Below are 144,179 nucleotides of genomic sequence, written 5' to 3' on the forward strand. Positions count from 1 at the left end.
AAATCTAAAGTTTGACTGTCTGGAGATGGACAATTAAGGAATCCAATTATTTCATCCTACCTAGACTGTCACCTCATCCAATTACTAAGGCCACTCAATCTTACCACTGCCCCCTTGTATTGTCCTTGTAGTAGAAATGTGCTGCTAAATGTATCTTGTGGACTTTATATGTGTAGCAAATGACTAATAAAGTTTTTTCTAAAGGATTGATCCAAAGACCACTAAAGTCTATTGATCTGTCATAGTTCTAGAAACTCTCATAGTGTGACATGGTGGAATAGAAGAATATTTTGTTAATCCATCTGGAGTGATTGATCAGCCTGGTATTCTGAAATGTGATTACTTGGGAATACTGGTAGACCTTGCTATTTTATGTAGCAAATAATGTTGATATTTTTAACCATTTTATTTAGCAACATTTAATGTTGAAGTAGTAGTAGATCATTGGAATAAGAAATAGAATTTATAATCTCCTAGTTGTTTGTTTTAATCTTTACATAATTCTAGGGCAGGGGTAGGCAACCTATGGCATGGGTGCCGAAGGCAGCATGTGAGCTGATTTTCAGTGGCACTCACATTGCCCAGGTCCTGGCCACCGGCTCGGGGGGCTCTGCATTTTAATTTAATTTTAAATGAAGCTTCTTAAACATTTTAAAAGCCATATGTACTTTACATACAACAATAGTTTAGTTATATATTATAGACATAGAAAGAGACCTTCTAAAAATGTTAAAATGTATTACTGGCACGCGAAACCTTAAATTAGAGTGACTAAATGAAGACTCGGCACACCACTTTTGAAAGGTTGCTGATCCCTGTTCTAGGGTAAAGAGTTAAGAATGTGTTGGGGGTGTAAATTGGAAGGGTTGATACTTAGTGAGAATGAGTATATGTCAGGAGGAATGGGCTGGAGCTCTTTACTGTCCATTTTTATGTGTTAAATACATAGCCCAATTTTTTTAAAGGTGTAGTTAGACTTTTGTAAAAGTGTATTGTTGTTCTGAATGCTAATTGGACTCCAGTAAAACACAGTTTCACCTCCAATTTCTAGTCACATCATCACGTGTATAAGTTAGCATAATTTTAAGCAAAAACTGCTCCTAGAGGTGTTTGAATCCATACATATAATTAAAGTCAAGGTAACTGCATTCCAAAAACATCTAATATATCAGGCAAGAGCACAATAACTTAGTGTGATGCAAATTTGCCTACTAAAAATAGTCTTAATGCTTCCAAACTGCTGCCATCTGGACTTTGTTCATTTATCAGTATCAAAGAGCAATCGTGCTAATTAAAGGCTCCATTCTAATTCCACTGAAGTCAATAGTGAAAACTCCTTTTCATTTCAGTGAGGCAGGAGTAGGGTCTAATTATTGTAGTTTTTTAAGTAGGAAGTAAATTTGGATTTTTGTGTGTGTGTAAATATACAGTTACAAATATTACTCAGCTTAAAACTGATTACTGAGAGGAATATACTTTTCTTCCCCTCTGTTTAATAAATTACTGATAATAGCAGGGAATTTTCCCCCCCATAGATGCTCTTGTCCTTTGAAAGTTGTATAGCTGCCAAAAATCTTGTAGCAGGGTGAAAACTGGTGTATCTCACTGTTTCTAAAACTAAAGAATTATTTCCCTCCTTTGGCAGTAGTTCAGCTTCTACTCATATTACAATTTAATGCCTGTTTCTTCAACTATTACAATGAGTAACATTTACTCAAGTGAGTTGGCCCATTGGTTTCCACAGTACTAAAGTGATTAAGTGCTCCTGAGTTTCTCATGCCTAGAAATGATTGAGATATAAAAAGTTTATGGGAATCTATGAATTATATCAGCTTGCAAAGTTCATAATGGAATGTGTCACTACTTGCATAAAGTTTGCTTCTATTTAATTGAAACATAAATTTGATATCACAGCGTAGTTCCAAAGTATGTTTGGAAACACTGTAGTTTGTATGTGGATCTAATTTACCTCGATTTCAGTAACGCATTTGATACAGTTCCACATGGGGAATTATTAGTTAAATTGGAAAAGATGGGGATCACTATGAAAATTGAAAGGTGGATAAGAAACAGGTTAAAGGGGAGACTACAACGGGTCATACTGAAAGGTGAACTGTCAGGCTGGATGGAGGTTACTAGTGGAGTTCCTCAGAGATTGGTTTTTGGAACAACTTTATTTAATCTTTTTATTACTGACCTTGGCACAAAAAGTGGGAATGTGCTAATAAAATTTGCAGATGACACAAAGCTGAGAGGTATTGCTAACACAGAGAAGGACCGGGATATCATACAGGAAAATCTGGATGACCTTGTAAACTGGAATAATAGTAATAGGATGAAATTTAATAATGAAAAGTGCAAGGTCATGCATTTAGGGATCAATAACAAGAATTTTAGTTATAAATTGGGGACGCATCAGTTGGAAGTAACAGAGGAGGAGAAGGACCTTGGAGTATTGGTTGATCACAGGATGACTATGAGTCACCAATGTGATATGTCCGTTAAAAAAGCCTATGTGGTTTTAGGATGCATTAGATGAGGTATTTCCAGTAAAGATAAGGAGGTGTTAGTATCGTTATATAAGGCACTGGTGAGACCTCATCTGGAATCCTGTGTGCAGTTCTAGTCTCCCATTTTTAAGAAGAATGAATTCAAACTGGAACAGGCTCAGAGACGGGCTACTAGGATGATCCGAGGAATGGAAAACCTGTCTTATGAAAGGAGAATCAAAGAGCTTGGCTTGTTTAGCCTAACCAAAAGAAGGCTGAGAGGAGATATGATTGCTCTTTATAAATATATCAGAAGGATAAATATCAGGGAGGGAGAGGAATTATTTAAGCTTAGTATCAATGTGGACACAAGAACGAATGGATATAAACCGAACACTAGGAAGTTTAGACTTGAAATTAGACAAAGTTTTCTAATCATTAGAGGAGTAAAGTTCTGGAACAGCCTTCCAAGGGGAGTAGTGGGGGCAAAAGACATATCTGTCTTCAATACTAAACTTGATAAGTTTATGGAGGGGATGGTATGATGGGACAGTCTAATTTTGGCAATTAATTAATCTTTGATTATTAGCAGGTAAATATGCCCAGTGGTCTGTGATGAGATGTTAGATGGAGTGGGATCTGTATTATGACAGAAAATTCTTTCCTGAGTTCTGGCTGGTGAGTCTTGCCGACATGCTCAGTGTTTAACTGATCACCATATTTGGGGTCAGGAAGGAATTTTCCTCCAGAGAAGATTGGCAGAGGCCCTGGAGGTTTTTTGGTTTCCTCTGCAGCATGGGGCACAGGTCACTTGCTGGAGGATTCTCTGCACCTTGAAGTCTTTAAACCATGCTTTGAGGACTTCAATAATTCAGACATAGGTTAGGGGTTTGTTCCAGGAGTGGGTAGGTGAGATTCTGTGGCCTGCATTGTGCAGGAGGTCAGACTAGATGACCATAATGGTCCCTTCTGACCTTAAGTCTATGAATCTAGGTATGTAGTCCAGTGAGTATCTGGATTAAAAAATCCTTAGCTTCTTTTTATTGTTCTGCTAAATTAAAATACAGCTCATGTAGACAAAGCAACAGAAAACAAAGGTAAACACAAAGAAGAAAATAAACAAAAAGGGCTCTGTTCATTCCTGCTATCATGCTACTGCCTTGAAATGCATAAATCCACAATTTCACCCACAATCTATATGTTTACTGTAACTATATTGATATCTACCTCAGATATTTCTGGACATAAATGACCAAATGTAGTGCTAGCTTAAATGGAAGATGCGCCACTGAATTAAATGAAACTGTATCAATTTACACCAATAGAAAATTTGGTCCCAAATGCTAAGCAAGAAAAGATGGTCTTTTCAAAAGCTTTTAGCATTGACCTAACTCTGTTCCCGCTGAAGTCAATGGTAAGATTCCTGTCGACTTCAGCACATGCAGAATTAGACTAACAATGAGCCCTTTTCAAAAATCCCTCCTTAAGAACACAATTATGATTTTTTTATTAAGCATGATCTAATTATCAATATCATGAAGATAGATCAAATATCTCTGACCACTCCTCACTACACTGATATTTTATTGTTTTTGTGTAGTCAGGCAAAGCAGGCAGTGGAACCTGGGTTTCCCATATTCCAGGTGAGCGCCTGTACCACTGGACAATATCATGTTGCTGCTCAACTCTACCAGATAGACTGCCAATGATTAACTGGCTTTGCTCATGGGATTTGTCAGCTGCTTGTCTATAGTAGCATGTATATTCTACCATATAAACTATTTAAAAACATGTGGCTATATTTCAGGGAAAAACAGACTCTGCTGGGCTAGATTTTGTTAACTTTACTCACCTGTTCAGCACTTACCCATCTAATTCCTATGGCTTCAGTGGTATTACTTGTTGAAGTGCTACACTGGGGATTAGGTTGGGTTAATTATAGCATTCAGAGGTGTGGATTCTTCACATTCCTGAATGATGTTGCTAGGTCGATCTAAATGTTAAGTATAGACCAGGGTTAAGATTGGTGACAATCTGTGGGTGCATTTTTGACAGATAGAAATTATGCCTGCACAAGAACCCGTTGAACTCCTTAAGTATTTTACTGGCAAGCACTTTTTCTAGCCCTCAAATTATTTTTGTGGCCGTTCTGTGCATCATTTCCAATTTTTCAATATCCTTTATAGTAATATGTGGTCACCAGACTTGATCACAGAATTCCACTATTGACCTCACCAATGCTCTACACAGAGGGAAAGTCACCTCCAATGATATTAGCAGGATAAGACGTATTTATATATTACATAAAAGTATTTGATAGAGTTCTATTAACAAGTGCAAGGTTTTCTTTATATAAAAATCATACAAATGCTTTATGTAGATTTCACATTTTATAATACTATAGAAGTTTAATGATGTAATGCACCAAAAGTAAAGTTTAGGCCTACTAAAATTTTAATAATGTATTTTCTACTTATTAAAGAAATATGACTTTTATACTTTATTTAAAAGTGTGCTCTGAGAGGTCAATGATAAAAGCATAAACTAGCCTCTGATTTCCTTATTTCAACCAAAATTAGGTCCTCGTGCTTTGAAAAATAATTCCCTTCTAAGGAAATATTATTTGCTGACTTCTTCTCATTATTTAAGATATAGAATCAAGTGAAAACTTTGCAAAGTCATGTCTAAATTATCTGACCCTTGAACGTAAGAGAGGGTTTTGAATAATTTCTGAAGGAAGTAAAATGAACATGTTTCTTTCACATGAAGAGGATGTGGTATCTGCTTTACATGTGGTCCAAATAATAAAATGCAGCTGATGTTAAATGAATGTGCTAATGGAATATAAGCAACTGCATTGTGGGGAGATTTGAAGGAAGAGAGAGAAGTTAATGACATTAAATACTTTTTGTCAATTCTTTTCTTGTTTTAGGCTAGGGGAAAAGAACCATAGAAAAGAGATAAAGTCCCTTGCACAGGAGGTTCCTACTCCAGAGGTAAAGCTAGGTCCACAATGGCTCAGAAAGTGCCCTTTCTATCCATTCTGGAGTGGGTTTGAGATAGAATCATAGATTATTAGGGTTGGAAGGGACCTCAGGAGATCATCTAGTCCAACCCCCTGCTCAAAGCAGGACCAATCCCCAAATGGGCCCCTCAAGGATTGAACTCACAACCCTGGGTTTAGCAGGCCAATGCTCAAACCAGAGGGTCATACCATGGCCAGGAGTGGGAATAGCCAAAACAGAACTGTTCCCCGTCAGTTATGTGCCTGTAGAGTGGCTCATAGGGGCCATTGCACCAGGTACACAAGTTAGAACATCCCTAAGGGGTTCCCTAGCCTGTACTAGAGGACAAATCTGCCCCTGGCAGCCAATGAATAGGGGAGATACTAGCTGCATCTTTTCTGGGTCTAAACCAGTCTCTGCTTTTTGCATGGGGGGAATCTTTCTCAGTCACTTATGGCAGGTTTTACAAAACTTTATTGGTAAATGACTGGTCCATAATAAGAACTTTATAAAGTGCCCTTTCTACCCATTAATAATGTTAGCTAATGGAAATAGTCCTGTACCATAACAGGAAAATGTTGATGACATTGGCGAGATATTTATGAATAAATCCAGTGCATGAAGTACTCTTAACAGTTACAGTGGCCTTTAAAGTAAAGTGTTATCCCTCAGACACAGCTGCACTCTGTTTGCTATTAAATCAGAAGGGAAAGTAGTGCAGGATTTTGCTCATTAACTTGTTCCACTGAAAATCTATTTATGCTCATGCTTTATCTTCCCAGAACTGAGAGCAAGTCTGAAGCGCGTGGCAGAATTTTCATTTCTGTAACTGAATGCATGCGCTGCAGTGTTTTCCTCTTGAGCATGCACAGCACACATTTGCTTGATGAATAGTGCTGTTGGCTGATTATAGTGTTCCTGCTGCCTCTCTCTGATTGCTTTTTATAAACTACATAGATGAATACTTGAAAACATGGGAGGACTACTCTTTTGCTTCCCTCTGTGTGTGTACGTACAGTTTAACAAATAAACATGTCAGTGGATTGAATCAGATCAGATGGATCAGAATTATTAGGTTTTATAAGAAACTAGTGAGACAAAAAGCCAGAATGAAATGAATACATCTCTGAGATACGTTTTAATTGCTTGTGCTAATTCATCCTACAATAATTAGAATAAGAAACTAAGCAGAACTATTAGTCATATCCTGCTCTGAAAGCTCCCATCAGGGGTGCTGGAAAAATTTTTATAGTGGGGGGTGCTGCAAGTCAAAACCATGTATTTGGTTGTTACTACTTCAAGCCACGGGTTTCTGCTGCACCCCCAGCTCCCCTAGTTCCAGCACCCCTGATTCCCATCGATATTACTGGGGTTTCCTTAGGCACAATCTTATCGCTAAGTAATTTGACTTTTATAGTTACCTTTCTAAAGAAAAACATAGAGCCAAGTATCTCTATAGGTGGTGTGATTAATAAATTTAATAATCTTGGACGTTATGATCATAGTTAGAATGTTGCCCTTTCCCCCCGGAGGCAACTACAATTGCTTCCAGCAACTTTAGTCACTCTGAACTTTAATAAAGCAACCACAATCTCAGAAAGAAACAATGGATAAATTTCAAGGAGGAAAAGAGTATGATCTTAGGGTCAGAGTGCCCACTTTCACTTTTAAGCCCCTGCCTCTTTACATCTGGGAAACTCTTAGTCTGAGCTTTTCCTTGGAATACATGGTCTGGAAAAGCGGAGCCCATTACCCCTCCTTTTGTGCAACTGCTCTGCAATAGTAAAGAAACTTAGAGAGATCTAAAGTCCCTGGAGAAAGGAGAGTGCTTTAACCCACACACTGCTCTTCGTGACTTTCTGGCCTGGAAACCTGCAAGTCCCTATTTGTTGAATTAGAGACTGGACTGGAGAGATCACCCCAGGCATCTCTCAACTGGACTGCCCCAGGGGCCCAGAATAAGAATGGTTATTGCTTACCTTGAACTGTCGTGGTTTAAGCCTCTGTACCTAGGGTATTTGCAACCTTTTCTCTTCTGCGAGCCCTAGTGAAATACCCTTTCTCTTAGTCACATGTCTGAGTCATTTTTGGATCCCACCAGGGCTAAAACCTACCAGATCTAACTGCTGAAGCATCTATAGTGCTTGCCTGCAGGTTGTGGTACCCCTGGCATTCTACTGGCACCATAGTTATTTGGTGTACTACATATGATGGAGTGTACCAGGCCCATTGAGGCTCCCTGCTGGAGACCTCATGGTCTTACCACACACTTCCCCAGGAAAGAAGCCATAAAGGTGGGTCCTCCAGGACTTCCTAGAAAAGCTGCAGGGAAGCAGCCAATCAGAGTGCAGCAGGCTCAATTAAAAGGAGCTGCAGGGGTTGAACTACTCAGTTCTTGGTTGGGACCATAAGAGTAAGGAAGGGTACTTCTTGCTCGAGCTCAAGGGAGAACCAGAGGATGGGTTCTGGTGGCATTGGCATTCAGTGAGGAAGAGGAGGAGTTGAGAAATTCAGTTCTGAGGTAAGGGTGAAGAGGAAGAGGCTATGTGAGAAGCATCCCAGGGAAGGCAGCAGCAGCAACTACAGCAGCATGTGGAACCCGAAATAGTGGGCAGGCCTGGGTTCCTCCCCACCCCCACTAGATGCTGGGGAAGTGGCCTAAGCCCCAAGAAGAGGATAAGACTCTATACCAAAAACCCGAGAAAGGTGATAGAATTTGAACATGACACAAGACAACCGCTGAGGACAAAGTCTCCAGGGAGCAAGCTGGGGGGTGAGTGGGGAGGGCACAACTTAATACTGGGGCAGGCACCGACTTAAAACTAGCCTAAAAGGGGCTGAGGAGTGAGCCCAGAGACAGGGCTAAAGATATTAAGAAGGGCACAGGGACAAGCCCTGTTGGGCCTTTTACCCTGAAAGTGGTTCATCCATCTTTTCACCTGAGTGACTTGGTTGGAGGGCGGAGCCCCTGAAGACCCACCTGCTGAGGGCAACAGGGGACACTTCAAGCAGAAAGAGCAAATGCAGGTTTGCATCCTGGAGGCATTCATGAGAGGTGAGTGCACCCTGTCACACTCCATTCCTGTGCATCCCCAATATTTACAATGTCATCAGGCTATTTGCTGCTCTTTGGACTGTGTATAGTCTTTCCTGTCGGGATATACCTATGCAGCCTGCAGCAGTGAGCCTCGGAGCCTGGGTTGACAGACTTGGGCTCACAGGGCTTGTGCTACTGCATTAAAAATAGCTGTGTAGACATTGCAACTTAGGCTCTAAAGTCTTGGAAGGGGATGGGCTTCTGAGCCCAAGGTCCAGCCTGAGCTGCAAAATCTACACATTTCATTTTAGCCCAGTAACATGAACCTGAGTCTTTTGACCCGGGATGGGAGAGTCACGGTCCTGGGCTCCTGCTTGCTGTGTAGCTGCATCCTGTGTGAATTGGTTGTTTGCTCTTATCACCCCTTATCCCCTTTCCCTGGACATCCTTCCACTTACTTCCTTCCTCTCTCTGCCCTCCATGCTCCACCTGTTCCTCTCACTATCTCTCCTTTCCTTTCCTTTCCTTCCTGATATCCAGACTAGTTGCTGCAATGAATCTTAACTTTATGGATGAGCTTAATCTTGAGAATATTTACATTGTCCATGCAGATAATAAGGGATGTGGAGGCTTAGAGCAGATGCTAAGAGGCATGCACACTGAGATCAGCCCGAATATACTTGTGCTCAAGATTATTTCAAGGTGTGTTCCCTGAGCTGTCTTCAGATAAGGGGGAAACAATTGTATCTCCTTCTGCAGCTGTGAAAGATACACCTATTTCTAATGATGGAAGCACCAATGAGGATAATGCTATATAAAGGCTGTTCACTCAAATATTTATGCCAGAGCTATTAGGAAATGCAATAGAAGACCTTGTACATACCAGAGTGAAGACTACTCCCTGAGGGCTTGACAGACTCCTCCAGCACAAGCCTGCAGTGAAGGTGCTGCAGAGCTGCACTGCATCTGCAAAGCACAATGCTTCCCCAGGCCCTCCAAGGAAGTAAGTAGTAACCACTCTTTAGGAGGCTATAGTACTGTCTTCCACCTAATCAGCACTGTTGGCTGGCACTAAAGGGTAGCAGGGCAATGGTCTCATCCTCTCCACTGGGTGGCTAGTACTCCCAGGGACACTAACAGGGTGAAGTCCCTACACTCGACTCTTTATCACTAATAAATTAGAAAGAGAGGGGAAGGATAGCTCAGTGGTTTGAGCATTGGCCTGTTAAACCCAGGGCTGTGAGTTCAATCCTTGAGGGGGCCATCTAGGGATCTGGGGCAAAAATCTACCTGGGGATTGGCCCTGCTTTGAGCAGGGGGTTGGACTAGATGAGGTCCTGAGGTCCCTTCCAACCCTGATATTCTATCCTGTATCTAGGAGACATATTCATTCCAGATAGCTAATAAAACATGAAATGCTTCAGGAAAATAGTGCAGATGACTAGTACCACATACTGGTGATTCTTAGATGGTAGGACCCAAAAGGACCCCTGTGAACATCTAGTCTGACTTGCTGCTTAACACAAACTGTAGAATTTCACCCAGTTAGTCCTGCACTGACTACAATAAATTGTAGCTGAGCTCCAGTGTACTCTTTAGAAAGACATCATCAAGTCCTTCATTTAAAGACCAAATGATGGAAAATTTAAGTAGGATCAGGATTGTTCTCATGCAGGAGCAGTGTATACTAAACTCTGCAAGAAATGCATTCTTTGTGCAAAAGACTTGACCTCAGATCAGAGCTGTAAATGTATGTGCTTCATGGAGTTTACCCAGAGGTACATCCCACAATGAAAGTTCCCAAAGATGTTGTGCCTGATACAAGTACATGCACGGTGCTTAAAGGACTGCTACACTTTTGAAAGTGCACAGCCCCCATACTGTGCTTGGCCAGCTCAACTGGCTGGTGCAGAGGAAGGAGGAGAAGCATGGCCATATGTTTATACCATTTTTTATATATATATATATATATATATATATATATATATATATATATAAATTAAATGCAATTTAATTGCATTTAATTTATATTACATTTAATTTAATTTCCTGGTTTAAAGTAAAAAAATATGTAGAAATATTGATAGGAAAATGCTCACTGCACAGGAGTAATAACCACATGAGATTAAAGGTAGAGAAGAATCAGGTTCTTCACAACAAGGCAGAAACTAATTGCTTGATTTTGATCTCACTTGCTCAGGTGCAAACCAGAAAGAACTGAAGAGAAGTCTGCGAAGTTACCTGGGTATAAGTGATTCCAGACCCAAAAGAGAACTGGTTATGGTAAAGCTTTGAGTGGAAAATGATAGTTATAACTGAAACTGGCAAGCTTAACTCTAGTTCTTATTAATAAGAAAACACTATAATACAGCTCCCTCGTGTGCTTTTAAGCATTCCAGAACCTATGTCAATCTGACTCAGACTTCCAATCTGTTTGATGTGAAATCATACCCCTGCTACTGAGTCATTCTACTATAAGCTGAATTTGAGTTAAAATTGTTATGGGAAAAGCCTGGAACTGCTATTTTAAAATGTGTTTCATTGCCATTCTAACAAAATATTACCAAACAGTCTCCCATACTTCCCTTCCCTACACCTGTCATCATGCCAAGTGTCTGTTGCCTTGATGGACGATGTTCCATTTTCTATTCTACTGTCTGTGACTCAGTTGTTCAGTTTTCCAATGTAAACTAATGATCAACCAATTCAATTCTCTAGAATGGGGACAATTTCCCCCCATCACTCCCTTATTCGCAATCAACACTTCTAAATCCCTAATTCCTCCCACTCCATAGTGCTATCGCAAACATTACCATATATTTGCACACTGTAGGGAACTTTGAACTGGAAGGACAGTCTTTGTTTTGTAAAAAGTGACAGTCCTGTGGCACCTTATAGACTAACAGAAATATTAGAGCATAAGCTTTCGTGCGTGAATACCCACTTCGTCTGAAGTGGGTATTCACGCACGAAAGCTTATCTCCAATATTTCTGTTAGTCTATAACAGAGGTTCTCAAACTGGGGGTTGGGACCCCTCAGGGGGTCATGAGCTTATTACATGGGGCGGTCGTGAGCTGTCAGCCAGCCCAAGCCCCGCTGTGCCTCCAGCATTTATAATGGTGTTAAATATATAAGTGTTTTTAATGTATAAGAGGGGGTCACACTCGGAGACTTGCTGTGTGAAAGGGGTCACCAGTACAAAAGTCTGAGAACACCTGGTCTGTAAGGTGCCACAGGACTCTGTCGGTTTTTAAAGATCCAGACTAACACGGCTACCCCTCTAATAGTCTTCATTTTGAATCTTGTACCACAGTGAGCACATTGCTGGTATCTATCAAATTAAAAACTTGTGAATTTTCTAGTAATGGCTGTAAATCTAACTTTCTGTTTTTTCTTACTATAGTAGATAATAACAAATCCACTATAGGATCATGCTCCACACTTCCTTTACCCTTTTATTTACTGTATTCTGGTAGTGTCTAGGAGCTCAGTCATGGACCATAACTTCATTGTGCTAGGTGCTGTACAAGACAGAACAGAAACACAGTCCCTACCCAAAAAGAGCTTACAATCTAAATATTAGGCCAGAGACAAGTAGTGGATATAGGTGGCTGAGGAAATAAAATTCCCCTTCATCATCCTGCCCTATTGCAGAAGGGCATTCAGGCTCTAGTTTCTAAAGTCTCCAAGCCTCAGATGAAACAGAACACTTAGCAAACCACTGTTAAGGAGCCAGAGCTATTTGTTGCTGCTGTTAATTCTCTTTACTCCAACAGAGAAGAGAAAATGGAACTGTCACTTAGAAGTAAATAAAGCAGCTAAATGTTTGTGTTTTTTTTCTAACAGAAATATAGCATATATTTAAAAAATGATTTTAACCAGCAGGAATCTTAACACAATAATTCATCATAATGGATGTAGGGCATGCTGGTTGTTTGCTGACACTTTCAACAAGTGTCAGGTTATTAGAATGGAATATTACCCCTTCTTTCCACGCTGAGTTATTAACTCAGCTAGCAATGGCTAGGAGCAATACTGTATACATTCAATCTTTACTTATTCCCATCTGAATTCATGTGGCTGGTCATTATTTAGCACACTGTGAACCTTCAACATAAAAATTAAAAGCATGTTCCTGAAGTGGCATCAGAATAAAACTGCAGAACAAACATGGACCCTTCTCTGTCCTTGGATTTATAAATTTAGACTTCTTTTCTTGGAGATGACTAGCACCCTTCCCTTCTCTAGCAGCCTCTTCTTCAGTGACCTTAATTATCTTCATTCTGTAACTATCTTTTCCGTCCTTAGACTATAGGATTTCAGTCTCTTCACTGGGACTTCCTGGACCACCACTAGTGGCACAATAGCCACAACCAAAGGAGAGCAATGAAGCCAATAGCCAGTACTGCCATTGACCGTATAGACCAAATTAATATCTGACTTTATCTGTATCCCTTAGCGCCCTAAGATGAAATAGGAGTTAAAGCTACATTATTTGTATGGTGAAAGGTACAAATGGCTCACACAAGTAGGATTCATGGATGTTGAAGCACTCAGGATGAAGCTCCTCATATTAAAGATGCCATGCAGTAATTGCATCCAGAAAGTCATGAAGAGCAGTGTGTGGGTTAAAGCACTCTCCTTTCACCAGGGACTTTAGACCTAAGTTTCTTACTATTGCAGAGCAGTTGCACAAAAGGAGAGGTAATGGGCACTGCTTTTCCGGGCCATGTATTCCAAGGAAAAGCTCAAACTAAGAGTTTCCCAGATGTAAAGAGGCAGGGGCTTAAAAGTGAAAATGGGTACTCTGACCCTAAGAATTCCTCAATGCCAACTGGCAAAGCGTTTGTTGTTCTGTAACAGCACTTCCTGACAGGTCTGACATACTCACTACACCTAACACACTGCTTTCATAGTCATCTTTGTCCACCTTGTCCTCATCTGGCTCTCCACAAACACAAGTCGACACCACACCATTCCTTTTTTTTGCGTACACATTCTTTCCGTATCTTGCCAAAGAGTTTTGTCATGGGATCAGCCCAGCATGCTTTTGTCTTCCCAGTGGTCACTTGTGGTCACTGGGGATCCAGTCACTGATGCGGGTTATCCACCTATTGTCTTGCCTGCAGACTACATGACCCGCCCATCTCCGCTTTGCGTCATACATTGTCTGCACTACATCGGTCACCTCTGTACGCCCTCTGATCTCATTCAGTATGTGATCACAGAGCAATATCTTACACATTCACATTGTCTAGGTGACAATGAATTGTTCTTCCTCCACTTTCATTGTTGACCAGTTTTCCACTCCGTATATCATTGCTGGCAGAATGGTGGAGTTAAACAGTTCTTTCCTTTTCCTCATGGGCAGTTCATCATCCTTTAGAGATGTCTTTATTTTGTTGAAACTTGCCCACCCCACCTTTCTCCTCCTACATCATTTCCCTTCGAATGAGTTGTCTCTGCTCAGCTGCTGACATAGGTAAATATTTGTCGACCTCCTCAACCTCCTTTCATAGTATTTATTCAAAAAGTGTCCTGTAAGGTATCAAATGAAAGCTAGTGATACGTTAGCCATTAATGTCATTGTGAAATGTATGTATTCACACTTTCTGAGAAATTATGTATACTGCTGATATTGTACTTTAAAGTCTGTAACCAAACAAAGTGAGAAACAGGTATCTGCAAGTCCGGAAGGAAGATAGTTATCTTTCTGTCCTACTTAAATTAATCATTGTGAGCCAAAACCAAGGGGAGTTACGTTTGCATGGCATGTAATCTGGAAAAGCAAGTTAACATGGGGAGGAGAAGGCAACTTAGGAGAAGTAGAGTAGAGAATATACAACACCCTGCATTTCAAAGGTCTTCTGGATTATAACAGGCTGTTCAAGGACAACTTCTCATTATCCATTTCACTGAGGAACAACCTTGGTGGAGGCAGGTGATCTGTGATCATTTGGATCCTGACAGAAAACCAGCAAGCTCTGCAGAAAGGCTTGCAGGATGAGAAGCTGCTGTAGAGAAGGACTGTAATCTGTTAAATTTAAGTTTTCAATCCCTAAAATGGCAATGGGACCTTATGAGATTTCTACAAAACCACCTCTATGCAGTTTGTTCCCTGTGTTCTCCAAGGAAACAGGACATGTGTACACCTTGTATATAAACTACCCTAAGAAAATACTGGACTCCACATCCCAAATGGGAAACTAATTCACCAAGCCCCAAAATATGATTTTTGCTCAATACAGGGCACTATTATTTATTTGCTTTAAAGTGCTTTTCCTTAGCTTCCCAGGCTTTTCAGCAAGTGTGAAAAATTGGGATGAGGGTGGGAGGTAATAGGAGCCTATATAAGAAAAAGACCCCAAAATTGTGACTGTTCCTATAAAATTGGGACATCTGGTCACCCTAGTGACCGAGCCAGAGCTCCTGAGACTCATGCACCCAATGCCTAAGCCACTGAACCGAGCTGCCTTGCAGTGTGCCCAGGAAATCACCATATTTCTGGATTGGGCAGGATGTTGAGCAGGTGGCAGGGGGGAAGGTTTAAGTTATGGACCTATGTGGAAGATGCTCTGCCACCATCATTCTTTTAAACCTGCTGTTAGCTCAGGAGCCTCTGATTACAACAATGAAGATATTACACAGGAAGAGTTATAGTCTGTCATGTAACCAGGTTCCTTGTATGTATTGTTTAACATAGTTGAAGCTTGCAACTATGTTATTTAATATTGAGGGTGAATTTGTTTTTTGTTTCCACATTGCATGTTACAGGAAATGTTTGGTATCCCTATTCGGTGAGCATAAGTCAGAGGTTGGTGTGCATGGGTTAGGTCAGGAAATGCTGTAATGATACAACGTGACAACAAAGGTCCATTTGGTAATACTTGTAAATAGAAATGGATCCTGGAGAATTCCCCCATGGTCAAGGAACCTCTTTGCTGGTGGAAGCAGATAATCCACCTCCTCATAAACTGCCCTCCCCCTATCACTGATCTATATGGCAGGAGAGCTGGGGTTGAAAAAATGACTCATTTACACACAGCTGAGGCTGGCATTCAGCTTCCTTGAAAACTTGGCCCCAAAATAATAAACCCATTAAAAGAAAATAATTGAAAATCACCTCTGACTTTCAGTAATTTCCCTAGAGACTGCCAGGTTTCCCATGCAACTGTTCTCTGTGCTGATTAAGCTGTTAGTAATGCCATCAACCCTTGAAGAGGAACACAAAACCCTGAACTTTGTTTTTTGTACTTCAGGATAAAATGTGGAACAAAAACTCCCCTTACCGCCTTACTTTTCAAGAAAGAGTTGGTATCATAACTCCCGGTGCAACACACGTAAAATTTTACAGCCAAGAGTGAAATCAATGTGTCAGCCAAAGGCCTATAAAATATAAACCATGTGCTGCTAAGATCATTCATGAAACTGCTTTAGAACATCCTTACATTGGTGAGATAGAAAGCCAGTTATGATTTTTTTTAAAGAATCCTTGTTTTCTGGCAAATAATAATAAATATCCAATATGAGCCACAAGACAAAATAAATGGATAAAGCTGATTTCAGACCTCAAATCAGACAGCGTCTAAGATTAGTAAGTGCAACAGTGCCCTCTACATCTCATCAATTCAAGCACATCTAACAATGTATTTCTAAAACTCTGATGAACTTGGAATAAAATTTTTTTTACAGAGTGACAAAGTTTTTGGTGCATTATCTACGCAAAAAGAAATTTGGTTTATAAAAATAGTTGTCCACTTCAATTACTGTATCTTATATCATCTGAATCTTCATATTTAAATCAACCGTCACATTTAGAATGAGTTATTGGAGAGTCACATCCTTAAATCTATTTTTTTTTAATTAAGGCAACTCTCTTTTGATCTCAGTGGGAGATTGCTTGCATAAAGAGTGAGTAAAAAGAGTGTGGGACTCTGGATTTGACCCTATTATTTATGTGAGTAAACTGATAACACCATCAATCTCAGATCATAAGATTTATATTTCTTACTCATTTTGGTACAATAGTCCAATACTTTTTGTATATGTAGATTGGAGTACAGAACAGACTGCCACACCCAGGAGCCAAGCACCAGCGAGAGCAGGAAAATCATGGAACTTTCAATCTGCATCTCTGTCTTCATCAGAACTGAAACTAAACCAGTACGGTACGGTGTACCGGTAAGATCCAGTTCACAGCTGACCGTACCAGTGGCAGCTGGAAGTCCCAGGGCTCTGGCAGCAATTTAAAGGGCCCGGGGCTCTTGGCCACCACTACCATTATGGCACCAGTAGCTGGAGCCCCGGCCCTTTAAATTGCTGCCGGAGCCTCTGGGTAGTGCTAGAGGTCGCGGGGTGCCCTGGGCAAGGCCGATGCTTCCAATTAGGCAACCTAGGCGGTCGCCTAGGGCACCAGGATTTGGGGGGGTGGCATTTTGCTGCCCTTGGCGGCAATTCGGCGGCGGGGGGGTCCTTCCGCACTCTGGGTCGTCATCGGCAATTCTGCAGCGGGTCCTTCACTCACTCCGGGACCCGCCGCCGAAGTGCCCTGAAGACCAGGAGCATGGAAGGACACCCCACCGCCGCAGAATTGCCGCTAACGACCGGGAGCGCGGAAGGACCGCCGCCTAGAGTGCCAAAAACCCTGGCGCCACTCCTGGCCCTGGGCCCTTTAAATTGTGACAGGCTGTGCTGAAGGGCTGGCTGGGGGAGTCTGGCCCCAGCCCCATCCCTTCTGGTTGCTCAGGACCCCGCTCGCTTTGTGTGCTGGTAAGTCCCTTAAGTTACTTTCACCCCGGTCCTCATCATCAGGTAACAGAAGGAACCTTCGAGCAGAACAGCTGCACCGGTAACTGACATTCCTCAGGATATAATCCGGACTGTTTGAACAGCTGCGTCCTCTTTAATTCTCCAGCCTTTTACACCACTTTGCTGTGGGAGCAACCAGCTCACACACAGTCTCCAACATGTAAATCACTCCCAGCTACATGGTAAGAGTGCTATGACCAATCACTCTTGAATTACACTGCACATCAACACCAGCAAATTCCCAGTCCCAGAAATGTACCTCTTCTACTGCCCAGCTCTCTCCTGGACAACACAAGCTCATTTAAATCTGTCATTTTATTAATAGAAAATGATAAGTACAAATCCTTTTCTCTCAAATGGAGTTTCTCAAACACTTCAAATCAGGCACACTGGTTTAGATAAAACAAGTTTAACAACTACAGAAAGATGTGATCACTTACAATCTCAGTAAAAAGGCATAAAAATCAGAATTGGTTACAAAGAAATAAATGGTAAAAAGCAGCTAACACCTAACATAACAAGCTAAATAAATTCAAAGCAAAAGTGTCTCTCACTACTTGCTTCAGCAGTTTTACTAGCTGAATTCCTTTCAGACAGGATCCCTCTCTCAGTCCAAAGCTATTTTTTTGTTCCTCGGTGTAACGTGCTTGGATGCTCTGCAAGAATGAGGCCCACACACACTGTGAGTTATTTGGCTTTAATGAAGGTAAAGTGACACATTTGCAATGGGGACCCCAAGCGTTGCTGTTACTTTGGTGGGGAACCCAGCACCGAAGCTCAGCTCGGCCTGGGTTGGAGTCCAAAGGCGGGACCGGGAGCATACAGCTATATAGACACAATACAAAAGCAACTTATACATATGCAAAAAGGGACTTTCCACAGGCTACGTCCGCCCCTTGGCCAAAAGCCAGGGACTGTCTATGGGTGGTGTACGCCCTTTGGCCTAAGGCCATACAAGCTAGTTTCAACCAGTTAAAAGCAAGTTATAACTGGCATGCCGTGTCCTACAACGACCGGCCACTTAGCAAGCAGGGGCTTTCCACAAGGCCACTGGGAAAGCGGAAGTACCCTAGCTAGGCCGTGACATGATCTTCCGCAGTCCCCTACACTCAGGTACTGCCGTGGGTAGAGAGAAAAGGAGGAGTATCTTGGTGAGTCTGTTTCCCATTCTTATGCCTTTTCCTCTTCTTTGAGGATCATCTCCTGCTGGGGTTCAGAAGACAGAAAGCCTGTAGGGACAGGAACCTCCAGCTATTTCTTTGCCAAAATATAAATTTCTCGCTCATACTCTTTTTCCTGACAAAGAATGGCCACTTAATGAAGGGATGGTCCATTTCATTTCATTGATACCTGGCTGAGGTGCCAATTTGTCTTTTGTCTCCGAGGAACTAGTTTGTAGCGGCTTCTCCAGATTCAGAATTTTCTTAGGAACAGCATACAGTAGAATTTTGTAACTTTACATACAATGTTGCCACATGTATTTTACCAGGGCAATAATGATCAGCAAATCATGAGTTTTCAGACAATACCTTACAAGGTATAGTTTGTACAACATTTATCACAGTCTTGAAAAAGGAGTGGACATAGAGATATGGATAATCACAGTAACCACTCCCCAACTCCTTTTTCTTCCTTTAGCAAACATACTAATATAATTGTTCCTTGTTTTGTGATGCAATACATTCCACTCCTGTTTAGCCAAATGACGTGGGGACATGTGAACATTTTGGATAACTTAGTATTTGGATAACTGGAAGTGCTATTAACTAACGTAGGGCTACATTGTGGGGACACTGGATTTAGATAATTAGGATGTTCAGAAAAGGGAATTTGGATAACTGGAATTACATTGTATTCCGATATTAAAATGGATAATAAAGGCAAAGAATGTGTATATCATAAAGAGGCAACCCAGTTATACAAGATTAACTGCTATCTTTGCTTGAGTCTTTGAGCTTGTCTACACACACACAAATTATACTACAGTTAAAGCGTACAACACCTCCACCCCCATCCAGCATGGAAGCAATTACATTAGTGTAAAGGTGTCGTACTTATCTCGTTTGTTCCCGGAATAGAAAGGGAATAAGATATCCTGGTTTAAGGCACCTTTTTTCCAGTATAAGTGTGTCCACATTAGGAGTTGTACCAATTATCAGCAGAAAATCATAAGAATAATTTGTGAGTTCAAAAACTGTGTATAAACCAGGCCTTAATACCCTCCCCATTCCCCATTTCTCATTTTTTATGTCTTTCTTGTTTGTCAGCCTCAGAAACTGACATGGTCTTTGTTTTGTATGCTGAGTGCAAGGTAGCAGATGTGACCAGGAAGCTGATATCATAATAGTCATTTTATTCCAGAACTGTAACCCTTTTTTCTATATGGGGGACTGATCTTTCAAGTTTTTGATCACCATCAACTCCTGGTGAAGTCAGCGGGAGCTCAGAAGTTCTAACGATAGAGCCTTTACTAAAGTCCACCTGTAGATTCATTTTTTAGTGATTAGGATCATTACCTAGCCTGTTCAATACATTAGTATTTGATTCTTCCTCTTTCTGTTAACCTCTTTGACATTTATACTCTTTGAATCTCATTTTGTTGATATCAACACACTGCTCATGTTGATGTGCTTTTAATCTATCCTTCACAGTCATTGCCATATTTCAGTTGTATGCTGTCTGAATCTGATCAGTGTGCTTTCCATTGCATCTTTAGGGCTCTTTTGTAGATTATTGTGTTGACAGGTGTTAGCAGGAGGTGCTGTTGGTATCCTTAGAACCAGACATTGGTGTTGGACTCAGATTCCTGACAGAAGGGATTGCCTGCTTGCTGTTTGACCATCTGTGTTCCAGGATTGAAGTATATGTGTAAATAAAACATGTTACACTTAGCATACACCTAGTCTCCATGTCACAGATTTCTCCTCTACTGGGAAGCTGACCTGAGAGGCCCTGGACATCTGTTACTGCTTAACAGAGGGATAACATTGAATCTCGCTGTCTCAGCATATGCACCATGTGCCTAACCATTTAATAACATGATCATCAGCCAGGTGAAGAGCCGATAGCCCACCATCAAAGTTAGTCCGTGGGTATTCATCAAGGATATGTGACATAGTCTAAAGTTGACAGCATCTACATCACAGGTCATTACAGAAACCCCATATGAAGAGAATGGCTACACAATTGCTCTGTCCTGTTTGAAACTAGGTCAGGGATGAACACAGGTGCCTTGGCAGGTCAAAACCTGGTGAGCAGATAGTTGGGTCAGTGACGAGAGAGTGATTAACAATTGTTGTCACTGAGCACTTGTTACATCAAGCAGATTTCACCATCTTGTTCTGTGGGACCATAAATGACCATAAAGCCCATCTAGAAGAGAAGCGAACTGGCAAGTGGCTGAAGAGGTCTGAGTACAGAGGCAGGTCACAGTTCTCACAGATCTTGGCCATGATGGAGGCCCGTTCACAGTGAACATGAGGTGGTGCTGGGTTACTAAGTATAGGCATCCATGGCAGCAGAGTTGCACGTAAAATCCAGGGAACAATGCTATTTTCCCTTAGTGTTTTCTGAGTCCCACTCTCAAGCCAGTGTCTGACCCACACAAACACCCTTCCTCCTCTCTCATAATAATAGACTATTTTTAATCAAAGAGAAATTGATCAATATTGGTAGATAGCAGACCCTCATTCTCACTTTTTTTAATAAGTGAAGAAAAGGGAGGAAAGACAAACCAGTCATGATTTAAAATCTGGAGAAATCTTTTATTTTTATTTTGCTGAACTATCATAAGCTAGGAATTCACCCAGGTGGTGTAAATAAATAATATTGCTAATAATAATAATAAAACCCTTCACACATTTGAATGTAACTGTAGCTTGTTATCTAAACATAGCAAGAGGAAAATTGTGCTTGGAATATTTTTAGAACAGCCCCTGGGTTCATTAATTTTTTATCTGTCAACAAAATGAAAGAGCAGTTTTGGAGTAACGTATTAAAGTGCTCTGCAGTTACTGAAGAAACTAATTATGATGAACAAACCACCTTCTAGGACAGAAGCTTCTGTACATTCCCTGGCAGACATGCAGATTGTACTGCATTAAAGTATTATCAGTAACTCTCTTTTTTTTTATTGATGAAGGGTAAGTCACTGGTTTTAAATAGAATCTCATCTCAGAATATTTCCTGTAGGCCATATGTCTATTCACTAAGAACATGAACTAAAAAAAAAAAAAAGAGAGAGAGAGAAACTGGGTTCCATTTTAATTTATTCTTAATTTTAAAAAAATGCAGCTAATTATCCATCCTTTCAAATAGTGATGTCAAGTAAACTTAACCTTTGCCACTATTCAGGAAAGCACTGAACTTTATTCCTATTCAGGAGAGATTGGCCTTGGGGGACTTAAGCTCAAATGCTCTCCTGACTAGGTATGCTTTTCAGAACCAGGGCTCTATTTCAGAAAGCCCATAAAATATTCTCTATGCCAATGATTCCCCATGGTACTTCTGCATGAAGGAGTGGGCAGTTAGATTAGTTACACAGGAAGAACATATACACTTCTGTGCACTGGGAAGACAATTTATGAGCTGGTTCTGAATACTGGTGTGGAAGGGAATGTTATTGGAAAATGAGGGATAGATCAGTGGATATCAAATTACCACAAACTCCCACACAGCTTGTATGGAGGAGTCAGGACTGGTATTTCAGCTCAAGGGATAAAAATGTGGGCATGGAGGAGCTGCAAAGCTGCCCCTTATGATTCTGAGTTGCAGTTTTGTCCACCAAGTCCCACTCCATTGCACCACCTCAATGTCTATGTAGTTCCTCACACAACCCACTCCTCCCCCTGTGTCCTGGCATGGCTCACTCAAGAGCCTATCACAACTACAATGCCTGTACTTGGGAGACTGCTCCTGGGAACATAGGATCATCCTGAGGAGGGGAAACGGGGAAGAGGTGGGGCCATAATAAAGTTGAGTTGTGCTCTGCCTCTTACTTGGGCCAGTCACCAAATACAACAATTTGGCTTTGAATGACTAGACAGAGTAATTAAAAAAACTAAAGAAGTGATCTTTACTTTAGGCTATGATAACTCACTCTTGATCTAATTTTTGTCATTGAAGTAAGATGAAAGGTCCTAAAGGAATATTCTGTTCTCATCAAGGGTAGGTTGTTATGCTTTTAGAAAAAGCAAATATAATCTGATAACACTGGAGATTTGCAGAATAAAAAATATGGATGCTTTTTGATCTGATACTGCTTAGAAAAATATTGTGCCAGCACAAAATACAGAATAAGAGTAATACATGAATTCTTTGTAACAACTGAGAGGACTATGGGACATGATTTTTAAAGCCATGGAACATATACTGTATAGGGGTGTACCTTCAAACACAAATCCAAATATTAAAATAAAGGAACCTTTTACCGCATGAACTGGATGATAAACTGCTTATAATGAGACAAAGAAAACTGGCCTTACCAAAATAAGGTTGATGTTTAAGGTTCAGGACCTAGTTTTCAGCAGGGAATGCTTCTTCAAGAAATAACCATAGGACCCATGATTTAAATTGTCATTCAGGACAACAGTTATCTTCAGAAAAATCTCATTTAGAGTTGAGATGTCCCATAAAATTCACCTCTTCAGACAACTAAACAAATAACCTTGTTATGTTCATTATTTCTTATGAACTGTGCACCACTGAAGATGTGTTGCTGCCCCTTCCCCTCACTTCTACGAAGGTTCTGGCACCCTTGGTTAACACTTGCAGATGCAAGCTGCACTGAACAACATGAAGGGGAGATGGCTGGATGAGGGAAGTGGTCAATGGAAGCATGTGACTAGGAGAAAAGACTGGTTAATGAAGGAAAAACAAAGCTCAGGGACAGGTTTGCTGAGTTGGAAAATGAAGAAGGGGCACAGCAGGCAGTAACTGAAGGTGGCAGGGCAAGGAAGAGAAGAGTGTAGTCCTGTAGGAAGAGGGCAAAAGCCAGAGTTCAGAGCCCCAGGAGGATACAGGATGACTTGCAGATGATTGCAAGAGAGAATAAAAGACAAAAAGACTTGCAGCCAGAAAGAAGAGGAGGAAGGCCTGAGAATCACACGACCACCAGCAAAAGGCAAGTCTATGTGACTGGGCACTCTCCACTAAGAAGAACAGACAGGCCTGTCACTGGAGCTAATTTGGAGAACAGAAGAATGTGCTGTGTGCCGGGAGCTAAGATACAGATGTGGATCTGAGGCTGAAGAGGATCCTAATGAGAGCAGGAAAGACTCCACTGTTTGTCCTGGCACAGCTAGATTCTTGCTGGAATGTTTCAAGGGAGACTGTGAGACTGGGGAAGATGCTTAATGAAATGAATGGTCAGGTATCTCCAGTGGGATTCTGCCTGTCCCTAGAGAAGGAGAAGGAAGGCAAGACAAGATTTTGATGATTAACAGATGGCTCAAGCAGTGGTGCTATAAAGAGGGCTTTGGTATGTTTGACCATTGGGAGGCATTCATGGGCAGAAGACTGTTCTCATGAGATGGAATCCTCATGAATAGGGAGGGAAATAGACTTCTGTGATGGAGGTAGGCACAACTCATTAAGAGCTTTAAACTAGGAACTCAGGAGAGACAGTAGGTAGGTGCTCGTGTAATCGCCACACCTGATTTTAACATTCAGAGGGAAGAAAATCAAATAAGAGTGGATACAGCAATGGAGAAAGGAACAGCAGTGGGTAGGAGAATGGACATTAAGGGGAAGGACAGTGCTGATGCAAGTCGTATATGTGATACTGGCAGTAGAATAACTGTACCCAATCGGGCGAGGAATGTGGGAAAAGCCAAGCAGCAGCAATTAAGTTGTGTGTACTGAATGCAAGGAGCTGGGCAACAAAATGGAGGAACTAGAACTACCAGTGCAGGAAGTGAAACCAGATATTATAGGGATAACAGAAACATGGTGGGATAGTAGTCATGACTAGAGTACAGGTGTTCAAGGGTATATGCTATGCAGGAAAGATAGAAATAAAGGCAAGCATGGTGGGATAGTATTGAATACTAATGAGGTGGACTGTAAAAAAATTAAAAGTGATGGAATGGATAAGACAGAGTCTGGGCCAGAATCACTTTGGGAAAGAAAGGTAATAGAGTTTTCCCTAGGCTAGTGCTTGGGGTATGCTACAGACAGATACAGATTGGAGGACAAGTGCTACTAATAATAGTAGGGTCCAGATTTTCTTGGATGTGATAGCTGACAGATTTCTTCACCAAACAGTTGCTGAATAAATGAGGGGATGCCATTTTAGGTTTGGTATTGGTGAGTAGTGAGGACCTCATAAGAGAACTGATTGTAAGAGACAGCGTTGGTTTGAGGGATCATGAGCTCATTCAGTTTAAACTAAATGCAGGGACCAAAAAATAAATAAATCTGCAAAAAAGGTACTTGATATCAAAAGAACTAACTTTAAAAAAAATTAAGGGAATTGGGGACATGGACAGGACTGAAGAACTCAAGGATCTGAATATGGAGGAGGCTTGGAATTACTTTGAAAGTTTCAGAATCTATCTGAAACCTACATCCCAAGCAAGGGGGAAAATTTTATAGGGAAGGCTTGCAAATCAAGCCAGGTGATTAAGAGAAAGCAGACAACTTATAAGGAATGGAAGATAGAAGAGATCAGCGAAGAAAGTTACCTCTTGGAGGTCAGAAAGCATACAGATAAAATGAGACCTGCCAAAAGCCAAGCAGTGTTGTACCTTGCAGAAGGAATTAAAACCAATAGTAAAAAGTTCTACAGCCATATAAATAAGATGGAAAGAAGAGGTGAGACTGCTAAACACTGAGGAAGGGGTGGAGATTAAAGATAATCTAAGCCTGGCCCAGCACCTAAACAAATACTTTGCCTCAGTTTTAATGGGGCTAATCATAGAATCAGAGAAATATAGGACTGGAAGGGACCTCAAGAGGTCATCTAGCCCAGTCCCTGCACTCATGGCAGGACTAAGTATTATCTAGACCATCCTGGACTGGTGTTTGCCTACTGAAGATCTTAGGGGTAATGACAAGGTGGCTAATGGGAATGGGTATATGGAGGTAGAAATTACTACATCCAAGGTGGAAGTCAACTCAAATAGCTTAATGTGACTAAATCAGGGGGCCTGGATAATCTCCATCCAGGGAATATTAAAGGAACAGGCACATGAAGTTACTAGTCCAATAACAAGGATTTGTAATGAATCTGTAAACTCCAGGGAATTGCTAATCTAGTTCCTATTTATAAGGAAGAGGAAAAAGGTGATCTGCTAAACTACAGGCCTGCTACTTTGACCTCAGTAGTATGCAAGATCTTGGAACCAATTGTGAAAGAGAAAGTAGTTAAGGTCATAGGGATAAACAGTCATTGGGATAAAATACAACATGGTTTTTAAAAAGGTAGATTGTACCAGACAAGCCTGATCTTCTTTGAGAAGATAACTGATTTTTTAGACAGAGGAAATACAGGTTGATCTAATCTACTGGATTACCATAAGGCATTTAATACAGTTACACATGGGAAAATATTAGTTAAATTGGAGAACATGGGGATTAAAATGAGAACAGAAAGGTGGATAAGGAACTAGTTAAAGGGTAGAGTACAACGTGTCATACTGAAAGATGAACTGTCAGGCTGGAGGGACGTTACTGTAGAGTTCATCAGGGATCGGTCTCGGGACCAATCTTATTTAACATTTCTATTAAAAAGTGGGAATGTGCTCAGTAAAATTTGTGGATTACACAAAATTGTGAGATATTACCGATGCAGAGGAAGACCAGAAAATCACATGAAAAGATCTGGATCTCCTTGTAAACTGGAGTAATAGAAATGGGATTAAATTTAATAGTGCAAAGTGCAAGGTCATGCATTTAGGGACTAACAAGAAGAATTTTTGCTATAAACTGAGGACTGATCAGTTGGAAGACATGGGTGTATTGGTTGATCATGGGATGACTATTGTTGTCAGATGTTTGGCTGCATGCATTTGTTCTCTCTGCATGCTGCACTGGCTCTGACCAGATAGCCCATACAGCAGGCTCCGATCGAACTGCCCAATAAGACCACTAGACTTGATTTAGTAGTGAAGGCGTCTGGCCAGGTTTATTGCTGACAAAGCATGGTGCTAATGCCCCAGCTCAATGGTTACAGGTAAACTAACACACGTATGCCATGACAATGGATGCAGCTCAATCAGTGTTGGGACTTTCCACGGCTCCTTAGACTCGACGAAGGGTAAAAGTGAGGAATCCCAACATTTATAGACTGAGACAAACAATCTGGGTTAAACAATTTATGTATTATCTTACATATTTCATGAAATGTTTATTACTTCCCCTTGAACTTTCCTTCTGATGTTTCAGACTAAACATTCCTATTTCCCACTTGTCTTTGTACCTTTACTCCTGATGTGTCAAACAAAATATCAACTATTCATCACTTTTGTCAAACCATTTTATCATGTGCTAGGTTGGGGTGTTCTTGTGCTGGCCTGCTGAAATGTGTTTATATATTCAGCATGTTTTAGCAATGCTAGCAATACTGGTGCCGAGGTTATGTACCAGACACTGGCTTGCAGGCAAGTATCTGTCTTTGACAGGGTCTGACTGTTGCCCTTAGCATAACTTTTGCTGACTTTGGTTCAGACCTCAGGCCTTGCACCAGGATCATGCTTCAGGCTCTTTCTACTACAACTAAGAGCTGCCAATGTGATGTGGCTGTGAAAAAGGCTAGTGCAGTCCTAGGATACATCCGTCAAGGTATTTCCAGTAGAGACAAGGAAGTGTTATTACTGTTAGACAAGGCATTGATGAGACTTCATCTGCAATACTGTGTGCAGTTCTGGCCTCCCATGTTTAAGAAAGATCTATTCAAACTGAAACAAGTGCAGAGAAGAGCCACTAGGATGATCCGAGAAATGGAAAACCTGCCTTATGAGAGGAGACTCAAAGAACTTCACTTGTTTAGTCTTAACAAAAAGAAGGCTGAGGGGAGATATGGCTGCTCTCTATAAATATATCAGAGGGAAAATTACCGAGGAGGAGGAGTTATTTATTTTAAATGTCAGTGTGGACACAAGAACATACTGGCCATCAACAAGTTTTGGCTTTAAATTAGGTGAAGGTTTCTAACCCTCAGAGGAATGAAGTTCTGGAACAGCCTTCCAAGGGGAGCAGTGGGGGCAAAAAATCTAAGTGGCTCCAAGGCTGAGCTTGATAAGTTTATGGAGGGGTTGGTATGATGGGACTGCCTACAACAGCATGTGCCCATCAGCAACTGCCAGTAGCAAAAATTCCCAACGAAATGTGATGGGACACTAGATTGGGAATGCTCTGAGTTATTATAGACAATTCGTTCCCAGCTTCTGCCTGGTGGGTCTTGCCCACATGCTCAGAGTCTAACTGATCACCATATTTGGGGTCAGGAGGGAATTTTCTCCTGGGTCAGACTGGTAGAGATCTTGGAGGGGAGGGGGATCACCTTCCTCTGCAGCCTGGGGCATGGGTCACTTGCAGGTTTAAACAAGTGTAAATGGAGAATTCTCCATAACTTGAAGTTTTTAAACCATGATTTGAGGACTTCAGTAACTCAGTCAGAGGTTAAGGGTCTATTACAGAAGTGGATGGGTGAGGTTCTGTGGGCTACAATGTGCAGGAGCTCAGACTAAATGATCATGATGATCCCTTCTGACTGTAAAGTCTGTGGGTGTATCATAGCAAAGTCATAGTGGATTAAATTGTATGTCTGGGGGGAAAAACAAACAACTTTTGTTCTACATCTGATTCAGAACTTTCTATGGAAAAACAACTTCCAGATTATTTTATGGTAAAACAATTTTCAAAATGCTTCACAGCACTACTTTGGGCTTTAAAAAGAAGATTTGCAATTACATGTATTGTGTCTGTATTTCAGTGATTGCAAAACAAAATGGATTATTACAACAAATAAGCATCCTTGTACGTAAAGTCATTTATTCCTTTTAAAAAACTTGCCAGGGTTTATTATAATATCTGAGAACTGTAACTATAAGCAAAATCTAAAAATGTGCCGAGTTGCCCTGGAAGACATGCTGTATTCATTTGTTGTTCAGCTTCTTATTGCTGGCTGAGGTCATAGCTAACCTGTAATGGGTGTAAAATGAGCCAGCTTATTAATTTAAAATGCATAATTAGTTCATTTTTGTTGCCTCTAGCTGCTTGCAAGCATTTAATTGTATCATAAACTGTAGCCTAGCCCACTTTCCACTGCTGAACATTGCCAGACTTCAGAACTACAGTATTTAGCTGCAGTACCTCCTGATGGGCTCCTGAAAGTGGGTTGCTTCTGTCACACCTAAGTGAATGATATGGAAAATGTGATTTAAAAGGCTAGGAATGTGTACCTTTTGACAGTTCAGTGCATCAGAGAGAGAGAGAATGAGTACTCTTGTGTTTTTTACTTCTCTTAAGGATTCATAGTGTATCGCATGCCATCAACTTCTCAGGTCAGATTCAGACCTGGTGTAAGTGGGCTTCAGTGGGAGCTGCTTATGGTTAGCTACCAAATTCAGGCTTGGCATAATCTTTATAATGCATAAATATTTGTCTTGGATATTCTTCTTTTCATATAATAGTCTCACCATTATTTACCTACTAGTACTTTGAAATACTTGTTCACTATTGAGCCTTTACAGATCTTAGTCCTCCTGTTTCTATAAAGCCTATGATTTTACTTATTGTTTACTGCACTCTTGTTCCTTTATTATTCATTTCTAGCTCCTGTTACTCTATATTGTGTCCTGCTTTTATCGCTCACTTTCTTATCTTTCATTTGTTGCTGTTGCTCCTGGAATGTTGAACTTTGTCTAAAATTTTTTGAGGATAATGTTTCCATTAAAATTGTATTTGTGTCTGAAACATTATCTAATGATTATTACAAAAGCCATTTTAATGTTGAGCTGAGATAAATGGCTATCTTTTATAGATTTGGTCTGTCACATAGAAAAGACAGGCAGTTGCCAAGGGCAGCAAAATATTAGGGACTGTTAAATGTTCATTAGCTATTTCTGTTTGGGTGGCTACCGGATGATAGGAGGGAGTTGTTAAGGTGTCAATAACTATAGCTGGCCCTGAACTTTCATTTCCTGCTTTTGATTACCTTATTTCAACCTTTGAACATTTGTTTTTTATTTGGAAAATAGTTTATCAGAATAAACAAGTAGGAGTTCACTTCTGAGATTGCTGTAAAGGCATGTCCAGTATCAGTGTAAAATGCTGATTAAAAATTAGACTCATGAGGACTCACACGGAGAGGTTCTGGTGTCTTCATAAACCCTTGAGGGCCAGACTTTTGAAAGGGGTCTCTGTCTATTCTCTGCTTTTTTCACTGGCCATCAATTGTACAATTCTGTGAGCACTAGTAAATGCAAGCTTAATTAGACCATAGTGAAGTCTGCTATTTGCAGATACAAATGGTATTTGTGCCCACAATTCAGGTAGTTGTCTAAATTTTATATCACTCCTAAATTATTGTGTCCACAAAATTGCATCTGTTGTGTGTTGGGAGAGTGAATATCACAAATTAGAGGTTTTTTTTTAAAAAAAAAATGGGCCTTGAATATTTAATTCTTATCAATTAGTTGTTAAGTGATGACAGATAAGCCTTGGAAAAGAGACATAAGAGGTTTCTGCCCCACAGAGCTAAAACTCTAAAAAGTTTTAGAGTTTTAGCTCTGTGGGGCAGAAACCTCTTATGGAGAGAGAATATCATGATATATTCAGTATTTAGGTCATCTTGTGGGTCTTGAAGTAGATGTGAGTTTTTCAGACCATTTGAATGAGGATGGAATGCTGGCTTTGCCAATGTCATCACAATTTCTAAAGATAATATTTTACCAAATAGAATTTTGGATCAGACAATTAGTTTGCTGGAAAGTTGGCCATAATTCCCCAGTTAAAAATAAAGACCCCGATCCTTGGCTAAGGAGGATGAATAGAGTCTCACAATGGTGTGCAGGTAGGAGACTTCAGCAGACACTATGAATGAATATTTATATGGGAGAAGAGACCAACGCGAGAACTGCAACCACAACTGCCAGAGGGACAGACAAACTGTCCATGATCGTTGCAGTCTGTTGTATCTTTGCTTTGTGGAATTCGTGTTTTTTGCATAAGGTGTTGATGTGTGCCTTGCTTCATAGGTGTTAATAGCAACAGGACAAATCTGCTGTCACTTTGCTCTGTCATGGGCTGTTGTTTCCCAGTTACCTGACATGCTTTCACTTTTGACTTCATTGTGTCTTTATGTAATTTGTACTGACCATGATGAGATTCGATGCCTTGTTTTAACTGACTGTAAAATATGGCACTGAATGGTCTCAAGTCTGCAGATGAATGAAGGGACCAGACCAATGTAGCTGAACTTTTATGAGTATGCTTTGAGTGCAGACATCCAACAATTAAGGATTTTGATATTAGGAATCTTGTCCCAACATTTGACTGTACAAAATGCCGTGAAACCTCACATATGCAACTGATGATGTTTCCTGATATGGGGACGATGTGTTGTCCATGTCTCACAACCATATAGAAGTGTTGTTACCATAGCTGCCCAATAGACCTTTAACAGAGTGTTCATTTTGACACCCCTATCATTCCAGAGGCAGTGGGACAACATTCCAAATGCAGAACTCGCCTTGGCATCATCAGTTGTGGCATTCTGTGAGAGCATGCTCCCTAGATAGCAAAACTTCTCCATGGACTTGAGTGGAACATTGTTGATCTTAATAATTGGGTGGACGTGTGCATCGCCTGGCAGAGGATGGTACAGTATTTCAGTTTTCTTTAGGGTAATTGCTTGTGCAGTTAACCATTTTAGTTTCACAAAGTGATTAGTTATAAATTGAATAATGTTATTGATCAATTACACTGCTTTACAGTCAAAATGCTTCTGAAATAAATGTAGTCCAACTTTACTAATTCTGGGTCACTGAGAACGAAAATGATGCTTAAAATTGTTGATTGGCTCTAGTTTTCAAGATATGCTATTGGGTCAGTATATACGACCCTTGACTTGGGAATGGCAGAGGATAAGTGAGTTATAAAGGGAAGGGATCTCAATTTAAACCAGAAATGACTAAAATACATCTTTGACTGGATCTATGAATAAATCTATGACTGGGTTTGGACAGTACTTGCTTTTTAGGCAAAACAATGAATGATGCAATCTGAAGCTGGTATTGCGTCATACATGATATGAATTGCATCATGTTATTCCTAGAAGTCATGGATGATGCAATCATAACGAAGCTTACATCACTCTGCTGAACAAATTGCCCTATATCAGCTCTAGAAATCATACAGTGTCGTGCTCTCTTATTTGTCAGTGTTTGATTTTGCAAAGGGACACATTTCTGTTTAGCCAAAGTGAGCACAGATGCCTCATACTTGTGTGAACAGTGCAGATAACTTCTGCTATGTTCATGGTGAAGTGACTTTTGCATCACAAAAGCACAGTATAACCACTATGGTTAAGAAAGCCTATCACCTTTATTTTGGCTGCAAACTTGGAGATCAGGACAAGAGGTGGGCCCCACACATATGCTGCAAGACTTGTGCAACAAATCTTCACCAGTGGTTGAACAGGAAAAGGAAATCTCTGCCTTTTGCAGTGCCAATGATTTGGAGAGAGCCAACAGATCATATCAGCAATTGTTACTTCTGCATGGTGCCTCCAGTTAGGAAAGGTGTGTCAAAGAAGAAAAAGTGAACTGTGCATTATCCAAACATTCCATCAGCTATATGCCCAGTACCCCACGGAGAAGGACTGCCGGTTCCTGATGCACCAGAATCATTCTCACTTGAGTCAGACGAGGAAGAGGAAGAGGATGAAACTTCTGGTCCTGAACCATCAATGTCACAGGACCCACATTTTCTCCCATCCTCCTCCTCTGAACCACACCTCATAAGACAAAGTGAACTGAATGACCTTGTCAGGGATTTGGAACTACCCAAGAGTAAGGCAGAGCTGTTGGGCTCCAGACTACAGCAGTGGAATCTCCTGACAGGCTATCAGGGCAAATGGAGCCCATCAATGCTTGCAGACTATTGCTGGACAGTGACAAGAGATGCTCCATTTAATGAATACAAGAGACAAGCCAAGAAGCGCCGAGTAGACACTGAATAGGACAAAACTATGTACAGAATAGTTTTTTGCCTTTTGTTTCCTAATAAATTTTATTTATATAACCCTTTTGCTGATTTTTAAAGTCTTACATAAACAGGACAGGTGAAATATTATCATGTAAAGCAACCATAAACACATGAAAAGACCTAAGTTTACAATTTATGATTAAAACTCTACTATCTACACAATATACATAGACATAAAATGTAAAAACTTAAATATCTTAGAAACAGTAGCCAATAAGTTGTTTTAATTGTCATATTTGAATTCAGCACATCAAAATACATAATAAATAGCACATTTTATCTCTGAAGCAGATGACTTCTCAAAAATTGTAGACTAGTGTTATAGACTCATAGACTTTAAGGTCAGAAGGGACCAATATGATCATCTAGTCTGACCTCCTGCACAAAGCAGGCCACAGAATCCTACCCATCCACTTCTATAACAAACCCCTAACCTATGTCTGAGTTATTGAAGTCCTCAAATTGTGGTTTGAAGACCTCAAGCTGCAGAGAATCCTCCAGTAAGTGACCCATGCCCCGCGCTGTAGAGGAAGGCGAAAAACCTCCAGGGCCTCTGCCAATCTGCCCTGCAGGAAAATTCCTTCCCGACCCCAAATATGGCGATCAGCTAAACCCTGAGCATGTGGGCAAGATTCACCAGCCAGCACTCAGGAAAGAATTCTCTGCAGTAACTCAGATCCCATCCCATCTAACATCCCATCACAGACCACTGGGCATACTTACCTGCTGATAACCAATGATCAATTGCCAAAATTAAGCTATCCCATCATACCATCCCTTCCATAAACTTATCAAGCTTAGTCTTAAAGCCAGATATGTCTTTTGCCCCCACTACTCCCCTTGGAAGGCTGTTCCAGAACTTCACTCCCCTAATGATTAGAAACCTTCATCTAATTTTAAGTCTAAACTTCCTAGTGTCCAGTTTATACCCATTTGTTCTTGTGTCTACATTGGTACTAAGCTTAAATAATTCCTCTCTCTCCCTAATATTAATCCCTCTGATATATTTATAAAGAGCAAGCATATCCCCCCTCAACCTTCTTTTAGTTAGGCTAAACAAGCCAAGCTCTTTGAGTCTCCTTTCATAAGACAGGTTTTCCATTCCTCGGATCATCCTAGTAGCCCGTCTCTGAGCCTGTTCCAGTTTGAATTCATTCTTCTTAAACATGGGAGACTAGAACTGCACACAGTATTCCAGATGAGGTCTCACCAGTGCCTTATATAACAGTATTAACACCTCCTTATCTTTGCTGGAAATACCTTGCCTGACGCATCCTAAAACTGCATTAGCTTTTTTAATGGCCATATCACATTGGCGGCTCATAGTCGTCCTGTGATCAACCAATACTCCAAGGTCCTTCTCCTCCTCTCTTACTTCCAACTGTTTTGTCCCCAATTTATAACTAAAATTCTTATTATTAATCCCTAAATGCATGACCTTGCACTTTTCACTATTAAATTTCATTCTATTACTATTATTCCAGTTTACAAGGTCATCCAGATCTTCCTGTATGATATCACGGTCCATCTCTGTGTTAGCAATACCTCCCAGCTTTGTGTCATCCGCAGACTTTTTTAGCACATTCCCACTTTGTGCCAAGGTCAGTAATAAAAAAGTTAAATAAGATTGGTCCCAAAACTGATCCTTGAGAAACTCCACTAGTAACCTCCTTCCAGCCTGACAGTTCACCCTTCAGTACGATCCGTTGTAGTCTCTCCTTTAACCAGTTCCTTATCCACCTTTCAATTTTCATATTGATCCCCATCTTTTCCAATTTAACGAATAGTTCCCCATGTGGAGCTGTGTCAAATGCCTTACTGAAATCGAGGTAAATTAGATCTACTGCATTTCCTTTGTCTAAATAATCTGTCACCTTCTCAAAGAAGGAGATCAGGTTGGTTTGGCACGATCTACCTTTTGTAAAACCATGTTGTAATTTGTCCCAATTACCATTGACCTCAATGTCCTTAACTACTTTCTCCTTCAAAAGTTTTTCCAAGACCTTACATACTACAGATGTCAAACTAACAGGCCTATAGTTACTCGGATCACTTTTTTTTCCCTTTCTTAAAGATAGGAACTATGTTAGCAATTCTCCAGTCATATGGTACAACCCTTGAGTTTACCGATTCATTAAAAATTCTTGCTAATGGGCTTGCAATTTCATGTGCCAGTTCCTTTAATATTCTTGGATGAAGATTATCTGGGCCCTCCGATTTTGTCCCATTAAGCTGTTCAAGTTTGGCTTCTACTTCAGATGTGGTAATATCTACCTCCATATCCTCATTCCCATTTGTCATCCTTCCATTATCCCTAAGCTCCTCATTAGCCTTATTAAAGTCTGAGGCAAAGTATTTATTTAGATATTGGGCCATACCTAGGTTATCCTTAACCTCCATTCCATCCTCAGTGTTTAGCGATCTCACTTCTTCTTTCTTTGTTTTCTTCTTATATATATGGCTATAGAACCTTTTACTATTGGTTTTAATTCCTTTTGCAAGGTCCAACTCTACATGGCTTTTAGCCTTTCTCAGTTTATCCCTACATGTTCTGACCTCACTAAGGTAGCTTTCCTTGCTAATCTCACCCATCTTCCACTCCTTGTAGGCTTTCTGCTTTCTCTTAATCACCTGTCTGAGATGCTTGCTCATCCAGCTTGGTCTACAACTCCTGCCAATGGTTTTTTCCCCCTTTCTTGGGATGCAGGCTTCTGATAGTTTCTGCAGTTTCGACTTAAAGTAATTCCAGGCCTCCTCCGCATTTAGATCCACAAGTTCTTCAGTCCAATCCACTTCCCTAACTAATTTCCTTAATTCTTTAAAGTTAGTCCTTTTGAAGTCAAAAACCCTAGTCCCAGATCTATTTTGTTTATCCTTCCATCTAGTTTGAACTGAATTAGCTCATGATCACTCGAACCAAGGTTGTCCCCTACAACCATTTCTTCTATGAGGTCCTCACTACTCACCAAAACCAAATCTAAAATGGCATCCCCTCTTGTTGGTTCTTCAACTACTTGGTGAAGAAATCCATCAGCTGTCTCATCCAGAAAAATCTGAGCCCTATTATTCTTACTAGCACTTGTCCTCCAGTCTATATCTGGGAAGTTAAAGTCTCCCATGATCACACAATTCCCATTAGTGTTTACTTCATTAAAAACATTAAAGAGGTCTCTATCCATATCCAAATCAGATCCTGGCAGTTGGTAGCACACCCCAAGCACTATCTCGGGGAGGCTCTAGTAGCTTTCTTTCCCAGTATGCTTTTTGCCCAGACAGACTCTGTCTTATCCATTCCATCACTTCTTATTTCTTTACAGTTAACCTCATCATTGATATATAATGCTACTCCACCACCTTTGCCTTTATTTCTGTCTTTCCTAAACAGCACATAGCCTTCAATACCTGTACTCCAGTCATGACTACTATTCCACCATTTTTCTGTTATCCCTATAATATCCGGTTTCACTTCCTGCACCAGTAGCTCTAGTTCCTCCATTTTGTTCCCTAGGCTCCTCACATTATGTACAGACATCTTAATTTTTGCCGTTTGGCTTCACTGACATTCTTTACCCGGTTAGGCACAGACATTCTACTACCAGCATCACCTGTTAGACTGGTATCTACACTACCCTTCCTCCTTATGTCAATTATTCTGTCCATGTCTGTATCCCCTCTTACTTTGTTTTCTTCCCTCTCAAGGTTAAATTCCGGCTTGGAGATCACCTGGACATCTCCCAACCATCTCTCCCAAATTCCTAGTTTAAAGCTTTCTTAATCAGTTGGGCTAGTCTCCATCCTAGAAGTCTATTTCCCTCCTTACTCAGGTGAAGTCCATCCCGAGAGAACAGTCTTCTGTCCACAAATGCTTCCCAGTGGCCGTAATCCCAAAGCCCACCTTATAGCACCACTGCCTGAGCCATCTGTTGATCGCCATAATCTTGTCACGCCTTTGTTGCCCTTCTCTAGGAACCAGCAGAATCCCACTGAAGATTATCTGAGCCTCGATTTCCTTAAGCGTCTTCCCCAGTCTGGCATAGTCTCCCTTGATACATTCCAGCGAGAATCTAGCCGTATCATTCGTTCCCACATGAAGGACAATCAATGGATTCTTTCCCACTCCCGTTAGGATCCTTTTCAGCCTCAGGTCCACATCCCTTATCTTAGCACCCGGCAGACAGCACACCTTTCTGTTCTCTGGATCAGCTCTAGTTACAGGCCTGTCTATTCTTCTCAGTAAGGAGTCCCCAGTCACATAGACCTGCCTTTTCCTGGTGACAGTGTGATTCTCCGGTCTATCCCCTGCACCCACTGGCTGCAAGTCCTCTCAATTCCTATTCACCCTTGCAATCCTCCTGGGGCTCATATTTGGTGTTGCCTCCATTGACTCCTCCCCTCTTCCTGTAGGACTAGCAGCTCTTCTCTTTTTTCTTGCCCTCTCTTCTTCAGTGACCATCTGCTGTGCCCCTTCTTCATTTTCCAACTCTGCAAACCTGTTCCTGAGTTCTATTTCTCCTTCACTGGCCCATCTTTTCCTCTGCCTGGTTCTCTTAGTCACATGCTTCCACCGTCCACTTTCCTCACCCAGCAGTCTCTCCTCTGAATTCTTTGGTCCTGCTTCCATCTGCAAGTCTGAGCTTTTCCCTTCAGCCTCCTCATGTCTTTGCTCCATCATCTGCTCGAAACCCCTTCTAAACTCGACCAGAGTTTCCACCTTCATCTCCAACCCTCGGATCTTTTCTTCCATCAGCTCTATCAGGCCGCACTTCATGCAGACAAAACTCTTTTCAGGTACCCCCTCCAGGATCATGTACATGCCGCAGCTTCCACATCCAGTCATCCTCATTGTGTCTTTCACTGCTGCCTCTGTATCGGTCATAGCCTTCCCACCTAAAACCTGGTAGTCCAAGAAACACAAAACAAAACAAACCCCCAACAGGCATCAGAACACTGGCAGACCACCACCAACTCCCTTAACTAGCCTGTCAGTTCCTCTGCCTAAGTCTTAGTCTCCCCCACAACCTCCCGCTGTAATCTCCCTCTGAAATTCCCCTGTTTACAGCTCTGTTTGCTGGCTGCTGTGCTGCTGCAGCAGTCTATGCCGCTGCCTGACTGGCTGGCTACTTTTATAGGACCCCTAAGCAGGTAAGCCCAGTCCACTAAACAGGACTCAGCTTCTCTCCCAGCACACTGCCCCAGCAGCCTCCACACATACAAACTACACAATACACAAAATACAAGAACATGCTCTTCCAAGAGAACTCCCTCTGAAACTCCCTTGTTTACAGCTGTTTGCTGGCTGCTGTGCCACTGCAGCTGTCACACGGTTATCAGCAAATAGAAGCTCATTAATGAGTAAATCAGACATTTTTGTGCAGGCATGGAAACACTGCAGATAAAACAACTTCCTGCGGGTGTTGAACTGAATAATACTCCTCTGTCAGTGTTACGAAATGCATCCATAAGCTAAGGATGAGTAGTGTATCGTGCAAATCAGGAGGTTTATGGAAGGATTTGCAAAGTCTGGTTTTCACTTTTAAGCCTTCCTTGTACTGTCCTGATCCTAGGAGAATTGTGTGTAGGCCAGTCCCCCCATACAAGTACAAAGTACAGCTTCCCCAAGAGCTTTAGGCTTTGATCCAAAGTCCGAAATGAATGGGAGTCTTTCTGTTGACTTCCATGGGCTTTGGATAAGACCTTTCTAGCGCACATTGGAATCATCAAAGCACCTGGCAGAGCTGGTCACAAAAATCTGTCTCCCTCACTCACACTCACACACACACAGAGAGAAAATGAAAGTGAAAATGTATCATTTTATTCAAAATGATTCTTTTTTAATTTTATTTTTTACCAAATAAGATAAGATAAAATAAAATAATTTTGTTTTGGGAGGAAAAAACTACTTTCACTTTTTTTGAGTTTTTTCCTCCCTCTGGGAAAAGGGGAAAGAATTTTTTAAAAAGAAATTAAAAAATAAAATCCCCCCAAACATCAACATTTTCATTTCAGTTTTTTTCATCAGAAATTAAAAATTGTACAAAAGGAAAAAAATCAAACATTTTCCTTCATTTGAAAAGACATTCTCCAATAAAAAGTTTTAACTGAAAATTTTCCACTGGCTCTAGTGGAGTAAAGTCATAAGAATGTAAGAACATAACACAAGCCCTTGTTAAGAGCTTCCTAACCCAGAAACTATTTGCAGTGCAGCCCAACAACAACTTGAACCTTCAGATTTATGAACATTTTCTGATATGCCAGTGGATGGCACCCTTAATTATCTATATATACATATACATACAGATATCTGACCTTTTTCCCTCTTTGTAACATTTCATCATTACTAATAAATGAACTGAAAAATCATACTCATTCAAATTACACAAATGGTTAGATTTATTAATCTAATACTTTCATATTTCGACACAAACATTGTCATATAATTTTTCCATGTATCTCAGCTTCTAATTTAATTTTATTTAAGCTGCAAAGAATTCAGCCTCTTGCCAGCGATAACTCAAATGCCAGATTAGAAGGTCTAGTCTATAGGGCACAGCACACATTGTCCAAATTCAGTTACTCTGACTCCTCATGTGAGATCCAATTTTTTTTCCCTTCTATTATTTTTGCTCTGTAAATCATAACCATCTGCACTGTGTGCATGCACACGTGTATGTATGAACATACTTATATCTTTTTATATGGCACTCTGTTAACAGTCCCAGCCATGCTCCCTTCCCTCTCACTTCTCCCCCCCAACCCATGACCCCTAATTTCAGATCCAGGAAGGAGCTGTCATAAGTGCCCATGACTGTCACACAATCAGAGGATTTTTCTATGGTGGGTTCCTCCTGCAGTCAGCTATGTTAATTTTATGTCATCAGTTCAGCTTATGGTACAGCACTAGATTGCTGCACTACAGTGGAGACATTGAGACAGAATGTTAACCATTCATAAAATAACTTACCAATGATTGTTAAAGTAGATAAATACTTATCTCAATTAGCCCCTCTGAGACAATCTGCTTTAAGAATTAATAAGGACAGAAGAGCACTTCTTATTGATTTGCTGCCTTCTGACTGGCTGCAGTTCAAGGGAGGCTGGGATTCACGTGTCAATGTCCTTAATCTATATATACAGCTGACCAATTTAGAAACTGTGTCAGATTAATTTTGTCTTCAAATTATATTTCTGGAGAACATGCAATGCTCAAAGAGTTGGTTGAAATGCAAAAAAAAGCTTTTACAGCTTCCAGAATTGTTGTGGCAGGCTTTATTATGGTCCCCATCTTGAATTCCCTCCATGAAAGGAGAGAATGCAAGCAGCTCCTTTAAGAACCTTTCTGACTTTTTCTATATCATAGTGCTAATATTAATGGTATGTCAGTTTGTACTTCAGGAATGATCTATAATCACATCAAAAATTTCACCTCTTCAACCTCACTGACTTCGGTGGGGTTGTATGGGTTTAAGTGAGGGCAAAATTTGACCTCTTGGCTTCACAGTTGCTTCATTTATCTGCCAAAAGTATAGCCTATTATTTGAGCAAAGTCTGACACACTACTAATGATTTTCCTCAAGAGTACCAAGTTTATGGTGCTGTAGAGTCATAAATCCATTGGAAGCTTCGAGTAGTGCATAGTAGTAACACAAAACCTTCTGGGGCCTATAGAAATATGGCTACTGCATCACCGTTGCAGAGTCTCTAAGGAAGTGGGTGTGCAACGACATACACTCATGCTGGGCTGGGCATCTTTGGTTCAACTGTATTGGCTATAGACTAGCAGAGGCACCTGGTTGAGAAAAAAGTGGATTAAAAATACAAATCTAGGGAAAACTAATTTTACAAAGAGAGATGGCACGACTTTCAGCTCCTGGTGGTTTGGGATGTTCAAGCCTAATCTTTTGAAGCTGTTTATCAAAACTTAAAAGTGACAGATAAAATCTTAGATTTATTGCAGATTTAGTGGAAAATTAATTGCCCTTCTGATGACATAAGACATAACCATCAACTGTTAATAACCTATAATGTTATTTCACCAATACACTCATAATTAACAAATTATAAAATATATGTATTTTATCATTTAGCCGGCTAAAATCTGATACTTTTCAAAATATGTCCAAGACCTCCTCTTGCTGATATTTGCCCTCAGCATCCATCCATTTTAAAACCAAAATTGGCAGTTGGAATCCAAATGCCAGTTTTCTTACTCAAGAAGAGCTGGTTTTTCACTTTGCCTTTTCACACAACAAATGCAAATGTGGGGTTCAGACTGACCTAGCTGTACTTTCCTAATATAAAGCTAGCATTAGAAGGTGGAGTAGCTGTGAGTCAAGTTAGTGAAATAAGTGATTAACGGTTTAATTCTAGAGGTTAGTAAATATTCATGTTTTTAGTTTCACACATTTCGTATAGACAATAATGGCAAAATTCCTATTCAGATAAATAAGCATAACTCCTATGGATGGTAATGGAAGTTGGAAAAACAATAAATCTGTAAAAATCAGCATGTCTACAATATATAGGCTTGCAATTGCATGCACCCTTTCTGCAAATGCACATACATTTACTATGGTATGTGCACAAGCAAATATGTGAACATCTTAAAACTAATATCTATGTGCAATTGCGATGCGTTGTCGTAACTGCAGTCACATTTTATACATGATGAAAACGTAGCCTCTTGAGTCAAATTATGGACAAAAGATGCTAAATTATGTGCAAAAATATACACACACTTACATATCTTCATTTGGGGGTAAAATTGATGCAAATGCATGTGAAAATGTATAATTAGAAGATGAAATAGTAATTTATGTAACTGTAGAAGTTTAATTCATGTGCATTTTTGTATGTGGTTCTCTCACTCAAATGTGGCACTAAATATATTAATCTAGTTAGCAGAGAGAGATCTAATACATCCATGGTGGTGCAATAGGTTCATACAAAACCAAACTCACCAAAATTTAAGATGAGTTTCATTAATATGGGAAGCTTAACTCCAGTTTGGAAAAAGGTTCCAAACCTGAAGTTATGCATTTCACCAAATCCTAGCCCAAGAAACATATACAAACACCTTTCCAATAGGCACATCCCATGCTGTTCCTAGCATCTAGATTATAACTAGACTGTTGGCACTACTTTATCTTACATACATTTGAAGAGTGCCATGATGGGACATTGCACCCCTTCCCAGCATCCTCAGCAGGTGACGGAGGGCCTCTCCCCAACTGCCTTCTGGGGAGCTGCCAGGTAATTTTCAGAGTGAGGTAAGTTGGACCCTTTGGGTGGAAGCATTTTTTGTTTGTTTTCAACTTTGAACTTCCCATCAAACCCTCAGTGGCTGGTTCAGTGCCAACTTCTGCGAGCGGACCCGTACTGGTACAAACAGCGCTGTATTCAGCAGATGCCACAGTCACATAATCTATGTCATCCTCAGTAGCGCTGGTTAAATATTTTAAACACTTTAACTCTTTTTTTCACACAAAATTTGGTTTTCAACAACAAAATGAAAATTTGTGAGTGCTGTAGTTTGATTGCCTCATGTCCTCATTTTCCTCTCTGAGCCCCAGGTGGATTAAGCACATCATGGAAGACAATCTCCCATCTCCAAAATAAGCTATCTATGAGCCCAATAGCCTGAGTTTATAAACTTGGGTATCTAAATATTAGGCTCTGAAAGCCACTTTTCTGAAGCGGTGAGTACCCACAAATCCCACTGAAGTCAATGGGAGCTGTTCACAAACAAGCTTTAATTGCTGAGTGGATGCTCTATTTTCATCTTTGAGAAAGAGTACACTATTATGAGGAAGTTTACTGTACTGTTTGTCTGTTGCAAACCAGAAACAACTTGTGAGAATGTTCATGGATTATTGGCAAGAATTCTTGTATTTCCTACACTTAATAGTAATGGGAGACTTGCAGTTCCTGCACACACCCCAAAATATCCCTCCCAGAACCTTTCACAAGTAAAAGCAGCAAAGAGTCCTGTGGTACCTTATGGACTAACAGACATATAGGCGCATGAGACTTCATGGGTGAATATCCACTTCATCAGATACATCCATGAAATTCACCCATGAAAGCTCATGCTCCAGTACGTCTGTTAGTCTATAAGGTGCCACAGGATTCTTTGCTGCTTTTACAGATCCAGACTAACACGGCTACCCTCTGATACTTTTCACAAGTAAGTGATATGTTTCTCTTACAACAATGTATTACTTGGGGATCTTTGTTCTTTGTGTCTTTACTATTCTGGGTCAAAAGGGGGCAATGATATTATAAAAGTTTTACAGTGTCAGTAACAAATCTAAGTTTTAAAAAGGCCTTTTAAAATAAGTCTGTTCTTAAGTTGGTTGACACTAGAGCTCTGGAAAATGTTTGCACCAGGCAACGAGGGCCTGCAAATTCCACCCAGTTTCAGATTTCATTACAAATTTGAAACTCAAAACACTTCAGTTGAAAAGTTAAAGAATATTTCTGGCACACTTGGACTGACTGATAGCTTTACTCCCAAGCCAAGCAAGCTCTGTGGTTTTGCATGTAAGTGGACCAGTTTCGGCTAGAGATTTCTGGTTAGTTTGCAACCATAACTTGGAGTGAAATTTGTTATTGTTTGGAAGGTAGGAAAGTATAACTATATGGAACAAACCCAAAAAGTTTTGATGGTGCTTGGTGATGGTATCTATCTTAGGTACTTATGCAACTCTGATTACCTGAGGACCTAGCAATCTTTAAGGTATTTATCCTCACAATACCCCATGAAGTATGGATTATCATCATCCAGCTATTATGGGGAGACTTAGGGCACATCTATACTGGCAAAGTTACAGCACCAGCAGTTACAGCACCACTCAGAGAGCGCAGAAGGAAAACCATTTGTGTGATCACACTGACAGCTGCCTGCGCAATAGCGTGTTCATACTTGTGGCACTTGCAGTGGTATTTGGAGCAGTGCACTCTGGGTAGCTATCCCACAGAGCATCTCTTCCTCTTCTGCCACTAAGAGTTGAGGGAGGATGGGGGGAGGAGGATACTGAGGGGCATCCTGGGTCCTGTCCCAATGCCCCATGATGCAAGCAATCGCTGTGCTTCCATCTGCATATGGCACCATCTTTCTGCAGTTTCTGTACTGTGTGCCCTGCCTCTTTTGGGCAGCAGGAATGAATCCCAAACTACTGACCAGTATGCTGCTCGCTCTGACCAACACGTCACAAGTTGCAGTGGAGTTGTTCCTTAAACTACAAAGGCAAGAGGAGTGTGACACCATATGTAGTATCTATGACACAAGATTGCTTGTAGCATTCACGGAGGTGCTGACCATAGTGGAATGCTGCTTTTGGTCTCAGGAAACAAGCACTGAGTGGTGGGATCACATAGTTATGCACGTCTGGGATGATGGGCAGTGGCTGCAGAACTTTTACTTCTGTGCTGCTGCCTTCAGAGCTGGGCCCTTGGTCAGCAGCTACCACTCTCCGGCTGCCCATCTCTGAAGGCAGAAGCTCAGCAGTAAGGATGGTATAGTATGGTATTGCCACATTTACTTCAGCACTGCTGCTGGCGGGGCACTGCCTTCAGATCTGGGCACCTGGCAGAGAGCGGCGGCTGTTGGCTGGCCACCCAGATCTGATGGCAGCCCAGAAGTAAGGGTGGCAATACTTTGACCCCCTAAAATAACCTTGCAATCTCCCCTTCAAATCCCTTTTGGATCAGGACCCCCAATTTGAAAAACACTGATTGCCCCTGTGAAATCTGTATAGTATAGGGTAAAAGTGCACAAAAGACCAGAATTCACGGGAAGAGACCAAATTTCACGGTCCGTGCCATATTTTTCATGGCCATGAATTTGGTAGGATACTGTACATTACCAATATCCACAATTGCCTGGGCAATCCACCATGACAATGACAAGAGAACCACATGTAGAACCATGAGTAGTAGATCGGATCTGCTCTGAGATGGACAACTCCAGCGTTTTTCATTTTAAAAGAAGTGTTTTATTTTATTATTTGAACAGCCTGCCTGCAACCGTTCAGTTAGTGGTCTCAACATAGGCTCCACCTACCAGGAGTTGAGTCTGTTTCCAATAAGCAAAACATCAGGGGAAGAGACTTTGGCTCTGCAGCCTGAGCATGCATCAACTCTTCTCCCTCTGCATCAAATCTCTTGTAATTTTTGGAGCCTCCAAACTTGGAGACCCACTTACCTCCATCACCTGATGATAGAGTCCCTCTGCTGCATGACTCATTGTGGTACAAACCTCTACTAGCAAGCAGAGTTATACCCTACAAAAACCATTCCCAATTCAGAGAAGTTCTGTCCTGGCAAGAAGAGAAAGTGGCTAGCCATAAAGAAAACTAAGGAGAGACACACCACAGTTTCACAAGCCTACGGGTGAGTAAAATGGGATGGAGCTTGACTAGATTAATGCAAGATTTAAGCCCTCAATTATGTCAGATTAAAGGCTTTTCAAAGCACCAAGAGCACTTTCAAATAAGATTAATAGTAAGTCCTGTTTCTCTCTCCTCCGTTTTAAAAGAGAAACTCATGCTCTAAGCTTTTGAGTTGAAGAAAGAGGAAATCACAAGGAGGAAGTGCAAATGGTTGGTGAGAAGGGTCATATCTGAGTAACAGGTTAGTATTTTCAGGTGAAAACAAAATATAAAAAAAAAGATTCCATCTTCAATGGCAGCTCTAATACTGGACTGCACACACATTGCTTCTGTTTCTCTTCCCCGCCCCCTACAACAAAATCAATGAGAGAGTTGCGTAAATCCACCAGAGCAAGAAATTGATCCTGCAAGTTCCTGAACACCCCTGATTCCTACTGAAGTCAATGGAAGCTAGGGGTACTTAGCACCTTTCAAGATTGGGCCACAGATACACAAAGTAGTTGAAAATGTTAAAGGGAAATTTTGGTAGGCATGCAAGCTACTTTAATTATATTAAAGGTTTCTAAGGAAGCCTTGAAAAAGGTGTTTATTACTTTAAAAACAAACTGGTGCTAGCCGCTTAAAAAAAGAGAGCGAGAAAAAAATTGTACCTCTCCTCCCATTTAGTTTAACTATAGGAACGCCCAGAAACTCTGAGCAATACATAGAAAGAATATAAATACTAGATAAATCTGTATCTGTGACAAATCAGTTCAGCTGCACATAGGCTTGATGAACACAATCTTTTGTTTTGTTTGTTTGCAAAATTGTACTTTTTATTACTCAGGGCATTTTCCTGTGCGGTGCTGTTCTTCAGAGAATCATAGACATGGATTTCAGGACAGGTACTAACAAGACAAGTAAGTTCAAAGATTACATTAAATAATCTCTTCACTGAAAGACTTTGTATGAAATTATATATATACATGTAAAAAATCAAAATAAAGTTTGTTTATGTAACCAATTTAAAAAAGTGAGACAGTCTTTGATATGACTTTAACTATACACAGGGATATGGAACTATCACTGCATAGTCTGCCCTAGGAAAGAATACAAATATAAGTCTGTTTCATACCCCTTAGAGGTCTATGTTAAGACTCCAGCTGACTTCAGTGAGTTAGAATCATGCCTTTAATTGTCTGATTTATAGCTGTCTGATGTGATATAATGAAATGATGAGGAAGAAGAGAATGTTGAAGAGGGCTGATTACATTTTGGTGATAGAGTCTGATATATTACTTGTTCATGCCAAAAAACGGGGAGAAGGGGCAAGCTGGTAACTAGCAGTGTCTTTGTGTCTGAAGAAAGGGTAGTGAAAATGAGAGGTGTTTTTTGGAAAGCTATTACATGCTTGGTATGTTGAGGCAAAACAGTGTAAAACCAAACAATTTCCACCACTCCTTCCCAAAGTAGTGTTCAGTTCATTAGGATTTTAAACTTCACTGCTTATAGAAGAGAACAAATCAGGATTAAGTCTCTGCTTATACTCTGCAACTTTGCTTTCTCTCCTGACATTCATTCTCTTTAGTTGTCTAGCTGTTAATCATATTTAAAAGAAAAAATCAGGTGTGTTTCTGAAGATAATGCCCTACAGCAGCCCATTTCACACTAATGATCACATTCAAAATATGTATTGAGAAAATATCTGGTAAATTCAGAGTCAAAGTTGCTGCAACTGATTCTGATGTTATTTGCACCAGTTCAAATTGGGAGTAGCTTTTGTGAAATCAGGGTAGTTGCATTGGTATAAAATGGGTATAAGAAGAAAGCTATCTTCTCAAAATACATATAAAGTATATAAAGCTTAATCCTCTATTACCAAAACAAAAAGACAGTACTTTCCCCAGTATTGGTATAAACGATGGAGAGATATTTGGTTAAACACAGAAAAGCAAATGGATCAGACTTTTGAACTGCTTTGCTTTGACTTATATCAAGAGGACAGTCATAGTTTAAAGCTAATGGAATCCTATTCATATTTTCTTATTCATTAGAGTTGAGTCCTGTGGAGGATTTCAGTAACAGAACACAGTGGCCTTTTATCATTCTACATTAGTATAAACAGAAAAACAAGAGGGCATTATATTATTCAATTGAGTTAAAATGAAGATTTGATTTTAGCTGTGTTGAAACAGTTATTCAGACTGAAAATACACACGCTGGTTTCTCATTATGTCTAATATTTGCTGTTTGAACACTGCAAATTCTGCAATTATTAGAGTCCGGGGATCACCTAAAATATTGTATATATATGAATTATCAAGGGAATACTACAGATATTGAAGTTATACAATTGCTAATTTTAACTAACTTATTTTAGTTTAACTAGAACAGTTGGTGCATTTCCCTCATACGTAAAATTGGCACATTGTTAGACACCCACTGGAAAAGATGTCATCTTTGTAGTTACTTAGCAAGACAAAGTGGGTGAGGCAATATCTTTCATTGGAACAGCTTCTGTTGGTGAGAGAGACAGGCTTTTGAGATTACACAGAGCTCAACTTCAGGTCTTGGAAACTGAGGCTACATCTACACTAGCACTTTTGTTGGTAAAACATTTGTCAGTCAAAGATGTGAACAAAACACACTTCTGACTGACATAAGCTTCACCAACAGAAATGCTGGTGTGAAAGGGTTTTTTTGGCAGAAGATTCTCTCTCGCTAATATAGCTACTGCTGCTTGTTGGGGGTGGTTTAATTATGCCAACTTCACCTTGAAATGTGCTTATTTACTTATGCTAAACTATCTATTCCAGCTTGTATTTATCTGTGGCACTCTGAGTAAGTTTTCCAGACCTGAAGAGCTCTGTGTAAGCTCGAAGGCTTGTCTCTCTCACCAACAGAAGTTGGTCAAATAAAAGATATTACCTCACTGACCTTGTTTCACTAATATCCTGGGATTGACGTGGCTAGAATAACACTGCATAGTTACTTAGCAATCAATTATACAAGTAAAATTATGTCTGCTACTTTTAGCTTTTAGGCTGTGGTTTAAGTGAAAAAATACTTGACAAAGTACAGATAGGTCTATATTTTACGAGTTTTCACTCAGGTAACCCCCCCTTTGACATCATAAGGCATTGGTAGTAACAGAGTAAGAAGTACAGTACTGGGCACAACCTTAATAGATGCCTCATCCCAGCCTTCAGTTTTGCAGGTGCGTTTTGAACACTTAAATTGTTAGCTGTTTACCTGGTACTATCTAATTTTAGGCACAATAGTGCAGTTAGACATGTGACTGTTATTTGTGCCTGCAAAACAGCAAAATTAGAAGCTGTTGTTCAAATATCAAGTCTTATAACTATATTTGATGCAAGTAAATTTCTTTGTTTAATTATGAAACATGGAATTAAAATAGTAATGAGAGTCTGCTTATGAACTGAAAAGGAAAAACAAGAATTAAAAATTCCCTCCAGCATGACTGTAAATTATTGTCTGATGATTGTCCAGTCAGTGACTATATGCAGTCCGGCTCATATTAATTTGTTCCCTGCAGTCCCCATGACTAGTCTGTATTGCCTTTGTGAGTGGAGGAGATTCCCATATCCGTTTTAGGGACACTGTGTGTATGGATTTCCAAGGACTACACCCGTTGACCTCTTTTTGCATGTAAACAACAGCATTTCAAAGTTGTATTTCTTGCCTTGATTTTGCTGTTCTGTTTAAGCAAATGTCTGGTTATTAGTATCAATGTTATTGTTTGAAACACATAACTAGAGAACACCGAGAGCAAAGGTGATCCAACATCTATGAGCAAGAGCTGTGGTGCCCATCGTGCCTCTACCATACTGCACTAGGGCAATGAGTGAAAAGAAGGTGTATTTGCTTCAATTATTTCCATCTTTAAAATCCCCCAAAACATGGATCTTTGTATTTTGTGCTCCCTCCAATTATTAACCCAAAATCTCATCAAAGAAAATTAATGTAATAAAAGCCTGGGTAAATCAGTCATTTCCATCCAACAACCAAAATAGGAAAGCACTTCCTTTTATTAAACTAAACAGATGGCTATCTGATGAATATAAGGTTTGTTCTAATTTAATTGCCTCTTTGGATAGCTGTTTTAAGCATTAGCTCAGTGTGATAATGAAACAGAGTCTAGGATTTAGCTTTTGTACTTAAAAAAAAAATTAAATAAGTGCCTTAGCCCAGTGACAATTGTTACTTATGCTACAGCCATGCCCCCCCAAATTTGTTAAGATATGGTGGCAATTTATCTGAGTAAAATGTTAAATGTGTCAGATTAACTCCTGTGACACACTTCATTGGCAAACAGAGATTTTTAAAATCCATCTCCAAGTCCAAATTCTTTCCAGAGTGTATGCAGGCAGAAGTCAAAAGAAAAGTTAGCTTTATAGTCAGATAACAGGTTAAATCATGTGGGCCTCCTTTTTTTCCTCAGGCAAATTCCTTCAGAAGTCAACTATTTTGTTTGGCTTGTACTGGCAGATCTTCTGACATGAATCTTACCTGTGGGATGCATCGTAAGGATATAGATATTTTGGCAATGCTTTTTAGAGATTCCTTTCAGAAAACCTCAGAAATGTGGAAAATGTGTTAGGTAGGCATCTGTCAGAATTTGAAATTATGGTGACCAGAAGTAATAGCTTGAAGGGCTGTATGAAGCATTTGTCGAAGAAAGTTAAATGTTTGTTAAATGTTTAAAACAATAGTAGGTAAATAGCTAGAGGCCACATTTTGATCATTTCTCATGTTGATTAGCACATTATCCCACAAGCCATCCCATTGTATCAAAGTCGGCCCCAAAAGATAAGCAGCTAGGGTGATTTGGAAGGAAGAGTAAACTACTAGGGCCCCTATTGGGCTGATGATGACTTGCTAAACACTCCTTGAGTGGACCTTGGAGTGAGGATACAGGTGCAGTTATCCTGAAACTGTGACTGGCAACTGTCACAGACTGAATACCGGACTAGTGGATGGACTGTCATTTGATCTGGTCTGGAAATTCCTATATTGCAAATAATCATTTAAAGCCATTTTCTTTTTTCAATCTGGTGGCATTTTCCCAGATGAACGGGTCCATCAAGAATCTTCCCAGTTGAGAGAGAAACATATCTCTAGCTTTCAGGGAGAAAGTGAAGAGAAGGAAAAGGACACTAACTCTGAGATCCTTGTGGCTAATTTTTCAAATATCTATGCATCGGGTAAGTGTGACATAAAAAAAACAAAACAACAGAACAACCAACCCTTTCTTTAATTGTTCCTTTTTGTTGCCAACGAATTCTGTCTGGTATTTCTCTTGGGAAGATTCCCTGTTTCTAAACAGCCTGTTGTGGAGATGTGTCACGGTTCAGCTTGATGACTACATTTTATATGACCAATGGGGAAAGGTGGAGGACAATGAAGATGAAGTGTCCTCTCTTCTCTGTTCCCAATCTCTCCCTCTCTACTCCTCATTCTCTCTAATCTTTGTAAATCTGGTAACAAATTTCCTAAATAAAGCCAGCAGGCGAAACTGGTAGTAGAAGTTCCCCCACATATTTTCCCACCATCCATAGATTGATAGGCCAAGAACCAGCAGTTCCCCCCACACACACACGCACACTAGGTTTGCTGACTTTCTAATTGCACAAAACTGAACACTCTAGCCCTGATCCTTCCCTGAGGCCCATCCAACCCCTTCCCCTAGGCCCTGCCCCCCACTCACTCCCCCTCCCTTGGTGGCTCACTCTCCCCCACTCTCACTCACTTTCACGGGGCTGGGGCAGGGGGTTGGGGTGCAGGAGAGGGTTAGGGCTCTAACTAGGGATACACGCTCTGGGGTGGGGCCAGAAATGAGGGGTTCAGGGTGTGGGAGGGGTGTCCAGACTGGGACAGGAAGTTGGGGTTCAGGAGGGGGTGAGGGCTCCAGTTGGAGCTGGGGATGAGAGGTTTGGAGTGCAGGAAAGGGGGGCTCCAGGCTGAGGGGTGGGGCCAAGGGGTTCAGAGAGTGGGAGGGGGCTGCGGGTTGAGGCAGGGGGTTGAGGGTGCGGATTCTGGTGTAGGGCTGGGGATGAGGGGTTTGGGGTGCAGGAGGTGGGTCCAGGCTGAGGGTGGGGCTGAGGCATTCAGAGTGCAAGAAGGGGCTGCATGTTGAGGCAGGGGGTTGGGGTGTAGGAGTGGGTATGGGCTCTGGGCTGGGGGTGCAGGTTCTGGGGTGGGGTTGGAGATGAGGGGTTTATGGTGCAGGAGGGAGTTTGGGGGGACTCAAGGCTGGGGCAGCAGGTTGGGGCTCTGTGTTGGGGTGTGGGTTTACCTCGGGCGGCTCCCTGTCAGTGGCACAGTGGGGCTAAGGCAGGATCCCGGCCTATCCTGACTCTGTACTGGGCCCTGGAAGTGGCCAGCAGGTCTGGCTCCTTGGCGGGGGTGGGGGAGAACAGGGCGCTCCATGCATTGCTCTCCTGCAGGTACCACCCCCAACCGCAGCTCCCATTCATTGTGGTTCTCGGCCAATGGAAGCACAGAGATGGTGCTCGGGCTGGGGGCAGCGCATGATGCCAGGACAGGTAGGGACTAGCCTCCTTTAGGCCCGCAGCACTGCTGACTGGACTTGTAACAGCCCGATTGGTGGTGCTGACCAGAGCCACCAGGGTCACTTTTCAACCGGGTGTTCTGATCGAAAACTAGATGCCTGGCAACCCTACCACATATGCACCCTGAGGAGGAATCAAGGGTTCCTGTAGCCCGTACCCATAGATCAGACGAGGGATAGCTAAGCCATTAGTATTTTTGCCTATGCTCAATGAAGACCTAGGAGTTTCTCTCTTCCTACTTCGCAGGCCACTAAGTACAAGGGAATAGGTTCAAGGAATATTTTCATCATGGTGGTGAGGCAGAGACTCGCGGATTTATGGATGATCTTGCCCCTCCTTTCTAGGGGGAAGAGGATAACGGAAATGTTGATCCTATCCATTGCATTGTCACTAGTAGACTGAGAGGGAGCTGTGGTCTTCTGGATCTGTGAATCAAACTGAAAATAGTAGCATAGTAAATCTCCTTTCTGTACTAGCAGGAAATTATCCCTGCCCTTCTAGCCTCTTCCAGTCTGAATTGGCCCTTGAACACCCTGTTAGAGAGTTAGGTCACTGAGCAAAATGTCTGTTTTCCCACTATCCGCATCTATGTTCTGAGCTCCGCACATGAAAGGTGCTATAGAAGTGCAACATATCGTGAATGCTACAAAAGGGTTAACGTGCTAAGCCCTTACATGATGATAGTAGGGATAAGCAATATGGTAATGGAGACTGTGCCTTTAAGGGCTGAGCTTCCTAGGAAAAGAGTCTGGGCTGGATGCTGCAGAAGTTCATGTTATTGTTGTTATGCACAGTCAGTTGGAACTGGTCACCGAATAAAGCAGATCTTTTCCAAGCACCTTATGCACTTAAGCCCACATCCTCAAAGGAATTTAGGAGCTTAACTCCCATTGATTTTCCAGTGCAGTGAGGATTCAGTTCCTCAAAATGAACAGTTAAGGCTTCCATAATTTCAGTGGCAATTAGGCTCTTAAATACCTTGGAGGATCTGGGTCTGAATGCTCACTGAACACCACAACATGTTACAACGATGGAAGCAACTAGAGTAAACTTCTGAGCATGTCCAGTGAAAACTGGATATTCCCAGAAGCCTGTGCAGGGTGAGACTGAACAGAGCATTTGGGAAGTCAATAAAAGCAGTGTGCCTTGTCTCCAACCAACCTGACTCCTGAGTACTTGTTAACATTACACTGATGTTCCCTTGATTTCTTCCTAGACTTGTTGCCTACTAGGAATGGTGAGGAATTAACAGACCAGTTCCTGCTTGAAGTGGTAGAAATTCTCCTGAATTACATTAAAAAAGCCTATGATGGGAAGAGTAAAGTTCTGGACTTTCATCACCCCCATCAGCTTCTGGAAGGCTTGGAAGGGTTCAGCTTGGAGTTGCGTGATCAGCCAGAGCCTTTGGAACAGATACTTGTTGACTGTAGGGATACCTTAAAATATGGAGTTAAAACAGGTAACATAATGTCCCCCACAGCAAAAATGTAACTCTCATATCTTCACAGGCACATATATCATTGTTTAGAGATCTGACATTTCTCCATACTGGAATCAATTTGTCCAGGACTCAGATTTGCCAGATTCATGTAACTCCTTAAATATTTTTTTCCTTATCCTGTATTTCCAGTGGGTGATGTGCGTGTTGTTCTGTTCTCAACTTGTTTTGCTACAGTAAGAAACAAGGGAGTGAGAAGTCACTTCCTCAAGAGAACCAGTTAACACTTTCATGAATTATTCACTAACGTAATTCTTTATTTAAATAATTTAATGTAATTATTCATTAAAGAGGGTTATATACAGGAACTGACAACATTTTAGACAGGGCTGAGTATTTTTGTTTGTTTTTCTGTTCTCTTTCACCTTTGCAGTGCATGACACTAGGGAGGTTTCTAAAATATTTAGACAATTTTTCCAACTGTGTAGATTTATTTTTAACATCTTTTTAGATGTGAATTGACTTGGCATGTACACAGGTTTAAGGGATAGCACATTGGGTTCAAAAATATCCTTAGATTTAGAGACAGTTGGTTCAGAATAGTACAAGGGTTTTGATCACAAATGGAAAAATGCTCTAAATCACAAATCTTATTGACCTAAACACTTTTGAAAATATTACCCACATTCCAATATAAGGGACCAGTTGTCTTGAATGATTTGAATTCTGGTGTTAGTAGAAAGTAAGCTACTTAATTGGAAAATGTAGTTTATTTAATTTGCTCAATAAAGACTTGAATGTCCTAGGCTTTATGTAGAATATCAGGGTTGGAAGGGACCTCAAGAGATCATCTAGTCCAACCTCCTGCTCAAAGCAGGACCAATCCCCAGGCAGATTTTTACCTCTGTTCCCTAAATGGTCTGCTCAACGATTGAGCTTACAACCCTGGCTTTAGGAGGCAAATGCTCAAACCACTGAACTATCCCTCCCCCCACTTCATACCTCTTTTTAAGGAAGGCTTCTTTCCTCAATGTTAACCTAAAGCAACGCTTTCTTATTCTCCATACTGATTTCACTGTCCTTATCAACACAAGTTAACTGGGGACTGAGCTAAAGAACAACGTATTTCTATCTCTTACACAGATTCTGGTTTATTTTTGTTTCATTTTAGGACATCCTCGCTATTTCAACCAACTCTCCAGTGGCCTTGACATTGTTGGACTAGCTGGCGAATGGCTGTCAGCTACTGCAAATACAAACATGTATGTACTCTAAATCCCAGTCTTTCCTTACAAGTTAAATACTAACAAAAGCCAGCCACTTTTTTCTACTTTTCTGGAATGCAAAGTACCTATTTGAAAACAAGCAAGCTCAGACTTCCCATCTTTTAAACAAATGTGTGAACACTTGCATAAATAGTGTTGGCTAGGTAGCAGGAATCTGTGCACCACAGACAACTGAGGTAGATAAACCATGTTGTACAGCAAAGTGACAATGGCTGTTAAGGAGCCTGCACTGGATGTAAACTCACTGGTTGTTTTCAAGCAAAACATACTCCAGACAGCAGTCTTAAAACTATCAGCCAATTATTTTAACTTAAGAGCAGCTAATAATGATCCAGGCTTATTTTTGGGCAAAATGTACACAGATGTACTGAGTAGAGGGATTCGCTTGCAAAACACATCAGCACCGAACAATGGAAACTCAAAATCACTAACATCTCTGTTAATGTTACAGGACTAGATTCAGTCCCAAGTTACATCCACATGACCAAGGCCCCTGATGTTGGAAAATTCCTGGACAGGGACTGCAGGACACAGACTGCACACATCCCCTGCTCCACTAGAGAGTTCATAGCTGACCAATATAACCTGAAAATGACTGCTGAGAAGAGAACATGGCTAGGTCAACCAAAGGATGAACTGATTCACTGCCATAGCCTCTATCAGAGGGGTTCCCAGGAAATCCCAAACACAACTTAAAGCTGATTGATTCTATTATAATTAAACATAAAATATAACAAAATTTCAGAGCTGTCATTCTCACTAGAAGAATTTCTGAAATAAAACACAAAGAAATTAAGTATATACAAAATGTTCATCATAACCATAACACAGCAAAATCTTCCTTTGTTTGTGAAACTTGTAGGACTGAATGGCCAAAATGAACATTTTGGCACATGCTGCCATATTTTCAAGGAACCTCAAACTAGATTTCTGGATTGGCATGTGCAATTCTCCACCCTCAAATACTTTTGATATACCCAAGACATCTTAGTGAACACAAAACCTTAAATTGGCACATTCATAATGGGTAATTAGATGCTCAACTCTCTGATTTATAAATGCAAAACAAGGATTGAGCATGCTAAATGTTGGGAGTGAAAAAACTGCATGGACAAAACTTTTAGTGCATCAAGTTGCAGCTGCAAACTAAGAAGCGGTTTTTGGAACATTTGATCCATATACTTTCAAGGCTTTCATCTTGGAGATTTGGCCACATGTTTTCCAGTAAAATAAGACTTTGTAACAATTATACTGAACTTTTAAAACTCTAATTTGTTTTATTTTTGTTGATAGCATTTAATAATCTTAGTAAGAATTTTGTATGTTACTCTCCAAGGAGTGTAAATGATTAAGGGCGGGTGTTTGAGATAAAGAAAGGCAGAAAGAGAGAGAGAGAGAGACTTGGCTAAGAAAGTGAATTTGAGAACTGGACGCTTCCTGGAACGGATAAAGGATCTAATGGAGTTAACTGAAATATATATTTTCCACAATGAATTTTGAAAAATTCTATCCCCTGCCCCCACAAATTTTGTGTGGATGGAGGAAGTTTAGTTTTTTTCAACAAAAAATCATTTCCCTCAAATAAAAATCTGTTAAACTATTTTGGTTTTAAAAAACACCAGTTTTCAGCATATAAAAAAATCAGTTTCTATTTCTTTTTACAAAAAATTGGACCAAAATGAAAATTTATGTAGTTTGAATAATCATTTTCCTGTTAAAAAAAAAAATTTTTACAAAAAAGTTTTGTTCAGCTCTGGGACCTAGTGGACAATTTTTGAGAATGGGAGGTGAAAGCAGAGACCTTGAAGGGATTATTGAGGATGCATTGTCTGTGGAGAATATGTGGAGTAGACTGTGTGGTCTTGGTAGGCAGGAGAAGTTAAAAAGTGCTAGGTTTAAGCCATGAAGTGCATGTATTTACTGAAAAGACATCACAAAGCCAAAGGGGGGAGCACCTCATAGAGACTGACTGTAGGGAGGTTAGAAAGGAAGAATGGAGGTAGTACAGTTAGCCAATGTACCTTCTATGTACCTAAAACCAAGTATCTTACATCCATAATTTCCAGTCATACATTCTATGGGATGCAGCTCATTGTGGTTTATAATGTAATGTGGGAAAATAATAAAACTTTTCTTTTCTGAAAGGACAACATAATTAAAGACACTGGACCAGAAACTAGTGTTCACAGAGATGAACAATGCTGCACCTAAGCAGCTTTCAGCCACACTGTATTTCTGTCCCTATTTCCCAATTAAAATGTCCTAGCAGATTTTTACTATCCACAAGAACATTGGAACACATTTTTTTGGAGACATTTCAGAAAAACATGCATTGTATAACCCCATAGGAAAGATTAGCTGGAGAAAGTATGCAGAATGTCAGTGTACAGTAACATCTTAACCCTTTGCAGCTTACAGATATATTAATACACATACAGTAGAATTTATGTATCTGATAGTCTAAAAATGGGGATGATAATGCTTACCCGTCTTTGGAAACTACTTTCAGATCTACTTAGGAAAAACACTATGGACACAATCCAGTAAACACCTTTCCTTAATGTTACCTATATGAGTAGCTCAACAGGAAGGGTACTAAGTATGTGGTTAAATATGTGCTCAAGTGTTTTGCTGGATCAGGGCCTAGACAAGCACTAATGTATTATTAACTGGCTTGTCACTTTGACAGTCTAGCATGCAAATGTAGTTTGCATTTATTAGCCTAAATTTTTGTACTTCAATCAAACTTGTTCATGCATGGAGCATTGCACATGTTAAAAATAGGCATGCTGAACTCTGGCTGCAGGTTCAGTTTTATTTGTGGGTTTTTTTGGAAAATGTAAGCCCCAGATTTCTTTCAACCAAAGTAAATTCCTGGTTTTTTTTTCTATTACAAAAAAGCTGGGGTGTTTATCAATATGGAAACTGAATAGACAGCTGTGAGTAGTTTGGTAAAATTATCCAGGCTGGTTATAGCAGATTATAGTCTTTCACTTGGACATTTTGAAATAAATTTAAGAGTTTTTTGGTATAGTTTTTTTTGCTCAATCAAAATTGTTTCTGTTTTAACTGGAGGTCTAATAGGTCTGTAGTGAATAGTGTAGGTACACCACCAGATTAGCTATAACCATGTTTTTTAACTAAATACAATTCTAAGAAAAAATAGAACATAAAAATATGTGTCTGGAGAGCAGCACAATTATAAGTAGTTTCAGTCAAAGAGAGAACAGGAAATAGCTACACCTTCAAGCTGTATGCTACGATACAGTCATAATGTCATGTTCTGATATAGTTACCTTCATTCACTAAGTGCCTAGTAAACATTCATATCTTTCCCTTTGTATTACAGAGCAGCATTAGCCACACAAAGCCAATGACTAATATGTCAGTCAGCAAACAGTACAGTGTTTGGGTTTTTTTTAGCTTGGTAGGTAATTCAGTTTTTACAGGTAAAAATCACTGCATCACTCCTAAATTTAGTCAATTTTAGCTCTTCCTCCTTTCCTTTGTATTTTTAAGAGTCCACATAAATGCTCATATGAGTGACTGAAAAGTTCTTTTAAATTGGTTTGGAGTCATGTAAATATTGTGAATTAGGGTAAGAGTATGTGTGTAATAAGCGAACTTTGTGTCTCTCTCTAGTCCTTTGTCTACTCTTGTAACACTGGCTTCTTGTCTGTCTGCACGCATTCGGGTCACTTTGGTTTGAGAGCCTTCTCCAACTTCATCTACAAATACCTTCCTTTAGCTCTCCACCTCAGTAGCTCCCCAGTATCTAATAGGGCCATGATTTGGCTCTACATCTATACATGGTTCTGTGGGAATCTTCTAAATGCTTTGCCTCACTCAGTGCCCAGGACATCACATTAGAAAGCACACCTGAGATGTGCTGTAGCAATAAACAGACAGTGTAACATTGTCTCATGTTATAATTTCAAGCAAACTTCACTTGAGGAATGACCCTGAAATGTTGGACTATTTTAATCAGCTGAGCTGTGTTTTTTGGGCCATCCCAGTGCAAACAACACATAAATCCAGTGAAGTCAATAGTTACACAGATGTAAATGAGACAGAATCTAGAACACCATTTCTAGATTCAGTGGGCACAATTAAAGAGTCTACTTTCACCACCTCAGGTATCTACAGTAACATTTTCACATTCTTAATGTATAGTCAGATAATGGATATTATATGGGATGAGAAAGGAGAAGGTAATGGGTAAGAAAAAAGGAAAGGAGGTCGCTAGTCTTATCTCATCCCTTATATCATTCCTAAATCAAGTTGTCTTAATTCCTTTTGTGCCTCTTTTGTGTAATAGAAATGCATTTCTGAAAACAGCCTGTTGCTATTTTTTTAAAACATATTTTAGGTTTACATATGAAATAGCTCCAGTGTTCGTTGTCATGGAGGAGATCCTTCTCAAGAAAATGCATGAAATGGTTGGATGGGGAGAAATGGAAGCAGATGGTATATTTTCTCCTGGTAAGTAGACAGGAAATTACCTTTGCTATTTGCCTGATCTGAAGCCCAAGCAAATCAGTGAGAATCTTTCCATTAAGTTCACTCACTTTGGGATCAGGCTCTGTATGAAAACTGCATTAGGTTTGTTTTACGGATGAGCAAAGTAGCTTAAGTAAAATAAAATAGGCAGCAATTTGAACCTTCCTTTTAATCTAAAAGCAAACTTGAATTGAACTTTTTTGCAGTTTGAAATAATATGGTTAAATTATTTAAAACATCATTTATAATTTCAAAATATTGTTAATAGCAATCATGTAAATAAAAAATGACAGGATAAAGAAAAGTTACTGCAATGAAAAGAATAAAAATCCACAAAGCTTCTCAGAATTCAATTTTACATCAAGCTAATTCTCAGAAAGCACCTTCTGGTACAATGATACAATAAGAATAAAGAAAGAAATGAACCTCTCAGAAATCAGAATTTGATAATTTTGAATCAAGCTCCTTAATTCTCTCTGTTTCTGTTAGGGACTGGGACATGGTGGGTTGGAGAAAGGAAAGGAGACTTGCAATCAAATTTGCCTGACAAGCACAAACCTTAAGAGGTCCATCAAACTAGGACTCCCAATGGCAAATCTTATCAAATCTGTGGAAGCCTGGAGAAGTGCACAAGGGATTAAATGATGGGGAGAAAATTTTGTGGCCAAGATTTGACTGGTAATCTGTACATATATCCTGCAGTCAAAATGGGCAGTCAGATGGTGAATTGCAAATTGTTGGGTCATTAAGGAATCAAAATTAAGCCAACGGAAGTATGCTAATTTATAACAGTTGAGAATCTGGCCCTCTGATGCAATGATGTAAAATTTAAATTCCCAGTAGGAATAAGCTATTCAAACCAAAACAGAAGTATTTGTTTCCCTTCCATGCTGTTAGGTGGGACCATATCAAACCTCTACAGTGTTCTAGTGGCTCGTTATAAGCGGTTTCCTGAGATTAAAACCAAAGGCATGGCAGCACTTCCACACATTGCACTGTTTGTTTCTGAACATGTAAGTACAAAATTATAGTAAATAGCTTGTCTCTGCTAGATTCAGTACTGAACCTTGAAAATCAGACTACTGAAATAAATGAGCTGAAAATGAAATGAAATACTTCTGGAGAAAGTTTGAGTGAGATTTTCAAAAGTGTCTACATGATTTAGGAGCACCTGTCCCATTGCATGTCACTAGTGCTTGATTTTATGTTCTAAGTCACACAGGCTCTTTTGAAAATCCACTCTTGTGACTTTAGGCATAGCCCTGACTAAGTGGTATGGTGTGAGCTGCACCAGGACTGGAAATCACTGGGTATGTCTACACAGAAATTAGCCCCTCCCCCTCAGTTGGCTCATGTGTGGTGGGAGAGCCTCGGGGTTCGAGCTGCAGCCAGAGCCCAAATATCTACACTGCAATTAAAAAGCCCTTCAAGCCCTTGTCATTTGGTATGGGCCAGCTGGGGGCATCTAATTGCAAAGTGGACATAGCCATAGTGACTCAGAAATGTCTCTCTGAGTCACAGTTCCTCCGCTGTTATCCTCTAGCTTTAGAGGAACGGATAGTAATTTCCTGCTGACCTGCACCAGCAGTAAGTTATCACACTCCCTGCACTAGCGCTTTGGGGTCATGGAGCCACGGCCTTACCTATTCCAATCCACTGCTTTTGGTGTGAGGATGGGCAAGTAACTGGACAAACAGCACCCATTCACTGCTGTGTGTATACACAAGGTTCAGATTTCACACCCAGGCGGTATCTGGAAGAAGTTCACTCCTTCCTACTCTATTTGCAGGTGCATTATACAAGTCACAGTCTGGCCCTTGGAATCCCCCACCCCCGCCCCATGCATATAACTCAGTGAAACTTTCTAGGGGTCTGATGATTGATGTGATTGATGTCAATGGAAGTGTTTCCATGAACCTCAGTGAATCAGGCCTCAGGTGCCTACACTTCCCTGATTAGTCTGCAGACAAATATGCATACATACAATTTAAAAATAAGAGTTTGAATATTGTCATTGCACATGCAAAGTATGAAACTTCAACTAAATTAATATTTATACGATTGCTTATGGAACTGAGGCATAAAGTAAAAGCAGAACATTGATGTTGGTTACTCAGGTGTGGCTTTGTGTTATTTCACGGTGGAGTGTTCCACAGTTGCAAAAGTTGTTCACTCTGCTAATGTGGAGGTACAGAGTGAAATCAGTAGAGTTTTCAGTCTTTTTTAAAATCTCATTTATTTTTCTCATAAAAATAATCTGTTACATGGATGTTAACAGAGGACAGTCTAGATTATTTTTAAACCTTTATTTAATAATGCAGAAATATTATGCAAAAAATGGGACATGTGAACTTCCAAATGCTATTTATCATTGTAATTGCATGTTGGTGCAGATTTGTTGTTCCTTTGTAATAGTAAAATTGAGGTCAGGCTGCAAAATAGTGCAAAAATAACCCACTATTTACCCTGTAATTAAGTATATTTACCACGCAACCCATAACTTAAATAATCAATGATCACATAAGCACATGAATCTCCTACTGATTAACATAATTGCCATAAATCTAATAAATAACCTCAAGCATATTGTACACATTCCTAAAGTTTTTTGCTTTCTTTGTCTTACCAAGAATAGTTGCTTAGTCTAATGACACTGGCTAGGATATAAAAATGTGCAGACTATCAATCATCAGGGCAAAGAATTATCTCCACATGGGATCAGGAAGTAAACTCCCTATACATCTTAGCACCGTATTGCACAATTAGGAGCATTATGGGAGGAGTAAGCCTCTTTCTGAAACAACTGGTTTTGACCATTGTTAGGCAGGATTTGATGGACTCTTGGCAGATTTCAACATGCCCATTATTATACTCTTATGTGTCATCACAACAGCTAAGCCATAACATACTTAATATTTCTCTAGGGCAGAAAAAATAATGGTGCCATCCATATATGGTATGTACTTTGTATACACACATGTATCTAACAAAACTCCCTTATAAACTTTTTCTTTTTTATGTTTTAAGAGCCATTATTCAGTAAAGAAAGCTGCAGCGGTCCTTGGAATTGGGACAGATAATGTAATTGCAGTAAAGTGTGATGAAAGGTAAGCCCCTTAATGTCTTTCAGTAATTTTTTTTTCTGAATTTAACCTTCTCTTGTGCCACTTGGTCTTGTGTCTATTTCTTAAGGTGAATTGTACTTTATAAAATGATCTTGAGCTACAGCTAAAGCAGAATTGATTAAATGCAAAACAATGGGTCACTTATGAATACAGAGTCAAATTTTTAAGTCCTTATTCAGTATTTACTCAGCCCCTATTTAGACAAAACTCTCCTGAAGTCAGTGGGAGTTGCGCCTGAGTAAGGATGGAGTAAAACTATAGGGCCAGTTCTTCTTCGAGTGGTTGTTCATGTGCATTCAAAGTATGTGTGCGCATGCCGCGTGCATACCAGCCGGAAGATTTTCCCTTAGCAGCGTCCGTAGGGTCTGCCCGGGCGCTTCCTGGAGTGGTGCCACCACGGCGCCCTATAAAGGGGCCCGCCGACCCTCCACCCCCTCAGTTTCTTCTTACCGCCGGTGACGGCTAGCTGGAACTTCTCTTGCATAGCAATCTGGCAGTGTCCTATCCGTACCGTTTAGTTTGTGTATTCAGTTATATAGATAGTTAGTTAGATAGATCTTTGTATATAGTTTTCGTAGTTGGGGGGTCCCCCCCTAGTCTTCGTCTCCTGCTGGGGCATGCCCGGGTCCCCCGGGTTCAAACCCTGCAAGGACTGTGAGAAATTCATGCCTAAGAGTGACCCGCACTCTGCGTGCTTGAGGTGCCTCAGAGAGAGCCACCAAAAGGACCAGTGCTCTATCTGTAGAGGCTTCCGCCCACAAACTCTTAAGGACAGGGCTCAAAGACCTAGAGTCCTCCTGATGGAGGAGGCCCTGCGACCACCCTCAGACCCAGAGCCGGCTGAGGCGGACCCCAGGACGTCGTCCTCGGTGCGGAGTGCCCCGGCACTGGCATCAGGTCTTAGGGCCCAGCCCAAGTTGTCCAAGACCCGGCACCGGGTGGAGTCGGGGGTCATAGGAAGTCTGCCTCAGTGCGGCACCGCTCACCTTCACTGGTGTCCGCCAAGAGAAAGAAGCTGGTGAGGGATTGTTCTCCCCACCAGGACCTGAGGCCGACTCCTCCAGTGGGGCTAAGTGGACAGGCTGGGCTACAGCCTCCCAAGGTTCCGTCAACTCCTGCACCACAGAGAGGGCAGTCAGGTCTGGACCAGCCCAATTCTCCAGGCCTCAGCGGAGACATACGCCCCCCGTCGACGCTGGAGGCGTTTGAGGCAGCATCAGACCTGATGGGTCTCCTGGCACCGACCTCCCCGCTTCGTAGGGAGTTGTCTACTGTGGTCCGCCCACCAGTACAATCTAGAGGCAAGCCAGCCATACTATCGCCTCCCTCCCCGCACAGAGCTGCGAAGCCTGCCTTGGACCAGAAAAGAGGCTCCTCGCCGCCTCAGCACTGCTCACCTTCGGCCCCCGCGCTGCTCCTCCCAGGTCTTCATACTCAGAGACCTCAGACTCAGAGGCGGGCTCCTATCACTCCAGTGGGTGTGGAGCAGGAGATCGATGTCAGGAGCGAGCCACCAGGGTTACCCACAGTGGCAGCAACAATGGCAGCCACCCTTGCAGTGGCCATTTTGGACTCCCTGGGCCTACCATCAGTCGGTAGGCCAGGCGTTTGGCCCTCGGTCACGATCGACTTCGGTGTCCTCGACATCGGTGGCCCCGGTGCAGCTGCCTCCTCCCTTCGGCACCGTCGCCGAGCAGGGGTATGCCTTCACCAAGTTCAGCACCCCCTAACCAGGCAGCGGCACTGGCAGCGGCTTTAGTCTGGGATCCTTCGGCACCGCATAATACACCAAGTCGCTCGCTGGCAACCCCGGTACCGGCACGGTGCCGCATTTGGACACAGAACCGGCACTGCAACCTCAATACTGTGTGCCGCAGGACCCTGAGGGGCTGCATGCACCAGAGGAAGGGCCGCTCCATGTAATCTCTTCATCGTCCTCCCCGGACGAGGCGGTCTCGGGCACGGCTGGAGCTCCGGCCCTCGAGGACACGCGAATTCTCCAGCAATTGCTCAGGCGAGCAGCTCAAAGCCTCGCAATCCAAGTGGAGGAGATCAAGGTGGACGCAGACCCTGTAGTGGACATTCTGGCCTCCTTAGGGCCATCCAGGGTGGCCCTTCCGCTGATAAAGACAATAGCGGATACATCCCGCACCCTATGGCAGACACCAGCCTCATTGGCCCCTACTGCCAAGATAATGGAGCGGCGCTACTTCGTCCCCTCTAAAGGGCACGAACACCTGTACACCCACCCTCCCTCAGACTCACTGGTAGTAGATGCAGCTAACCAGCGGGAGCGTCAAGGGTTCCAGGGGTCAACATCAAAGAGCAGAGATGCAAAAAGACTTGAGCTCTTTGGCAGGAAGGTGTACTCCATGGAGGGACTCCAATTCTGCATTGCCAATCAACAGGCAATAGTAAGCTGATATGGCCACAACACGTGTTCGGCCATGTTGAAGTTCGCGGAGCTCCTTCCCCAGGACTCGAGATCAGAATTTTCGGCCCTAGTGGAGGAGGGCAAACTGATCTCTTGAGCCTCCCTCCAGGCCGCCTTAGATGCAGCAGACTCAGCCTCGCTCACCCTGGCCACGGGCTTGGTCATGCGACGGGGCACCTGGCTCCAGGTCTCGGGCCTGCCCTATGAGGTCCAGCAGACGATCCGAGACCTCCCCTTCAAAGGGCAGATGTTGTTTTCAGAGAAAACGGACAAACGTCTCCATAGTTTAAAGGACTCGAGGGCCACGCTTCACTTGCTGGTCTTGCATACCCCGGCGACCCAGCGCAGACAATTTAGGCCGCAGGCGGCTCCTCACCCATACCAGCCACAGGCTTGCCAGGAGCTGGGGCACAGGCGGGGTAGAAATGGCAGAAGGCGTCATCAACGTCACCCCTCCTGCCAAGTGTCTAGCCAATCGAGACCACCATCTGGGCCTAGACCCCCTATTTGATGGTACAGTCGAGGACAACTTACCGATCGAGACTCTGGATCCCCCCACCCCTACCTTTGGGTCACGTCTGTCCCACTTCTACCGTGCCTGGTCCAGAATTACATCGGACAAATGGGTTCTCCGCATGGTAGAGAGGGGATATTCTATCTAGTTTTCCTCTCTCCCGCCCCACTAACCCCTCTCCCCGTCCCTCTTCAGGGAGCCTTCTCACGAGCAACTTCTGGTTCAAGATGTGAAGTCCCTCACAGAGACAGGGGCAGTGGAGGAAGTCCCGCGGGAGCTCAGGGGCAAAGGCTTCTACTCCCGGTACTTCCTCATACCAAAAGCAAAAAGGGACTTGAGACTCATCCTAGACTTGTGGCGGCTGAACAAGTTTGTACAGAAGGTCAAGTTCCGCATGGTCTCCCTGTCCTCGATCATCCCCTCCCTGGATCCAGGAGATTGGTATGCTGCCCTCTACTTAAAGGACGCCGATTTCCACATCCCCAAAATTCCACGGCACCCCCGGTACCTCAGGTTCGTCATGTCCAGCGTCCATCTGCAGTTCACGGTGATCCCGTTTGGCCTGTCAGCTGCTCCCCTGGTCTTCACAAAGTGCATGGCGGTTGTGGCGGCCTTCCTGCGCAGGCATGGCATCCAAGTATTCCCCTACCTGGATAACTGGCTCATAAAGGGCCACTCCATGGAGCAGGTAGAGACCCAGGTGCTGTTCATCAGGTGGACCTTTCTTGATCTGGGCCTCCTCTTTAACGATGCCAAATCCACTCTGTCTCCAATGCAACGCATAGAGTTCATAGGAGCGGTTCTGGATTCCACACACACGCCAAAGCGTATCTGCCAGAGTCCAGGTGCCGTGCAATTTCCGAGCTCATCCTCGGACTGCACCGCGCCCCAGTCACCGCGGTGTGAGTTTGCCTCTGGCTGTTGGGCCCCATGGTTGCATGCACCTATGTGGTGACCCACGCCAGACTCCGGCTTCACCCACTGCAGTCCTGGTTGGCGACAGTTTATCGCCCGGTCAGGGACCCCCTGGACTCAGTGGTGTCCATTCCCCGCTTGGTGCTGCGCTCGCTTCAGTGGTGGCTCAACCTGCAGGAAGTCTGCGTGGGCGTTCCCTTTGCTGCCCCACAGCCCTCCCTCTCCTTGGTGACGGATGCCTCGGATCGATGTTGGGGAGCACACCTGGGATGCCTCAGGATGCAGGGCTTGTGGTCACCGTAGAACCTCGAGTTGCATATCAATGTCAGGGAGTTGAGAGCGGTCCGCCTGGCGTGTTTCACCTTCCTGTCCCACCTGGCCGGCAGGTGTGTTTCAGTCCTTTCGGACAACATGGCTGCAGTCTTTTATCTCAACAAATAGGAGAGTGCACGCTCCTCTCCCCTCTGCAGGGAAGCCCTTGCACTGTGGGATTTCTGCGTCCACAATGCCACCCACCTGACAGCATTCTGTCTTCTGGGGGAGCAGAACAGGTTGGCGGACACCCTCAGCCACTCGTTCCAGGGTCACAAGTGGTCCCTCTGATGGGACGTTGTGTGCTCAATTTTCCAGCTTTGAGGTTTTCCCCAGCTAGACCTGTTTGCCTCCAGGGAAAAAAGGAAGTGCCGACGGTTTTGCTCCCTTTTGGGCCGCAGTCGGGGGTCTCTGTCAGACACCTTTCTTCAGCCATGGGAGGACGGCCTGCTCTATGCCTTCCCTCTGATCCCCTTGATACACAGGGTGCTTTTAAAGATTCGCAGGGATTGCGTCAGGGTAATCCTGATAGCTCCGGCATGGCCACGCCAGCATTGGTACACGTCACTCCTGCACATATCCGTTCAGGCACCCCTAACGCTGCCCCTTCTCCCAGACCTGATCACGCAGGACCAGGGCTACCTCCACCATCCGAACCTCGAGTCCCTTCACCTCACAGCCTGGATGCTCCATGGCTGAACCCGGTGGAATTGCAGTGTTCCCAGCAGGTCAGGCAGGTGCTGCTGGGTAGCAGGAAACTAGGGCCAACTACCTGGCTAAATGGAAGTGCTTCTCCATCTGGTCGAGTCAGAGGGGTCACAACCTGCTGGGGGTTCCAATTCCCGTTGTCCTTGACTATTTGCTTCACCTACAACAACTGGACCTCTCCCTTTCCTCTATTCACGTTCACTTGTCTGCCATATCTGCCTTTCATCCAGGAGAGAGGGATACCTCAGTGTTTGCAAACCGCTCGTTGGGAGTTTCCTCAAGGGTATGGACAGGCTCTTCCCGCATGTGCATCAGCCGATCCCTGCTTGGGACCTGAATCTGGTCCTCTCCATCCTCTCGGGGCCTCCGTTCGAGTCTCTGGCTTCGTGCTCCCTGCTGTACCTGTCGTACAGGACCGCCTTCCTGGTGGCGATAACCTCGGCCTGACGGGTGTCGGAGCTTTGAGCATTAACATCTGAGCCCTCGTACACAGTCTTTTACAAGGACAAGGTCCAACTGAAACCTTATCCGGCTTTCCTACCCAAGGTCGTTTCACAGTTCCACATGGGCCAAGATATCTTTCTCCCAATGTTTTATCCAAAACCACGCGCCTCCAGCGAAGAGCGGAGGCTATACTCCCTGGATGTCCACAGGGCCTTGGCCTTTTACATAGAGCGTACTAAGCCATTCAGATGCTCAACCCAGCTCTTCGTCGCAGTGGCAGAAAGGATGAAGGGGCTCCCGGTCTCCTCTCAGCGAATCTCTTCGTGGATCACAACTTGCATCTGGGAATGCTACCGTATAGCTAAGACGCCTGTCCCTCTGGTCATGGCCCTCTCCACTAGGGCACAGGCCTCCTCTGCGGTGTTTCTGGCTCAGGTTCCGACTCAGGAGATTTGTAGAGCAGCCACGTGGTCCTCCATCCACACGTTCTCGTCTCACTATGCCATCACGCACCAGGCTAGGGATGATGCAGCCTTCGGTCACGCAGTACTCCAGTCAGCAGTGATCTCTGACCCCATCTCCTAAGGTTAGGCTTGTGAGTCACCTACTTTGAATGGACATGAACAACCACTCAAAGAGGAAAAAACGGTTACGCACCTTTTAGTAACTGTTGTTCTTCGAGATGTTTTGTTCATGTCCATTCCAACACCCACCATCCTGCCTCTCTGTCGGAGTGCAGGTAAGAAGGAACTGAGGGGAGGAGGGTCGACGGGCCCCTTTATAGGACACCGTGGTGGCGCCATTCCACGGGGTGCCCGGGCCGACCCTATGGACGCTGCTAGGGGGAAATCTTCTGGCTGGCATGCAAGCGGCGCATGCACACCTACTTTGAGTGGACATAAACAACACATCTCGAAGAACAACAGTTACTAAAAGGTGGGTAACCATTTTTTCTACAAACGTTATTCCAATAGTAATACCACTTGACTAGTTGTCAAGTAACGTACCATTTAACATGAGTAAAGGTGGCTGAACCTGTCTCTAAGTAAAGATTTCAGCATGGGGCCCACATATAGGGTTAGACTGAGCTTTTACTGCTAACTCTATGTAAGGAGCAAGACATCCTGAGCCACCTCAAAAACCTTGCAGGGAAGGAAATTGGCCCTGGTGCTCCCTGTGGGGCAGAAGCCCTGAGCCCATGGGCAGAGCTGGAGACATGGAGGGCATTGCCCCCCCCCAAACTGTAGCACAAGATCATGACACTCCTGGGGGAAGCTCCCTCACCGCCCCATTTGCTCTCCCCGCCCTGTGGCCAGATCGCAGGTGGAAGGTGGATGGTGCCATGGAGCAATTAGCAGCAGCAGCAGCAGCAGCAGCAGTGTTCTCTCATCTCCTGCTGGTGCCCCAGGTTGAAGATGCTCCTCAGCTCCCCGCCCCTTTGCTCCCACAGAGGAAGCTGGTAAGAGCCCCCCGCATGGGGAGACCTAGCTCCAGGGCTGGCAGGGGAACAGGGATCACAGGGGAGTTCTCCCAGCACACAGATCCTAATACCTTCTCCCTGTACCCTGAGCTACCACCTGCCTGCACACAGCCCCAGCTACCCCCTTCCCTGCATCCTGAGCTACCTCCCTGTCCACACAAAGCCGCAGGTACCCCCCTTCCTGCACCCTGAGCTACTCCCCTGCCTGCACACAGCCCCAGCTCCCCCTCTCTGCACCCTGAGCTATTTTTAAACTTTTTGAGCTAAGCCCCTCACCTCTAAGTTATAATTTTTGGTTGCACCCCTTCCACCCCCAACCGAGACAGGCTGGGTGACCTGCTGAGGTGAGTCATGGGGTGGAGGTGGCATTCCCTCCCTGGACCTTGCCATGTGGAGTTGGCTTGAGCCCTACTGGCCCCTACCCCCACAAAATAGAAGTCAAACAATGCCTATGCCAAAGGCCACTGCCCCAAGACCCTTCTGCCCCCACTGGGCCCTGGAGTTTTTATAGTATGTTGAGGGGCCCCTCAGAGAGAAGAAGTTTGAGAATCCCTGGCCCAGACCACAATTTGGTCTACCTTTAAACTTACACTTTCTAAAGCCATCTTCTCTTCACCTGAATAGCTTTCATTTTATATGTTTACTTTGGGAGCAAGGCTGCTGAATTTCTTTTTGCAAGTGTTTGGGACGGGGACTATGTAGGAGTTTGTGGTTATGTTTCTCTTCCATTTTTTGCTCTGGGACTATATGAAGACATGTTTTAGGGCATTTCTGCAATTCTGTATCAGATACATTCTTGTCAAGAGGCCCTTACAGGTTAACAATACGTAACCCCCAGGCTCAAAGCCACTTTGAAGCATCCCACTGTAGTGTCAGCCCCTTTGTCACTGAACACTCATAGAAATACCAGGTCTGCAGTCCCCCAAGGAACAGTGTACGCTTCTGCTTGAATGATTCAACTATGGCACTTAGATAGATTTGTAGTGAAAACAACCATTTTATTATCAAAGATTCAAGAGGTTAGGATATCCTCAAGAGAGAGGATAATGGAAACAACAGGATTACACGTAAAATCATAACATGATTTCTAGAGACTAAACATAACTTAACTGGCTAGCCTCCTGTCTAAAGAAGATCATCTTAGCCCAAATGTCCTTTCCAGCATTTCAACCAGGGCAGGTTGTGATCCATTGTCATGAATGTAATCGCACTGACCAATCAATTCCTAAGTGCAGGATAAAGGGGTGTCTTCCTCGCCTTCTCCTTAATATTCCAAAGTACTTTGTTTGTACCCAGGAAAACACACTCTGCCCCTATAGCTTATTCTCTTGTAGTTTGATGATTTCACATTCCCCACCCTGTTGACTGCATATGAAAATGAGGATTCCATTGTGTTGGCTTACAATGCTTAATTACTTGCTGACAGAGATGCAGGTGAATAAATATCATTTGTCTGGAAAAAAACCTGTTTGCCAAGTCTGTCTTGATACAGAATTCAGATAACTCTTTACATAATCAACAATATTAATGTTGGGACTCTAGCTTTTATGTAAAAACTCATGTGACATTCTTCGGTGAACCAGAATGTACATACCAGGATAGGGTTATTCTTGTAACTCCATTGCCAGGTGGGTCACAATTTTGTAAGGGAAAATTTCCTATTTCCTGACCTGATCTACTCATTACCTCTGCATATCAGGCCACTTGTATTTAGGAACATAAGTATAGATTCATAGACTTTAAGGTCAGAAGAGACCATTAAGATTGTCTAATCTGACTTACTGCACAACGCAGGCCACAGAATCTCACCCACCCACTCTTGTAACAAACCCCTAACCTATGTCTGAGCTATGGAAGTCCTCAAATCAAGTGACCCGGGCCCCATGCTGCACAGGAAAGCAAAAAACCCCCAGGGCCTTTGCCAATCTGCCCTGGAGGAAAATTCCTTCCCTACCTCAAATATGGCGATCAGTTAAACCCTGAGCATGTGGGCAAGACTCACCAGCCAGACTCCCAGGAAAGAATTCTCTATAATAACAAGTATGCATTTAAAAGCCTAACAGTGGGTACCCAAGTTTGAAAATGGGTTCTAATTCTTTCATGGAGTACAATATTACAAAGAATTGTTTAATTTCTGCAGACTTGAAATGCAAAATCTGCAAGAGTAAAAGGAAATATTTTGCAGTATAGGAAGAGAAAAGTTTGCAACAATTCAGATAGAAAAGGTCAGTATATTAGTATGCCGTAATAAGATGGATACCAAAGAGGATAACACACTAGCAGCACTGATATTAGAAATATGGCTAGTATGTGAGGAGGAAAAAATTATTAACAGATTAAAATTAGCATGTATTATGCTCACATACAAATATGAGTATTACTGAAATTTTCTAAATGTTATGGGCCAAATCCTGCCATCAGACACATGGTGAAAAGTGGGTAGAAACTGCTATAGTCAGTTTTCTTCCCCAGGGCTCCGTATCATAACAAAATATTAATTTTCAATGAGTTTGTTCACATTAATGGTCTCTTTATTTAGATGTGATAAAGATCACAAATGCACCAGTTAGACCATCGGGAGTGCACCTTATGCAGCCATTTATTCTTGTGCAAAGTAGGTCTAAAATGCTACCATTCTCATTTGGCAAGGCTTTACACCCACTTTACACACACCTTACAAAGATTCAGGGTAGTGGAAAATCAGGCTTCTTGTCTTTTTGCCACTGTTTTATATAGGCTGAAAATATGTTGCCACAAAATATAAGTAAACATCACCAGACAGAGTCAACTGAATAGTATGTTAAATGTCAAGGAAGGACTGCTCCCCCCAACCGGGCTTTGATTTACTGCATATTCTCAAGAATAGCAGGATAAATAACTTAAATTTGCTTTTCTCCCTCCCAACATTCTACAATCATCTAGAGGGAAGATGATTCCATCAGATTTGGAGGCAAAAATACTCAAAGTCAAGAGACAGGTTCGTCGGTTTGTTTATTATTTATAACCTTGTGATATTAATATTGAGCTAAATCCAGCAATCCTCACTCATTGCCAAGGAAGTTAATAGTAGGAACCACATTTTCAATAGTATTTAACACTCAGAGCTCCAAATGCAATCTATTTAAATTAATGGGAGTTTTGGCAGAGAGAGGACTGTAGTATTTGCCTGGATTACATAGAAGACTTTTTTTAAGTTACAAAATTGTCTTACAATTAAAAGTAGAGAGTCATAGTATCATGGACATGTAGGGCTGAAAGGAACCTTGAATGGTCATTAAATCCAGTCCCCTGCACTGAGGTGGACCCAAGTAAACCTAAACTATCCCTGACAGGTGTTTGTCCAACCTGTTCTTAGAAACCTCCAGCGATGGGAATTCCTCAACCTTCCTTGGAAGCCTATTCCAGTGCTTAACTGACCTTAAAGTTAGAAAGCATTTCCTAATATCTAACCTAAATCTTTCTTGCTTCAGATTAAGCCCATCACTTCTTGTCCTACATTCAGTGGACATGGAGAACAATTGGCCCCTGTCTTCTTTGTAACAGCCTTTCACATATTTGAAGATGGCTATCTGGTCCCCCTTCTTCTGCCCTTTTCCTGTCCTTACCAAATGAGTTCTCAAAGATCCAAGTAGTTTTCTAAGTACCGTAGAATTAATTTCATCATGTCCTGACAACTTGAATACATCTAAGTTATTTAAATACTCTTGAACCTATTATTTCCCTGTTTTGGCTTGGTTTCCTTCGCCATTATTGTTAATATTAATTATATTGAATGTCTGGTCACTATTAACTATTTTAGTGAAGACTGAAGCAAAATAATTATTAAACACTTCAGCCTTCTAGAGGTCATCAGTTATTAGCTCTCCTTCCCTGCTGTATAGAGGACCTATATTTTCCTTTGTCTTTCTCTTGCTCCTAATAAATTTAGAGAACCTCTTCTTATTACTTTGTATGTCCCTTGTGCCTCACTTTGTGCCTTAGCCTTTCTGATTTTGTCCCTACATGCTTGGGCTAGTCCTTTGTGCTTGTGTAACCCACACACCTTCTGGGTGTGGTATTGTGTCCCATTTAGTGGCACCAAGATGACTTAGAGAAAGTGAGTCTGCTCTATAGCCTTAGCTAACACCCCCTTGGTTTTTAGCTAAGGTGGTAGAGGCTCATGCACTAAGCTCCAGAGGTCCCAAGTTCAATCTCACCCACTGACAACAGGGGTCGGCCGGTGTTACACTCGTCCTTAGCAATTTGTTTTCACTTTTTGTAGGATTCCTTTTTGACTCTCAGGTCATCAGAGAGCTCTCGATGGAGCTGTATTGGCCTCTTCCTATTTTTCCTATCTTTCCTTTGCAACTGGGATAGTTTGCAGTTGTGCCTTTGATATTATCTCCTTGAGAAACTTAAAGCTCCTCTGAACTCCTTTTTCCCTTTGATTTTCTTCCCATCGACCTTATCTATCAGTTCTCTGAGACTGCTGAAGTCTGTATATCTTGAAGTCCATTGTCTTTATTCTTCTACTCTCACGCTTTCCTTTTCTTAGACTCATGAAATCTATCATTTCATGGTCACTTTCACTCAAATTGCCTTCCACTTTCAGAATTGCTGTCAATTCCTCCCTGTTAGTCAGAATCAGGTTTAATATGGCTGTCTCCTGGCTAAGTGTTCCACTTTTTGAAACAAGAAGTTATTCCCAATACATTCCAAGAACGTATTGGAAATTTTGTGTTTTGCTGTATTACTTTTCTAAAAGATGTCTGTGTAGCTAAAGTCCCCCATTACTACCAGGTCTTGTGTTTTGGATATTTCTCTTTTATGTTCTAGAAATGCATCCTCTACCTCCTTTTATTGATTTGGTGGTCTATACTAGATCCTTATCATGACATTACCCCTTACATATTATCCGGAGGCTTTCAACTGGTCTGCTTTTTACCTCTTCAGGATCTCAAAACAAGTATATATAATCTCGATGTAGTATGCAACACCTACTCCCTTTTTGCCCTGCCTGTTCTTCCTGAACAAGCTGTACCCCCATACCAATATTCCAGTCATAATATTTATTCTATCAAGTCTCTGTGACACCAATTAAGTCATAATTTATCTTATATACTAATGCTTTCAGTTCTTCCTGTTTATTCCCCATATGCCTTGCATCCAAGTATAGACATGTTGAGCAAATCCCCCCACTGACTTTCCTCTTGTTCCTATGAGTCTATTATGATTTTCCATTCTGTGCCCCTCGCCTTCCTCCAACATTTAGACTTCTATTAAGGTAACTTTTTTTTACTTACCTGTGGGCTTGTGTCACCTGCTCCTTTTGAACCTCGTTCAAATCCCTTTTCACTAGGTTTGTGAATCAGTGAACAGAGATGATATTCTCCTTTTTTGTCAGGTGGCTCCCATCTCTTCCTAAAGGTACATCTTCTCTGGTTTCATTATTATGGTACTGACCAAACTTTCCATAACATTCACCACATTCAGGCAGAAACAAAAAATGGAAAATTTCAGTCTCAAATGGGAATTTGGGGAAAGTTGTTAATGTGAAGAAAAGGAGTGATGATGGAAATGTATTGCAACATTAATTATAGAAATAGCTACTGATAACTGATATGAGATGAAAGAAGAACACATTCTCTGAGCTATCCCTTCAGCTAATATTGCCTGAATTATCTTGTATTATTTTCAGGACCATATCCCACTGTATGTCAGTGCCACAGCTGGTACAACAGTGTATGGAGCTTTTGATCCTCTTGACAACATTGCTGACATCTGCGAGAAGTATGGACTCTGGATGCATGTGGATGTAATGCTTTTCAGAAATATTGCTCACAATTATTCTTTTATAGGATTAAAGTCTGGAACTTGTTTCTTTACCACAGAAAAGAGCGTCTGCTTTGAAGGGTTCCAATACAACTAATGTGTATGAATGGATTGTGATGAATAGACATACTTGAACAAGATACCATCTTGCAGTGAAGGGTGTGCTTGTTTAGAAAGGAAATTAAGTAAATAGCATTTGTTGGCATTCATTCAAGTCTTGGAATAATACAACAAATACTACTTCAAAATGCATTCTCTTTGTGTCAGACCAGAGCAACTCAAAATACCATAATACACCTCTCTGGCATACAATGAATTATCATTTTGATGATTATTATTCTTTTTATGACTAATCCTTTCTTCTGCATATAATACCACCTTAGTAGTACAGAGTCACTGGGATAAGTACAGTTCCTGGCACGATAAGCTGAATTTAAATCACTAGGCCATATTCTTCTTTCTGATACAGTTGAATGAATAGTAGTTAGTCATATTATTTTTTTACTCTGAAGTAAAATGTGTGAAATTTTAGCCAAAATTCTCAGTAGTGGTTGCCTAACTTTAGTTTGACATCTAAGTGCATATTTAGATCTCTATATTGGTGGCCTGATTTTCTGATTTTTAAATTGTTCAGAGCTGTGAGGTCTTAGCACTTCCTGAAATCAAACCAGTTCTATTTAGATGCCTAAATATTGATTTAGACCTGATTTTAGACAACCTTTATTGGAAATTTTGGGTTAAAAATAAGTTGAATGTTGAAGTGTTTCTTCTTCAGTAGATACAATGCTGTGCCACCACAACCAAGTTAAACATAAATGAAGTCATTTCAGTGTATTTAACCTTACCCATGCAGTCTAATCTTTGGTAAACATAAAGAGGATTTTCATATAAATTCTTCTTGGAGTTACTGTGCACTGTGGGTCAAGATAATTGATGGCTTCAGTTTGCTAGTCTAAAGAAAGAAGCTGGTCAAGGCATTTAAAAGAGCATGCAATGAATTAAATGTGATGGATCACAGACCTTGAACTTGGGCCCACAGGTAGTGCTCAGGTCCCAACTGCCACCCAGCAGTTCAAATTGACTTCAGTGTGACAGAATTCACCCTTCTTCCTTATTAATGCTGTGATTGTCTTATTCGTGCATGAAATCACATTAAAGCCAATAGACTATTTGTTTAATAAGGCACAATGAAAGTGGCTTATTTTTATCTATACTTATTATCTGCAGAATGCTATATAAAACTACATCTGTGGCACAGCACTTTACAATACTCTGTTACCTGCCAACAAATGAGCTAAAAATCTTCTTGAATATATGCACTTTGTTCCCTTATTGTCTGTGTGGTGTGGCTGGGTGTTGCTCTGTTTGTTGTTTCCTTTATAGATTGGATTTCTTGTAATATTTAATGCCTGAGTTGTTTATTTAACAGTTTGTATCTTTTAGAAGAAAAATACTTTAGTAACTATCTTATAAAGGATAGAACTTTTTTCTTCTCTTGTTTTTATTTTATAATGTTAACACCTCATTTCTTACAGGCAGCATGGGGAGGTGGGCTGCTGATGTCTAGGAAACATTCCTTTAAACTTAATGGCATTGAAAGGTAAGCGTGATGCATTGTGTGTTTTTATTCAGAGTAAGTCATCTCCCTCCCCTCTCTGTTGTTCTCGCCATGTTACCTCCAAATACCTTGAATCCCTCCATTAGCACACAACACAAAGCCTCATCTACAAATCTCTAAATAATCTTGCCCCATCACCTCCATTTCTGATCTCATCTACTCCTTTACTTTATACACTCACCATTTCTTTTTGCCTTCCTCCTCCTGAATTTCCTTTTCTCTCTCTGAGCTTCATTCCTTTATCACAGTGCTCTCTTCACAAGGAACAGCCTTCCTTTCCTCCCTGCTTCTCTTCCTTCCTCTAAATCTTTCCTTAAAAGCTCTCCTCTCCTTTTTATTAATAATTCCTTCACTTTTCCTACCCTGAACCTTTTTCCTACCCTTATCCTGTAAGAACGTAAGCTCTTTTGAGCAGCAGAGGTAGACACACATAATATGTCTGGACAGTGCTATATATGTGTGTGCAGGGGTCTTTGGGGAGACTGATACCTATTACATTTAACACTTGGCATGTTTCTTATATTATAGTTTGGTTTATCACCTAGGGCCAATTCTGTCACTTGGAATCCACACAAATTGATGGGTGTTCCACTTCAGTGTTCTGCCTTCCTGGTCTGTGAAAAGGTACCATAAATGATGTCTTTCATATATCAAAACTGTCTTTAGGTAATGGCTTAAAGTGCTAGCATGAAGGCCAACTAATGTGTTCGTGAAAGTTGACAAAGGCAAAGAGCAGAAACCTCAGAGCACAGCAATCCTCAACAGTCGCTGTACCCCTCTTACCTTTGAATTTTCTGATCCAAAAACCCTGATTTGCCCTGTGTTGTGGGATCTGTGTTTCCCAGCTACCAGTCAGGTAGTTTTAAGTCACATCCTAAGACCGCAGAATCATGGAACCACCAGAAGAAGACCTTTCCTATGCTGTTAGTGCTTAGTGAGGAAACAGACTCCCATAAAACCTCTTCAAGATAACGTGACAGTATGACTTCCAGGAATATACACTCTAAAGAGGCGAAATATGGGAAGAAAGTGGCCACACCACCACCACTCCTAAAGATGTCAGGAGATGGCTAATGGTCAGCCAGGCCCAAAGACAGCAGGGGATAGTAAGGACTTTTTTAAAAATAATGCTCATAATCTTAAGTATTGATTTGGCTGGTAGTCATGTAAACACCTTCACAAGTAAGAGAGGGATCTGGGCCAGCTTTGGAAAAGGATTTCCTGCGGTTCAGAAAAGAATATATAGCCCTTTGGGAAGAGTAAGTCTGGCTGATATCTAGATCTGGATTTCTAAATATATAGTCATAGATTTTAAAGGCAGAAGGGGACATTCTTACAGTCTCATTGGAACCCCTGCATAACACAGGTCATAACATTATATTCAGTCATTTCTTTGGTAAGCCCTGAACTTCTTGTTGAGCTAGAGCATAGCTTTTTAGAAAGAAAGTATTGAATTTAAAGACTTCAAGCAATGGAGAACCTACCACATCACATCCCTTGGTAAGCCATTCCTCTGAATATCCTCTGTCTGGATATTTGAATCAGAATAGCAGACAATTCACTGATTCCTGTTTGCCATAAACATATCTTCTCTGGAGGCAACCCATCTTTTGATATCAAAGGTTATCTGTCACACTAATGACTGACAAGTGGAATGTATCTTTCCAAATAAATAGAATATGAGATTACCATTTGTTTTAAATGTATACTCTAATACAGCATACAATACTATGCAATATGTCTGAGTTGATATTATTGTGAAACCCTTAACCATTGAGTTTTCTTGGTCTTGAGTTTTACCTTTTTATAATCTTAACATTGTGTTAATAAAGTTTTTTCCATGGTATGTACAAACACAGACACACATTGGAAGCTATTACAAAAAAGCCAGCATTTATCAACTGGCAGTTAAATTTACCATATACCTTATTTCCCATTCTGTGGCAACTTAGGAAACCCCATGATTTAATCAGTAAAATCAAATACCATGGAAAAGTAAATGTTTAACATAGACCAGTGTGCAATTTACACATGGTTTCCTAAGCATTTATTTGGTTGGTATTTGGTAAGATACCATCATTCTAAGACTTAAGGTCCTTACTATATTTTTCTTCATTATGTTTCTTTTATCTCCTCAGTCTGTAGTAGATTCTCTTTTCATAGCAGAAATAGCTTTCAGCAGCATCGTGAGCTGTCCGCTTGCAAATTTAGGTTGAGAATAAAATGTATTGCTTCATCAGAGACACACAGATCAAATTCTGTAGTGCTTTATGCAGAGATCTTTACCACAAAGTCCAAAGAAACTGTTAAGTGCTTTAAAAAAAATGAAAGACTTTTTTTATTTTATTTTATTTTTTTAAGAAAAATATGTGGAAAATGGACTTGATGTCTTATGGAGAAATCATTATTATTATATGAGTGTATATTACCAAGACTTAAATGATCTCTCCCCTTCAGATGAATGTAAGGCTATCAATATCCTTGCTTACTCCATAAGCTATGAACAATGGTTATAACCATTGGTAACTCACACAGTATCCATAAAACACACAAATATTATGACTCTAGCATAATAAAGGGGGCAATTAGATAAAATTTTACATATTCAGGATTTCATTCTGCATTTTTTTGTATATATGCATGATATGGGGCTCAGTGTCATATGCCTGATGAAGGTCCTATTTAATAAATTCTACAGATCAAGACGAACTAAACAAAAACCAGCCAAAACTGACAGGGCTATCCCCTAATAATCTAAATCCATTGCCATAACAAGAACAAGATTCTGTTACCACGACAACCAAATACACAACAAAGACTAAGAATTTGTTTATACAAACTGTGCAGGGCAAGCAGAGGTGTCAATCTACCTTGCGCTATCCTGATATACACTAGTTGTCTGTGTGGATCTTGCAACATTATACTAAAAATTCCCTAGGTCACTTTGATCTACCTCACTTTGACACAAGAGTGGATCAAAGTGCCCTGCGAACTTTTAGTGCCCAGCAGTAGGGTCCATATGGATGATTAGTGCATGGCAGGTGTCATAAACAGATAGCTAAGGGTTAATGTCTCTTTCACCTGAAGCACCTGACCAGAGGACCAATCAGGAAACCGGATTTTTTCAACTTTGGGTGGAGGGAATTGAGTGTCTGAGTCTTTTGTCTTTGTTTTCTGGCTGCCTGCTTTCTCTGAGCTTTGGAGAAGTAGTTCTACTTTCTAGTCTTCTGTTTCTAAGTGTAAGGACAAAGAGATCAGATAGTAAGTTATATGGTTTCTTTTCTTTGGTATTTGCATGAATATAAGTGCTGGAGTGCTTTGATTTGTATTCTTTTGGAATAGGGCTGTTTATTCAATATTCTTTTAAGCAATTGACCCTGTGTTGTATCATCTTAATACAGAGAGAACATTTGTACTTATTTTTCTTTCTTTTTATATAAAGCTTTCTTTTAAGACCTGTTGGAGTTTTTCTTTACTTCAGGGAAATTGAGTCTGTACTCACCAGGGAATTGGTGGGAGGAAGAAATCAAGGGGAGATTTGTGTGTTGGATCGCTAGCCTGATTTTGCATTCCCTCTGGGGGGAATAGGAAAGTACTTTTTGTTTCCAGGATTGGGAACAGAGAGGGAGATTCACTCTGTTTGGGTTCACAGAGCTTGTGTCTGTGTATCTCTCCAGGAGCACCTGGAGGGGGGAAGGGAAAAAGGATTATTTCCCTTGGTTGTGAGACTCAAGGGATTTGGGTCTTGGGGTCCCCAGGGAAGGTTTTTCAGAGGGACCAGAGTGCCCCAAAACACTCTAATTTTTTGGGTGGTGGCAGCAGGTACCAGGTCCAAGCTGGTAGCTAAGCTTGGAGGTTTTCATGCTAACCCCCATATTTTGGACGCTAAGGTCCAAATCTGGGACTAAGGTTATGTCATGGTGTGCAGCTGGTGGGAGATAGACAGAATCCAGAAGCCAGTAGAAATATTATATTTTTCTTTTCTCTGCTAAGGGCTTTTTAGCAGAGAGAAGCAGTTGGTTTTAAAAGGGAACCAGAGAGAATTTTTTTTTCTGCTCTCTCTCGCAGTTTGTGGCTTGCATGTTAAGGGTCTTTTGTCATGCAATAGCCCTCCCATTAGGAGGCAAGTACCAGCACTTATAGGCATGCAAATAAAGTGGTTTTTCTGGTTTCCCTTCATTGAACATTAGCTAGAGAGAGAAAAGGAAAATTAGCTAAAGGCACTGTTGCTAGGCAGACTTCAGGAGGCAACAGAGAACCTGCAGTTCAGAAGATAAACACCGGAGGGCACCCCAACACAAGAAAACAGGAACCATGACTTCTAAGGCAAAAATTGACGCCGAAGAACAAATCAAAGAAGCTGAACACAGGCGACAACTGGAAATAAAACAAAAAGAGATGGAGATGAAAGAAAGAGAAGAACAGATCAAAGAGGCAGCCTACCAAAGAGAACAGGCAGCCAAAGAGGCAGCCAAGGAGGCAGCACACAAAAGAAAACTAGAAGAAGAAGAGGTGGCCTACCGAAGGAAACAAGCAGAAGAAGAGTTGGCCCACCGCCGAGAAATGGAAAAGCACCAAAAAGAAATGGAAAAACAACAAAAAGAGAATGAAGAGAAGGAAAAACAGAGAAAACATGAACTGGAGTTGGCAAAAGCTGGGCTGCATGTGCCAGCCAACCCTAACAACCCGGCGCCAATTATTGCTCCACAGCACAGGAAATTTCCCACCTACAAGGCAGGTGATGACACCGAGGCCTTCTTGGAAAATTTTGAAAGAGCCTGTCTTGGGTACAGCATTCCCGAAGACCAGTACATGGTAGAATTGAGGTCACAGCTCAGTGGACCTTTAGCAGAAGTGGCAGCTGAAATGCCTAAGCACCAAATGAATGACTATAAACTTTTTCTAACCAAGGCCAGATACAGGATGGGGATAACCCCAGATCATGCCCGTCGGCGCTTCAGAACCCAAAAGTGGAAACCAGAGGTGTCATTTCCCAAACACGCCTACTACATTGCAAAAAACTATGAGGCCTGGCTAACAGGAAACAACATTCAAACCTTGGAAGAACTGAACCTCCTCATACAAATGGAGCAGTTCTTGGATGGTGTTCCTGAAGACATCACGCGGTACATACAAGATGGAAACCCCAAGAATATCGCTGAGGCGGGGGAGATTGGAGCCAAATGGATGGAACTGGCAGAAAGCAAGAAAGCTACTGTCAAGGGGAACGATTACCCCAGGGGGCACACAGACCATAAACCCTACAACCGAGGACAGCCAAAGACCCCACATACCACCCAAGTAAAGCCACAGATACCCTACCCTTCAACCTCACCAGTCTCCAGTAACTCACCTCGGCCCAGTGACCCATCAGATGGAAGATGCTTTAAGTGTAATGAACTGGGACATATCAAGGCCAAGTGTCCCAAGAACACCATGCGAGTGCAATTCATTACACCACCATCACACCAAAGATCCCCAGGCCCGGATGCCTCTCAAATACCCTTGGAGCGAAGGGAAAATTTGAGAGTGGGCGGAAAGAAGGTTACTGCGTGGAGAGACACGGGGGCACAAGTGTCAGCTATCCACCAATCCTTGGTTGACCCCAAATTCATCAACCCAAAGGCCAAAGTTACAATTTACCCCTTCATGTCACAAGCTGTAGACTTGCCTACAGCTCAACTGCCTGTCCAGTACAAAGGCTGGTCAGGAATGTGGACTTTTGCAGTCTATGACAATTATCCTATCCCCATGCTACTGGGGGAAGACTTGGCCAACCAGGTGAGGCGGGCCAAGAGAGTGGGAATGGTTACACGTAGCCAAACCAGGCAAGCTTCCAGACCCATTCCTGTTCCTGAACCGTCCACAGAGGCCCCGTCTGTGTTACCAGAGATCCAGACAGAGGTAGAGGACCCGGATTCCATGCCTACCACTGAAACAGCCACAGCATCTCCAGTCCCAGGCCCGGAACTGGAACAGCAACCAGCACCAGCAAGTGCAACTACATCTTCAAACTCAACGCCAGAGGGCGCCAGCGAGCCAAAACTGGCAGAAGCAACAGACAGCCATACCCAAAAGGCTCAGCCAGAGCCTGAAATACCCTCAGGTGCACCAGCGGAGAGCGGTTCACCAGCAACGGAAACAACCCCATCACCTACATCGCTTCCAGAGGGACCAAGCCCAAGTCCACAGTCTGAGGAAGAACTGGTGACCCCAGCCTCAAGGGAACAGTTCCAGGCTGAGCAGGAAGCAGATGACAGCCTTCAGAAAGCTTGGGCGGCGGCACGGAGCACCCCACCGCCTCTCAGCTCTTCTAATCGATCCCGGTTTGTTATAGACCAAGGACTTTTGTACAAGGAAATTCTTTCTGGTGGACACCGGGAAGAATGGCAGCCGCAAAAACAGTTGGTGGTTCCAACTAAGTACCGAGGGAAGCTCTTAAGCTTAGCCCATGATCATCCCAGTGGCCATGCTGGGGTGAACAGAACCAAAGACCGGTTGGGGAAGTCCTTCCACTGGGAGGGGATGGGCAAGGATGTTGCCAAGTATGTCCGGTCTTGTGAGGTATGCCAAAGAGTGGGAAAGCCTCAAGACCAGGTCAAGGCCCCTCTCCAGCCGCTCCCCATAATTGAGGTCCCATTTCAGCGAGTAGCTGTGGATATTCTGGGCCCTTTCCCAAAAAAGACGCCCAGAGGAAAGCAGTACGTACTGACTTTAGTGGACTTTGCTACCCGATGGCCAGAAGCAGTCGCTCTAGGCAACACCAGGGCTAACACTGTGTGCCTGGCCCTAACAGACATCTTTGCCAGGGTAGGTTGGCCCTGCGACATCCTTACAGATTCAGGGTCTAATTTCCTGGCAGGGACCATGGAAAAACTGTGGGAAACTCATGGGGTGAATCACTTGGTTGCCACCCCATACCACCATCAAACCAATGGCCTGGTGGAAAGGTTCAATGGAACTTTGGGGGCCATGATACGAAAATTCATCAACGAATTCTCCAATAATTGGGACCTAGTGTTGCAGCAGTTGCTGTTTGCCTACAGGGCTGTACCACATCCCAGTTTAGGGTTTTCACCATTTGAACTTGTGTATGGTCACGAGGTTAAGGGGCCATTACAGTTGGTGAAGCAGCAATGGGAGGGGTTTACGCCTTCTCCAGGAACTAACATTCTGGACTTTGTAAGCAACCTACAAAGCACCCTCCGACACTCTTTAGCCCTTGCTAGAGAGAACCTAAAGGATGCTCAAGAAGAGCAAAAGGCCTGGTATGACAGACATGCCAGAGAACGTTCTTTCAAGGTAGGAGACCAGGTTATGGTCTTGAAGGCGCAACAGGCCCATAAGATGGAAGCATCATGGGAAGGGCCATTCACGGTCCAAGAGCGCCTGGGAGCTGTAAACTACCTCATAGCATTTCCCAATTCCTCACTAAAGCCTAAAGTGTACCATGTTAATTCTCTCAAGCCTTTCTATTCCAGAGACTTACAGGTTTGTCAGTTTACAGTCCAGGGAGATGAGGCTGAGTGGCCTGACAGTGTCTACTACGACGGGAAAAAAGACGGTGGCGTGGAAGAGGTGAACCTCTCAACCACCCTGGAACGTCTGCAGCGGCAACAAATCAAGGAGCTGTGCACTAGCTTCGCCCCATTGTTCTCAGCCACCCCAGGACGGACTGAGCGGGCATACCACTCCATTGACACAGGTAATGCTCACCCGATCAGAACCCCACCCTACCGGGTGTCTCCTCATGCCCAAGCTGCTATAGAACGGGAGATCCAGAACATGCTACAGATGGGTATAATCCGCTCATCTACCAGTGCATGGGCATCTCCAGTGGTTCTGGTACCCAAACCAGATGGGGAAATACGCTTTTGCGTGGACTACCGTAAGCTAAATGCGGTAACTCGTCCGGACAACTATCCAATGCCACGCACCGATGAGCTATTGGAAAAGTTGGGACGTGCCCAGTTCATCTCTACAATAGACTTAACCAAGGGGTACTGGCAAGTACCGCTAGATGAACCTGCCAAGGAGAGGTCAGCATTCGTCACCCATGCGGGGGTGTATGAATTCAATGTCCTTCCTTTCGGCCTTCGAAATGCACCCGCCACCTTCCAGAGGCTGGTAGATGGTCTACTAGCTGGACTGGGAGAATTTGCAGTTGCCTACCTCGATGATGTGGCCATTTTTTCAGACTCCTGGCCCGAACACCTACTACACCTGGAAAAGGTCTTTGAGCGCATCAGGCAGGCAGGACTAACTGTTAAGGCCAAAAAGTGTCAAATAGGCCAAAACAGAGTGACTTACCTGGGGCACCAGGTGGGTCGAGGAACCATAAACCCCCTACAGGCCAAGGTGGATGCTATCCAAAAGTGGCCTGTCCCAAAGTCAAAAAAGCAGGTCCAATCCTTCTTAGGCTTGGCCGGATACTACAGGCGATTTGTACCACACTACAGCCAAATCGCTGCCCCATTGACCGACCTGACCAAAAAGACCCAGCCAAATGCAGTTAAGTGGACTGATGAGTGTCAAAAGGCCTTTACCCAACTTAAGGCAACGCTCATGTCTGACCCTGTGCTCAGGGCCCCGGACTTTGACAAGCCATTCCTAGTAACCACGGATGCATCTGAGCGTGGTATAGGAGCAGTGCTCATGCAGGAAGCAACAGATCACAACTTCCATCCTGTCGTGTTTCTCAGCAAGAAACTGTCTGAGAGGGAAAGTCACTGGTCAGTCAGTGAAAAGGAATGCTATGCCATTGTGTACGCCCTGGAAAAGCTACGCCCATATGTTTGGGGACGGCGGTTCCAACTACAAACTGACCATGCTGCACTAAAGTGGCTTCATACTGCCAAGGGGAACAACAAAAAACTTCTTCGTTGGAGTTTAGCTCTCCAAGATTTTGATTTTGAAATTCAACACATCACAGGAGCTTCTAACAAAGTAGCTGATGCACTCTCCCGTGAAAGTTTCCCAGAATTCAGTAGTTAAAAAGTTTTCTTAAAATGTAGAAGTCTGTTAGTTATATACTTAGTAGTATATGTAAAGGTGCATGTGTTGTATTAATCTGTTTATTTTAAAGTTCTAGAAGGAAATCGCCGCCAGTGAGCTTCCCCACTGTCTGCAATTTGGGGGGCGTGTCATAAACAGATAGCTAAGGGTTAATGTCTCTTTCACCTGAAGCACCTGACCAGAGGACCAATCAGGAAACCGGATTTTTTCAACTTTGGGTGGAGGGAATTGAGTGTCTGAGTCTTTTGTCTTTGTTTTCTGGCTGCCTGCTTTCTCTGAGCTTTGGAGAAGTAGTTCTACTTTCTAGTCTTCTGTTTCTAAATGTAAGGACAAAGAGATCAGATAGTAAGTTATATGGTTTCTTTTCTTTGGTATTTGCATGAATATAAGTGCTGGAGTGCTTTGATTTGTATTCTTTTGGAATAGGGCTGTTTATTCAATATTCTTTTAAGCAATTGACCCTGTGTTGTATCATCTTAATACAGAGAGAACATTTGTACTTATTTTTCTTTCTTTTTATATAAAGCTTTCTTTTAAGACCTGTTGGAGTTTTTCTTTACTTCAGGGAAATTGAGTCTGTACTCACCAGGGAATTGGTGGGAGGAAGAAATCAAGGGGAGATTTGTGTGTTGGATCGCTAGCCTGATTTTGCATTCCCTCTGGGGGGAATAGGAAAGTACTTTTTGTTTCCAGGATTGGGAACAGAGAGGGAGATTCACTCTGTTTGGGTTCACAGAGCTTGTGTCTGTGTATCTCTCCAGGAGCACCTGGAGGGGGGAAGGGAAAAAGGATTATTTCCCTTGGTTGTGAGACTCAAGGGATTTGGGTCTTGGGGTCCCCAGGGAAGGTTTTTCAGAGGGACCAGAGTGCCCCAAAACACTCTAATTTTTTGGGTGGTGGCAGCAGGTACCAGGTCCAAGCTGGTAGCTAAGCTTGGAGGTTTTCATGCTAACCCCCATATTTTGGACGCTAAGGTCCAAATCTGGGACTAAGGTTATGTCAGCAGGCTAGAGAGAGAGAGAGAGAGATTTACCCTCCCGATTGCTGCGCACTTACTGTTCATATAGACAAGCCCTAAATGTAACATTGTTCTCAATGGGAATGTGTTTGTATTTCAGTGTAATTATCCTACCACTTGCTCATTTCTAACCCAAGTTCAGTAGTTGAATGGACATTCTGAAATGAATCTTGTTCATAAATATAGCATGCATATTTATGGTTGTATTCCTGCTCTAGGGTCTTCTGCAAGCCTGTAATCAGATGTGTGCTGGGTATCTGTTCCAACCAGACAAACAGTATGATACAACTTATGACACAGGGGACAAGACCATTCAGTGTGGCCGGCATGTTGATGTCTTCAAACTTTGGCTAATGTGGAAAGCTAAGGTAGGAAAGGTCTACAGAAATGCAGCTTTAACCAGAAAAATAAATGTTCTTTAGCCACTCAAACTGATGCATAGGTGGAATGAAAGTTAAAGCTTAAAATCAAACTTTAAATGTATGGTTTAGTTGAGAGGAAGTGGTAACAGGAAGTTCTTAGTGGAGCACTCCCATCTGTGAAACTGTAGAAATCACACTGAGTTCAAACCTTCTAAGCTTTAGATCAGCATTAAACTCCTCTTTCATTTGCATTGGGCAGCTACATAGCTCCAGCAACATATTCCCAGGACCAACATGTACACTTTACAACATGGTTCATCAATGGCTATTAGCCAGGATGGGCAGAGATGGCGTCCCTAGCCTTTGTTTGCCAGAAGCTGGGAATGGGCGACAGGGGCTGGATCACTTGATGATAACCTATTCTGTTAATTCTCTCTGGGGCGCCTGGCATTGGCTGCTGTTGGAAGATAGGATACTGGGCTAGATGGACCTTTGGTCTGACTCGGTATAGCTTTTCTTATTCTTATTTACCGGTAAATAACTGACAGACTATGGAGAATTGGATCCTTCTCTTTCTAAACTACTGATATTGATTTAATCTAAGCATGCGGTGAATAGATACTATTGTGATGAGAACTAAGAAAATGCATACATAACAATACAGGAACTAAAATGATCCTTCATCCATAATCTAAACTGTTTTTAAGGTCCCAAAAAGACTAACTTTCATTTTTATTAACATATGTACTTCATGGTTACATTAGACAAGAGCTCTGATACTGCGAGATATCGAGCAATGTCAACCCCGTTGACATAACTGTAAATTCCAAAATATCACCTAGAAGATTGTTCTTGCATTGTTTCTGACTTATACATACTGAACAATTCATTAGGAGGCAAATGCTTATGACATTGCCAGTTCAGTTTTGCAGACTGAGGAGACACAGGTATATACTGCCTGATAAACAATCTATAAATCCATTAAAGTCAATGAAGTTATTGTTTATTTATACCCTGTAACTGTGAACAGACTCAGGTTTGTGGTCTTCTGGGTACTTATCTGAAGCTCCAAATCTCTTTTAGGCTCACCTATTGCTATTTAAAATCTGTTTCCCCCTCCCCCTATCTAAAACCCTATTCGGGAAGGGGCTGATTGCTCTAAGCTGCCGTTGATTTCATTCCCTCTCAGAATTAGGCCCCTAAAGATTTGTAATAACCAATTTCATTACTGGGGTGCTTTATTTTTGAAACCTGTCAAAGAGCTTTGCAATAAAAATGGTAAGACTCCTGTCGTGAGGGGCTTTGCTCTGTATATTTCAGAAAAGGTGTGTATTTTTTACTTTATATGTAAAACTGAACTGTTTCCTTGAGTTGGGGAGGATACTATAGCGTTAATCTGAAATAAGATAAATATTGCATGAGAAAACAGATGTTGCATGGACAGAAGAAAAAGTGCATACCTAGTCTTAAAGTTTTGCAGCATCAAAAACAAAGCACATAAACAATAGCTGTTATTCCAAGCAAAGTAAATATTAAATGATAAATAGGAGCATCACTGCCTAATGCTCAGTCTTTTTTGTGTAGAAGAGACATTCAACGATAGTGTAATGTGATATACAATTCTGACTTTATGATTTATTTATAACAGGGGTAGACAACCTATGGCACACGTGCCGAAGGCTGCACGTGAGCTGATTTTTGGTGTCACTCACATTGCCCGGATCCTGGCCACTGGGCCAGGGGGCTCTGCATTTTAATTTAATTTTAAGTGAAGCTTCTTAAACATTTTAAAAAGCTTATTTGCTTTACATACAGCAATAGTTCAGTTATATATTATAGACTTATAGAAAGAGACCTTCTGAAAATGTTAAAATGTGTTACTGGCCTGCAAAACCTTAAATTAGAGTGAATAAATGAAGACTCGGCACACTACTTCCAAAAGATTGCCAACCCCTGATTTATAATTTACAAAAACGAGTTAGAATTTCAACAATAGTGGAACAAAGATTAGGACAAGAAGCATAGCCAAATTCTGAATCCGTTAAAACAGTGCTATATTAGCTACTGGAGTAAACCCCATTATCCCCTAAATAGGAAATATGTCCTCAATGGCAAGGTAAAGAAAAAAAAGGAGGGGAGCATAATTTATCAACTAAATTGGTTATAAAGATCTGTCAAAGTTCAATCCCTACCATGCATTCAAAAGCTCAGATAGATTAGACTTCATTTGATGTGGTTTTAGTTTAAGCTCAATTGTTATGTAGATCCATACTTCTTTTAAAAGCGAACCTTTTTAGAATGAGGTTCTGTATGTTATATAGAATGAGCATCAATAAGTTATATGCCGCAAAACAATAAAATACAGTTCCTCAGGACAGTACCCTCCATTCTCTCCTTCAAGCTCATTCCTGTACAATAAAATTATTGTTTGTTTTTCCCAACATGGCTCAAACCACTCTTGGAGCTCACTTTCTATATGTTTTGCATTGATATTCTACAGGGCACTCGAGGCTTTGAGATTCTTATCAACAAATCCCTTGAACTTGCTGAGTATCTTTACAAGAAACTGAATTCAAGAGAGAACTTTGAGCTTGTATTTGATGCTGAAGTAAGTATCAAAATATTCCTCCGTTCTCTTTTTCAGTATGTATTCTCATCTACTTTACATGTGATTTAATTTCCATATAAAAAGCTAACTTATTTTCCTGTTGTCACTTTCCCTGTCTAATTGAAATAGGCTCTTCATAGATAGGATATATTCATTTTGCACAGTAGAAATGAGTCTCACCATAATATCCATTTCCTGAATGAACAGAGTATTTTTAAATTCTCTGTGTTGCTCATCCAGCCTCTGGGATTACAAACAAAGGTGGCAAACCAAATTTAGGTGATGGTTTTCTTTTGCAATAACATGGACAGTTGTAAACAATTAACTGGGCAATTAAGGACTTGATTCTGCAAGGTACAGAGTAGAGCTGGCTGTAAATTTGTGGCTGCATTGACTGAACAGTTTTTTTTCACTGGAGATTTTTTTTAGTCTTTCTCTTGAGTTTTAACCTCCCTCTGCCGAGGGCCAGCTCCAGGCACCAGCGAAGGAAGCAGGTGCCTGGGGAGGCCAATAGAAAGGGGCGTCACATCCGTTTGTTGTTGGGGCAGCACGTCTGGGTCTTCGGCAGCAGTTCGGTGGGGGGTCTCTCACTCCCTCTCTTTCTCTTCGGCGGCAATTCTGCAGCAGCTCAACCAGGTTTTTTTTTCTTCGCCACTTGGGGCAGCAAAAAAGCTGGAGTCGGCCCTGCCTTTGCCCACCCACAGTGTTTTGTGACCAGTTAGTGTTGTCCGCTCTCCAAAATGTGTTGGCTAAGGACATTTTAGCCTCGCTCCAAGAGTTCTCATCCCCACATCTGCCTATCCCCTGCCCAGCAATTAATCTTGTCCCCAATACTCCCCATCAGCCCCACCTCCATCGTTTCAGCTCCTCTCCTCCTCCCTCCCCCCCGCCTCACATCTGTCCCTCTCTTGGAGGGCTGCAGCAGGGCTTTCCCCTTTTCCAGGATTGGGGTGGGAGATGCAGTTCCAAGAGCTCTTCACCCCTCACTCTCCTTTCCCAGGCCATATAATGCAGGGGAAAGGAAAAGGAGCAGAGGCCCCATCCTGCTCCCTTGGGCACAGGAGGAGACTTGGGAGGAGGAAGTGGAGCTACAAGTCTGCTGAGCTTTTTGCTCTGTCCTTTCCCCTCCTGTGAGGAAAAGTGATCAGAGGGGGAAACTCTGCTGGCTTCCTGGGACACTTAATTTCATGAGGGATCTAGACTTCTCATGTCATCACGATATGCACTCCAGTCCTCCCTGAAATCCTGGCACTCACCAAAAATTGTGAGAGTGGCAATACTACGCTTAATCATGGAACAATTCATGTACATACCGTTAAGCACATGAATTAGTGCTCTGCTAGATCAAGGCCAGGGTACTCAACACCTTGTAGGAGTGAACCCTATATCACATAGACTGCTAGACAATCATCACAAGAGTAACAACTTTTGTGGTAATTATCAATCTGGGCCAGTTTTGAAGAAGTGACCTAAAAGTAAGGTAGGATTTTCTAAAGTGACTTAGAAACATTGGAGTGATGTTCAATGGACTTATGCCTATGTCATTTAGATACTGTTGGTATTAAACTCTTGTTGACCTTAGACCTAATAGCATAATCATGATTATTGTTTACTGGGAAATAAACATCTTTGTTTTAAAGCCTGAACTCACCAATGTGTGTTTCTGGTACATTCCACCAAATCTTAGAAGAATACCAAATGGGCCAGAACGAGAGAAATTACTTCATCAGGTAAGATTTCTAATATTGACATTCAGAGGTGTTGTGACTAATAAGGCCTCTATTGATAGTTCTCAGTCTTCATACATCCCGTATTTTCATACAACCTTGTTGTTTAATCAGGATTCAAATGCTAAAGTTTGTGTGACATCTAAAGAAGAAAAACCATAATGTCACAGACACATCCTTAGTGTCAGAATTAGAGCACAGCAAACTTTTAAAAAATTATGAAAATTCATTCAGATAAAGAGTCCTTTGAATGTGTTTGAGAAAAGTTTTCTCTGACCATTTGTAGGAGTGACTCACCACACACAAGAATGATTACAGACCATTATTCCAAGTGTACCTGCAGCCCCCTTAAATGTTCTCTTTGTGCTTTGAAATCACTCAATTAGGAAACAGAAACAAGGACATGAGACTTAAGTGACAAATCATAGAGCACTAATATTAAATTATGGTACCTAAATCAATAGTTGTAGTGAATAGTTTTCAAAGAATCCCCAGTCCAAAATATTTGCATAAACCATTCATCAGATAATTTCAAATATGCAAAAATAGAAGGCCGAGATTTTTTTTAAATGACTAATAATCTAGTGGACCTAAATATTTTGGTGCGCAACCTGAGACAATGTAAGGAGCCTCACTTTTCAGAGGGCAGGTTCAAAAGCACCAAAGTGACTTATCACTCTTGAAAATCTTGGCTCAAGTCCCTTTGTAAGCAGAGAAAGGGGCTACATTAATTGAATAACTTGTTCACTTTATCAGAGTGGTAGCCGTGTTAGTCTGTATCCACCAAAACAACAAGGAGTCCGGTGGCACCTTAAAGACTAACAGATTTATTTGGGCATAAGCTTTCAGGGGTAAAAAACCACTTCTTCGAATGCATGAAGAAGTATTCACTTTACATAGTTTACCTAGGTCTAGTCAATCAGGCCTCCTCTGACCTTGCTTAGCTTACAGAATTCATGGGAGTTGAGGCAATAGTATAGTGTGATTGACCTATTTTATGGTGTTTAATGACAGCAAAGCTAACTTTATTGTACCTAGATACACAGGACAACTTGACCTAGGTGAACATGTAAAAGGGAAAAAAAATCTACAGTGCACAATCATTACATGATTTTAAAATGCTCATATCTTGGTCAAATCAAACAGTCTTCCAAAACAAGGCTGTGCACTCTTCCTTAGTAAGGATTATTTTCATACCAAATTCCAGTTTTCAAATCTCATTGATTTGGGCTGCAGGGCTGTTCAGAAATGTCCAGGTGACAAGTGGGAGGATTCTATATCTTTGCTTTCAATTCTGTAAATGTACAATCTACCAACAGAAAACCTCTTAATAAATATGCACAATGTACCATATATTTGTATATTACATACAACTAAAATAACACTTTATCATGTGGCAGCAGCAGGGTGCCATGCAAAATATGATTTGGAGTCAGAATTCCCACTCCGGAGATCACATGTATTATAATAAGAAGGGGGCATGTTAGCATCCAAGGTTAGTGTGCAGGGCTCAGCTGCCCTAGATACTCAGGATTTCCAGGAAGTGCCACAGGTAGTGGCCTTGAAAAGTTGTTTTGCCTTCCCAATATTATGATAGGAGTTCTGCATTGATGGCAAATAGAAGAAAATTGGAACTCATAAATTAGACAGCCAACTATAATGAAGATGCAGAAAAAAACCCACCTTGATTCTCATCGCAACATATTTAAAAAGTAATTAAAGTTGTTAAGGAAAAAGGAGTAGGACACAACTTAGTTAACTCTACTTAAGGTATAAAAAGTGATATAGAATAGCTCACATGTACAACTCACTATTTATTGCAAATTGAAACTTTGCAGAAGGGGCCTGATTTTTTCAATGTAATCTAACCTCTGATTTTGAGTTCCCACAATTTGGGTGCTGAGAATCTGTGATAACATCCGCAAATCAAGCAAATAACAAGGCAACACTATGCTACATGTTTGTGTGCAAATTAAAAATTTTGTTCATCCATTATCTTGGACATATTACCAACCAAAATCTACAAGCCCCAGAATAGAAGTACCTAAAATTTTAAGTGCGCAAAATTAGGGAAAACAAATGAACTAGCATGACTGCAACTTTATAAGAATGTTGTCACTGAAATCAATAAGAGGTTTGCCTGTATAGGGAGTGAGTAAAAGCTGAGTAAGGACTTCAGGATTTGTCCTTCTGTGTGTAATGTTAATATCATGTCTTAAGATTTGTCCTTCTGGTTTTAATTTAACATAAGATACGATATTAACATTACACACAGAAGGACAAATCCTAAAATTCTGTCTTCTTACTCATGCAGAACTCTCACTGATGTCAATGGCAACAGTCTTAAGAAGTTTTGATCATGCTAGCTTTTTTGTTTTATTGTGACTTGCAAAATCTGGCTGTAATGAGAGGGGGAGAAGTTTCCAAATATACAAGGAAAATAATTGCAATGGCTGACTTTTTGTATACAGGTTGCTCCAAAAATAAAAGCACGGATGATAGAAGAAGGAATGACGATGGTTAGCTACCAGCCACATGGGGACAAAGTGAATTTTTTCAGAATGGTCTTTTCCAACCCAGCTACTAGGAAATCAGACATTGACTTCCTCCTTGAAGAAATTGAAAGGCTTGGCAAGGATTTGTGATAACTGATGCTGCACTTTGAAATGGGCTCATTTTTGTTCTGGTATAATGGGCACCATTAAAAATGTTACATTTGCTATTCCATGTTAGTTTAATTTATTGTGGCACCTCCTGTTCTAAGGATAGGAAGATACTGCAGTTGCTCAACATTTTTTAATGGAACTCCCTTTAGACATGAGATCTCATCATTTCACAGGGCTTGAGAATCATTGTATGCATCCTTCTTAACTATCTTTTTCCTCTCCGCCCCCTGGTTTGTTTTCTAGCAGAGCGGTGTTGGGGCTTCATATGCCTTCTGGGCTGCAGCACAGTGGACCAAGATTAAGGTTTACCTTTGTTTTCATAGGCTCCTTTGACGAGTCTCAGGCCCTATAAATATAGCACTTTTTTTGTCATGAGTTAAAGAGAGCAGAATACAGAGGCAGGAACTCCAGAAGGGCCTTTGGCTCAAAGCTTTCTTCATCACAATGTGTGTGAAACTTTGTAACTACTCATGGCAGTCAAATTATCCTAGAATACAGCTTTTTTTTGTTTTCTGTTCAGCCACGTTAGTACTTAGCAGGAAGTGTTGTTTGGATGCTTGCACTTCTATTGGTTTCTATCACTCGCTTCGGTTTTGATGGCTTCAGTAAACACATCTGTGCAGGCTTCCCTTCACTCTCCCCCTTTTACATTGCATTTTACATCTCAAGTTTAGCACAACAGTGTAACTCATCCAGTGTCTCCACACAGTGGAGTAAAAGAACATGAAGGGCATTACTCTCCGGTACTGGTTACTATTATAGTGTTGACTGTTCTGTGGAGCCCCTACTCTCCCTCTGGTGCAAATGGGTAGAGCCTTGGCCTGGACTCCCCCTTCCACCGCCTTGCTACCCACTGAGCCAGCACAGCTGAGCTGGTGCAAAGAGGGAAGTATAGGACTGGCACAGATTACTCCCTGCTCACTGTCTAGAACAAGTGGCAACTAGGCACCAGATAACTACACACTGCTAATAATGCAGGGCTCGTGGCAAAGTCACAGCCTAGCCCTTAGTGATTATGATTTATTCAGCCATACTTCCTTTTGATGCTGCCACAAGTGAATATAAAGGAATGCTACAGATTTATTTATTTCTTCCACTGTGTGTATTCCTGAGAACCTTTGGGTGCATGGATCAACATGTGGATCACTTAGAAATAACTGAACAAGGCTCTGGAGAATATACTGTAGAGAACTATCCTGCACTGGGTGCAATAAATGATTTAACAGGTTTTTTTTAATTCCTATCTAATTTTTATTCTCATTTTACATTACCGATAACACTAAAGTTAACACAGTGTACATTGTATTGGTAATAAGTTCAGTTATTTAAACAACTTTTCTAAAGGTTTTTTTATGAAGGATATTTTTTTACATTTTCTATTTTAAGGTCTGTGGCATTTGTTCCATATTTATTTACCTGTGTGCTGTATTGTTTTGGTTTTTTAGCCCTATGGTATTAGGCATTTCAAGTATGCACATGAATAGGGAATCCACTAAACAATGAAGCATGATATGAGATCAGATTTGTAGCTGGAATGTGTATATAACTTTGAGAATTGCTCCCTTTGGTAAGAAGAGAAAAAGGTGGGTTAAAACACTGGGCTGTGCATGTGTGTGAGAAAGGGAGATCTACTGAACACTGTACATTGCAATGAAGCTACATCAAAACTTCAACTGTCTAGACTAACACTGAATAAAGCCCTAATTCACTGCACTTATGTTCAGTCTACTGTGTGAAAGTGTCCTTCATTTTGGTACAGTCCACAATAGGAACCATACACAATGCTTCAGTACTTTTAATCATGATATAAGTCTCTTTCTTTTGCTTTTTCAGTTACTAGAATCACAGTTTGCTACTTACTTGTTCAGTACTCCTGGGAACCCCTCCTTCCTGCAGTGTGCCAGACACCTCCCTTCCTTACTTCCAACTCCTGTCTCAGGACTCAGGATATCTGCAAAGCCTACAGCTGCTGACCTGTGCCATTAAAAAGATAGACTCCTCCCAAAACAAAGAGGATTTCTGATTTCATGCTGGTGTAACTCCACTGAAATAAGTCAGACCCCCATGTTTATATGGCCCCTAAATAAACTCCTCAGGGCCTAACTAACAAATGCTTATATCCTGTCACATGGCAGGTACATCCCACATCTACCTGTGTGGCATAGGAACTGGCAACTACTTGACTCCCTTTGCTGATGTCAGCAGTGCTGAGCCATGTGGGTCTTAGTAAAGGACTGAGGAGGTGAGCAGGGGCAATGACAACAAGCTACTGCCTTTGCTGGACAGACAGGTATCTGGTAGATAGGCAGATCGCTGGTGGCAGTGAAAAGGAGTCTGCCCCTGCAGTTAGCACTGAGTTCCGGAAGCTGAGCAGCAGCCACTCTGTAAAGAAGAACTTGTAAAGGAGCATGGGAGGAGGACATATTTAGCATTGGGGAGGGATGTTGATTTGATTTTTGTTGGGAGGGTGCAGTGTTTAATTCATTATGGGGATTTGATTGGTTTATTTTGGGGGGTTAATTGGGAGCAGTCATTAGTGCTTAGTTGTGGGGAATTTTGGAGAGAGCATTTTATTGAGTGGGACACTAGCAGGCACAGGCAGTAAAACCCTTGTCCTATTCAGACTGGGAATACTGTAGCAAAGGTGTGTGAAAGGCGGGTTGAGTCCTATGCCCCAGTAACAGCTGTTGTCACTTCTTAAAACCTTCTGCAAAGTCCACAGTGCCTCACTACTGCAGTCTCACCTCAGGAAAGCTGTGGCAGCACTGCTGGATCATCATGGGTATCCCCCAGCAATACTAACACCAAAAAAGGGAGGCAGCAGCTGCCAGTTCCCATGACATACAGGTAGATGGACAAGGTTATATGAGATGTCAGAGAGAACTCTATGGTCTTCTTTTAAAAAAAAAAGTGTAGAAATAGAGGATAAGGTTTTTTAGTGCTATGCCTCATTGTGCTGCCTGGTGAGTCTTGTCCACATGCTCAGGGTTTAACTGATTTGGGGTCGGGAAAGAATTTTCCTCCAGGGCAGATTGCCAGAGGCCCTGGAAGTTTTTCGCCTTCCTCTGCAGCATGGGGCACGGGTCACTTGCTGGAGGATTTTCTGCAGCTTGAGGTCTTTAAACCACAATTTGAAGACTTCAGTAACACAGATATAGGTTAGGGGTTTGTTACAGGAGTGGGTGGATGAGATTATGTGGCCTGCATTGTGCAGGAGGTCAGACTAGATCAGGAGTCGGCAACCTTTCAGAAGTGGTGTGCCGAGTCGTCATTTAATCACTCTAATTTAAGGTTTTGCGTGCCAGTAATACATTTTAACATTTTTAGAAGGTCTCTTTCTAAAAGTCTATAATATATAACTAAACTATTGTTGTATGTAAAGTAAATAAGGTTTTAAAAATGTTTAAGAAGCTTCATTTAAAATTAAATTAAAATGCAGAGTCCCCCAGACCAGTGGCCAGGACCTGGGCAGTATGAGTGCCACTGAAAATCAATTTGTGTGCCGCCTTCGGCACGCGTGCCATAGGTTGCCTACCCCTGGACTGGATGATCATAATAGTCCCTTCTGACCTTAAAGTCTATGAGTCTATGAGTCTATCAGAAGGGACAGAGCTTCCACTATTTCCCATGAAAGGCTGTTCCAGAGACTAATATACCATCCTTTTAGAAGAAGTATATTTTGTAACCTAAACTAGGTGTGTATAAGTGCAGTAAATGTGTTTGTTAAATCTTTTGAACTCTGATAATGAATAGCAGACATTTGACCTGGAATTATCTACTCTGGTCCCTAGGGGTTGTATATCATTGTGTCCTACAAGCATATTTGCCAGTCTGTTTTAAATTTAGCGAATTGATGCATTTAGCAAATTGATGCATTTATACTTCTTCCCTTGGGACACTCTGCTAGCATCTAATAAGTCTCATTTATAGGATATTTCTCCTGATCTTGTTGTGTGACTGCTACAGCACCAAGGTAACTGTAAACTCAATATCCTTAACACTGCCAGGCACTTCTTTTTTTACTAACCTAGTTATTTGTGTTTGAACAATAAGAGAACAAATTAAATTTAGTGAAATTAGCCAGAACAACAAACCTTGTGTTTTAAGGTTAATTACATTTAGTTTCCCAATAGAAAATGCCAGCTGGAGGGAACAGATCACTCACAGCCTGGAGAAAACTGATGAAATCTTTAAAATGTTGAAACTTACAAACAGCACACGTTCCCTAAACTAGTTTTCTAGGAGGGCTTTTCTGCACTACACTGGTCCTGGGCCCTATCCTCAATTCCTTACTCAGACAAAACTCCCAAACTTACAAAGGTGGGAAGGAACTTTACAAGTTTTCTTTTCCCCCTCGTGAATATGGGTGATTGAATATAGAAAAGAAAATGAAAACAATGTGTTGTAACCTGAGTTAGAGGGGGGCAAGGAAGAGTGATAGAGCATTACAAGACAACAAAGAAGAGGCTGCTGAATTCTTTAGCTGCTGATTTCCAAATGTTCCAAATTTTGTTTTTATTTTTTGGGAAGTTATTGGGTTGGGGTTTTTTAGGAAAATGTAGATATTTTGTAAAGAAATGTAATATTTTGGGGGAAGGAGGGATACTAGATGCATTTCTTTACAGCATACTTTCAGTCTTACCTCTTTAAAAAAATTGTTGTTGTTTAAAGAACTTCCCTGTCTTTTGAATGAGCACCCACTTTTAAAATCAAGGTGGTATACAAGGTCAACAGTAGGACAGCCCTGCCCTGATGCATCTTATGAAGCCCACCAAAGTAGAACTCCCATCCTGAAGCTTTTACTAAGTTCATAGCAGGTGTTAGATATGGGTCTCGGTGAATATTGAGAAGGAAAGCAGGGGAGACTTTTATCCACATGGCAAACTTTAAGTGCTTATAATTTAAGATTGATAAAATTGTAAATATGTTCAAGTTTTCCCACTTTTTTTATCCCAGCATGATGTCTGTCAGTGCCCCATACTATACATCCTTATCTTTCTGGTACCTAGAACCTTCCCCTCCAGACACACATATACATGCTTCCACTGATTCCTTCCATCTCCAACCCATGACTTTTCGTCCCTGCTGTTCCACCCTCTGTGTCCAACCATGGTCCCCTGCACAGCTATGCCCTGCACCATCTTCAATGTCTATCAGTTAGGGGGTGCACAGGTCTTCCAGTATCCCATGCCAGGGACCCCAGAGCCTTGTCACACTCACCCACCTCAGAGTGAGCTTCACCAAGCCACACACATCAGCTTTTTTGTGGGGAGGAGGTAACGGGTGGTTAGCTACTCAAATTCAGAGTTTGCTCAGGATGAGTTGTTGTAGTTATTTATTATTATTTGTATTACAGCAACACTCAGAGGATCCAACAGAGACTGGAGCTCCATCACACTGTACAAACACACAATGAATGACTGTCACTGGCCCAATGACTTTACAGTCTATATAAACAAAACAGTCAGAGGACGAGAGCAGAAACAGAGGCTCAAAAGAGAAAAGTGACTTAGACAAGACAGACAAATGGTGAAAGAGAAAACAGAGGCATTGAGAGGGGAAGCAATTGATATAATGTCAGAAGCCAAGCCAGGAAAACTCCCTAATTCCAACTAACTGAACAGCCACACTCAGGACAGAATAGCAAATTATTTGTCTAGAATCCCTGCATTGTGATTCTATTAGTCTGGTTCTTTAATAATCCAACTTGCAGCCACCCTAATTCTGAGTCTATTTATGTCTGTCAGCAGACTGTGACATTGTAGCTTGATGTAACGTATTGAGTGCTGATGGCTGAACTATAAAAAATGAAAAAAATCTTGGTGATAAAGACCTGTGCCTGGCTTTATTATAATCACAACATCACCTTCACTCACCCACAGATGCTTGAAATACCATTAAGAAGGTGAGGCAAGGAGCCTTTGAAGTTTTTCCATCATTCAATTTGAGGCAAGATGTAAAGGTCTTTGTAGCCTCTGGCAAATGAAAGGGAATCTGAAAAAAATAAAACAGGTCATTCCCCAGGAAATATTTGGCATGTTGGCAGGTATGAAATATGTATTGATTGCCTCATTAAAAATGTACTAAAAATGTCTTTAAATCCCATACATTTCTCCAGAAATATGATCTCTTCTGTCAGCAACCCTGTAATCTCCTTTTTTGTAGTCAATGTTTTTCTTCCCTCGGGTACTCACAGCAGATCAGATTGACTTCTAAATTATAATTTTTTTCTGGTTTTCAAAGGTAGGCTCAGCTGTTTCTGTCTTCTTTTTCTACTTGCTTTATCTCCTCCTCTTAGGGCTTTGCTAGACTTAAAATGCTACAGCAGCACACAGATGCACCACTGCAGCTCTGCTGCTTTAAGGGTTCAGTGTAGACACTACCTACGCTGAGGGGAAGGGTAATCGACCTCCCTGAGTGGTGGTAGCTAGTGTTATCTACATGTAGACTTAGGTCAGCTTAACTGCACTGCTCAGGGGTGTGGATTTTTCAAACACTTGATGGATGCAGTTAAACCAGTCTAATTTTCTAGCGTAGACCAGGACTTAGGCTATGTCTACACTATGCACCTTTTAGTGACACAGCTGTGCTGCAGTTGTCATAAACAGATAGTTAAGGGTTAATGTCTCTTTTACCTGTAAAGGGTTAACAAACAGTGAACTGGACACACCTGACCAGAGGACCAATCAGGAAACAAGATACTTTCAAATCTCGGTGGAGGGAAGCCTTTGTTTGTGTTTTTTGTGTTTTGCTTTGTTCTCGCTGGGTCCTGAAAGGGACTAGACGTGCAACCAGGTTTCTGCCAATCTCCCTGCTACAGTCTCTTATATATTCAAAATACTGAGTATTAAGTAGAAAAGGTGGTTATAGTCTTTTGATTGTTTTCTGTATTTGCAAATGTGTATTTTGCTGGAAGTATTTTAAATTGTATTTTGCTGGGGGGAGGCTTCTCTCTAGTGTCTTAAGCTGAAAGACCCTGTAACCTTTACCATCTAAATTACAGAGACAACTTTTACTTTTTTTTCTTTCTTTTTATTAAAAGTTTTGCTTTTTAAGACCTGTTTGATTTTTTCCCCTTGTTGAGGCTCAAGGGAATTGAGTCTGTACTTACTAGGGAATTGGTGGTAGACAGGGAAAGAGAAGGGAGGGGGGAAAGGTGGAATCCCGTTGTTTTAGATTCACGGAGCTTGAATCTGTCTATCTCTCCAGGATAGCCCAGGTAGGGAAATCCTGGGAGGGGGAGAGAAGGGGGAGCAAAAACCTGAATTCTTGGTGCTGTGATTCAAGGAGTTTGAATCACAGTGATCTCCTAGTGTACCCAGGGCGGGAAAGATCTGGGAGGAAGAAAGGAGGGGAAATGGTTTATTCCCCTTTGTTGTGAGACTCAAGGAATTTGGGTCTTGGGGTCCCCAGGGAAGGTTTTTGGGGGGACCAGAGTGCCCCAAAACACTATATTTTTGGGTGGTGGCAGTTTATCAGATCTAAGCTGATAATTAAGCTTAGAGGAATTCATGCTGGTACCCCATCTTTTGGACTCTAAGGTTCAGATTGGGGAATTATACCATGACAGCAGTGTAGCCATTTTTTGTCAGCGGGAGAGAGCTCCCGCTGAGAAAATAAATCCACTCCAGTGAGAGGCGGTAGCTCTGTCAGCAGGAGAGCTCTCCTGCCAACAAAGTGCTGTCCACAGGGGTGCTTTCCTTCCATAAAACTTTTGTTGTTTGGGGGAGGGGGTGTCTTTTTCACATCCCTTAATGACAAAAGTTTTACTGACGAAAGTGCAGTGTAGGCAAACTCTTAGACTTCATCTGCAATTTCCTTTTGATCTTGGTACTTATGTGTAGTCTGCCACTGAACAGCTTTTCAGGGTCATTAGCCCTTTCCATATGGTAACTCTGGACATCATCTTTTGGCAACTTTATTCGCTGCTTCTTGATGACATGAAAGGCTCAAAATAGAGCTACCTGTTTAAAAAATAAACTCACCTAATGCATCCATCATTGCCATGATGCATTGTGTTACTACATATCCTTAAATCCTGGAGAAATGCTGGCAGGCCATTATTTTATTTCTTGAAGTAGCATCAGAGGCAATTTTATTTCTGCTTGAACAGCAATTTGAAGGCAGCACGTAGCTTCTCTCTCATCTAGCCTGTGGCTAGACTCATTAATTTCAGTAGCGTAGAACAAAAAAAGGGCCAGATCTGGGGTGAGCTACATGCTGTTGAAATTGTCTGAAAGGCTTTGTCTACCAGTCAGGAGTGTCAACATAATTCTTTTTTTGTCATTTACATGAGATGTTACAATGTGACCTTTGGGCAAATTAATTCCATTCCTCTGATAGTTCATGTCTCAAAGGGACAGGAAAAAATTCATATTGCTACACTTCTATTGGTAACTTGATTTCATAGGAGGTTTCTCTGCTCATCTGATCTGTACCAGAAGGAAAAGTCTCCCAGCTGACTTACAATGAAAATTCTATTGAAACAAAAATGTGACATTGAGCTATTGGCACTTTCCATATTCAGAGTTGTGGAAATAGAACTGCTGTCTCATTTCATGTTAGCAGTAGTGATCATTGTACTTACATTATGGCCAACATTTTAAAAAGTAACTAGTGATTTTGGAGTGCCTCAAGTTTTGGAAGTGCAACTTGAGAAATCCTAAGATAACTATGAGAGGATGAGTACTCAGCACTTTCTGAAAATAAGGGTCTTCTCAGTTTAGGCCCCTGGAATCACTAGTCTCTTGAAAATTTATGATTATACCACTAAGTACAGGGAGCAGGAAACTCTCCGTGTCAGCTCATGGAATTTCCTCCCATTCATTCTATTGGAAGGGAGGAGATGGATGTTTGCACCCCAATGACAAGACAGGAATATACCTCCTAAACCAGCAGATCCACACAAACTTCAGGCTGTCCATGGAGACCCACTGCCTCCTCAAAGCTCCCCAAGCCCTTTACCCCATGCCCAAACAGCACTCTCAGGAGATATGTTGCCACTTACATGGAGAGTAAGGCCCAGATCCTCAAAGATATTTTGGCACTTAGGCCCAGATCCATAATGGTATTTAGGCTCCTAAGTTCCATTGATTGCATACTAGGGAAGTAAGGACCTAAGTATGTTTGTGTATGTGATGGGCCCTAAATCCTATTGACTTCAGGTGGAAAACCTGAGGAGTTAGATGCCTAAATACCTTTCAGGATCTGGGCCAAAGTGCATGATTCCATTCCAGTCTCCTCACTGACTTTAGCAGGCATTGCATCATTCCCTCATGGCATACCTAGTGGGCATTATTGCTGCTTGGGTCAGCATTAATTCTTGTTCAAATATCCAGTGGGACATCTGTGGGGTCTATAGTGGAACAGCTGCTCATTAGATTTATCCTGCAGCATTCCATAATATCCACAGGGCGCTGGTTCATCTCACTCACATTCCTCACCTTAAGAAGCTTCTACTGGGTATCGGAGGAAGTCAAAAGTTGTGTGAACTTTGTGTTTTGTATCTTTTTAGAGGTACTGGCTCCATGCAATTATTGAACATGTGGGAGGAAACATGAAGAAAAGCTCAACATGGATATTTTTGGCTTGTGCTGATAACTAATCACCTTTAACTGACTGAAGTTTATATTCCTGTAGGTCCCAATCGCTTCAATAGGAATGGCTGAGCACTTATAAAAATCAGGCCATAAATGAAAAATTACATATCAAATAAAATTAGGTTAGAGTATAACAATGATGGAAAGATGGCCAAGGAGATCAATAAGGGAGTCAGTCTCTTCCCTTCTATGTCATTAGTTCCATGCTGGCATAGATCAATAAGAGCAGCCCATGGGCTGCGTGAAGGGATCTGCTGGTCTTGGTCCTTTTCTCTGTAAAAAATTGCAACTGATGGAAAACTTGTTTGCAGTTTTTTCCCTTCACCTGTGCTGAAGTAGTTAAGGATACCGTAGCAGGTCTTTTCTCACCTAAAGGTGGTCTCTTTCTTGGTTCATGATCATAGCTGAGGCACAAAACTGTGGAGAAGTTTGAACTGACATTACGTCCTCCAGATGAATAGAAGACTTTCGTTTCTGGAACTGTGCATTAGCACCGTTCATGAGCATCAAGGCCCAACTTAAGATGCAGTTCCTGTAGCTCCCACTGACTTCAGAAGTTGCAATGCTCAGTACTTCTGGGAATCAAGTCCTGAGTGGCTCAAGTCTGGCACTCAATATCAGTGGCCGCATGTGGAAACTTAGGCCCAAATGTTTTTAAGTAAAATTTTCAAAATGGCCTAAGTGACTTAAGAGCCTAAACCACATTGAAATGCACTGGGACGTAGGGTCCTAAGTCACTTAGGTTTACGGAAAATTTACCCATCATCCCTGATGAAAAAGTAATAAAATTTAATAGAGTATAATAAGTTCTCCTGAATTTTTTTAAAACAGCATTTAGAATGGTGAGGCTAGAATTCTCAGTTAAATTCCACAGATTTTCAAGAGCGATTTCTAGAGAACTATATTTAATTTCTGTAGTTAGCTGCAGCTTGTTCATGAGCAATAAAGTCTGATGCCATCATACTGTTCTGGTGTAATGTAATATAAACATTTGACAATCATTAAAATACTTTAGGAAGCATAGTCTCTAAAGTGCCACAATATGGCACTCAAGAGCTGAAATAATGTAACTGTAAAGTAGTAAATATTATTGAAACATTAATGGAGACAGAAAGCTCCTCTTGTTCAAGTCACTAGTTTTGTATATGCATCCTACCCGCTCGGAAGGGGACCTAAAAGTGGAGTTATTTAGTAAGATTGTTTTATTTCCATGAAGCCTGTTTTCTCAAATGTGATGCTTTAAAAAATCTCTGTATATTTTGTACATTTTGCAAAACATTGTTTACTGAATTTTATCTTTAGTACATTTATTATTTGTATTACCATAGAGTCTAGGAGCCATAGAGCATGACCCCATTGTGCTAAATGTTGTAAAAACAAAAAGAAGGCATAGTTGCTGTCAGGGCTGGCTTTAGGAAGAGCGGGGCCCAATTCAAACATTTTCGGTGAGGTCCTGGCAGGGATGACTAAAAAAGAAAAAATGTATTAGAAAAACCTTTCACTTCTTCCATGTATTATTTACTTTCCATAACTATATAAATAATACAATTATATATTATGTACATTGCATCATATATGCTGTAGATTGCTTATTAATGACTGCCATTTCACATGTGTGGGTCCCTGCCACTCCCTGCGGGTGTGCATATGTGTGGGTCCCAGCTGCTCCCTGCCCCCCTCATTGAAGCAGGTGTGCAGGTTACTGGCCTGGGAACTGCAGGGCAGCAGTGGACATGGGGCTGGTTGGAGGCAGGGCAGGGATGACTGGATGTAGGGTCTAGCTGCAGGCAGGGCAAGGGGTGCAGGGCTGGCTGGAGACAGGGGAGTGTGGGGTGGGCTGGCTTCAGGCAGGGCTGCAGGGGGATGCAGCAGGGGTTGAGAGGGCTGGAGACAGAGGAGAGCAGAACTGGCTGGCTTCAGGCAGGGGAGTCCAGTAGGGTTGGCTGGAGACAGGGCAGGGGGTTTGGGGCTGGGTGCGGGCAGGGTGTGCAGGGCTGGTGCAGGCAGGGGTGTGTGGGGGCTGGCTGGCTTTGGGCAGGGCCACAGGAGTGTGTGGCAGGGGTGGCTGGAGACAGGGCAGGGGGTTTGGCAGGGGCTGGCTGTGGGCACGGAGTCCAGAGCTGCCTGGGGGCAGAGCTGGCTGGGGGCAGGGCAGGGGGTGCAGCAGAGGCAGCTGGAGCCCCGGCCCTTTAAATAGCCCCCAAGCCTCCCGCTATCCCAGGGCTCTGGGGGTTATTTAAAGGGCCGGGGACTCCCCTGCTTCTACCCCACCACGGACCTTTTAAATAGTGGTGAGAGCCCTGGAGAATACATGGGGGCGGTGGGGCTCCGGTGGCTATTTAAAGGATGAGGTGGCAGAGGCAGCTGGAGCCCTGGCCCTTTAAATAGCCTCCAGAACCCCCCGCTATCCCAGGGCTATGGGGGCTATTTAAAGGGCCCGGAGCTCCAGCAGGGAGAGCGGGGCTGTGGGGCAGCTTGCTGTGCTCCGGCCAGGGCTCCAGCAGGGAGAGCGGGGCTGCAGCGCGGCTTGCCATGCTCTGGCCGGGGCTCCAGCCGGGACAGCGGGACTGCAGGGCGGCTTGCTGCGCTCCGGCCGGGGCTCCGGCTGGGAGAGCGGGGCTGCGGGGCAGCTTGCCGCGCTCCGGTCAGGGCTCCGGCCGGGAGAGCGGGGCTGCGGGGCGGCTTGCTGCGCTCCGGCCGCTGCTCCAGCCGGGAGAGTGGGGCTGCTTGCCGAGCTCCGGCCAGGGCTCCGGCTCTCGGCGAGGGACCCTCTTAGGCATGGGGCCCGATTCCTGGGAATCAGCTGAATCGGCCTAAAGCCAGCCCTGGTTGCTGTCCTCAGTAGTTTATAATCTAAGTGGAAGGACAAAAAGTGGATACAGACAGGGAGCACAAAAAACCAATGAGACAATACAATTACCATAAAGTAACTTTATTTGACATATTTTTTCCACCTTTTTTTCTCTATGTATGTGTGTGTCTATACCTATATACCCAGTAGAATCCCATTTCTCTGACCCTCCATTATCTGGCTCTCCATATCAATCAAACAACCAGTGCACACAGGTCCAGAAGCAAGTAATATCCTGTGTGCCAACTAGATGGCATTTATCTAAATTTTTAACTATTGAATCTGGCCAGTGATGAGCTGCCAAAATCTTAACAACCGGTTCTCTATAAAAAGTTCTGATTTAAGTGGGGGGAGCAAGGAGGGGCCGGGGCAGGTGGAGTCATACCCGTGGGGCCAGGGGCCCCTGCAGGGCCTGGGGAAAATTGTCCCACTTGCCCTCCCAGCAACCCTAGAGCTTGCAGCCCCCTCCCCCCTTTCCTTGCCGGCAGCTCAAAGCAGCAGGATGACTCAGGAGCTCAGCTGAGCTGCCCAGCTGCTGGCCATGCTGCATCTCTGCAGCGGGGGTTGGGGAGAGACATCCTCGTGGGGCCAGGGGCCTGGGGCAAATTGCACTACTTGCGCCTGCCCCCCTCCATAGCCCTGGAGCTTGCAGTCCCCTTACTTTGCCGGCAGCCCAGAGCTCAGCTGAGCTGCCCAGCTGCTGGCCATGCTGCGGCTCTGCGGGGTGGGAAAAGCAGGAGAGGGCCCGAGGGAGACATCCTCGTGGGGCCAGGGACCCCTGCAGGGCCCGGGCCAATTGTCCCACTTTTCCCCTCCCCCCTGGCCAGCCCTGGAGCTTGCAGCAGACCCCTTTACACACCTTGCAGGACGACTCAGCTGATGCCGTCGGCTGGACATGCCGCAGCTGGGGGGAAGCGGGGGAAGGGCCGCGGGAACCTCAGCCTCCCCAGCTGGGAATCCTGGGAGCAACAGGATGGTCCAGCCCATGGACTGGAGTTCTTTGCCTACCCCTTGGCCATTTAACAATGGGTTCTCCACGGAGGTCTAATTTTAGCAACCTGTTCTTGGGAACCTGTGGGAACTGGCTCCAGCTCACCACTGGATCTGGCTCTGATCCCAATTAGATCAAATAAACAGGGTTGTGGTGTGTGTGTGTGTGTGTGTGTGTGTGTGTGTGTGTGTGTGTGTGTGTGTGTAACACGATGATCTGAATGAACTCTTCCCTGCCATCTAGTGATTAATTGGGGAAAAGTCTTCAGGAGCAGTATGCCTGTTTGCAGACGCACATATTCTGCCCAGGTGTTCAGCAGAGCTGCTTGCCATATTAATCAAATTTGGCTTTTAGTGTTGAATGCTGGGGTAATGAAATATTGTTATCCACATTGTATGAGTAAAGGGCAGCAGAACTGTACTTAGCATGCCTTGATGGAGGTGGTCACAACTGGAACCTCACTTGCTAAGCATGGGATAAGATGTCAGGAGACTAGGTTGTCAGCGGTCAGGCCTTCTGGTTGGAGTCCAGCTGCTAGAGCCAGAGGTCAAGACAGAGTCAGAACCAGAAAACAGGACCAAAGGTCAGATGCGGACTCAGAGTCCAAATGCCAGAGCCAAGGATTGAGACAGAGACAAAGTCAGGGTCAGGAATCAGAATCAGATTACCAGGAGTCAGGGAATGTTAGGAGCAGGGCTGGTTCTGAGGCAGGAGCAAGGCTGAGACAAGGTGGGAACAAGGCTGGGTACAGGGCAGGATCTAGGCTGGAGCTGTGAGGAACAGAGCAGGAGCAGCATTTGGCAAGAGATATGGCAGACTCCATGAGCACATGCACTGAGCAGCCAATGAGCTACAGCTACTGCTGAGCTTAAGAACTGGCCTGCTAGCTTCCTCGAGAATCAGGCCTGGTGGTCTGTCAGGCAGCCTAGCCGACTCGTTAGGGTGCCAGGAGCTTTACTCCTGACATAGTGATACCAAATGCAACTTAAAATTGGAGGTAGTGTGTGTAGGTGTCCTACCTGGTGGTGGTTACCTGTTTAAAGGGCCCTAGGCACTATTTGATTCTTCTCCTCTAGTGTTTAAAGACAGTGATGCAGTGTAGAGTTGAACTTGCTGAGAAGCTGCTCGGAGGAAGCTGAACACTGAACATAGTATGGAGACAGTGTTGCAATGGAAAGACAACGCAGAAGAGGCAGCAGTAGAGATTCCCCACTATCCAGTGAAATCACTGAAGAGCTGACAGCACTGAGATCTGGGCTAAGTGGTAGAACCTCAGAACACAGTGTTGCAGCCAGAGGCAGCAGTGATGGTGGCAGCTGTGAGCAGAGGCACAAACAGCAACAAGCAATGGCGGAGACTGCAGCAACATTGATGAGCAGAGGCTTCACTCAACTATCCTCTCCTCTCAGGGTGTGAGGCCAATCCCCCAAATCTATCACTGAACTCCCAGGATGTTGCTGACAACAAACTGTGAGTGGGATGCAGCGGAGAGAAAGAGTGGCCAGGTGAGAAATTGCCCAATATACTGTGGGACAGGTGCTTTACTGATTGATTGCATACTTTCAAGTCATTGCTGCAATGTTTCTTCAAATTAATGCTGTGATTACTTCTTTTAATAATGGTTTTCTTTGTTATATGCAGACTCTGTGCTTGTGAGTGGGGAAATATTGTCCCTTAGAGGTGCCCAAGGCTGGTGTTTAGTTTTCCCAGATTACTGCGTGGGGGCTTGATCCGATTCTGTTTTGTATTGTTCAGAGGAACCCTAGATATTGAACCTGGCCCTTGTTGCTGCTCACACCACTTGATAGAAGGGTTACATATTCAGGAAAGAAATATACAGATACAAAGCATTCCCTCTCCCGCAAAGCTTGGAACTATACAAGAGAGCAACTACAGGAACGAGGAGGTTTATGTAGCCTACCCTGTTGTGTACCTTCAGTTGGAAGGTACTTACTGAGCCATAAGGATAGTACTTGTAAAAGAAACAGAGTCTAGGAAGCAGTAAGAATACTCTTTATCGGATGCTGCACCTCCAAGTAGCTACGCAGCAAATGAGACAAGACTTTTTACTAGTTCTTCCCAGTGTAACTATCCAAAGTATATTAGTAAGAGCATACTATTAAGAGGATTGTTGAGAGGTAAAAACATGACATTTTTTTCCATGTGCAGATTTAGGAGCTTTTGTGACTGACAAGTCTGGGTGAAATCCTGGCCCCACTGTGGTCTACAGTAAAACTCCCATTGACTTCTATGGGGCAAGGATTTTACCCTCTCTGTACAGGACAAATACAACATGATATCCTGCAAACCCAGCTTTGCTTTTGCAATTCCGATGCGGTGTAGGCAAATATTGGAGATACTTGTAGTTTTTGGATTTAGTTTCCTCTTTTCAGAATCACAACTGAAAAAACAAACAAACAAACAGAAAACCCAATGAAAAAATCAAGGAAACAGAATAGAAGACCCAGCATCAACGGAAACTTAAGGTTGCAAAATTAAGCATTCCAAAGTCAAGCACCCATTTGTTCGTAGGCATTGCGGTCCTGATTTTCAACAGAGGCTACTATTGCTGCAGGACCCTGGCCTTGTCGTCAGTTACACTGAGGCTTTAAGGTGCTACTCACCTCAAAGGAGGCATTGTCTCTCCCTGAAACCCCTGGTTCGTGGATGGCCTCATCTCCTTTCAGTATACTTTACAGCAGGGGTCAGTAACCTTTCAGAAGTGGTGCGCCGAGTCTTCATTTATTCACTGTAACTTAAGGTTTCGCATGCCAGTAATATATTTTAATGTTTTTAGAAGGTCTCTTTCTATAAGTCTATAGTATATAACTGAACTATTGTTGTATGTAAAGTAAATTTTTTAAATGTTTTAAAAGCTTCATTTAAAAGTAAATTAAAATGCAGAGTCCCCCGGACCAGTGGCCAGGACCCGGGCAGTCTGAGTGCCACTGAAAATCAGTTTGTGTGCCGCCTTTGGCACGCATGCCATAGGTTGCCTACCCCTGCTTTACAGGCTAGGGCAGAAGGGAAGCAGGACTACATCCCAGCTGTACCTTCCCGTCTCCTGCGGAGTGACGTGTACCCTCCAGGACATACAGAGGTAGCAGCCTCGGTTCTCAGATGAACAAAGGGACTGTGCTCAATTAGCCCATTTGCAATATGCACAAGAGGAGACTCTTTGCACATGCAGACTCCATTGCACACGGGCAGAGGCCTGTCACAATGAGTGTACAGATTAGTCACTGAACAATGAAAAAGGCAGGGCTCTTTCTATATCTCTGGGCCAAATTCTCTTTTCAGTTTTAACAGCAGAAATTTAGATTTACCCATCAATTTGAATTTCACTGATATAATGGAGGAAAAAATGCCTCTTTGTGAGCAGCTTGAATGGTGGGCAGTGAATGAGGTAGGGTGCACTCATTAAGCAGTGAGAATAAAAAACAAAGGGAGACAGAGAGCAATTGTTCCATATGTAACCGTTTTTCACTTATTATAGCATCAGCCAGTTGCAATAAGCATTGTACAAACACATAGCAGAGACAGGCCTTGCCTGAAGGAGCTTGTAATCTAAATAGCCAGGACAAAGGGAGGGAGAGGAAACAGAGGAGAGAGTGACTTACTTAGGGTCACAGAGCAGATCTAGGAGTGGAATGCAGGTCTCCTGACTCCTAGCCTAGTGCCCATCAATTAGACTGCACTATCTCTCCAAAGTATCTCTTCTAATAAATTATTTAAAAAGCAGTGCCAAACCCCACTTCACTCAGGGACTGATTCTGCTCCTATTGTAGTCAGTGCTAAAACTCCCATTAAGTTCAGTGGTGTAGGGTCAGGCCATCATTACACATGATGGATATTGTGCTTTGAGGTCTCAATCCCATACGATGCTGACTGCACACTGCAAGCTGCCAACTGCCCGCAAGTCCCATTACATTTTTTTTAAAAACTCTGTATAAAAGGGGAAAGTTTTAGTCTGGAATATTGGCACTCATTTTAATTACAAGCTCTGTGTATATATGGAGCCGATCAGACATCTTATATACTGAACAGAAAATCCTAGCTAGGAAATAAAGGTCAGTCAGATAAAGTTAAGCTATCAAATAAAGAGTCAGCTTTAGCAGAAGGTTAACAATATTATTTAAATATCATCTAGATGTAAGCAGAGTCAGGATGAGCTCTACCCTGACATCTGGTGGTGAATTCTGGCAAGTTGTGGAAAAGAACTTCAGGGGCTGATCTTGTTTGCATAGGCACACCCACCCGTAGCATGAGCCGACAGCAGTTCAAATGGTCATTTTGGCTGCTGTGGGATCCCCAATTTCTCTGTTATTGGGGCAGAAAGAATAAAATGTTGTTACCCTAATTATGTGACTCAAGGACAATGAAAATGTTTTATGACAAAGGGACTCGCCATCAACTAAGTAGCACTCACTAGACAAGGGACATGGGTTCCAACACCCAGTGAATTAAGAGAGGTTGGGAATAGATATTTGTAATTGATGATGTGGGCCCATTTTGAGGGCCTGAAATACTACTTGCACTGTTGCCCCTTGAATCTGAAATGTCAGAGCTAATTTAAATTCCCTTAGGAATCTAGTTACAGGCTGCTGAGCTGAATTCAGTTTGTGCCAATGGTGCATCAGCACTGAGACTCCCCTGCTGCGAGCTGAAATCACTGAGTGCTGTGGGGTTCCTGAAGATATGTTGTTGAGCAGCTGGTGGAGCAGAGCAGTTTGTGGGCTGACTGGAGCGGCTTCTGGGACAGCTGGTGGAGCAGAGCAGCTAGCAGAGCAGTTTGTGGAACAGCTGGAGTGGCGCACGGGATGGCTGGTGGAGTGGAGCGGCTAGTGGAGCAGCTCGCAGGGAAGGCTGAAGCAGTCGGGGCTTCAGACCACGTAAGGTGCCCCTTAACACTGCTGTGCCCTCCCACCCCCCAGGTTGGGAGGTAAAACTCTGCAAATAAACTTTTGAACTCTTGGGCTGCACTGACCAGGGACAGAGTCTTTTGGGGTTGTTGGACTTAAGACCCTGAGGGGAAAAGGACACTGCCAAACTTACTTGGGGGGAGGGGTGAGTCTTTTGCTCATGGTTTGTGTTATTAATCCCATTATGTTTCCCCAACGTAATGCTGCATTATTTCCTTCATTATTAAAATGATTTTGCTACACTCAGACTCTGTGCTTGCGATAGGGGAAGTAATGCCTCTTAGAGGCACCTCGGGGGTGGTATGTAATTGTCACAGGTCGTTGCGTTATTGAAACGGAACCTCTAGATACTGAACCCGGCCCTTGTTGCTGCCAACTGAGATGGGCAGAAGGATTACATAGGTTAACTAAGATATAATTATGGCTCAAACATATTGGTATTCATGCACCTCTCAGCTTTGGGAAATACATATAATTCAAGTGGGAAAGAGCCCATTATTTCAGTAATAACCATACTAATCATACTGCCAGGCTCTGATTGCTGCCTGGTTGAGGCTGAGTCCCCTAAGCTGTTGCTGTTGTGAGAGTTGGAGACATTGAGTTCTCTCAAGAAGTACTATTACCCCTCATTTCATTTTTATTTCACCTCCCCAGGCCTGCATTTACAACTCTCTTGGGAGCTAGCCGGGGTCAGGCACCACAGGCGAGAGTCTTCAATTCTCAATCTCTCTAGGAACCAGACCCATCAGCAGGGTGGTTACATGAAATAGTTACCACGGTAACCACAGGCTTTTGTTCTCCACCACTCACCCTTGGGAGAAGTGCCAAGAGGGAGTATTTTCCCCTTCTCAGGATGGTAAGGAGGGGACAAGAAGGAAGACCAGGCCACTGTGGTCCTACATGGGACTGACTATAGAAGTTGAACTCCAGAGTACTTTTTTTATTTTAGTTTATTTTTTTCTTGATCCCTCATTATGTTGCCAGGCAGAGCCAAGAACACTAATCAGTCCAGCTGATCAACATTTTTCACAATTTTTAATTATAACACTTGAAATTTAGGGAATTTAGTATTTTTTTTATTAGAGCTGGCCAGAGCATTTTTGAATATTTTTTCCCCAGATATGCTATTTCCTTGAAACCAGAAGGTTTTGTGAAGACATACTGGTTTCAACAGAGTTTTGAACAGGAAGATTTCTGGGGTGAACTTTCTGGTCACTTCTGACCAGAGAGAGATTAATTGAAAACCTGTCCTTTTCAGTCTGAAAATAGCCATTTTGACACCTCATAAATTGTTGTGAAATGTAATTGTCATCCTCTGGCTAGCTTTGATGAATTTTCTGCATTTTTTCCCTCCTGTTTTGGTTAAAATACCCCTCTACTTCGATATAACGCTGTCCTCGGGAGCCAAAAAATCTTACAGCATTATAGGTGAAACTGTGTTATATCGAACTTGCTTTGATCCACCGGAATGCTTAGACCCGTCCCCCCCGGCGCACTGCTTTACCGTGTTATATCCAAATTCATGTTATATCTGGTTGCGTTATGTCAGGGTAGAGGTGTATCGATCTGGTGGATGTTTTGAAAACTTGAAATTGAGGGATAGGTGGAGAACCTCACAGACTTTTTTTATTACAAATTTCCACCTTTTTTTTCATCCAACTGTTTTTTAATTAGAACCACTAGCTTCACTCTGCTGCATATAGCAGCACACCACAGCTCCTAGCAGCAGACTTACAGGTGGATTAAAAGACTGTCCGGCATCCCAACATTTTCAGAGTGATAGTCAACAATAGTCAGCTGACAAATGTGAGGCCAGTATTGTATTCAGCAAATTTGTTGTGGTAGTCAGTTGTCCCCAGTAATTAGCCTTAGAAATGGGCTGAAATCCTGACAGAAACCCTGAGCTGAAATCCTAACAGAAACTATGGTTGTAGTTTGTATAGGGAGGGTTGGTCAGTTCCTTTAGCATAGCCGTTATAACCCCTATCACCATATGAACTATTTCTGTCTCTGCTGTACCTCTGACTGAACCTGTTATTGAACTAGTTTCAAAATGTAAAGCTACAGGTAAGTTTCAGCCCTGAGATGGTCCATACATAGAATAATTTCTGGTAGCAAAATTGCCTCTTATTAATGCATTTGAGCACTGAATCCTCCCAACTAATCCAAAGAGAGAAGGATCAGGCTCTTTGCACCATTTTTTTGTAATTTGCACAAAATGGATTCAGTGGCATTGCTCAAGATTTACATGGATGTGACCCAGTTGTAAAATGCATATCTGGATCCAGATGACAAACATTGCAGAGTCCAGGGTACTCAGATTCAGGGATTTGTTTTGGTCCAATGCAAAATCAGCTCTGGGTTTGGTTTTCTAATAGTTTTGAAATTTTGAGGTGTGAACAGCCATGGTTTCAGTTTGGTCCCATCTCTAAAAATGTGCTGTTTCAAAGGGTGTGTGGACAGTGGGATAATTGTATGAGGGAAGAGTCACTTGCCCTCAACTGGTTTTGGCCAACTGTATCAAATCTATCTAATCTTATAAGACCACTTCACTGAAATGTCTGAGTACCCACACTGGCTGATCAAGCGACAGGGGAAAAGGGAAAAAATAGGCAGTACGAGGGATAGTAAGTGCTGATATATGAAATCCTAGTACCTTTGAAATCAATGGGAATATTAACCTGACTTTAAGGGGCCAGTATTTCCCCTTTGGTCTCTTTTTCTCCTTTGCAATTGCTGTAATGAAATCATCATAACATTATTCTCAATTTAAAAAAAATAAAATCTAGCAACCTTCTCAGCCTCTGAAAACTTATTGTTGTAAGTTCACAAATTTCTGACTTTGGTCACCCTGGAATCTATCAGGACCTTTTCCAAATCAGCCTGAAACAAAATGTTGCCACTTCTGTGCAGAAAAATCTTCTACAGAAACAGATTTTTCCCCTTTCCTTGCAAAAATTAACAAGAATAAAGGGGAAGGCAGACGAAACTGCAAGATGCTTAGGGGTTCTTTCACCATACTTGTGAAACTGGGAATTCCCCCTCTCTCCCTAGTTCTAACAGTTGAGGAGATCTGTGTAAATAAAATGTTTACAATGAGTGGATAGAATATTTCCGTGGTGAAATTGTGTAAACCCCAATAGACCCAGGGAGTAAGATGAGAGCAAACTACCTCTCTAATTAGTGTGTGTACTTGTTTTTTAATTATCCTGGCAGGTAGCCAGACTCTCCAAGTGTTTCAAGAAGTGCCCATCTCTTTTGAAGAAAAAGGATATTGTAAGACTATACCATAGCGTGCAAACATATTCCTGTATTTCTTCCAAGCTACCACAAGATGGCACCATTAGTTCACAGTAAAAAACTTTTTAAAAGGGCAGTAGTTAAACAGGACTGGCCAAGGCACTAAAAATATCATCATAACTAAATGTGTGACTCAAAGATTGCAGAGTGAGCTAAGTCCCAGTCTACAGAGGAGGCAGTAGACATTCCAGTTCCTCCATGCATCTGAAGAGGCCTTATATTTTTAATAACCCCTAGACTGAAATCCTGGTTCCTTAAGCTACAGGAGGTTTTGCCACTGACTTTAATGGGGCCAGGATTTCACCCCTAATTCTTAACCAACTTAAAATAATAGTTGTTTCCACCTAGTCTTGCCTTATTGATCTATGTGCATTCTTCCCCTCTACCAGAATAGCCCAACCTTAAAGCAACCAGGAACAGGAGCTTTAAAAACAGAGACTCTCACTTCTATAAACAACCAGGAAAGGGAGGAGAAGAAAGGTTGGCAGGTGAGGGGGAGGAAATCCCTGTTCTTCTAGGAGCCAAGTCGGGAGAGAAAGAAGAGAAGAATATATAATAAATGGAGTCTGTGACAGCCCATTTTAGGCCACCAAATAATGAGGATACAACCTCCTGACAGTGCATTGTGTTCACCTTATGATGATATATCAATAGGAGATGGCACTGTGTCCCATTGCAGCAGTGTCATAGTGTATTCACACTACATCATGAAGCAAGTATCACATGTTATAATGTGCACTGTAATTGTTTTGTGGGTCTCATTCTGGTTGTTAGACTTGGGAAGGGAGTGGCTGAGTGATAAGTAGTGGTCTGTGATATTCAGGTGGTCAGACTAGATAATCTGGTGGTCCTTCTGGTCTTAAACTGCACGTTTCCCTAAAGTTGCTCTTCAAGGTAAGTATTCCCACTTTTGCAGCTCTAACTCCCTCAGCAACAATACAAAGGGACTGATGTGGAGAAGGATCACCAAGAAAAGAAACTGGATCTGCTAAGATAGTTCTATTCAGACTGTCGGTTTCCTTGTGACTCAGACCTGGTTTCCTTTTCTCCTCTAAAGTACTTAGTGGCACACTTTGGGCTAGATCAGGGCATTTATGCCACTGACCTCTGTGATGTATTGAAAACTCTGTAAAAATTACAAGCTGTCAGTTTAAGTCCTAAAAGGTTTCATGGTCATGCAGATTATGGGGGCTCTCCTGGGAAGGGTGCACAATGCAGTCAGAGTCACCCTGGCTTTCTGCAGACTAAGGTGGAGTGAGTTGTGCTTCTGTATCTTTAGGAGCAGCTTGTTTTTTCTCTCTCTCTGCTCTTGGGTCTTCTGTGTTATAATTCTGAATTCTAAGAAATAAAGTAGTGTTATGTTGCAACCTTTTGGCAAGAGTGTTTTATGTTTGAATCTAACTTTTTTCTTTTTGTGTAGCATCAGTTGGAGAAGAAGGGCGACGGAGTTCTTCTCTGAATCTTCCCCTTCCTCTCTAAGGCATTTCCCAGTCTCCCTGAGGTTCTTTTTACTTGGGGAAATAAATTGTGGCCTCATTGTGTGCTAAAGAGAAAGGGCTCTCTGCACTTTCCCTCACCACTTTCTTTGTATACCATGCAAGGAGGAACACAAACTGGTCTTAACATTCAGCTTCGTTACATCAATAGAGTCGCAAGAATCACATGCATCTCAGAGCAGAATTTTTGTATGCATTATTACTTTTCATTTCCCCTTATTTGATACCTATCTGCCACTATGCCATTCAGCCTTCTTTTCACTAACTTGAGCATCTTTATTAGCTCTCTTGTGGTCTTCATTCTTTCTTTTTGGTTCTCAAGTATGGATGGGAAAACAAGTTTCCATAATTTTGAACCTACTGGAATATTGTGAATTTTAATGCTTGACTCAAAGATCATTGAGCCAATGCTCTACTTAGCAGAGACTAGGAGGGAGAAGGAAAATGGAGGGGGAAGGAAAGGTCAATAACTTGAGCAAAAAATGGAACAAAGTGGAGAAAGTAGAGACACTGTGAAAAGAGAGGTAGAGAAAAAAAATCCGTATTTTGGAGATTCTCTAGTTCAGGCCTGCACAACTTGTAAAGCAGCGAGGGCCACATTACTCCAAAGAAAACAGCTGAGGGCTGAAACGTCCCGGCCCCGCGGAAACACCCCACCCAAGCACCGCCCAGTCCTGCAGAAACAAACCCTCCTTCCCCAGCACCACCCCACCAAAACAACTGTGGGCCAAAAAGGAAGGTTGGGGGTGGGGAGGTGATACTTGATTTTAAATCGAGTGGCTCCCAGCTGAAGAGGTGGCTGGGAGTCCTCAGGGTCAAATTAAAGGGCCTGGGACTCCGGCAGCTGGGGGAACCAGGAGCTTTGCGGGGCTGGGGCAGGGATTTAAAAGGCCCAGAGCTCCTGCTGCTGAGGGGAGCCCAAGCCCTTTAAATCCCAGCCCCAGGACATCCGCTGGAGCTGTGGCCAGGATTCAAACGGCTCTGGGCTGCCTGCAGCCGCGGGGAGCCCTGAGCCCTTTAAATCTCAGCCACCACCAGGAATCTCTGCGGGCAGCCCAGAGCCCTTTGAATCCCGGCCGTGGCTGAGATTTAAAGGGCTCTGGGCTCCCCATGGTTGCAGGCAGCCCAGAGCCTTTAAATCCCGGCCGCAGCTTTAGGAAGTGCGGGGCCCAAGTCAAACATTTTTGGCGGGGCCCCGGCAGGGATGACTGAAAAAAAAACCATAAAGAAAAAAGCCTTTCATTTCTTAGCAACTGGCTCCCTATAAAAAGTTCTGCCACAGTATGTGTTTTTTGTACCAATAGGGTTACCATACATCCGTATTTTCCTCCTGGATGGCGATTTAAGAACCAAAAAGCCTGTCATGTCCGGGAAAATACAGATGTATGTTAACCCTACCTAAAGTTCTTTTTTAAAAAGATGGGCCTGAACTAGAAATGAGCTCTGCCACTCCCTGAGGGTGTGCTAGGGTGCACATGTGTGGATCCCAGCTGCTCCCTGACCACCTCGTTGAAGCAGGTGTGCAGAGTTACTTCCCTGGGAACTGCAGGGCACCAGTGGACATGGGACTGGCTGGAGGTGGGAGGGGGAGGGGACTGGAGGTAAGGTCTGGCTGCAGGCTGGGCTAGGGGTGTGGGGCAGGCTGGAGACAACGGGTGTAGGGTGGGCTTGCTGGCTTCAGGCAGGGCCACAGGGGGGTGTGGCATGGGTTGGCAGGGCTGGAGACAAAGGAGTGCGGGGCTGGCTGGCTTCAGGCAGGGGGGTCTGTCAGGGGCTGGCTGGAGACCGGGCAGGGGGTGCAGGGCTGGCTGGAGACGGGCTGGTGTGGGCTGGGCAGCGGGTGCAGAGCTGGCTGGAGACAAGAATTAGTGCAGGCAGGGCAGGGGGTGCAGGGCTGGTGCAGGCAGGGTATGCAGTAGGGGTTGGCTGCGGGCAGCTGGTGCAGGTACAGAGGGTACAGCCCATCCTGTATGGTGAGTGCCCCCTCCCCCTCCCTCCCCCACGAGGGTAGCAGCAGCAGCCCAGGGCTCAGGGACTATTTAAAGGGACTGGGGCTCCTCTGCTTCCATTGCCCCAGCCCTGTAAATAGCTGCGGGAGCCCTGAGGAAGTGGCGAGGCTCCAGGGGCTATTTAAAGGACCGAGGTGGCAGAGGCAGCTGGAGCCCACCCCCTGCTACCCCAGGGTTCTGGGGCTATTTAAAGAGCCTGGGGCTCCCCTGCTTCTACTGCCCCAGCCCTTTAAATAGCTGAGGAAGTCCTGGGGAAGTGGTGTGGCTTCAGCGGCTATTTAAAGGACCGAGGCAGCAGAGGCAGCTGGAGCCCCGGCCTTTAAATAGTCCCCAGAGCCCTTGGGGGTATTTAAAGGGCCTGGGGCTTCCCTTCTTCTATGGCCACAGCCCTTTAAATAGCCACGGGAACCCTGGGGAAGCAGTGGAGCTCCGGTGGCTATTTAAAGGGCCGGGGCAGTAGAAGCGAATGGAGCCCTGGACTTTTTAAATAGCCCCCAGAGCCCCACAGCCCTACCCCAGGGCTCCAGCAGTGGTGCTCTGGTGGCAATTTAAAGGGCCTGGGGCTCCAATCCCTGCTGGGAGCCCCAGGCCTTTTAAATTGCCCCTGGGGAAGCTGTGCCACCCTGGTACAGCGCACTGGCTTTTGCCGGTACACCGTACTGGGGCTTGGGCGTGGGGCCCTCTTAGGGGTGGGGCCAATTCAGGGGAATTGGTTGAATTGGCCTAAAGCCGGCCCTGGCGGCTGGGATTTAAAGGGCTCTGGGCTCCCCATGGCTGCAGGCAGCTCAGAGCCTTTTGAATCCAGGCCGTGGCTGGGTTTTAAAGGACTCTGGGCTCCCCACAGCTGCAGGCAGCTCAGAGCCTTTTGAATCCAGGCCGTGGCTGGGATTTAAAGGGCTCTGGGCTCCACGGGGCTGTGGGTAGCCCAGAGCCCTATGAATCCCGGCTGTGGCTGAGATTTAAAGAGCTCCGCATCCCAGAGCCCTCTGATTCCTGACAGCGGGCTGCACAGTGAGTCTCCGAGGGCCACATGTTGTGCAGGCTTGCTCTAATTGATGATATCCTGTATCTAGGACGATGTCTACATTACAGAGTTTTTGGCAACATGGCTGCATCACCACATCCATGATGCTAATAGTCGTGCAGTGTTGCCACTGTTTGTCAGATGTCCTGCTGACAAAACCCTTCTACCGCAATGACCGACATTTGCGTTGTTGGCAGGAAAGTGCTCCTGCCGACAATGTGCTGTTCACACTAGCACTTGCCGCAGCAAAACTTTCATCTTTTGTCTTCTGAAAGATGAAACTTTTGTCGTTCAATTGCCACTGTAGACATAGCCTCAGATAATGAAATCTGCATGTGCTTAATACATAATGTCTAATTTACCATATGGCCAACTTCAGCTTTTACTTTATTTCTTAGTGCCAATGAGACTTTATGAGGCACTTGTATTTTTGTCAGCTTACTGAGATCTATACCATTATGATGTATTACACCTTTAATGCACCCCAGTATGTTAAACATCTCATCAAACTCTTAGGGATATATTTTGCATCCTGTTTGGTTGGCAAGTTATATATCCAATTAATTGTTCCGTATTTGTTTGTTGTGATTAGGGTCTCGTGACAAATGTGCAGTGTCCACCCGGTCCAGCAGCTACTATTACAGGATAACATAGATGTTACTGAGGGCAAAATTTGGGCTGCAGAAGCTCTCTCACTAGTGATGAAATGCAACCCAGAAACAACCCAGTTTGATTCATATCCCAGGTTCAGCAACCATGGCTGACAATTTAAGAAAGCATCATTTTTCTAATAATGAGAGCACACTTTATAAGGAGGCATCGGATTCAGGAAACATGGAACTTCATGGTATAATTTAAAGTTTAAACAGAGTGTAACTGCATGTTAACATCCATGGTGGTTAGGCAGGTTGGCTTATTAGAACATTAGGCAGGTTGGCTTATTAAGCTCAGAGAAATTAATAAATGGTCACCAGATGGCAAAATATTGCATATTTTTGTTATGTCTCAGGCCTGTAATTTCCTCCAGGACAAGTATACTCCAGAGTTTGTTGAACCAGCATCCCAAAATGGATCCATATGGAGTTTCCAACCTTCCACAATGGAAAAGTAGGCTGCTACCAGGAAAAACCTAGCAAGAGGAGCTACCTTTGTTTGTTTGTTTTTGTTTGTTAATCTTGAGTGTCATTGTTAATTTGTAGTAATGAGTTGAAAACATTCAACTGATGGTTGACCTATTTTTAAATATTTGCTTTGTCTTCTCCCAGAAGACACTTTTTTATTCTGGTGTGATCCCACTGTATCTGGTGGGGAAGACTGGCCTTGGACCAAGCATGATCACACAGGAAGGAAGACAGGGTAAGTGTTCCATCACTGCACTCAGATTTTGAATCCAATGCCAGGACTAGGGAAAACTATAGTCCTGGAGATGTGGTGGGGGACACATTTGTCCCCAGAAAGAGCAGAGGGGAAATGGATTCGTGGCCTATTCCTCCCTCTGCACTGGACTGTAGCAGTCCAACATAGCAGTTGCACTGAGGAGCACAGGATGAACTATCCGAAAGCATTCTATGCAAACTCCTCTCTCTGACTAAAGCTTTCACTATAAGCCTTCTCGTTCTCTCTCATGTGTGCACAATGAACACACAGAAACTAAACAAACAGTGAATTGAGCTATTTCTCCCACAGGCTAGGGGAGATATGGAGAGATCATTTCATTAGCAATTTTAAATACTTGAAATGCTCTGATGCTACACCAATAGTGAACATATAAATACATAGAGCGACATAGTTAAGTATATACACTTATTAATCTCAATACCAACATAAAATATAATTAACACCCACGGATAAAAGAGAGGGTGAAAACACAGCAGCATAACCCCTAACCAGCAGGGAGTAAAGAGATCTAAAATTAAATCTGATTGAAGCTGGAGCAGCATGAAGTGATATAGCAAGAAGCCATGCTTGACGAGTAAGAGCTTATGGGCTCAATTTTTTGAAATTGCTAAAGTGACTTAAGCTCCTAGGCCAGATTGTTAAAGGTATTTCTGCATCTTTAGGTGCCTAGGTGCTTTTGAAAATCCTACTAGATGCCTAACTCCCATTGAAATCAACAGGAGTTCAGGGCAAGATTTTTAAAGTATTTTGGGAGTTAAGTGCCTAAAATCCTTTTAAAAATCTGACCCTACATGCCTAGACTCTTTTGAAATGCCAATTAGGCACATATATGCATCTTAAAGCACCTGAATACCCTTAAGAATCTAGTCCTTAGGAATCTATGTCCCATTGCAAATCAAGGGGAGGTCACTTTGCTTGTTTTGTTGGTTATACCTTATGTCAAGGATGCATAAAATATAGGCTTGGTATTGTGTGTGTATGTATATATTGAAAAATTCTTTATTATTTATCTTTTTATTTCATTTTAAAAAAGTATACCATGATATATCTTAAATCAATAATACAGACTATGCTGCTTAAAAAAATAGTTGCAATATAATAGTAATCGATTATTTTTTTTATTTCAGTTGTTTGTAAATAGCTTGTGTGTGTTTTGTATTTCAGCCTGAAATTGATGAGTAAAAATGTATTAAGCTTTTCCACCTCTCATTGTAAGCCTTCTTTGTTAGCCTCCGCTCATGTATTGGCCTCTCAATCAATAGCCGGATTAGCTTTCTCCTTGATTCTCTCAGTTAATAGATTTTATTTGGAAAACTGATCTTGTTTCTGTAGTTTCAAATTCTTTTCTATGGAGTACAGAATAGACAGCCTCCTATCACAACTTTCAGTGTATTCCACCTTCTTGTATGAGAAATTTCAGGAGAGCTGTTCTATCAGCTCTAGGTAATTTTTAATTCAACTGTTATTGGTTGTCGTTAGGATTCTAATTAAGAGATTATTAAATCTGCATTGTTTAGTGATGTTATTGTGGATCAAGCTTTCATCATGAGTTCATGCTCAGACTACATAATAGATCTGATACCAGTTTCTAGGTCTATGTTGCGGCTTCTGAAAAATTAATCAATTCTTAAATAGGTTTTATGAGGATGAGAGTAAAAATAATAGTCGCATTCCCCAGAGCGTCTGTGTCTCCAGATGTCTATTAAATTAAATTCTTGTATTACACTTTTATGAATTTAGTAATGGGGGCTAATGAATCAGAATTTGGTTTAGAGCTGTCAAGAGAAGAATGTAGATAAAATCACACACTCTATTCATATTGTTGGCCATATAATCAGTCAACCATGTGACCAAGCACATTTGAAAAAAAAAAAAAACTTGCCTGTTGCTGACTGTAAATATTAATTGGTTTATCCTTTAGATTTTCTTGGCATTTTTCTGCTTGTTTATCCTTCAGAGTATCAAGAACTTCTAAAGAGGTAGGTTTTCTGTTTAACTCTGTACACAAATTGCAGCAGCATTTGATATACAAAGAATAAATACACTTAGAGCCTAATTCTCTGCTGTCCTGTACCTTGCACAGTAATTTACACTTATGTGCAACGCAGTAATAAAGTGCTACCACCAGGGTAAATCAGTAGGAAATATTGATTTGGTAACCTTCTGGACAAATGTAAATGACTCTGCAACATGCAAGGCTGTGGAGAATCAGGCCTGGATTCTCTCCGTCCTCCTGGTAGTTACATGGCAAACGACACATTGCAGTTTCTTGCATAAAAGCAATGTTGCCTGAGATTTTAAAATTCTACCTTTTGAGAGGTGCCTTGGGCTTGTCATAAGAAAGTAGTATCTAAAAAGGAAACAAGCAACAACAAAATCCACATCTGAAGATTTTAAATTCTTTTAAGTACAAAGGCCGCATTTCAGCAAAACACTTACACATACTTAAATCTAAGAGCACAGTTAAAGGCTCTGCTGAATCAGGGCCAAAGGTGATAACATAGTAACACATGATTCCGCTATTGCAAAACCATGATCTAAATTGTGCTGTTAAGGAATTGGCAAGCTCCAAAGGGGAAAGTACAAAAGAGGGATTTGAAAAAGATACTGGCTTTACAAATGTTAATGAAGAGCTCCTCCCATGCAGAAGGAGCAGCATGACTGAAAGCATGAAGGAGTTTGAGGGAAAATTTGACGAATTGGCAAGGAAGGCTGACTTCCTTGGCAGGATGGAGGTTCATATTGATGGCACTCTAATGTATTAGAGATGATAGGCAGGTTGGGAGTGAGCTGTGAAGGGCCTTAAAAGGTGACATTGAATTAGGCAAGTCCTTTAAAAAAAAATCAGATATTTTATCATTTGCAAGTTTATTTTGAAAATAGCAAAAAAACTTATAGCCAAAACATGTATAGTCACAAATCTCTCCACAGCATTCCATTGCAGTTCTGGTAGCTGTAGGCAAATCAAGGCCATGAGTCTGTTGGTTCAGGGAAGTAGTCTGAAGATGTTCCCTTTACCAAGAACATTGATGGATTCTTCCAGATCTAATATGGTCTTGTATGATAACCTCCTGGAAAACTATTCTACATTGTAGTATCCTTTTTCAAAAACAACCTCCAAAATTTGCAGGTACCAAATCGTGGATGCAGTTATTTGCACCTGCCCCTCTTTTTAGATGCTTGACTACCCAATTTCATCCACCAATCAAAAAGGTATCTAAATGGGTGGAAAGGAGGGAGAAAATAATAGTTCCTGCCACTTTCTGCCTACATTGAATTGTGGGCATGAATTGCATCCACAATACTTGAGGTAAGTTAAGGTCCAGCTAAGAGTCATGGGATTCTATGAGTGCCTGTAATTATGTAACCCACCATTTAACTTCAACACAGATTATTCCCTAGAAAAGTATTATTTATCATTTGTACTGCAGTGGTGCTCTAGCAGCCTCAATTATGGACCAGGACCCTGTTGTGCTAGATACTGTACAATGACAGTCTCTGTCCCAAAGAGCTTACTATCTAAGTATAAGACAAAAGATAACAGATGGATATAGACAGATGGGGCACTACAAGGAAACAATGAGACAGTACTGGTCAGCATGGTAAACTGCAGTTGTTAGCCTCACTTTTGTGTAATTTTCATCTCCGCCCTATTGCCGAAGTGTTGCCACTAAAGTCCAAGAAACAGTGGTTGGCTCAGACATGGATATTTGATTTGGGTCCAGTTTTGAGGCTTGGGCTGCCTCTATGAAGAAAGCAGTAACACAGAAGTTTTAAATTCTCACAAGCTAAAAAATAAACATTTTTAAAGCTCTGTTTACATTGTAATGTGCTGAACCTGTACAACAGAAATAATGCGTGGGGTAGAAGATTATGCTTGCCAAAAGCATTTGTTGAAGTTCTCAAGCATCTCAGCTTTGCTTCAGCGTTAAATCATCCACAAAAGCCACTTATTGCCTTCTTATTCTCCATCTCTTAATTATACAAAAAAATCAGCACTTTGTTTAGTCTTTAATTAGCATAATCCAAGTAGAGAATTCAGTCTGGGCAAGGACAGAGGAATATTGATTACCCATGCTTTATAGGGTCAAAATTACTTCTCTGCGGTGTTTATTAATATATGTTGTTAGCAATGGCAATGAAATCTATCATTATTATTGATCCTTCTTTTGAAGCAGTCAATAGTCATTGACCCATGCAGATAAATTACTGGTGTGAATTTTGCTATTGCTTGCTAAGCCTGTCCTATCAATAGCTGACCTATTGAACAGTTTTTCTCTCACTTTCACACACACAAAGATTAGCAGATTCATAATTGGGAAATGGTTCACAAACCACTTGCTCAGGAATGCACTGTTCCTTCCTAAACTCTGAAAAAGAACAGAGCTAGTTATAAGATATTTATTTCTACCTGTTAGTGGCAGCAAAACACCCATTTTTACCAACCTCTTAACATGAGAGAGAGAGCAGTGTTTTAAATTGCTGGCACTTCAAATCATGAGTATATCATGTTGGGACAATAAAGGAGCTAAGAATGATGCTTCACACTTCTGATTATCTGTAGGTACCACTAAAGTCCTCCTGAGGGATTATTAGAGAACCACCTATATTAGGAATTGTTGATCCAAAATGGGATGCAATCACTCCCTAAATTCAGGAGGAGGAGTACCTGGGGTTTTCATATTGATGCAATTAACACCCATGTCTGGTCTATGTCAGCTGACTTGGGTTTGGGCTATGGGGCTCTTTAACTGTGGTGTAGAAATCATGGCAGGAGCCTGTGCTCTGGGGCCCTCCCTCCTCATGCGAGCCAGAGGGCTACCCTGAGCCTAAATGTCTACAATGCAATTAAGCAGCTGGGTAGCTAAAGCCTGAGTCACCTGACACAGGCCAGCCAGGGGTGTTAATTGCAGTGTAGACATATCCCTAGAGTCCTGCTGCAATTTTGGATCTGGATCTGGGCCTTCCCTAGTTTGGGAGGGTTCAGAGCCAGAATTTTGTTTTGGGCCTAACTCTAGTAATAAAAACAACCTACTTTGCCTGGTAAATTTAAAACCCTGTTATTTGGCTTCAAATTTCCCTCTATTATAATGAAGTGAAAAAGAGGAATAGAGTGTACTTTATATATTTGGCTTAAAACAGACCCTCATTTTCAGCCAGCATCAAAACCATCCTCTACTTTTGTGTCTGTAGTACAGAGCACACAAATAGGGATTTGCCTACATAAAGAAGGAAGTGATACAATTAGGGTCAGATTGTACAGCTGAGTCAAGGCATGAGGACTTCTGCATCCACATAAATCCCTATGCACTTGCCCATGCAGATTCAGCTACAGGATCCAACTTTTAAATACCCAATTTGCAAATTATTTATATGTATATTTAGGTACATAAAACTCCCAATAGGTGCTCATTCTGGGCATCCAATCTACAAATCAAAACACGCAGTACGAAATGAAGAACTGTTTACCACACCTTGTCCTAGTATACACTGGGGGGGATGAGAGGGAATTGATCTATGATACTCAACTTCAGCTATGAGAATAGTATAGCTGAAGTCAACGTATCTTAGATCAACTTAGAATCACTTCCCATCCCAGCGGCGTGGGATTGATGGCCATTGCTCCCCTGTCAACTCTGCTTATGGCTCCCACTGTGGTGGAGTTCTGGAGTCGATGGCAGAGCGACTGGGGATTGATTTATCTTCTACACTAGATGCAATAAATTGATCCTTGATAGATCAATCACCACCCGCCGATCTGGGTACTCCTTGACACAAAAATGCATACCCACCAGCTAATACTATAATAACACAAAAATTACTCCCTCCAAATCTACCACTTCCCCGAAAGGCTGAGGAAGAAGATGGTCTGTGAAGAGTGTCTAGAAGGTTAGCAGATTTTTGTTCCAGGAGACCAATGGGGTTGTGAATTACAAACTCAAGGATTCCTCCCAGGGAACACCTTGAAAGCAACTCCTTCCTGTGTATAACAACCCTTAGGAGTCACCACTGAACCAGGCAGAAAGAAGATTTCTCAGGTAATTCAAAATATTTACTTGTAGTTTTCCAACCTACAAATTTCTAATCAACCTTAAACTCCACTGGAAACTCCCTGGAAGTCAGGGCAGATCTCAGCATATGGAGTGCTTCTGGTGTGACACACCACTTAATAAGAACATAGTGCATGGAATGCAAGGCTACAAACTACTGGGCAGCATCTTATAGTAAAGAGTGTTCTTTTAAGGGTGCACTGCAGGGGGGGGGAGTCCTGGGAGTCACATGGAGGGGGTTATTTTTATAGGAGCAGGGAAATGGTAGATCTGAACTCAGAGGTTCACCTATCGCTTCAATATTGGATTCCTTGAACTTGAAAATCCCCCAAAGGCAAATATTAGCCTGTTTGCCTAATTTTACTGTCTGGGGTTATGCATGGGTCAGCAGATGGGGCAGTTTATGAAACAGGATATTCAGCTAGAGAGATCTCAGGGTTAATAGCTTTTGTTTTCTGCCCAGTTCACTTGAGAGAGACTGAGAGTAATGTGTTTCTGTCAGAGCTACAAGGCAGATCGTGACTCTGCTATTCTGCTCCTCCTTACATGCATAGATCTCCCACTGATATCCAGGGGTGCTCTCCAAATGTACAGAGAACAGAATATTGGATTTAAGATTTACCATGTGGATCTGAGTGAAGATTTTTGCCTTTGATGAGGGAGAAGCAGAGCACAGAATTTAAAATTCCGACAGTCTATTCACAAGGTAAGAGGAAAGGAGCAGTGACTAAATATCTCCAAATCATCACTTACTGATCACTATGACTACAGCCAACAACTCCATCCTTCCTAATGTCCCAGAGTAACCTGGATCTTCAGTGAACATCAGCAAGATAGGGGAAAAGCACAGAGAGAACAGTGCACATGCTGGGAAAATGTAGGAAGTGAAGATTGAGAGGGTGTCAAAGTGGACACACACTACCAAAATAGTTAGAGAAATGTCAAGAGGTGCTGCCAGTACACAGAAACACTATGCAACAGTTTAGAGATGGAAAAGACCATATTGGTCTGGAGTATCACATCCATTAGAGGGAAATTTAGTCAGGAAGAATGTACTTACTAGAACTGAGTAAATGAATAACAACAAATAATATATCTATATTTGGGTTTTATACTGCTACTCATCACTATAATATCTGAATACCTTCTATGCAACAGCAAAGTCTCTAGTGGACTTCATGGAGTCTCTGGCACTTCTCCATTTTTGGAGTTAAAACTTTGCTTGTGGGTCACCCATCCCCAGCTGCCCCATAAAAGTTTAGGGTTAGAAATGGCTGCCAGTGTTTGAGTTTCATTCTTATGCTTTTTGTAAGAGAAAATATGTACTTCACGATTCCTTTGGCTTGTGAATGTCTGTGAACAGATCACAAAATACTCATATTTATTAGGCAAAGCACACACAAATGTTCAATGAATAGCTCTTGGCCTGCAGCTCATTTACTATTTGCAAATTGTAAAATTCATAATTCATGCTGTTTTGGTACGTTACATGAGTCACGTGGTATAGTTATTCTTCCTCAGTTAATTCGTTTCCATAACTAATCAGCCTATCACAAATTTTAGAACTGAATGTAATCAAAATTTGCCATTGGCAAAACTCAAGCTTAAATTTCGCTTTTCAGAAGATTTTCACTTTTCAGGTGTATTTGAGCTAGTGAACCTTAACCACACAAATATTTGTGGAAAGCAAACCTGTAGGGAAGGAATTGTCTCAATTTGTTTTAGAATTTAAGCAAACATTTATGAAAATGTTTCTATGTGCTCAGTTCTCTCATTTATCCTACTAGAATTTTGTCAGAATACTACACAATTACCCCTGTCCTCATGAAAAGTACTCAGGGATCCCTAGAGACAGCAAGTGATCAGAACCTTGGTTTTACATTGCATCTGAAAGCTACTGCTTCCAGCAGTACTATACATCCTAATACCATTCTGGCACATTGGCTCAGAAATTATTTAAAAGGCAGAGAAGAAGAGAGAGATTGATTTAGAGGAAGAGTGCATCTTACTAATTGACCGACTTACCAATTCATTTTCTGCAGTACTGGGTTTTCCTTGGAGGTTTCTTCCAGAAGAAATAAGCCAGATCCAATTCTGCCATTAACTTAGTACAATGCAAGATACTTTCCTACAAAGACTATAAAGTACAATTGGGTGTTTTAAACATAGTAAGTACTGTATAATTAGTCTTCCAAATGGATGTTTCCACTCATCTAAATAACTTGTTGAGTAAAATTCTTAATTTACATAACTAAAAGCCAACAACAGCTTCATCTTCCCTTCATTTGATTTTACTTTGTTGGCCACCTGCCATTCTCTAAAGGATACGAGGTAATTAGAACCATTGATAGTGTGCTGTTATACTTTTTATGGCACAGATGCAGTTGAGGCATCATCATCATATCTGGTGCAATTTTATGGATAATATCATTATATCTCTACTGCCCATAAATTTAATTGGAAATGCTGATCAATTGAATATGCATTTTAATCTGAGCCACAGTATGTTTTGCTTAACATAAACTTTAAAGTTTTAGCAAAATATATTGCACTGTGTAAAAACAACAGTCTCCTCTACCCTTGTGCACCACTGCACGTGCTTCTCACATGTGATCTCATCTTGTAAAATCACAGAGCTCTAAAGCTTATCTATTGAAATCATTTAGAAGTAATATTATAGACAAAAAGTATTACTATTATGCACTGATTTTTTTTACATAGAGGGCATTTTCACAAAGACCATTGCTCAGGACTATATAGGGTAATAATTAACACATCATAACAATAAAGTATAATGAATATATTAATAGCAATTTAGGGTACGTCTACAGCTCCAGAAGACATATATGTGCTAGCTTTCATTGATCTAGCTTGCTAAAAATAGAGTGTAGCCATTGTGGGCTGAGGAGCACGAGAGGCTAACCACCCAAAGCACATACCTGTCTGAGATGCAAGGCACTCATTATTTGTAGTTCTATCTCATTTTCAATCATTTGTTTCACAATATTTGAATGAGAAATAATATACCACTGATATTAAAATATTACTACAAAGACAGTCCTTTCTGCAGTTACTCATATGAGTACATTAGTGGGGACATGAAAGTCCTGGGAAGAGGCTCGCTCTTTCTTCTGCCTTGCCAGAATGAGGATGAGAAATCTCAGTCTGGCAATATCATGCATTTAGGGCAGAAACTATTCTAACAACAGCAGGAGTTCACAGGGCAACAGACATAGGGCTTGATCCTGGGTCATATAAATGATGAACTTCAATGGGAGCAGGAGCAGGTCAATACAGTTGACTGTCATCAGCATACTGATGAAGCTCAAGCCCATGTTGATAAATTATTTTGCTAGAAGGTCTCATATATACATTGACCAAGGGTGACAGATACTTTATGTAAGCTAAGTCAAGTTAAGAACAAGCCTTCTCCCCTTTCTCCCAAGCCCCCTTAGAGAAGATGCACCCTTTGAGAGTAGTTTCAACTCTGAAAAACATTGGCATACATTCAGTCTGGGTCCTAATGTGCACATAAGGCTCAAATCACCTTCTTCTGTTTGATAAAAAGTGACAAGCAATCTAATGTCAAGAGGGTCTCTGTCTCTCCATCTCCTCTGTTAGAGCTCTTCCACTTTGCATAGCTAATTAAATATTCACTGGGCCAGAGAGAAAGAGAGACTGACTGATTCCATAGCCCAGTGATTAGGGCCCATATGTGGGACGTGTGAGACTCAGGTTCATATCATTGCTCCTATAAATATTTTTGTTCATACAAATTGTAACCACTCTAGCAGCAGAGGCTGAGATAAACTCTTCCCAGAATAGCCAATAGGCTGGTGGGGGTGGGGGCACTCGCCTGGAATGTGGGATAGCCAACTTCACATCTCTGGTCTGAATCAGGCAGAGCAGGGACATGACCTGGATCTCCCGCATCCCAAGTAACTGTCCTAACCACCAGGCTCTTTTGGGGTGAACTCGCTGTAGTTTTGACCAATAGTTGCATCCTGGACCTGGGAAACGGTCAGACAGACTGACACCTTTCCCTATGAAGGTTTAGTCAAAGCCAATACATTTCCACTAAAAAATTAGGTTTTAACAAGTTAACATTTTCCAATTAAAAACCTGTTTTGTCAAAAAATTCCCTATCTACAATAGTCTGGACTCACTTTGTTGTTTCATTAAAAATTAAACAAACTGAACAGAATGATCAAAAGAAGAAACTATTAATGGGGTGAGGAAGTTTGGATTAATCAGGCTGTGCATTATCAGAGAATTGAGTAGGATGTTACCTTTTTTTCACTTAGGAGCCCAGGGTAAGTAACAACTCTTGTCTTCACCCTTAGCATAAAGTCTTTGTTCAGAAGACATATGGACTCCAATAACATGTCTCCAATATATGCCCACTGCTGCTTTTATTCAGAGACTACCCCAGGGCAGGGTCTCATTGATGAGTTCCAGAGAGCTAGGGGTAAGCAGGATGTACCTTCCCACAGGACCTGCTTGAGAGCAGCAGTGCCCTCACCACTTGGGGCACATGACAGGGGAAACACAGGGTGGGCAGCTCTATGTACTGGCTGAGTGCCTCAAGGTCCACTCAGGCCCTCTCACCATTGTCCAGCAGGTCTTTGATTCTGGTGATACCAGCCAGGACCATCCTCCAGTGCCCCGGGGTGGGACTCAGCCACCTTCACACAAAGATGTCAATTGTGTAGCAAGGGCACTGTGAGGGGATCATCCCCCTGCAACAGACCTGGTCACTGAAACTAGATTACAGGTCCCATGGAGGACATGGTAAAAATCTGGCAGCTCAGGGAGGTCTTAGGGAAGATATAGAAAAGCTGCTAGTCATATTGGAGCTCCCAGAGATGGCAGAGGAAGATGTGCACCAACACGCTCCGTGCCAGACTGCATGTACTATAAAGGAGTCTCTGAAAGCAGAAGGTGTGGACTGGCCTGTGGATGCAGACCAGCTCTGTCTGCCTCCCCTAGTGGAAAGCTCAACAGTGATGATCTACAATGCATCAGGCAGCCCTCAGGTTATCAAAGATAGTCAGACCTAAACTGTCCTGGGTTGGACTGGGATGGATCATGTCTGCCAGTATGGATTTCAGCCATAGTGAAATGGTTTTCACTACAACTTTGGGGTCCATGCTGAGGAGAAATACTGGGCATCAGTTCTATAAGTTGTGGAGGTCCCCCTTCTTAGGTAAAAGGGTGAGCACAGCCTGCCTGCATGACAGGGGGAAGCACCCTGCTTCCCAAGGACTCAGTCCAGAGGGTGGCAAGTTCCAGGATGAGGTTGTCCCACAAGCATGATAGAATGCCACAGTTAGTCCACTGATGCCAAGAGATTTGTTGATGTGCATCAGACCACAGACTTCTGACAACTTAGCCAAAAATGAGAGGTTGGTCTGGTTGGTCCAGGACACCCATGCAGACTGTAGGGTGTTCATGCCACAGGACCTCATAGGCATCAGCATTGATCATATCTGGACAGAAGAGGATGGTGTAAAAAGACCTGGTCCTTTCCCATGTCTCCACCAGATCTGTTAGATGGGTGCCATCTTCTGCCAAGAGGCAGGTGATGTGCTTTTGGGCAGTCCTCTTTTTTTCCAGGTCATAGAGGCAGGTCCTGTGATCCATTTGCCAAAGGAGCTGTATGTGAGATGGAACAAAACTACTGCAGGCCTGGTGGCTGTCAAGGGCCCAGAGTTTGTCCTGCTTCTCTTGACATCCTCTGCAAATGGATGGGTTCCTCAGGCTGCCAGGTAGTACATTTCTCCAGCTCCAAAATCTCCCTCTCCACCTGCTCTATCGCCGTTTTTTCCTTCTCCTGCTGTCCTCCCTCCCTGCCTCCCAACCCCAAGTATGGTAAGGACAATGCAAAAAATCAAATTGTGGATCAGTCTTTGAAGCAAATATTCTGATATAGCACTGTTCTATGGGTGGAAAACCCCAAGCATGCAAATACCCAATGAGATAGTTGGTCCATTCATCCAGAGGAATGACCTGAGGATCCAAGATATCTAAGCAAGATCCAAAGAGAAGGCCAAGCAGAGACTCAACCATGTGGAGGACCTTCTCTATCTTCAGGATAAATCTCTGTAAATCTGCTGCTTTCAGGGAGATGTAAGTTGGCCAACCTGAACTGAAGTTTGAAGTCCCTGAAGAAAATAATCCCCGAGGATTCCAGTGTCACTACCACCATAGCAGGTTACTCAGGTGTGGAATCACTTACAAAAAGCAGGTGGTCCATCCACCAACAGGGTGATATATTTTGGTCTTATTCTACAGGTACAGGAAACAGCTAAGTGCTAAAGTAAACTCAGCTCTTTAGTTAGTCACCTCATGCATTTAAGGTAGGATAAATATATCATAGTTACTTTTCACCTCTTCACTCTGCATAGATTGTTAACGTAGGGAAAAAACAAAGAACTCGATTGAAATACCCCCTGGCAATTTATGAGGGGATAAGGATTGTCCCTCCAAAATTGAGGCATTGACATGTGTCAGTGATTGCTGGATTACCCTAAAACAGGGCCTGTGTGTAGTTCAGCCAGGTTTATGTGGTCAAATGCCAAATATGGATGGCATTCTGTGATTGAATAATGGAGATCTTATTCACAACAGCTACAGTATTCACCAACCAAAGCTTCCTGCAGGATGAATCTTGGGGAATGGGGGGAGAATGCAGGACTTAAGAATGCTACACAAAGGTTTTTGCAACTTTTACATGGACCACCATTTGTTATTCCATTAAGCTAGTAGTGTTGCATATCTCACCCACCCTGTTAGTAATAACTTTGAAACTATTAAAGGGTTAATGCTAATTGAATAAATGCTAATTAGTCATTACTGAGGATCAGGGAAATCTGCTGGTGGACCAGGACAGTCTGTTTACTTGTAGCGTCTGCAAGTTTGGCCGATCGCAGCTCCCACTGGCCACAGTGTGCCGTTCCAGGCCAATGGGAGCTGTGGGAAGCAGCAGCCAGCATGTCCTTTTACCCACACTGCTTCCCATAGCCTCCATTGGCCTGGAACAGTGAACTGCAGCCAGTGGGAGCTGTGATCTGCCAAACCTGTGGACGCTGCAGGTAAACAAACTGGCCAGCCTGCCAGCAGATTTCCCTGCCAGCCTGCATGCCAAAGGTTGCCAATTCCTGTTGTAGATGATTTGTTAACCCAGCTGGTTTAAAGGAAGTAGGAGTAGCCCTTAGAGAGAGCTGAGTGTTGACCTGATTAGGTTAAAGTTGCAGTGGCAGAGAATCTGGGTGGGACTAAGCCTAGGGATAAGGCTGTATGGCCATTAGGCTGGAATAACATCTGTGACAGATGTGGCAATATCCTGCAGTACCCTTGGGAGACTTTACTGAATTTAAATTCAATAATCTTTGGGGTCCGTTGTATTAAATGAAAAATTTATGCTTTATTGTGGGTTGGGATTGTATGTAACCTCGTGGGGTGGAGAGGGAGACATGATGGATGAGAAACCTGCGGTTTCAAAGAATTCTATTGAACAATGTGCCAGACAAGAGCGGACTCTTGGAACAGGAAGTGTTAAGTGGTTTTCATGGGGAATATCTCGGGGGAGGTGAATGCAAATTCCTCCCTTCTGGTTATGCAAATACCCAGCCTTTGGAAGCTGTGCCCAAAGGAGTGGGCCATTGTCTGCTATTCATCTGTCACATGAAGCCAAGATCAAATGCCCAAGCTGTATAAAGGAAAAACTTTACTATTCGTGATGAGTCTGGCTCTGAGATGGTTGTGAATTTGTAACTATAGGAAAGCCCAGTTGTGGGTTTTGAAGGACTGACATCTATCAGAACCTGAGATGGGAGACTGGAGAGGACCGCCGGTCAGTTTTTAGCATGTGCGTAGGTTCTCTTATTGTTTGTAATATGTTTTCTCTGTAACATTTTCACTTCAAGAATAAATGTGTTTGCTTATAAAGAGCTGTGTGGTAACTTGAAACAGCTGCCAATTACATAGTTTATAGCCTTCGGGGACAAAGCAAAGCACAGCCTGGAAAACCCCCAGTCAGGAGTGATAGAGGCCCAAGGAAGGTGATAGCTGAAGAGTTGGTAGCCTAAAAGTGGATGCCCTGGAGGGATCACAGAGGTGGAATACAAGTGTAGGTGATCTGAACCGTGACATCCACTGAATGGTGTCTCTACTAGTCCATGGCTTAGGGGAGGATTACTCTTTGTCTGCCATGCAGAGCCTATGGGAAGGATTTCCCTCTTAACTAATATTTCTGCTCACTAATATTTTGAAAGGGTTTCTCTGCTTATCTTTATAAGCACATTCCTCCAGTATGTGTCATCAGGCACCATGGCTCCTGAGCTACTTCTCCTCTTGGAAATCTGACTTCCCTTTGAAAATATCTCAGGGTTTGTTGTGATGGCTCCTCATACTGGCATCTCCTTATTTTCCTGCCTCCCCTTTGTCATCTCCCCCTCCTTTCTTAATTTGTCTTCAGCGATGTTGTCATTTTGCCTCTTCCTTACCTTTACATTCTGTTTTGTCTCATTTTTTGTTCTCTTCCCAGATTTATTTTTTTCTGTCATCATCCTTTTTCCTGCAGAAATCAAAACATATTAAGTTCTCTCCTATCAACATTCACTTGCTTAACAATCTCTCATTGCACACGCTCTTCTTTTAGAGAGCTCTGTTGATATGTTTTGTCTAAGTGCATCCTGGCATAAAGAACCTTTTCCGATATCTCTCTCCTTTATGTAGTTTTACAGTACTCCTCCAGGTTATTCCATTCTTTCTTTCTTTCTTTCTTTCTTTCTTTCTTTCAGTAGTCCCACACCACATGTTGTGGCTGTGCAGTTTCTGTTCTTTACATTTCTATATTTAAACTGTCTGTCTCTTCTGACTGGTCTTTTGTTCCATTTGAACACTTAATTCCTTTTCTTCCTTCACCTAGTAATCTTACAAGCTCTATTATTTATCACTCACACAAATCTAGTTAAGTTTTTCCTTGCACATTTGTCTCTAACTCTTTATAGCTGGATTTTCCACATCTGATATTGTTCACGAGGGTGTATCTATGTAACCAGATATTAAAAGTTTAGACATATAGTTATACGTCTAATTTGTGCATGAAATTACTGTTTCAAAAAAAAAAGGAAGAAGCAGTGTTTTTGCATGCAAATAGCAAAGTTTGATCATTTTGTGCATAGATACTCAAATTGTTATTGTTAAACTTAGTTTTCACAGTTGTATCACTGTGGACATATTTTGGTCTTGTTTTCCCTGTGCTCAGCTGAGACGCGAACATCTTTGTGCTGCACTGGAAGTGCAAAGAAACATTAAAACTGAATTAACCAGCCACTTGAGTATTTTTCCCCCAATATGGGGGAACTTGTTGGGTGATGTAGAAACTTGTATTTATCCTGTCTCCTTGTTCCAGGACAGTGACCATGTTTAAGGGAAAGGGCTACAGGCAAGAAGTTCCTAATCTACATTCTTATTTGCTGGAATAACTCTTTGAGGGGATGTACACCACTAGAGCAATTTAGAGCAGCTCTCTGGATCAGAATACTGCAAAGGTGACTTAAGTGCATGATTCCCTTTTAAATTTCATGAACTTGTTCAAGGGTAGGATTTTCAAAAGAGTGTAAGTACCTTAAAAGCACAAATACCATTGACTTTCAGTGGAATTTGTACTCCTAAGTAATTTATGCACTTTTGAAAATTTCATCCAAGACCAGCAGTGCAGGCAACTATGTATCTAATTTTTTTTGGGGGGGTGGGGGTGATTAACCGGAGGTTTGATCACATTGTTAAATAATACTACTATACCATTTATTTAAATATTTTTGGATATTTTCTACATTTTCAAATAAATTGATTTCAATTAATACACAGAATACAAAGTTTACAGTGATCACTTTATATTATTTTTATTACAAATATCTTCACTTTATAAAAGAAATAGTATTTTTCAATTCTCCTCATACAAATAATGTAGTGTAATTTGTACATGTTCTACCCCAATGTCTGGAACATACTTACACACTGACCATTCACTTCTTTATATGGTACAGCACCTTTTACTGATGCAATGTATATCCAATTTAGTAACTTATTGCATAATGGAATAGTATTCCTGTCCTCAATTTCCTATGACTGTGTATTTTTCTTATTCGCTTCAATTAAACCAGGTTGATATTAGCTCTATTTTAAGTTTCAGTGAAATGTGTCAAATATAAGCTTAGATGGAGGGCGGGGGGATAACTTTTTGTTTTACCTCTTCTAATTTGTCTGGTCATGTATGAAGCATGGATGTGTCCAAGATGCAAAATTCAACTCAAGATCTGAACCTTACCAAAGTTTTGAGATTGGGGCAGTGGGGTGTTCATATCCAAAATTTGTATTTGGTCCATTAGAGATGGGACCAGCTGTGAAATTCAGATATGAATTTTGAAGTTCAGGGTTCTTTAGATGGAGGATTTTAGTTTAGGTAAAGCTCTAGATCTGGAGTAGTTCTTTACTGAAGCTAAGCATTTCAAAATGTGTCTAGCTTAAAGGAGGTTTGTTTAGTACAAGTACTGCACAGAAGTGAAAGGACTGAAGAGGTGGTTCCATTAAGACACAGGCTTCTGTTTGGGACATTATATGACTTCATAGTGTTTAAGACAAGAAGAAACCATTTTGAATATCCAGTCTGACCTCCTGTACCTAGAGGGAAGGATAGCTTAGTGGATTGAGCATTAGCCTACTAACCCCAGGGTTGTGAGTTCAGTCCTTGAGGGGACCATCTGGGGCAAAAATCTGTCTGGGGATTGGTCCTGCCCTGAGCAGAGGGTTGGACTAGGTGATCTTATGAGGTCTCTTCCAACGCTGATGATTCTGTTCTAAACACAAGCCAAAGAACTTCTGCATAAAGCCCATACATTCTGTTTGAACTATAGCATATTTTATTTAAAAAAAATACCACCAAAGCTAAACTAGTAAATTAAAAAAAAAAATCAATCATGATCTAAAGACTTCAAGTGATGGAGAATCTACCACATCCTGTGGTAAGTTGTTCCAGTGATTAATTATTCTCTCTGTTAAATCTTTTGCCTTATTTCTAGTCTGAATTTGTCTAACTTTGGCTTCTAACCTTGCAGCTTTCATCTGCTAGATTAAACAGACATCCACTGTTAGAAATCTCTTCCTATTCACAATACCCCCAGGTAAAAATTGTGTCCCAGAACTCCTAGGGCACAGAAAAATTGTGTCCACTGCACTTTGCCTTAGGACTGTTCTATGTGCACTCTGCATCTTTTTCTGACTCCTCTGAGACATCCAGCACTTGGAGTGATGATAACAGAAAGTAGTTCCTGTGCTCTCTTGAGTCAAATTTTGCCCTACCACCCTGTGGACCACATATGAGCCAGTTACAATATGGTCCACAGTAGATTACTTGCAAAAACAATTTCATATTTCTAAGCTGAATCAAAGTGCATGGAAGCTATTTTTGCCTCTTATTTGAAATGAATGAAGCTGACAGCAAGAGTTCCTATGCCTGAAAGATGCTGTTTCTAACCTTAGTCACTGGGGATATTTTTCCTCTTTAAAATTAAAACATGTAATTAAAATGTAAATCAGTGCCATAATGATATAATATTCTACAAGTTAGTTTAAACTGGGCTGCTTAAATGGTGGGGTAGATGTGTATATAATAAACTATAAAGAGTGAGTAGTGCATTCCAATTACAGAAGACTGTCAATTCCACTCTTACTGCAGTAGTTACAACTCATTGTGGAAATACATAGTTCATCTTCTGGTGTTTTTGTATGATGTGTGTAAATGGTTATTCTGGGAGCAGATGACTTGGGATGAGAGGAAAAGGAGCCCTAAAAGTTTTATAAAAAACAGAGACTTTCTAACGGAAAATGTCACCAGTAGTCTACTCCTTAGTTGGGTTTCATCAGTAAAGAAGTGTCTGCAAGGTTGTTTGCAAAATAAGTACAGTCATAAATAATGACCAACATTTTCAGACTTGGATATCTACGTTAGGTACTGAGGATGGGATCCATGAAGGGACATAGTCATTGCTATGCTGAGTGACATAATGCCTAACTTCTGGGTGCCTAGAATATTACAGGAATAACACTACACTCCACAAAATTAGGTACTGAGGGTCCCTGAATAATAAATGGGAGAGATAGGACCCTACGTATGTGATCCACAAAAGCCAGCATGCTATACAGCTCCCTGCCAAGGGGAGATGCTGACAAGAGGGGCGTGTGCTAAACCTTGCTCCTCTGTTGGAGACAGACACCTATGTCAGCATAGTGATCCATGAAAGGGAATCCACTTACTGGAATCAGGTGGCTTAGGTGCCTAAGCTGCTTTTTGAGGGAATGAGTTAGGTGTATGCCTCACTCTGCACAAAACAGCAAGAGGTAGTGGTGGTGGTGGAATATTGCCCTTATAAGCTTTATTCCAGAATGACGGGTAAATTAAAGGAGGAAATGTCCTGTTTTTCCAGTGACACACTCCAAAATGTTCATGGAGAGGACTAAATTATATCAGATTAGATAGTATTTGATTTTCTTAGTTTCACCTGTGGATTTGTCCATATCCTTATAAACAACACTTGAAAACATATTTACATTTCTCTTCTTCTCTGCCATTATTTAATGCTGTAATTATAGCATTGATTTGAATGGAGCTATGACAGTTCATACGAGCTGAGGTTTTAGCCCATACTACTTAATGCTTCATGATGGTATACAAAACAAAGTTTATTTTAAACTAATACAAAAAACTACATTCCCCATTAAAAAACAAAATTATTTCATAGGCCAAAAAAAAAAAATCTTCCCCCAGTGTACAGTTAATTACACAAGAAGTTAGGGCTTTGTTATATTGTTTTTATAAAATAATTGCCAGTTTTTCTTTTTAAACTTGTAAAGCCAAAAAAAAAAACACAACACCAACCAGGAAAATTGCTTTAATCAGTTAGTTGTACTTTATGCCAATTAACATGCTGTACTTGACATTCAGTGAAATGCTGAATGTGACATTTATCTGAAATTCATGCATACTGAAGATGTTCCACTGCTTTATATTATTGCATGGTATATTTTCTATGGTAACAAACATACGGAGAAAATTCAAGTAAACTTGCAGTGTAAATTGCAGTGATATACAATATACACCACTTGGAGTAGATAAAGGCAGGACTGGGGGCATGGGGAGTAGGTAGGGGAAAGAGATAATCTGATCCTCATGATTATAGCAGTCCCAAATGGAGCACGGAGTCAGAGACAGAACAAGAAGTACAGCACATGTGCTTTCTGCTGGATGTCTGCCTGTTGTAGTATTCTAGGATGCCTTTTTTGGGATGAGGGCATGGACTCAGGATTGGAAGAAAGAGAAAAGTTCATTTGTGGGTGAGAGACTTGAAATAGAATTTGCCCTCAAAGGCAGTGCTTGGGTATAAGGAAGACCCTGAGATCTCAAGTCCGTGGTGGAAGGGGGCATTTTGATGGCTATGTGCCTCACTTATCCTTAAAACATTTTCCAGAAGTGATGTTTTACTGTCATCATCTTTTCTAAAATAGGCTCTCATGCTGTCATAATGTTGTTTCTGTGACCATTCTGTAAAGTCAAATAAACACAGTATCTCCTTGATCTCTTAGATCATGACTGAAAGTGGAAAGACTCCCATTGACTTCAGTGGGCTTTGGATCAGACCCCTTAGAACTTCCACTTATATGGCAGTTCCAAATACAGATTCCTGTTGAGTAAGTAGTCAATAATGAATAACATTCAAATAATATACCCTTTTTCTGTTCACAAACTGTCTGCAAGCAGATTACAATTTTCTTGTATTTATTTGCCCACGCATATTTGCTAAATAATTCTTGGACTGTAGCTTGTTCTTTATAGTATTTCAAAAAAGTGTAGTGCATTGACTAGTTTTGATTGGATATCAATCTCTTGGCATTGTTTCTATTCTTGATTGCATGAGCATAACTCATAGACTCAGCCGTTTCAAGCTAGTACGTGGGATTACAGATTTTAAAAAAAATTGCTTTCATTAATATTATTTAATTGCTTAAAACTTGTTTCCATGACATCCCTGCCAGTAGACTCATTCATTAAAATATATGCAGAAACTGAATACAGTCTCAATCAATTCAATCTGTCGCTTTCCCTGAGGAGTGAATATTGGGGTTGCGGGGAGGATAGGTATACATCCAGCTCTGAACTTGGGTGCACAGAGAAGAGACAATAGACACATCAGGAAAGCTCTGTTAGTTGAAATGGTAATATAATTATATCTGATATCTAGAATCAGTAAGACACTGAAACACAAAAATCCCTTTTGAATGTTAGTGGGCAAGGCTCAGCAACACAGAGACTATTATGTGTTCTCAATTCTCAAGGTAATTTATAGAAATGGTTAATTCTTTGATACCCTTCTCTGCTCAGTCTTTGGAGTTGCACTGATCAGAGAGTAAATCTCTCTCTCTCTCTGAGATAGTTTGGTCTATGCTGCCTTCAATATAGGCCAATCCCTAAATGCCATGACTGTCCCATTGTTATTTTCAGGTTCCATGCCATTTCTGGTGCCAGCTGAAAAGCAGGAGAAATGGCAAGAAAAAGAACTACAGGAAGTGTCATGAGGAAACTTGTTTTAATTTGGGGCCCATTTTACAGATTCAAGAGGTTCCCCTAGTGTCAGATAAAAGTTTGAATAAGCTTCTCGAGTTGAGACATTTTGTGACTTATGGACAAAGTTTTCAAATGTGATTAGTGAATTTGGGTGCCTCCATTTTTGGATTTTTGCCAACTTAAGACACCCTTAAAGAGACCTGATTTTCAGAGAGAAGTTGCCCAGCACTTTCTGAAACATAGATCCCTCTAAAGTAACTTAAGATTGGAATCCAAAAATCACAAGTCGCATTTGAAATTTTAGATCTGAACCTAAAGCCTGCACTGGAGGTGGTAGAAACTGTTGTAATGAAAGATCCTGGGAGGAATTATTGGTGATTCTGGAAGAACTCCTTCTGAAGAATCACAGAACTCCCTGGTGAATTTGTACTTTTTGGGATGATCTTGCCTTCTCTTACCCCTAATGCCACTATCTCCTTACTAGCCATATTATGCTCAGCCCCTGTATATGACCATGTAAGGAGGCGCCCTGGCTCCCCACCGCACCTGAGGGGGACGAGCCAGAGCAGGCGCCTCAGTGGGCGGAGTCAGCACGGCCTGTCCCCGCCCCGCGGAAGTCAAGGGGCAGGACAGGAAGTATAAAAGCCCGGCCCCAGCGCTCAGTTGGAAGCAGGCTGCTGGAGAGGACGGACGCTGGTGCCCGGGCTCCCGCCGGGCCGGACCTGCCCCGCGCCCACTACCCCGAGGAGCGCTGGCCTGACCTGCCCCGTGCCCACTACCCAGAGGAGCGCTGGCCGGACCTGCCCCACGCCCACTACCCAGAGGAACGCTGGCCGGACCTGCCACGCGCACACTACCCAGAGGAGCGCTGGCTGGACTTGCCTCAGACCTGGTACCCGGAGGAACGTCGGCCTGACCTGCCGTGTGCCCGATACCCCGAGGAGTGGCCTGAGCTTCCCCACGACCGGTACCTGGAGGAGCCCATGGTCTGGGACCCCCCAGATGACGCCAGCAAGGACCAGGTACCCAGAGAGGGGGAGGTTGGAAGTAGCCCGGGGGTAGCCGACCCTGGTTCAGCTCCTGAAGAGCCCGAACCCATGTCAGTGTGTTGCGGCCAGGATCCCCACTGACCGCAGCGGGTCTTGACTGCTGCTAGGGCCCCGTAACCGGGTGGCAGACTCCCCCTCTTCCCACCTATTGCCACTGCTCAGCCCTGACCCAAAGGGCCAGAGCTAATTAGACTTGTGTTTTGTGCCCCGCCCGGACCAAGGGCTGGGCCCCGTTGACTTTGCCACTGCTCTGCCCTGACCCAAGGGGCCAGGGCTAATTAGACTTGTGTTGGGTGCCCCGCCCGAGCCAAGGGCCCGGGCTGATACTGTGTTTGCTCAGCCCCTGCTAGGGACCTGAGCCTGAACTATTGCTGCCCGGCCTGTTCAAGGGCCTGGGCTGATACTGTGTTTGCTCAGCCCCTGCTAAAGGCCTGAGCCTGAACTATTACTGCCCGCCCTGTCCAAGGGCTGGGGCTTAATTACTTTGAGAGCCCCGACCCCGGCTAGAGGGCCGGGGCTCTACCTTGTTTACAGACCTTATACCCCGCTCAACACCTGCCGAGGGGCTAAGCCAACGCGGACTGCAGTGCGTAAGGAGGCGCCCTGGCTCCCCGCCGCGCCTGAGGGGGACGAGCCCTGACACAACCGGCTTACAGACCACAAGGGAGAGGAAAATCTCCTTAGACCCTCTTTCCACCTTCCTCACCACCAAGCTGCATATCTTGTATATCACCAAAATCTTACCCTGAGTCTTCACACATTGTGACGTTTGCTCATGCCTAGTTTTATCATACCAGAAGTAGCTACCCTACAATTCAGGAGAGCTCTACAACTGAACATCTCAAACCCTGGGGCAGTTTAATATTTACGGGAGCACATTTTCCCATCTCTGTTAAATTCCATAGTGCAAACAAAGTGACCACATTAAGATGAATGATCCAATTCTTTACAAAACAAATCTGAAATGTGATTGATTTGTTTTAATTGGTTTATTGAACAATGTAAAAAAGTACCCAGTTTAAATAAAGTTGTTTATGGTAGAAAAACCACCAGAGTCTAAAAATAAAATATCAGCGTGTGATGCACACTGGTGAAAACCTTAAAACATAGTATTTGGCTCATTTTGGGAGGTATAGAGCACCATTGACTTCAGTGGGAGTTCTGGGTGGTCATCACCTCTGATAATCAGGCTGTGTTATCAAGAAACTTCAAATTGAATATTTAAACAAGCCCCTGAAATTTCCTGCCACTTCCAATAACTAGCTCTGCATTTTAATTACATACCTCTTGTAGTCACTAAGGCCCCCATTTAGCAAAAACTTAATTGTGGTATGTGGAAAACAGTATTGAAATTGTAGAGCTGCCACTTTAA

The 144,179-nt window shown here is 42.3% G+C and overlaps 1 protein-coding gene across 3 annotated transcripts; it reads left to right on the top strand.

The window, feature by feature from the left end:
- Positions 1–18,373: 18,373 nt before the first annotated feature.
- Positions 18,374–93,548, top strand: LOC127044827 (glutamate decarboxylase 1-like). 3 transcript variants are annotated; one of them, XM_050940040.1, is made up of 17 exons: positions 18,374–18,491; positions 30,999–31,162; positions 45,766–45,838; positions 50,009–50,143; positions 52,728–52,970; positions 54,121–54,211; positions 58,605–58,717; positions 59,633–59,748; positions 61,763–61,842; positions 71,590–71,644; positions 74,345–74,461; positions 76,014–76,078; positions 76,642–76,720; positions 86,348–86,497; positions 88,992–89,099; positions 90,740–90,829; positions 93,298–93,548. In XM_050940040.1, the coding sequence occupies exons 2-17, from the start codon at positions 31,160–31,162 to the stop codon at positions 93,469–93,471; spliced, it is 1,692 nt and encodes a 563-aa protein (XP_050795997.1). In that variant the 5' UTR covers positions 18,374–18,491; positions 30,999–31,159; the 3' UTR covers positions 93,472–93,548. The 3 variants fall into 3 exon arrangements, with proteins under 3 accessions (XP_050795997.1, XP_050795998.1, XP_050795999.1); XM_050940041.1 differs by lacking the exons at positions 18,374–18,491; positions 30,999–31,162 and having other exon boundaries at positions 45,754–45,838; XM_050940042.1 differs by lacking the exons at positions 18,374–18,491; positions 30,999–31,162; positions 45,766–45,838 and adding an exon at positions 49,384–49,462.
- The last annotated feature ends 50,631 nt before the right edge of the window (positions 93,549–144,179 follow it).

The sequence above is a fragment of the Gopherus flavomarginatus genome, chromosome 2, assembly GCF_025201925.1.
Source record: "Gopherus flavomarginatus isolate rGopFla2 chromosome 2, rGopFla2.mat.asm, whole genome shotgun sequence".
NCBI lineage: Eukaryota > Metazoa > Chordata > Testudines > Testudinidae > Gopherus > Gopherus flavomarginatus.

Excerpts from the sequence above, each read along its gene's own strand:
- LOC127044827 (XM_050940040.1), top strand. Across the intron at positions 52,971-54,120 it reads AAAATATGGAGTTAAAACAG|GACATCCTCGCTATTTCAAC; the intron begins GTAACATAATGT and ends GTTTCATTTTAG. Across the intron at positions 86,498-88,991 it reads GGCTAATGTGGAAAGCTAAG|GGCACTCGAGGCTTTGAGAT; the intron begins GTAGGAAAGGTC and ends GATATTCTACAG.